Source organism: Cryptomeria japonica, chromosome 9 (genome assembly GCF_030272615.1).
Source record: "Cryptomeria japonica chromosome 9, Sugi_1.0, whole genome shotgun sequence".
Taxonomy (NCBI): domain Eukaryota; kingdom Viridiplantae; phylum Streptophyta; class Pinopsida; order Cupressales; family Cupressaceae; genus Cryptomeria; species Cryptomeria japonica.
The window spans coordinates 503,073,829-503,218,007 of NC_081413.1; the positions used below are offsets into that span (position 1 = coordinate 503,073,829).

Consider the following 144,179-nt stretch of genomic DNA (forward strand, 5'->3'; position numbering starts at 1 on the left):
GTAGAAAATTAATCTCTTCCCCTTACTAAGATGCATTCACCCTTGAGTAAAAATATTTCACATTCATTGAAAAATCAGTTAATCTTTGAATGACCTTTCACCACACACTTCCAGGGTAAAAATTTAATGGGGAATTCATCACAACTACATTTTATGGGATGATTTTACTTTTCCCTCTCAAGTTTTACCTAGCTCCGTGGACGTGAAAACCATTGATGTGTTGCACACTCTCCAAATAATACATTTTACTCAAATGAAAATGTAATAATATTACTTCACATTCCCCTTTTTTATCACAGAAATATTTTTGGATAAAATTACACCTTTGACATAATTTTTAACACCTTCCATTCACTTTTGACTCATGCAATGGGAAAAAAAAATGCAGTAAAAATTGTGAATTCACTACCTCCTTCATTGATCTTGACTGCCTATATTCCAACTACAAATGGTCCACACTAGGCGACTATCATAGCCCCAATTACCTACACATAGCTCTCAGCAAATCCAGTTCATAATAGATCTTGGAGTCATAGTGGCGAGGCCGACCATCAAGTCTGCACATAACGCCACTTTTGGTAGCTCCCTCTACTTAATGTAATCAACTTCTCCCCTTATGTCATTCTCCTGTGCATAAGTCTCATGCGAGCTTTTGTTGTTTGCATTGCGCCTAGACTTATTCACCACAATCCTGGCACATTGTATTAGGTCCCCTTTTGTACTTGTTTTACATTTTCTTCCATATCAATACGTGCCCTATGCTCAAGCTTCATTGCAAGTCTTCACATTATTCACACCCACGCAACCATTGCTCTTCCCTCTTCTGCATTTTGTCCACAATGAGATTGCACTTTGCATCGATCTCCCTTTCTACGTCCAACCTGCAGATTCTGCCATGTTCTGGGAAATACATACATTCAGCCACATTCAAATTTCTATGCCACACTCCATGCCATGTTGCGGAATAGACCACATAGGAACCATTCGAACCAGCAACAATTAATCATTTGCAATGGCATATGATTACCACATGCTTATGTGCGTTGCAGGGACAACACGATCCATAGAATCCATTACAGATAGATTGCAATACAAAGAATCTAGGGCATCAAACAGATCATCATTAAGACATCTGAGGCAAAAGATATTAACCTCTAAAGTTGCCTACTTAGGATTTTCTGAATCTGCACTTCTTAAAACAACCTGAGTACCATTCAAAGCCTAATTGGTAAAAATATCAAATCTTCGGCTCAAGAGCCGCCACTTGGAACACTAGTAGATGTGGGTATCCTGAGTGAGTGTGAAAGAGGGTTTAACCTAATTAGGTCACATGTGCAAAATATTAACCCTCAAAGTTGACTCCTCTGAAAACCTTAAACATACTGCCTGTTAAACCTAGCAAAAGTGCATCTGGAGCGTGCTTTGAAAACTGATCAAATAAGGGACTAGGGGGCTACAAACTAGGAATGTGGTCAATAGTTTTATAGGAAATCATGGGGTACAACCACCTTTATGTGCAGGTCAACTAGGTGTGAAATAAAAATTCACAAAGGGAGCACCAAACTGCTGTTTGACACAGTCTTGTTTGCAAAACTGAACTTTTGCAACTGGAATCAACTTTGAAAACCTGTCAAACGAATTCGTTGGGGCACACCAACTAGCATGGGGCTTCAAAAAATAGTAGAGAATCATGGGAAAATCTCAATTAGGCTTGACAATCATCTGACACAAATATATAAATACTCAAAGAAGGCTACTTAGAAAAGTGAAAAAGGTGCAAAATGCAGACCTAACTTTAGGACCTCTGAGGGAGACTTCAAATACTCATCAAAACTAATCATAGGAAGCTGCAAATGGATAGACAACATCTTTGTAAGTTTCTCAACCATTTCCCAAGATGATTTTTCATGACATTTCACTAGTGTAAATATGTAGGCTCCCAAAATGTGCTACTTGAGCTAATTGTGCAGGGTGCATTCTGAGTGGAAAATTTAAAATTTCAAACCCGGGCCTTCAAAATTTGACAAATTTTTTGAAGTCCCAATAGTGGGATGCATGCCGCTTGCGGGCATGGCAAGATTCCAAATCTCTAGGGAGCAGTCCGTGTGCCTACTCCATTGGGCGCATAGTCAAAAAAGGTCCTCTCTACCCAAAATTGATGTGGTTTGGTCTTGAAATAATGTGTGGTGGCCCAAGGTCACCAAAAACACAAGGCGTTTTCTTTCCTCTATCATATATATTGGATTTTCACTTGACTTCACCAAGGCCAATCTGATGATATAGTTCGAATGCCACTGATCAATCATGTTGAAATCTCTCATCCAACTACCAAATTAAATACTATAAGTGCACTCATCGTTATTGAACTTTTGAAAATCGTGCACAAACTAAAAAATCCTGATCATCATGTGATAAGAATATATTGTGATCCTCAAATAATGCATCTTCATGTTGATCACAAAACTCATGATGACTGAAATCAATGTCACACCTCATAAAACTTTCTTCCAACTAAAAAGGAAAAACTCACATTTTTCTACACACTTGGCATCATAGGCATCATTCAGATCATTAGTTTGCATGGGAGAGATTCGGATTTGAGAAGAACCTCCTTGCGGACCACACATACCATGCAAACCAGTGATAAGAAAAGAGAAAGAATCACCCATGATCCTTTCAGATAACTGCAATCCATAAAGCTGATAAGAATCTTCAGCCTCTAATTATGAATCCCATTTGATGCTACTTGCATCAGCAACTTGTCTGCATGTTGGATCAACACTCATTTTTCCATGACCCAGCATAAGCATGCACCTTGTCTTTATTGTTGTAATCTGATTTCAGACTAATGTCTGATTTCTCTTCCACATGAAGTTCATCATCATAATGTTCATCTTCATAAAAAAGGATGCCTTCACACAAATACAAACTTAAATCCCCTTCATTGAGATCACCCTTGCTTGGAAAATCATTTTCATCATCTATGCATGTGTCATCAAAATAAAATTCTAAGTTTTTGTCAGCATGCACACACTCAGTATCAACATATAAATCATAGTCATATTAAAAAAATTCCATGCCCTCAAGCTCTTTGTCTTCTTGCATGTTAGCTGGTTTGTGCATAGGAAAAAAATTGACAATGGGTGCATTACACTTTGCATCATAAGAGACAACAGGTCACTGTCAAAAAACAAATCAGCAGGGTGCATAGATTCATTACTCTTTCCATGTGCATACCTCGGGTACTCTGCTGTTGGCAAGTCTAAGATCCCTTCACTGATGATCAAACAAGTGTCCTCTTGTTCATTCATATGTTCCATATTGTTGTCCTCTAAGTCTCTACCATGGTTATAGGCATCAACTTCACTATCATCCTTGCAACCTGAACACTCAGTTGATTCACATGAACATGTGTTTGTCTCAATATGGGAGATTGAATCTCCAACAACCTTCTCAAAATCACTGTCACCATCTAGAAGAAAGTGTTGATCCTCATGGCATTCATCTTCAACTTCATTAAGACTGTCATAACATTCATTTTCAGGTGCATTCTCTTCCTCTATTTGTTGTTCACAAACATTTTCTTCTTCATGTTGATAATGCATTTCCTCTTCAATAATGCAAGGAGTATCATCACTAACTTGTGCATCATATTTTTTCTCAAACTCCTCACTATCAGTTGTTTAATGGAAAAGTTGATTTTAGATATAATTTAAAATTTTAAAAAAGAGTGGATGAAGTTATAACATGGTCTAGATCAAAGAATAGGGGTGCATCTATGATATAGTTTTAGGTGTGAAACTGTTGTAAGGGATGATAAATTTAGACTTTTGGAAACTATTGATGGTTGGTAAATGAGTATATGACTAAGCATCACAGCAGCTGAATCAAGACTATAAATATTTATTTATGGCATGCATGCAAAGTGGTATAAAAAAAGATGTTAAATTTTAGGACATGCACTTTACCATAGACGTCTAAAATTAATTAAATTAATATTTAATTAATTTAATCTTGTCCACATAATTTAATTGTGTTGGTCCCTTTCTTCTTAAAAATTAATTAAATCAAATTTAATTAATTTTATCACTATAGCCCTTATAATTAATTAACCAAAATTAATTATTCTGCATTCTTCATAAGTCACCTTGGTCATTATTTCTTCTAAATCTCTATTATTTTATTAACTTCAATCATGTGATTCCTACAAATCACCTTCCTAATCCTATCATTTAGCCTAATTAATTCCTCTATATAATTATGCTTATCATTATTCCTCAATTTTATATTCTCCTAACTTGCCCACTTGCACTATAATCCTCCATTAAGCCACCTAATCAATCCCCTTAATCATTTTCACATCCCTAATCACCTTGATTAGGGATGAGTCAACCCTTTGCCATAAATTATGGTTTTCCCATCTCATCCTCCAATCTTGAATGCTACCCATTTTGATCCTTTCAAATTCTTTGAATCTCCCCATGCGTTCTCTTGGGGAAAGAAATTTTTAATTCCTTTTTTCTCATTTAGTCTTCCCACACATACTCTATTTTGGAATTTTTAATTCCTCCTCCCTTCCCCCAGAGAATTTTATATTCCTTTTCTCTTCCAAGTGTACTTGGAAAACTCTTCCCAATGTACTTAAGAGGTGTGGAGACAAGAAATGCCTTTATGGCACATCTCTTGGATCCCACTCCTTGTCCTCTCAATCCTCTCCCACTCTTTCCTTCAATCCTTTCCCTTCATTTTAGAATCAATCTTGGCCCTTCATTTTGGCCTCCTCCAAACTATAAATCGGAATCTCCTCTTCTCACAAATAATACACTTCCATCATATTCTTATGATGTCTATTTGAGGATGAAAATCCTCCATCATACCCACATAATGCCAAATTCATATCCCATCTGAGACATATCCATCTCATCCACACATATCTTTTAATCCAATCCAATCTTGTTCTGTAGCGAAGAGAAATCTACAATCAATATTCCAAGTTGAAAATCAAGTGGAGCAACAAGGGCGCCTCTACTTCATCAAGCTCAATTGGAGGAAGAAGTGAAGAACTAAGGTATAATGGTTATTTTGTGTATTTGAATACATTTTATTGTGTTTTATTTGGTTTATATACTAACCATTAGGCCTTTCTATTTTCCCCTCTTCATTCTGGCACACCCAGTGGGACCCACGTCTCTTTATTCTAATATTTTTTTGTGTTTTTGTGAAGTTTTAGTTGCAAGTTCCGGTTCGGCGTCTGGGACTGCACATTGACATCTTTGTGTCATTGTTTCGGCATCTCAGCCTAGCTATATCAGTGTCTGCATTTAAGTTTGAATTCTCTTGCTCTCTTTTCGTTATATTTCTTGAATCGACGTCTATGTTTATAAACGCATCAGCGTCTCTGCCCTGAGTTGAGAGCTAATCAACCTTTAATTTTCTGTTATTTTCATTTGCTCAAACAATCTAAAAGGTACAAAAACATTTAAAAATTTGAATTAAAAAGAACAAAAACAAGTAGATAAGCGAATTTCACTTCTTTAACAACAAAAAATTAATCAGCAAATTAGTTTTTTTAGTAGGTTAGACAAAAAATTTAGGCATCTATGCTTCAACATCTGCATTGACGATTAGCGTCTGCGCTTGGTTTGGCATCTCTGTTGGGCCCATTTTCCCACTTAGATTCAAATTTCAAATTTTCAATTTTATGTTAGTTAATGTTTTTTTGCAGCTTCCTATTTCGACATTTGTGCAGATGATTAATCTATTCAGAGTCCCCGCAAGTGAATTTTCCTACCCAAAATTCAAATTTAAAAATTTAAAAATTATTTCCCACTTTTTGTTTTTTTTTGTTTAGAGTCAAGCCCTACTATAGCGGCTACACTGACGTTCAACGTCTACGTAGACATTCGACATTTGTGCCGAGGCAGTTAGGGTTTTGTTTTACTAATCATAATATGAGTTTTTGTAGGTTTTATTCACAAGTCCAAGACAATTTTTAGACTACTAACTTGTTTTTGCAGGACGTTAGTTGAAGACCATATTTTTCCCACTAATTTAGTTTGCTTTCATTGTACCTAGCTTAGAAAGCATCTTTCATGTGGGACTAAAAAGTACTTGTGTCTTCCATGTTTGGTGTGCTTGCACATGTGTAGGGTGGACCCACCATCACATCTATTTTCCTCTCCCCTCACCTTTGCAGACCTTGGGTGATGACAAAGGTGATTGACAACACTTGATTTTTCTTTTTGTAGTTGAGGGCTATTCTTGATTGGGGATTTCATCACCTCACAAGGGTATCCCAAATTGGGACATGTCGGGGATATCGACTCTCCCAGCATGATCTCGAGTGGTGTCTTTCGAGCCGCTATATGAAAACCTGGTCAAACGACAAGAGTGCCAACTCGATGATTAAGAATTTTTAGGTTTTATTTTTGTTCTTTTAGTTTAACGTCTCCTACATAGATATTTCCACAAACCATCTAAATTATTAAGCATTTTAGGTTCAACTTTTGTTCTCTTAGTTTAACGTCTCCTTAAGAGTGCGTTGTTATTTTTGCAAGGTAGATATTGAGCGATGGAAAAACAAGAGCATTCAGCATAGGAGTTGTGTTCATAAAAATTGTGTGAGGATGTCATGGCCCATGTTTTGTACTCTGTCTCAAAATATAATCATCTCACCTCTCAAAGAATTGATAAGTGAAGAGAATCCTCCGTTGTATGTAGCATTGTCTTACCAAGAGTACTTGGAGTAGTTTTTCACCAAAGGATTGATTGGCAAGGATTGTATCAATGAACTCAAATATTCATCTGCATAGGAATCGATTTAAGATATTTTATTGTATCCAAGCGGCGTGGGTTTTCTCTTTCCTTATTTCTCTTGCTTAAGTAAATAAGGAGATTCAATAAATTATTTCTTAGAAGTTGTAGCATGGTCTAGATCAAAGAATACAGGTGCATCTAATATAATATAGTTTTAGATGTGAGAATGTTGTTAGGGATGAGCAATTTAAACTATTGGGAAATAGATCGATGGTAGGTAAATGAGTCTATGATTAAGTATTAGAGTGACAATGAATAGAGACTATGAATATCTCTTTATGGTATACATGCAAATGACATAAAATAAAGATGTAAAAGTGTAGTACGTTCACTTTATCACGTGCATTGGTGTGAACATTAAAATGCATTAATAATGAATTATTATGTATTTTATGATAATTTATAACTAAAAAAAAAGTAAATATCTTCATATACATATAGTTAGAACCTTTATTTTTTTCTTTCTTTCCAATATTATAATGTTGTCAAAATAATATTAAGAAAATGGATTATTTATGATATATAACAAGTAGTAGCTATTATTGAATAGTAATGTGTGGTTTTCGGTTAGAAATTCAAAGTAAGATGTAGAAAATAAACCAACAAATAAATCCAAGATATACTTTATGAATGATACCTCATAATTTTTTATGTACTTGAAAAACAACAGCATCATCCATACATACAAAACATAATTAATTCACATAAACTAAATTATCTTCTATATGCCATAAATGTTTAATTTTATTTATCAAGGGTGCAAAGCGTAGTGTAAATGGAATTGAAGGCGATTGGGAAAGTGTAACTAAGTTGATTCCCATGATATATTTAAGAATTAATCATGTAAAGATTAATTTTAGATTAAAACATGGGGATGTTATTAAGTATGTGATGACAGCATGAAACCATGTAAAACTTTGAATGAAATGGAGAATATTATTCACCTATGAATTATTATAGATCTAATCTAAGTAGAGGTGAAAATAGTACAAGAACATATATATCTATGTGGTATCCCTAATCTAATTTAAATTATATAATCATTAAATATTATATAATGGGAGATAAATGTATTTTCTCTTAGTTTGTTAATAATTAGTTATAGGAAATGGCATGTTTAGTGTAATCATGTAAGATCAAGGTAAATGTAGTTGTGTGTAATATGATCACATACTTATAATATTTCTAATGTCATGGAAGAGTGATAGGATATTTATATGTGACTCAATCTTTGGCTTAATTCATATTATTCCTTTATCAATAATATTTATTATAGATTAATTTAATGTTGATGTATGAATGTGTTTAATTTTTTGATGTAAACAAATGTTTATATATATATAGTTATTTCATATAATACATTAAAATATATATTGTGAATTGTAAAAGGAAATTAATTAATTGATGAACAAAAAAAATCCATATTTGATTAATTAACTTTATAAAAATGTAATTGAAAGAACAAAATCTAAAAGACAAATCCTAAAGTCGAGGAATAAAAAATAATCCAGAACACCTTAGATCATGTACATTGAAAATGACTTGAAAATAGAATATTAAAAAATTAGGGGTGTCCTACATTAGTCACATGTGAAATCTTGTGATTTCTTGCATCATGAAAGTAATTAAACACATAGGTGAGATAAAGTAGAATATAAAAACTTCACATGTAAAAATGATGAAGATTAATATTTTTGATAGGTTCATTAAGGTTGACCATCCAAAAGAGGTCGAAAATAATAAATTGAGCCATATGTTGGTTCCCAAATCAACATATCCACAAATCCTAGAGATTTATCCACTTCCCATCTACGGGCTCAAGATTGGATTCGGCCAACGAATGAGATTCAGCCACTGAGACTGAAATCTCTTGCACTTCTGGCTCTGTAAGACCAAGGTGGGTGGACCTAAGAAATGCCTAAATAATTTACAGCTTCTAACACTCAAGGCATCACTGATTTCAACATATATTCCAATGTGTTTGTGCCAAGGAAAGTGTATGAAACTGAGATTTTGGCTACCATCCTGGCTTGTCAAATATCACTCAGCACTTGGGATGAGTTTTCTACACTAACCCTACTCCTACAAATTGAAAATAAAAGAGTCTATGAAAATTGAAATGATTATGAAAATAAACATTAACCAGTGGCTTCATTGACTAGGCAACAAAGTCTACTTTTAGAATGAAGCTTTTTACCCAAATAGTTTAAACCGCAACCAAAGAGATCTATGCATTAATGCATTACACCAATACCCATCAACTTAGTTCTTCTTGCAACCATACTTATAAATGCTACATGCAAGAGATATAATTCATCATCCTACTGAAGCACTTTAATCTCTTCCTTGAAGAGAGGCAAAAATAGAATGATCACCGGATTTGTTGGGACAAAACATACAATCTTGTATAAGATGAAGATAGATGATCATGTCTAGTTTTAGGAAGGATACATCCTGTATAAGACAAAGATAGATGATCATGTCTAGTTTCAAGAAGGATACATATTGTATAAGACAAATGACAGGTCAAAAACATGACAAAATATGATGAATGTGAGGAATAATTAATCGATAGATAGAATAATTGATATGAGAAAATGATATAATTATAGATGAAATGATTGAAATTAAGTGATGAGAGAGATCATGTTGGATGAAAGAATGATTGGAAAGAATGATCAAGTAGAAAAAAGCTTGATGAGAGAATGATATGAAGAGACAATCAGCGTGATGAGATTAGAAAAATGAAACGATATGATTGATGTTGAATAGTCTTCTTGTCTTTATTCATAGTGCAATACATTTTCATCATTGAGCCTTATTATGTAACAATGAAGCGTTGTACATCAGAATATGAGGAACCAAGATGTAAATATATCTCATTGCAAAGAAACAAACACGTAATAGAAAAGGAATGAACCCTCCATTCTAGGAATTATGCTAGGGGTTGAGATATGTGTGGCATTCACAAGCTGAATGCTCCTATCATAGACAACCACTAGAGAAATTGCCCCATAACATCATTGGTTCAAACTACAAACAACAAACAAAGAAAAGGATCATGCCCATCACGGTTCCTCTAGTCACTTTTGGACATCCTTGAGTAGCTAAAAGCAATGATCTTCACCAATTTGATAAAAGATAAAACCAACTAGAACAAAATGCAACAACCATACCGATTTATGTATTCGTGTGATTGCTTGATGTGATTTTGATAATGTCTAGTTTCAGAAGTTTTGGACCCTGTATAAGATCGATCTGTCTGGTTTCGAGTGTACCGATTCTATTTAAGACAAGATGTTGATCACGTTGATAGTTTGATAGTGATTCAATAGATTAGTCTATTGATCAACTTGATTGCAAACGTTTTGATAAGATAGTTGTATCCTTTGTTTAACTTCGTGCGAAGTGTTTGCTGGATAGCTGCTAAGATATTTGATTCTTGCGAGACATGTTATTGCAAGTTTTTTATGTTTTCAATGTTTTGGTATTTCATGAATTGAAATTTGATTTTTTTTTGTGTTTATGCCCCATTTTGGCAATTGTGGTGGATTTTATCTATTGCGACGGATTTTGATATATATTGCGGTGTAATATTAGCAATTGCATGGGATTTTGACATCAATTGCGGTGTAATATTAGCAATTGTGGATTTCCATTTTCTAGGCTTGATTTTTCAATGTTTTTGTATTTGTGGTGTTTTTTTATGTTTTTAATATTTTTGATGTTTTGTTTTTTTTGGATTTTTTGATATTTTTGATGTTTATTTGGATTTTTGATGTTTTTCGATGTTTTTTGGATTTTGATGTTTTTCGATGTTTTTCTTGTGATTTTGAATTGTTCGATGTTTTTGGTATTGATGAAGCATGACTTGCCACTAATTGATAAAGATAAGACTAACTTGGACAAAATCTAGCAGTCATACTAATCTATGTCATTGTTTTGATTTGTGTGATCATTGATAGGAATGTCTGGTTTCAAAGAGTGAGTACCCCGTATAAGACCGATCTCTTTGGTTTCGAGTATACCCTTCCTTGTATAAGATATGTTGATGTTTGATAAAGGTTGATCAATCGATTGATTAATGAGACGTGATCAGTTTGATTGTAGACTTTGAGAGTTTGTTTGTTGTTGATTTGATTTGATGGATGGCCCATGCTTTCTTGCTTTGATTTTTTTTTTTTTTATAAATTTCTCATGACATTTTGTGATATTTAGGATTTCTTCAGGACTTTTTGTGAATGTTTTTGATTGATTTTTTCAGGACTTTATCTAAATGTTTTTGATCGATTTTTCCAGGACATTTTATGATTTTTAGAATTTTTCCAGTTATGCCCCCAAGTATGCAGACCTATGATGATAACATGATGATGCATAATGTAGTGGAGACAATAATTTTTTTTATGAGTTATGCTAATGCAGGATGCATGACAAAAATGCAGTTCTTATTCGAACAAGGATGAGTGTGTGTGTCTTTCATTCTGAGATGCACTAATTGGATTAAAGGTGCGAAACGTTTCAGATATAGGAATTCAATCCATTCTCAAAAGACTTAGACCATCCAACCTAACACACTATGTAACCAAGATTTATGAATGGAGGTACGAAAAAATTCTCCATCAATTCTTGAAATTCTGATCTTCTTTTTCCCATGTGTGTTTAATTGAGTTTATTCTGACTCTTATAACCATCAAAGACCCTTGGAATCCTATGTGGCTAGCTACATGAGTTATTATAACTTCAAAAGCATCTAGGATAGAGCCTCACTGCTAGCAAGCTTTTAGGGCTCCGATGAGGTTATGCACTATAATCTCTCAAACATTGCTCCATTACCAGTAGAAGTCCATAGCCCTGATGGAGTTACTTGCATGTTCCCATAGTCAAATTTTTTATTTTATTTTTGTCATACTTGTATGCATTATATTTCAATTATATATATATATATATATATATATATATAGTTTTACCTTGAGATTGACATAATCCTTTTTTCTTTTATTTTCTTGGCTTGACTTGTAAGTAATGAAACCTACTTGGGTATGACAATTACAGCAGCGCTGAAGTAGAATATTGGATTTTCACTAGCCACATGACCAACTAGGTATCTGTAATGACTTAGAGTTTTTAATTAATGTGTGGGATATAGAAATTGATATATTTTGGGTAACAAGACTTGATAGTGAAACTTCTACCCAACCAAGGATAAAGCTTAATCAAAATGTGACATTGAAGATGAATGACTAAAGGCCTCCTAAAGACTTCTTGAACAAGTATCTAGGAAATGAGACAACCTTCATTCCTTTCAGTGTAGACAGGTGAATAACTCAGACAATCATCTTAACTTATTGATGCAACTATATGACAAAGCAATAATGATATGCAACTATATGTTGTGCAATGGTGATATGCAAGCAACTATGATATACTCTGAAATGAAGATATGCAGTGCAGTAAAGAAATATGCAAATGCATTACTGAAAATTGAAATGAACCCACCCTTAGATGTAATATATTTTTAGGTGCATGCTCTTATTGAGTTGGTATGAACTTTGTGTATATAATTCATTGGTCTTTGTTTGAAGAGTTGGATGAACCTATCATTTTCAATAGGATAGACAGTCGAGAGTCTTTCATGTACAGTTTCTGCTATAGCCACCTTATTTTTAATCCAATTCGGTTGTGATAGATATTCTTGCCCCCATTATTTCAAGTGTGGGTGTATGAGACAAATAGATTTTGGTTTCAAAGTTGTGACATGAGTGGGTGCTATTCCTATTTTTATTGATGCACTTGAAGAGTATGATGAATCCAACCAAGTGTTGATCTCATTAACTGGTGTTATGCTTATTTTTATCACCATATTGGCATTTGATGATGGCGCATATACAATTATTGACAAGTTGTCCTATGTAGTATGATCTGGATTGTTGATTTTATTGATAAGGGGTTCATGAACAACTTGTGTATTGGAATCATGAGAGAGACTAGGAGAAATGATAATGTGATCTTGTTTAGGAGGTGGATGTTGGATGGTACTTGAAAGAACATCTTGCTCTTGAGAAACAAGACTGTTATTATAACTAAAATAGAAAAGAATGAGGGGATAATCATAAGATTCTTGATAGTTGGAGTCTTCATAAAATACTAGGTAGGATGAAAAGGTTTGTTCTTGATCTTGATTTATTTCATGACTGATTTCTTCTGATTTTGGATTGTCCTCCTGACATCGGGGAGTTTTCATGGGAGATTTTTGGAAGGTTTCAACCTTTTGACTTAATGCAGAAGAATTTTTAATGAGATCCTCTGAATCATGACTTGGATTAGATTAGATTAAATTTGTGCTATGGATATCCCTTGGGAGATTGTTCTATTGGATGAAGATAGCGTGTATTGGTCTTGTGTAACCTTAGGGGGTGATGAAATGGTGGGTGGATATGGTTTGATTTTGGTTGAAAGAGGTACTTTGAATGTTGGGTTGGTGTGAATTTTTATTTGGACTTTGGTTGAATGGGGTTTGATTTTGGTTGAAAGAGGTTTGATTTTGGTTGAAAGAGGCTTGATTTTGGTTGAAAGGAGTTTGATTTTGGTTGAAAGAGGTTTGTTTTTGGTTGAAAGAGGCTTGATTTTGGTTGAAAAAGGTTTGATTTTGGTTTAGAGAGGTACTTTGAATGTTGGGTTGATATGATTGGTATGATTGATATGTTGGGTTGAAAGAAGGTTGCCATGACTCTAATGTTGGTTGAATTGAGGCAGGAATGATTTTATTAAAGAATGAAGGTTGGCATGTTTGAATGGTCTCATGAGAAGAAGGTTAGCCTGATAATGATTTCCTCATGGTTAACACCTCCCTCGTCATATTTTCTAACCAACCCCTATGGTTGCTAGGACTAGTCATGTCTCTCATTTGTTGTTGCAAAGCATTTATTTGTTGAGTTAATGTTTCTATGGATGGTGATGGAATAGGAATGGAAGAGATGAATTCTTCACCTTCCCTACGAAATGCATAACAGCAATCCATGATGTTTTCTTGATTGGTTTGAACCTAAGATCACAACATGTAAGATGTTTTCTTCATTTCTAGAATGCTGCAAAAGTTTGATGTTGATGTTGATGTTGACAAGCTTGTTTGTTGCAGGGTTTTGATCTTGTTGATATTTAAACTTGACTTTGTTGAGGTATTTGATCTTGTTGATGTTTTTGACAAAACATTGGTTGAGATTCAACTTTGTTTTTTGGTATTTTCTAAAATGTTTGAACTTGGTGAAATGTAGTAAGGGACACAACAGACACATAAAAAAGAATAAAACCATGAAAACAATACTTGTTTAAGGAACTTTTTTCAAATTCCCATGAATGTTGGAGTCTTTTTCAAGACCCCATTTTATTTTTGTTGTATTTGGGAAATTCAATATCACATCAAGAAGACTCTCCTAAGGTTAAAAGGTCACAAGTATTATCACAACCCACATCTTGATACTCCGTCAGCTCAAATAGCCCTGTCACAACCTAAGGTGTGCCCATTTTTTTACCTTTTTTTGGAAATTAGACCAAAGAAGATTGCTCCTCAATTGACCCGTTATCCTGGGAGATATATGGTGAGTGTCTTGGGGGCAGAGTCTTCCCCACCCTTGCACTGTGATAAAACAAGTCTCTGGTTACTGACTCAGCTGGACTTCTACTTTCTATGGTGTTTAGATAGGGTTCCCTTTGAGTGGTCACAATCAATAGTGTTTTACACTTCATTGAGGGAGGTCTCCCAGTCTGTAGAGGTTACACTCTATAGATTTTAACATACCGTATAGGAACTAAGGCAGACATAACATCGTTGTGATAGCATGTAACACTTGTCACATATGATTTTCATTACATACGCATTTATTTATAGTAGCTTGGATTACTTGGCTTTAGTCATTGCCACTTAGGTCTTTCCCCTCTCATCAGACTTAATGGCACCCTAAGGGCAACTCGGGAGGGCAGGCCTTCTAAAGGCTGTAAGTACAAAAAATTACTAAAAGCATAAAAGAAGAGAGTCTAGTTTTTTGATCACCCATTGAAGGGGAGAGCATAATACCTATCCCTTCGAAGATACAAAAAACAAAGTTCTTTTTATCCTTCCATTGCAATGATTTTCTATTCTAATTGGAGATGTTGCTCCACATAGACATTGTGTTCATTTTAACCATCATAGCAATGATGAAAGTTGTATTGTTCTTTATTAAAAACACCAAAAAGAAAGATTTTTACTCCAACCCCGCAGAGAAAATAATGTTAGTCAACAGATGGTGGGCTATCCAGCCTAATTCTTCAATTACACGGTTCTGTCTTTTTATAGACAGAAAGATATTCTGGTAAAAACTAGAATTGCAATAGAACAGAAAATGAAAAACTGAATCTATCAAATATGACTTACCTACAAAGCAAATGTGAACTGATATTAGATCAATTGCGAAATGATGTATCATCAATTATGAATTACTGTGTAATAAATTGTGATATGATGACTGCTCAATTGCGAATTGATATAAGATCAATTACTCACTTTTTTTTTTTTAAATTTTTGGTTTTTTAAAAAATAGAGGAAAATGACAGAAGACAAAAGGTTTATTCTGTAATGACATTGTCCCACACCACACGAGCCATCACATCAATTTCGTCAAATAATTTGTACTTCATTAAGAAATGGTGGATGGTCCTGTGATATTGAAAAATCTCCTCTTTTTCTTTGATCACATGAAGCTCCCTTTCTGCCTTTAAGAGCCTTTGATAAGTCTTTTGTTGTTTCCTATGTTGTTTTGCCTTCCTTGCACCTAAAATTCTGAAAGTCACCTTTCCTGTCATTGGATTAAATAAATCTTATATGCAGAAATTAATTTTTCTAGAATTTAATGAAATTTCAAGGTTAGATGTGCAAGATGAAATTATGCAAAAATGACACAACTTTTTAAATTTGCAATCCTTTAAAGCAATTGTGATCTATTTAAGCAATTATGATATGTTGTCTGAGCAATTGTGATATGATATGACAGAAATTGCGACATGTTATAAGCAATTACGAATTTGCATGTATGCAATTGCGAGATCAAGTTTACTATGCACGTACAGATCTGCAAAATCTGTCAAAACAAAAAATGAAGGTTAGAATGTTTTTAATGTTGGGTTCACCAAATGTACTCAGGCAGTAAACAAGCGTAATTTGCATAATCAAATATCAAAGAGCATATCACAACTCTAATCTAATCAATATTACTCCTAAAATACAATGAAATAAAACTAACATCAATTGAATTATGAAATGAAACTATTTAAGACTCCCTCAATTGAAATAGCAAGGCTTCCATTGCTCTTCTCCATTGTTGTTGATGTAGGTGGCTCTCAGGTATTGCACTTGATTTCTTGCATAAAATAGACAACAATATTGAAGACTGATTCTAGATTGAATTGAGAAAAGAGGTTGAATTTATAGATTTTCAACACAAAGGGCTGAGAAGTAGAACTCAAGTGTTGATTGGGAGACAACTGGAATTGATTGATCAGTTAATAGAGTTGATTGATTTGTTAACTCATTTGATTGAGTAGTCAAATAGATTGATTGGAGAGTGAACTGAATAGATGGATTAGTAAACTCACTTGATTGATTAGTGAACTGAATAGACTAGGGAGATTACTGAATTGATGGATTAGAAGACTGAATTGACGGATTAGTCATAAAAAGCTGATTTTGAGTTAAAAAAGATGATTGAAGAGTTAACTGAGCTAACTGATTAGACAATTGTTTTATGAATCAATTCTGATTTTAGCATGTGTTGTAGGAATTTGAAATGGAATTCGATTTTTATTTTCAATTTGGATTTGAATTTGGTCATTCAAATGTTGAAATGCACATGAAATTAACCGAAATTCAGATTTGGGGAAATATGAATTTGGAAATATGAAATTAATTGATATTCGAACTTGGGGAAATATGAATTTGAGAGAAATGAAATTAATTGGAGTTATAATTTGGGGAATTGGAAGGATAATTAAATTAAAATATATATATTTTAAATGAAATTATTTAAACTTAGGAAATAGAATTAATTAAATAAGAAAGATTATTTAAGGAAAAGTTTGTAATTAATTAAATAATTGATATTTAATTAATATTTGAGAAATGGTTAGTTGATTAAAATGATAAGAGATTAGAAATAGAATAATTAGAAGTGTTGAAGGGCGATGCTTAGAAGAAATAGTTAGTGTAATCAAATAATTAAAGAATTAATTAATTAAATAAATGAATAATTAGTGTAGAATTAATGAGACATTTTTAGGTGTCTACAATATATATATATACATATATATATATATGTATACATATATATATATGTATATATATATATATATGTATATATATATATATGTATATATATATGTATGTATATATATATATATGTATATATATATATGTATATATATATGTATATATATATATATATATATATATATATATATATATGTATTGTGAATAGTAAAAGGAAGTTAATTAGTTGATGAACAAAAAAAATCATATTTGATTAATTAACTTTATAAAAATATAATTGAAAGAACAAAATTTAAAAGATAAATCCTAAAGTCGAGGAATAAAAAATAATCTAGAACACCTTAGATCATGTACATTGAAAATGACTTGAAAATAGGCTATTAAAAAATTGGGGGTGTCCTACATTAGTCACATGTGAAATCCTTCAATGTCTTGTATCATGAAAGTAATTAAACACAAAGGTGAGAGAAAGTATAATATAATAACTTCATATGTAAAAATGATGAAGATTGATATTGTTGATAGGTTCATAAGGTTGACCATCCAACAGAGATAGAAAAAAATAAATTAAGCCATTTGTTGGTTCCCAAATCAACATATCCCTAAACCCTAGAGATTTATCCACTTCTCATCTACAGGCTCGAGGTTGGATTTGGCCAAGGAACGAGACTCAGCCACCGAGACTGAAATCTCTTGCACTTCTGGCTCTGTAAGACCAAGGTGGGTAGACCTAAGCAATGCCTAAATAATTTACAACTTCTAACATTCAAGGTATCACTGATTTCAATAGATATCCCAATGTGTTTGTGCCAAGGAAAGTGTATGAAATTGATATTTTGGCTATTATCCTAGATTGTCAACTATCATTCAACACTTGGGATGATTTTTCTACACTAACCTACTCCTAAAAATTAAAAAATAAAAGAGTCTTCGAAAATTGAAATGATTATGAAAATAAACATTAACCCGTGCCTTCATTTATTGGGCAACAGAGTCTACTTTCAGAATGAAGCTTTTCACCCAAATAGTTTAAACTGCAACCAAAGAGATCTATGCATTAATGTATTACACCAATACCCATCAACTTAGTTCATCCTACAACCATACTTATAAATTCTACATGCAAGAGATATCATTCGTCATCCTAATGAAGCACTTTAATCTCTTCCTTAAAGAGAGGCAGAAATAGAATGATCACCAGACTTGCTGGGACAAAACATACAATCCTTGATTGTCTATTTCATAAATAACACTATTACATGTTGGAGACAATAGCAAGAAAAACTTGTATTTTTTACTTGCACTGTTGATTACAACTATTTGAAGCATGAAACATTTACAATCTAAATTTTTTTTTAACTGACATTAACCCTGAATTGTACATAGCTCACTCATGGAGCAAAAATTCTGAAGAAAAACTTCTAAGACCTACTTCTAAAAAACTAACTAACTACTCACTACTCCCTCTTGAGAATGAGAGAAGAATACAACAAAAAAGATGCAAGGAAAAAACCTAAAGAAACCCTAAGACGCATCTCATTGGTCCACATATTTTTAAGAATTTTTAATTCCATCCTTGAAATCTGCACCTTATCACCTTGGACTTCGCAAGATTAAAAAATATGTATATTTTCAATTTTTTTCCTTAGTCTGCCATGATCCTGCTGAAGATCTTTCAAAATCTAGAAAATCTCCTACAAACAACTTGTCAAAACCAAAAATTTGTACCATTTGCTAGAATTTTCTATTTTTAACAAGTTGTCTTTTATGACTCAATCCACTTTTCCTCTCAATCCCCAAAACTGAAAAATACGTCCTTTTGGATTGCAAAAATATGACTCTCCCTGCATTTTTCCTTTTGAGTTAGAAAATAGAAAATCTTCCCCCTGCTAGAGATGACACATCATTTTCATCTCTGGACATTTACCTCTTAGAAAAAAATACACTTCCTCCTGTGTAAGTATGCTTTTACTGAGAATATTCCCTTTGATCAAAGCCTATGTAGAAAATTAATCTCTTCCCCTTACCAGATATATTCACCCTTGAGTAAAAAATATTTAACATTCACTGAAAATTACTTAATCTTTTAATAGCCTTTCACTGCACACTTCCAGGGTAAAAATTCAATGGGGAATTCATCACAACTACATTTTATGGGATGATTTTACTTTTCCCTCTCAATTTTTACCTAGCTTCGTGGACATGAAAACCACTCATATGTTGCACACTCTCCAAATAATACATTTTACTCAAATGAAAATGTAATATTAGTACGTCACTTTCCCATTTTTTATCACAGAATCATTTTTTGATAAAATTGCACCTTTGACATATTTTTTAACACCTTCCATTCACTTTTGACTCATGCAGTTCAATGGGAAAAAAATGCAGTCAAAATTGCAAATTCACTACCTCCTTCATCGATCTTGACCACTTGCATTCCAACTGTGAATGGTCCAAACTAGGCGAATATCATAGCCCCAATTACATGCGCACATATCTCTCAGCAAATCTAGTTCATAATAGATCTTGGAGTCATGGTGGCAAGGCTGACCATCAAGTCTAAATATAACACCAATTTTGGCAGCTCCCTTTACTCAGAGTAATCGACTTCTCCCCTTATGTCGTTCTCCTATGCATAAATCTCATGGGAGATTCTGCTATTTGCATTGTGCCTAGACTCATTCACCACAATCCTGGCACATTGTATTAGGTCCCCTTTTGCACTTGTTTTACATTTTCTTCCATATCAATATGTGCCCTATGCTCATGCTTCACTGCAAGTCTTCACATCATTCTCACCCACACAGTCATTTATCTTTCCTTTTCCGCATTCTATCCACAATGAGACTGCAATTTGCATTAATCTCCCTTTCTACATCCAATCTTTACATTCTTCCATGTTCTTGGAAATACATACATTCAAATTTCTATGCCACTACACACCATGTTGTGGAACAGACCACATAGGAATCATTCGAACCAGAAACAATTGATTATTTGCAATGGCATATGATTACCACATGCTTATGTACGGTGCAGGGATAACACGATTCATAGAATCCATTACACTTAGGGCAAACATGCTCGTGCTAATTGTGCGACCTGTGAAATACCACCCCTGATACAAGGAAACCCTAAATCACAATCAATCTTTACTTCGGCGTCCACTGGTTCTTTTCCTTTTCGTGGCCTAATATCTTCCTTTCACATGGGCATCTCTCCTTTTACCTTTTGCTCAACTCTTACTCTGCATGCTTCCCTTTTGGTTATGACTTGTTGTGCGGGATAACAAAACCAGTCTCCTTTTCTTGCTTGCACTATCCTGCATAGTGTATGTTCGCATCTTGGGCCCCTCGCGGGGTAGCCAGGAAAGATATCCCCCTACATTTCTTCTTACCCCATGTGCTCCTCAAACAATCTGCACCGCGGGGTAGTAGGAAGATTAGGCTCAACCCCTTTCCCACCGGCCCGCATGCTGTTTTACTAGCTGGAGAATAGGTGCAGGGAAAATTAATGTAGTCTCCTCTTTTGCAAATTTTATTAATGATGTAAGTCATTTCCTTGCGCGGGCCCCATTATTCTCTTTGAATGAGCATAATCAACGATTCATAAAAAATTAAATCACCATCAAAGTGATTAAAATAGACTTTACTTCATGTTTTCACAAGCTCGCCAGAATTTACTAATGGACAACATTAAAGATTTAAATCATTATTGAAATGATTTAAAATTAATCTATTTCAATTGTCCTCGTCCTTTATATCAAATCTTTTTAAATGATTTAATTAATCCTTCCACATAGCATTGTTAGATATCTTGATCACTCAGGGGTTTTTTGATATTTTATTTTATCCCAAATCATGAATATGATATTATTCAAATCAAAAAATTATGAATAACACATATTCAATTGAATGGGCTATAATTGGTCTGGTCAGTGTCCCAGACGTGGAAAATTGATCGAGAAATTGTTAAATTTGACAATTTACAAGTTTGAAACTTGGTCTAAAACACTTGAATAAGCTCTGGAACTGATTAAAAACCTGACCCAAACATCTGATTATGGCCTGAACCATGGCATACTGATAGACTGCAATACAAAGAATCTAGGGCATCAGACAAATCATCATTATGACATCCGAGGCAAAAGATATTAACTTCCAAAGCTTCCTACTCGAGCTTTTCTGAATCTGCACTTGTTAAAACAACATGAGTACCATTCAAAGCTTGATTGGTAAAAATATCAAATCTTCATCTCAAGAGTCATCACTTGGCACACTGGTAGATGTGGATACCCTGAGTGAGTGTGCAACAGGGTTTGACCTGATTAGGTCACATGTGTAAAATATTAACACTCAAAGTTGTCTCGTCTGAAATCCTTAAACATGTTGCATGTTAAACCTAGCAAAAGTGCATCTAGGACGTGCTTTAAAAATTTATCAAATTAGGGGTTGGGGGATAGAAACTAGGAATGTGTTAAATACTTTTATAGGAAATCATGGGGTACAACCATCTTTATGTGCAGGTCAACTGGTTGTGAAATAAAAATTCACAAAGGGAGCACCAAACTATTGTTTGACACAGTCCAGTTTGCAAAACTGAACTTTTGCAAATGGAATCAACTTTGAAAACCTATCAAAAAGATTTGTGGGGGCACACCAACTGTCATGGGGCTTCAAAAAATAGCAAAGAATCATGGGAAAATACTCAATTAGGCTTGACAATCATCCGACACAAAGATATAAATGCTCAAAGAGGGCTTCTTAGAAAAGTGAAAAAGGTGCAAAATGCAGACCTAACTTTAGGACCTCCGAGGGATTCTTCAAATACTCATCAAAACTGATCATGGGAAGCTGCAAATGGACACATGACATATTTGTAAGGTTCTTAACCATTTCCCAAGATGATTTTTATGACATTTCAGAGGTGCAAAAATGTAGGCTCCCAAAATGTGCTACTTGAGCTGATTGTACAGGGTGCATTCTGAGTGGAAAATTCAAAATTTCAAACACGGGCCTTCAAAATTTGACATAATTTTTTAATTCCCAATAGTGGCTCTTGCTGGGGGATGCATGCCCCTTGCAGGCATGGCAAGATTCCAGATCTTTGGGGAGAAGACCGGGTGCCTACTCCATTGGGCGCATAGTAAAAAAAGTTCCTCTCTACCCCAAACCGATGTGGTTTGGTCCTCAAATCACATGTGGTGGTCCAAGGCCACCAAAAACACAAGGCCTTTTCTTTCGTCTATCATATATCAGATTTTCACTTGACTTCACTAAGGCCAATCTAATGATATAGTTGGAATGTCACTGATCAATCATGTTGACATCTCTCATCTAGCTACCAAATTGAATACTATAAGTGCACTCATCATTATTGAACTTCTGAAACTTGTGCACAAACTGAAAAATCATGATCATCGTTTGACAAGAATATATTGTGATCCTCAAACAATGCATCTTCATCATGTTGATCACAAAACTCATGATGATTGAAATCAATGTCACACCTCATAAAACTTTCCTCTAGTTGAAAAGGAAAAAACTCACATTCTGCTACATGACTGGCATCACAGGCATCATTCAAATCATTAGTTTGCATGGGAGAGATTTGTCTTTGAAAAGAACCTCCTTGCGGACCACACATACCATGCAAACCATTGTCAAGAAAAAAGAAAGAATCACTCATGATCCTTTCAAATAACTACAATCTATAAAGTTGATAAGAATCTTCAACCTCTAACTTTGAATCCCATTTGATGCTACTTTCATCAGCAACTTGTCTACATGCTGGATCAACACTTTCATTTTTCCATGACCCAACATAAGTATGCACCTTGTCTTCATTGTTGTAATCTTATTTCAGACTAATGTTTGATTTCTGTTCCACATGAAGGTCCTCATCATAATGTTCATCTTCATAAAAAAGGATGCCTTCACACAAATCCACACTTAAATCCCCTTCATTGAGATTACCCTTGATTGACAAATCATTGTCATCAGCTATGCATGTGTCATGAAAATAAAATTCTAAGTTTTTGCTAGCATTTACACACTCAATACCAGCATATAAATCTTAGTCATATTAAAAAAATCCCATGCCCTCAAGCTCTTTGTTTTCTTGCATGTTAGTTGGTTTGTGCATAGGAAGAAAATTGACAATGGGTGCATTACACTTTGCATAATAAGAGAAAACCTCACCGTCAAAAACCAAATCAATAGGGTGAATAGGTTCATTACTCTTTCCATGTGCATACCTCATGCAATCTACTTCTAGAAAGTCTGAGATCCCTTCACTGCTGATCAAACAAGTGTCCTCTTTCTCATCCCTATGTTCCATACTATTGTCCTCTAATTCTTTATCATGGTTATGGGCATCAGCTTCACTGTCATCCTTGCAACCTGAACACTCAATTGATTCACATGAACATGTTTGTCTCGATATGGGAGATTGAATCTCCAACAACCTTCTCAAAATAAATATCACCATCTAGAAGAAAGTGTTGATCCTCATGGCATTCATCTTCAACTTCATTCAGACTGTCATAACATTCATTTTTAGGTGCATGGTCTTCATCCATTTGTTGTTCACAAACATTTTCTTCTTCATGTTGACAATGCATTTCCTTTTCAATAATGCAAGGAGTATCATCACTAACCTGTACATCACATTTTTGCTCAAACTCCTCATTATCAGCATGTGGGTTTTCACGATTAAGCTACATCTTAGACTTGAAACCTTCAATCATGTCTATCCATCCAATAATCAGAGCTAAGACTATTGGTTTCAATTCTTTTGACCAATGAACAACAGTAGGCTCATAAATTTGCAAGAATGAGTACCCATGTAGAATATTGAAGCATGAAACTCATGGGAATAGCTTGCAATGCTTTCAAGAATCTTGACAATAATTCATATGGTTGTTCATTTTCCAATCTTTTCATGTTTAGTTGTGCACTTACAAATGTTATTAGATCTAGAAGACTTGGACTGCATTCATATGTGGCTTGAGCCTGATAAAACTGATCATAAGGCTGAAGAGCATGGACTAGGACAATAGGGACATTCACACTCTTATAAGCACTTTCATTACTTGACACATGCTTCTCTTGTGCATACACCATATCCCCATATGCTGCTAAACTCTGAGAGTTAAAGGGATGTCCATAGCCTTCAACATTATCACTAAATCTATTCAAGAACAAGCTCTTCAAGAACTCCCAAGATGGTATGCTTTGTGTGGGAAAAATTTCATACCAATCCCTTGCATCACCCTTTAGTAATCTCACTAAAAACTTCATAACATTGTCTTCCTTGCAAAACTGAAAGTCTTCAATAAAACCATAGAATGTCTGGACATGGTGTAATGTTGATTTGGATTCTTTTGCATGGAACAAGGGAACTTGGTCCTTAAACTCAATAAGAAAGGGTTGTGGGTATCCCTCAATGTTGCTAAAACTCAAAGGTCTATATCTCTCAGGGATAAAGACTTCTCTTGTTGGGCTTTGAATAAGTTGTTGATTATTCATTATGCTTGGGACAACATATTGAAAATACATCTTGACTTGTCTTTACAAGCTTGTCATATAAACATTGCAGTTACATTCTTCATCACTTTCTCTTACAATAAGGTCTTAAGTAAAAATAATACAAAATGACTGAAAATCAGACTTAAAAGTTTTTGAGTGTGCCTAGTGACAACATAACACATTTTCAACATAACATGTTGTTTCATAACACACTTCTTTGACACAAAGCAATGACTGAAAATTATAACAAAGAAGTATGCAAGCTGAAAATAACTACTTTTTCCCTTCTTACTAGTGTTGCTACACTTGATAGGGAACTCATTTCAAAGCTACATACATTATGGTTTTCACAAAAAATTCTCAAAAAAAGAATACCTAGAAAATACAGCAACAACTATTCACTTGTTCTTTTGACTAACAACTCCTCACAACTGAAGTCTTCTTTTCTCTTTATCAAGTTCTTTTAGGATAGAGTCACCACCTCCTTGCAGAGGAACACATTTTGAATAGTAGAGAGCTATTCAAAGCATTTTTCTAGTCTGGGTCTCTTCCAACAACATGGTCACTTAACTTTTCTTCACATAAGTTGCTACAAAGCTTCTTTTCCAGGATGAAAACCATTCAACCAAAAACTCTAGGGTAGCACTTGACAAATTTATCTCTTAAGTTTATTCCCCAACAAAGTCGCCAATATGTTGGTTCCCAAATCAACAGATCCCTAAACCCTAGAGATTTAGCCACTTCTCATCTATAGGCTCAAGGTTGGATTTGGCCAACGAACGAGATTCGGCCACCAAGACTGAATCTCTTGCACTTCTGGCTTTGCAAGACCAAGGCAAGTAGACCTAAGCAATGCCTAAATAATTTACGGCTTCCATCACTCAAGGAATCATTGATTTCAGCAGATATCCCAATGTGTTTGTGCTAAGGAAAGTGCATGAAACTGGGATTTTGGCTACTATCTTGGCTTGTCAACTATCACTCAACACTTAGGATTAGTTTTCTACACTAACCTACTACTCCTACAAACTGAAAATAAAAGAGTCTTTGAAAATTGAAATGATTTTGAAAATCTGAAAATACAAATTAACCAGTACCTTCATTTACCAAGCAACAGAGTCTACTTTCATAATGAAGATTTTCATCCAAATAGTTTAAACTGCAACCAAAGAGATCTATGCATTAATGCATTACACCAATACCCATCAGCTTAGTTGAAGCACTTTAATCTCTTCCTTGAAGTGAAGAAAAAATAGAACAATCTTTGATTGTCTATTTCATAGATAACACTATTACATATTGGAGACAATAGCAAGAAAAAATAGTATTCTTTACTCGCACTTTTGATTACAACTATTTGAAACATAAAACATTTACAATCTAAAAATATTTCTAACTGGCATCAACCTTGCATTATACGTAGCTCAGTCATGGAGAAGAAATCCTGATGAAAAACTTCTAAGACCTTCCTGATGAAAAACTTCTAAGACCTACTTCGAAAAACTAACTAACTACTCACTACTCCCTGTTGAGAATGAGAGAAGAACACAACAAAAAGTTCTCCCTCTTGAGAATGAGAGAAGAGTACAACAAAAAAGATGCAAGGTAAAACCCTAAAGAAACCCTAAGATGCATCTCATTGGTCCACATATTTTCTAGAATTTTCAATTCCCTCCTCAAGATTTGCACCTTATCGCCCTGGACTTTGCAAGATTATAAAATCTATATATTTTCCATTTGTTGTCCTTAGTCTTCCATGAGCCTGCTAAAGATCTTTCAAAATCTGGAAAATCTCCTTCAAGCAACTTGTCAAAATAAAAAATCTACACCATTTTCCAGAATCTACTATTTTTAGCAAGTTGTCTTTTTTGACTCAGTCCACTTTTCCTCTCGATCCCTAAATCTGAAAAATACCCCTTTTGGATAGCAAAAAATATGACTCTCCCTGCATTTTTTCATTTGGGTTAGAAAATAGAAAATCTCCCCCTGCACATTTACCTCTTAGAGAAAAATACACTTCCCCTTGTGTAAGTATGTTTTTACTAAGAATATTCCCTTTGATCAAAGCCTATGTAGAAAAGTGATCTCTTCACCTTACTGAGATACATTCACCCTTGAGTAAAAATATTTAACCTTCAGTGAAAAATAACTTAATCTTATAACTTAATCTTTTAATACCCTTTCACTGCACACTTCAAGGTAAAAATTTAATGGGGAATTCATCATAGCTACATTTTATGGGATGATTTTACTTTTCCCTCTCAACTTTTACCTAGCTCACTAGATGTGAAAATCGATGATGTGTTGCACACTCTCCAAATAATATATTTTACTCAAATGAAAATGTAATAATATTACTTCATATTCCCCTTTTTTATCACAGAAATAGTTTTTGATAAAAATGCAGCTTTGACATCATTTTTAACACCTTCCATTCACTTTTGACTCATGCAATGGGAAACAAAAATGCAGTGAAAATTGTGAATTCATTACCTCCTTCATTGATATTGACTGCCTACATTCCAACCGTGAGTGGTCCATACTAGGCGAATATCATAGCCCCAATTACATGCACGTAGCTCTCAACAAATCCACTTCATAATAGATCTTGGAGTCATGGTGGTAAGGTCGACCATCAAGTCTGTGCATAACGCTACTTTTGGCAACTCCCTCTACTAAGAGTAATCAACTTCTCCCCTTATGTCATTCTCCTGTGCATAAGTCTCATGCGATCTTTTGTTGTTTGCATTGAGCCTGGACTTATTCACAATAATCCTAACACATTGTATTAGATCCCCAACTGCACTTGTTTTACATTTTCTTCCATATCAATACATGCCCTATGCTCATGCTTCACTGCAAATCTACATATCATTCACACCCACGCAACCATTTCTCTTCCCTCTTCTACATTTTGTCCACGATGTGACTACACTTTGCATCGATCTCCCTTTCTACATCTAGTCTGTAGATTCTGCCATGTTTTGGGAAATAGATACATTCAACTACATTTGAATTTCTATGCCACACTCCACGCCATGTTGTGGAACAGACCACATAGGAACCATTAGAACCAACAACAATTAATCATTTGCAATGGCATATGATTGCCACATGCTTATGTGCAGTGCAGGGACAACACGATCCATAGAATCCATTACACTTAGGGAAAACATGCTCGTGCTAATTGTGTGACCTATGAAATACCACCCGTGATACAAGGAAAACCTAAATCACAATCAATCTTTACTTCAGCGTCTATTGGTTCTTTTCCTTTTCATGCCATAATATCTTCCTTTCACACAGGCATCTCTCCTTTTACCTTTCGCTCAACACTTACCCTGCATGCTTCCCCTTTGGTTATTACTTGTTGTGTGGGATACCAATACTGGAAAACATGAAAAGGCCAACACAAATACCTCTAGTACAAGATCAAACCCAGAAAAGTATAATACAAATGACCAAACTTGACAAACATGAAAAAAGTACAGATTGGCGCATATACCCAATCTTGTGGCACATATGTCCAATCCTATAGTGCATACACATAAATCTGTGGTACATATGTCACATTTTGTGGTGCATATGTTCGCTAAAGTGGTGCATATGTCCAATCTTGTAGTGCATACACATAATTCTGTGGCACATATGTTCCCTAAAGTGGTGCATATGTCACATTCGGTGGCGCATTTTTCACAAAGACATAAATTATAGAAAAGAGTCTAAGTTATGAATCCAAGTTAAAATTTGCATAAGTATAGATAAATCATGAAACCAAATACACTGAAGATGCCCAAAAAATAGCTTTAAAAAGGTATAAACGAATTGAAATAACATAAGACAAGGCAAAAGATCTTTCCAAAAACATTACTCAACCAAAGGACCGAAATTTCATTGGGAACACACAAAAACAACCAATACAACTCATATAGCTTACACATACAATCCTAGAAGATAATAAACTCAAAATCAAGGATAAAAAATACCATGCAATAGGCAATACACAAAAGAAAAGGTGCAAACTGTGCATTCACGACAATAGCCATCCACAGATGCAAATTTCAAAACCCAAACTATATAGAATGTTGAATAATACAAGTATTTCCCGATATATCCATTGAATAAACTATATCAAACTATGTAATAGTAAATACATTTCAATCCCAAGCTCCCAAAATAATATGCAGACATGGAGCATACAAATATTAAACTAAAAATTAAATGCAAAGAAAAAGGGAGCTCCAACCTGCATCCTGTGTGATGGAAGCAAGTTGGACGAGAGCCCACACACACTCCAACAAACTCTAGAAGCCAAAATCCAAAAATCCAAAAGCCAAGAATGAAAATTGTAGAGGAAGCCAAGAGAAAGTAACTCGACAACACTCACAGGCTCGAAAATAAAAAGCCATAAAACTCAAAACCCTAGCCAAAATTCCAGCCAATCACAATATTCCATTTTGGAATATATTTTAGTTACTCGTCTTAGGTTATAATTTTATTTCCCATTTAAAATCCAACCAATGGAAATACGTGGTAGGTGAGATTAATATAAAACATATTGACAATATACAAGTAGGAAATAATAATATTATTATAAGCTAAGGTATTTATACACCCAATGCAAATTAATAATCAACTTTATCAAATGAATATACCATAAGCTAGAAATATTTAATTAAATAATACAAAGGGGAATTTAATAAATAAATATGTCAAAGCTCCATAAACAATTAAATGACGAAATAAAATATCAAAAACTTGGATAAATAAATTAAGCTATCAACAATAAATAAACATAAATAAATAAACCACAAATATAAATTAAACAATAAATATTAAATAAATCACAAATCAACATTAAATAAAAAAATATTAAATATCAAATAATTAAATACTCAAAAGGCCAATAATCCAATAAATTAAATTAAACATTAAATAATTAGATAATCAAATCGCTATTAATCAAATTATTAAAATAAGCATTATTAACTATTTAATCTCGCATCAATAATCAAATAATCAGTCTCAACATTAATAATCACATCATCTCACACAAATAAATAAATCAATAAACATACTCACATCACCAAGAAGACCAAGCTTACTAACTGACATGGTGAATTACGCCAAGATGCTGACGAATCACAGTGAACAACTTAGACCTAGAGTATGTGAGGGGAACATGTGCCAACTCCAAACCACATGCCATTGAGATTTAAAGATAGGCTCAAACCTGTGGAGCTAGGTGGAGTCAATGTCTGGTACCTGCAAATTCTGATAAACTTATAAGGCACTGAGAGGGGGGGTGAATCAGTGCAACCAAAAACAATACGAATCTGATCACCAACTTAAACAACTTAAAACTTAACAAGAATAAGAGAAATGTCACCACATAAGATAATGCCCAATAAAAGAAATTCCACATAACACAAGAGATTTATACATGGGGACCCAAAAGGGAAAAACCACAATGGGAGTTAATACTAACAAGATTCACTATCTGCAGAATAGAAATCTTGACTGGTTAAGGTCTTACAAATATGCCCTATTAGGAGTAAACCCGGTTAGGAGTCACTCGATTAAGGAATTTAAATGATGAGCCCTATTAGGAGCTTTGACCTATTAAGATCAACCTCGCAAGAGGATTTAAGACTCTGATATAGAGCTACCCTATTAGGAGATTTACAAGTTAAGGCTTGTTAGGACCTACCCGGTTAAGGGATTTTGCTACTGTAACTGTTAAGATAACAATAGTTTAAATTATCTTCATATAACACCTATGTGTCTGATAAGAGCCACTTCAGATCCTCAAAACTTCAACAACACATCAATACAGAGCTTCACTAATCACCACACAATCAGAATCTCAATATTCGCCTTCGATCTCATCAACATACACATGTCTATCTCATAACTCATCAGATTATTTATAGACATCAACTTAGTCGACTACAACCTTGGAACAATTTTGTAGGTTCAATGAATCTAGACAAACTAACATTGCATTTTGAGCTTATGTTGGCCACTGACATCACAAACCAAAAATAAAACAAAACTTGTGTCATTTTACCGATTTAAGTGACTTTATCACTACGGGTTAAGTGTTCATCAAAATGCTTGCTCTGTACATCAAATCTCGCTTGTCCAGTTGAACCTGCCAATGCAGTCATGAACATAGCTCTAAATACCTATCTCCATCATTTCTTTAAAACAGCATCATTCAACTCTTCATGAATCGCCTATACCAGTTGCATGAATGCAACTCTGATCCAGTTTACTGGTTAAGAACCTATTTGCCAATTCACTGGTAAACTGTCTTCAGTAATGGTTATACATTACCGGTTAGCTTCCAAGACTTAGATGACTACGAAAACATCATTTCCATCAATCACAACACAATACTTAGTCATCAAACACGAATCTCAATCTCTTCATCACATTAACCAATCAATCATTTACCAGTTGCATATCACCAATAGTGTTTACTGGTTCAGTCAAATGCCAACACTCTCCCCCTTTGGCATTGATGGCAATACTTAGGAAAAAAATTTTGTCAGCTAAGTGTGCAATACAAGAATTGACTTCATGACATATACCCCCCCTTAGCAATTGCATGCTAATACAAAAATTTGACTCTCTACTAATTCTCCCTTTACTTTTACATACAAAATTTGGATTGACTCTTCAACTATTACTCCCCCTTTGACAACAATGCCAAACAAAGAAGTAAAAACATGAAAGATAAATACATGTTACATCGAAATTGCATCAAAATTGCATAGCATATATAGATATAGGAGTTCAAAATGTTTTTACAATGCAATTTTAGAAAAAAGTATCACTAAAATGAGATTTCAACTGTTTCAGATCATTATGCCAGGTCTCCAAAATAGTGTCGGTTATCTCCAAATGTGTCTTTATCTATCCAAAAAACTCCTCAATGGCATCTATGGTACTCATCTCTAGTGTTACAAGGATAGCTTTAGATTCTTTTTAAGCTCACTGCAAGATTTCCACCTTTGGTATCAATTTTGTATGTAATTCCTACAGTGATCTGATCCTCTTAACCTGTTCATTTTCATTAGCTTTTAGCTTATGCTAAAGATCTACAATCGATTTTCCAAATTTGGTAGCAGAGTCATTAAGGGGCTTGAATGACTCACTAAGAAATTTAAGTTCTTTCTCAACGTCCTCCTTCAAATTAGCACAAAACAATGAAAATTTAGAAACAGTTGAGAGTATTTTACCTCTAGTCTCAAGTCCTCCTTTCAAATAGTCCTTATTGATAGTAAGAGAAACTTTCCCTTTATCAATTTCAGTCATTAAGTGCTTTGTTTTATTCTTCTTGTAATCTTTCTCAACACTGATATAAGTTGCATCTTCAAATGATTTCATTTTCTCTCCGACATCAGAAACAAGTTGTCCAAGCTTATCAATAGGAGTAACAAAATTATCCGTATCAGTCTTTGATAGTAGATGACAAAATCTCAACAACATTTCTTATTGTTTCTGCCTCCTTCTGCTGATCTTTCATCCTCTTCTTCTTGGTCCGAGAATGCATGGCAGTTGCAATCTCCATCAGCTCAGTTGATCTCAAATTGTCCATGTCTAGTGGTCCTTTGATGATTATAACATCATCATCTACAATTTTCCTTTTATTTTTCTTCTGTCTTTTTATCTGCATCTCTAGACTTATCTTATGTCACTTCCTCTTTCTTTTCACTCTCCTTATCCTTTTCAGTGTCCTGTACCGATGGGGGTTGTGTATCAACAGTTTGAGTTACTACTGGTGGCTCCTCATCCTTCTTTTCTTCTTCATATTTCTTTTTTTCCTATCCCTGTTCCTGTTCATGTTGCTTAGAAATTTGAACATCAACATCCTGTACATCTACATTGTCAGTAGCATTAGCATCATCATGATTACTAGTATCATCATCATCAGGGATAATCACAGATTCAATTTGTGTGTTCACCGGTTGATCTCCCGTCACTATTTCATCAAGATCAAAATCGATTATCTTGATTCCTTCAAGAAGATCTTTAGCCTCAAACCTTTTAAGTTCATCTTCCTTAACTTCTTTCTCTTCATTCGGAATCAGACCCAATACCTTCTTCAAAATTTGTTCAGTCTCCTCATGGATTGATTGAGTCTCATCAATTAACATTCTTGTCAACCTTTTCTTTGACCTAAAAGATGACTTTTCCTTAGAAAGAATTTCATCTATCTCCTCCTTAGTAGCTTCAGGTTGCAAGTTTTTCAAAATAAATTCAATGTATTCTCTATCTTGCTTCATGGTTGCCTACCATCTTGCATCAATCTTATTATATAAAGAATTGGGAATCTGCCCTTGCAATTCAATTAGGGCTTTTATGTATTTATTCATCATTTAATAACTGCATCCTTAATCTGCCTTTGTTCATCTTCACTAAACTTATTATAGATTTTCTTCACACCAGTCAATAAACCATACTCTTTAATGTTTATTATTAAATTTTTAAGTGGTGTGAGCTTGGTTAGCGGTTTCTTTGAAGATTTCACAGTTGAAGTACCAACACCCTTAGACCTTTTTTTGCTAGCCCTTAGGGCTTTCTTTTCTCCTTCAGACTCAGTCTCTTCTTCATTAGCATCTACCAATTTTTGTGCTTGTTGCTTTTTTCCTTTTACCAGTCTTAACCAGTGTACTAGGTGGTTCAACAATCTTACCTTTTCTTTTGAACTGAATCTTCGATGGTTTCTCCTTCTTAACAGCTGCTGGTTTTTATTTCTTTGTAGCTTTCTCCTTTCCATCTCTTGTCTTTACATCAGTGGGGGTATCGGTTGGTGCACTTGAAGGGATTCCTCCTTGTAAGTGCCAAAACGTTCTGCTATTGTATCTACCAGTTGGGAAAGAAAATGATCAACATATGCAGTTAGAAGATCCTTGTCCACTTCATATCCCATGGGCATAACCCATGTAATTTGGGGCACAACTGACTCCATCATGCAAGTATTTGTATCAACCATAAAGCAAATTGTGTTTTAATACCAGTTGACAACCTCTGCCGTTATGCTTTCCCTTGCATGCATTTTCTTTTGAAAATATTTAAAATATCCCCATGCAATCTTGTCAAAACCATTACCAAGAATTCTTATGCTATTATTCATTTGTATCAATGTTGGAGTGCCATCTATCCATTGGATATCACCAATACCAGGGAAACATTTTTTAAAATAAAAAATTAGACCAAGAATTAGTTGTCCAAACTAAAACCTTAACCTCTTATCCTTCTTGATGTATTCTAGGTTCAGCATCCGTTGAATTCTTAACACCTCCGACAAGTCATAATCAACATCCTCTTTTATCATCCAATGGGTAGTGTGGATAGCAGCAATAGGGATGTTGTTCATCCCGCTAGAGTAATAGATTCGGTAACCAATAACCATTGAGGCATATTTCACTGTCAGATCATTGATATTATTCACCGTCATTGCTCTTCAATCCCATTTAGATCTTGTTAAATTTTCTACATCATTCTTAGGAATCAATCTGATTACATGAACCTCACCGGTGGCACAAAATCCGGTAACTATGTGAATAGCTTCCTTAAAAAATTTATGAGGTCGATCGAGCCACATAAATTGGTCATGAATTCTGCTAAGCACATATCTCACAAGTTCATCATCAAAATCATTAATGAAATTCAGGGCATGGTGAAACCCTTTCTCAGTAACCCTTTTGAATTGTTCCTTTATATCTCCATTCTTATCACACAATGTTTTATACTGATAAAAAATAACAACAATATGAAGATCCTCTAGTTTGTAATGATAAAACAATCTAACATATTCAACACATAAGACACCATAAGGAACTCTAGATAGGGCTTCGGTGGGATCAATTGCCTCAGACTTAAACGAGTGCCTCTTAAATTCATGATGGGGTCTATCAGTAACATCAACTAGATGTGGGGTATCCATATTCAATGATTCAGAAAGATAAGCAGATAATAAGATTTCTAGATAAATACCTTTTACCACTTCTACATTGGGGTTCCAAACACCAACAAAGCTTTCTCACTAATTGTCGATCACAAATCACACTAGATCACTTCAAATCTCTGTCAAACAGGTTAGATGCTACAAACACAAGTTCTGCTATTCTCTATTCTCTCTTCGAGTGCCCACAAGAATGCAATGTGACAAATAACATTTAAAAAGTTCCTTTTATTTGCCTATTATCTACCGCATTAAATGCCATTACCGATAAAACCCTAAAATATCTTCCAACATACTACTGGTTCTCAGAACACATCAAACCTACCGGTTTGATCATAAAACCACTTCACAATATCATAATACAACAAAGTATGCAGATTTAAAATACCTTATGGTCCTTCAAGGGGTTTTGAAATAGATCTAACATTAAGCTCCTCCTAAGCTTTTTAACAACTTAGTTTGCCTTTAGATTGTTTGTCTTCGATTTTCTCATCATCCTTCTTTTTCCAGATTTTGTTCATTTCAGCTCTGGTCTCCTCCAAATCAACTTTCATCTTCCCTTTTTGATCAACAAATTGATTTACCAATTTGTTCACCTTTTCACTGCAAAACTTTGTAATATGTCTCGGTTTATGACAATGATAACAAGCCATACCAGATGCTCTCCAAGGTCCAGCATTGCCTCTACCAGTCCTTCTTCTGCAGTTCATAGCTACATAGCTGTAGTTATGACAGATTGTGCAAACCACATTCATCCTCTTTTCCATCTCATAGGGACTAGACCAATTAGCATAGGGTCTCTACCAGTTATAACTTCTTCGGTCATTAAGGGTTCTTTTCCAACCACCACTAGACCTCTAACTCATGTGAGGTTTCAGAATATTTTCTCCATACTTGCACTCGACAACTCTATGTCCATGCATGTTGCAAGTGTAACAATAACCATTAAGGGTTCTAGGCTTATACCCTTGATATGCATTAGGTCTATAACCATTGGTAACACTAGATCTACTTCTACAAACATTAGTAGTATGTCCTAGTTTATGACAGTTGAAACAAATAGGCTTATAAGATTTCTTACCAATGGATTTCTAAATCTTAGGTGTAGATTTACCTTTATGCATGTTGTCCTTAGTATCGGAAGGCTCACCTTTCTCAAATGTATTGTAACCCAATCTAGTTGTATCACCGTTCATCCTTTGAGATTGGATCTATTCATCAAGCATGGTAGAACTTTTGTTAAACTTTGCAAGCTTCTCATTAACATCAACAAGTTCTTGTGTAAGGTCTTCATTCCTTTTCATAAGAGTCACTTTTAGAGACGTTGTCATATCCAGTTCTACCTTTATTTCTTCTTTTTCTTATTTTTCCTCATGCCAGTGTGCATATAGAGTGCCATTTTCCTAATTTATCTTAAAGATCTAATGTTCTTTCTCTTTGATCTTGTCTTCTGTTTCCCTCCTTGCTTCAAGTTCCTGACTCATTCGGATGATTATGGTTTCTATCTCTCTCCTCAAGTTAGCCTTCTCATCATTCAACTTCTCCACCTCATCAACCAATGCACTTATGTTTGCTTTACCGGAAGAACTGCTCGAAGAAACCTCCAACAATTGTTTGGTTAGCTCTCTTCTCTTAGCAAGTGAAACTTTATAGTTGCCTCTCAATGTTTCTAGGGCGGCAAGTTTATTAGACATCTCTCTATAACTCATATCCCCCATGTTTGCCTTAGAAATCCTTCTCAAGTGGTTAAGCCTCAAAGAAGTTTGGCTTTGATACCAATTGATAAAATTATAAGGCACTGAGAGGGGGGCGTGAATCAGTACAAGCAAAAATAATATGAATCAGATCACCAACTTAAACAACTTAAAAATTAACAAGCATAAGAGGAATATCACCATATAATTTAATGTCCAATAAAACAAATTCCACATAACATGAGAGATTTATACGTGGAAACCCAAAAGGGAAAAACCATGGTGGGAGTTAATACCCACAAGATTCACTATCTGCAGAATAGAAATCTTGATCGGTTAAGGTCTTACAAAAATGCCCTATTAGGAGTAGACCCCGTTAGGAGTCACTCGGTTCATGGATTTAAATGATGAGCCCTGTTAGGAGCTTTGACCTATTAGGATCAACCTCGCAAGAGGATTTGAGACTCTAACATAGAGCTACCCTATTAGGGGATTTACAAGTTAAGGCTTGTTAGGACCTACCTAGTTAAGGGATTTTGCTATTGTAACTGTTAGGATAACAACAATCCAAATGATCTTCATATAACACCTCTGTGTCTGATAAGATCCACTTCAGACCCTCAAAACTTCAACAACACATTAATATAGAGCTTCACTAATCCCCGCACAATCAAAATCTCAATATTCGCCTTCGATCTCGTCAACATACGCATGTCTATCTCATAACTCATCACATTTTTTATAGATATCAACATAGTTGGCTACAACCTTGGAACAAATTCCCAGGTTCAATTAATCTAGACAAACTAACATTGCACGCCGAACTTATGTCGACCACCGACATAACAAACCAAAAATAAAATAAAACCTGTGTCGTTTTACCAATTTAAGTGACTTTATCAGTATCATTTAAGTGATCATCATAATTCATTCTTTGTACATCAAATCTCGCTTGTCCAATTGAATCTACCAATGCGGTCATGAATGTAGCTCCAAATACTTGTCTCCATCATTTCCTTATAACAACATCATTCAACTCTTCATCAATCTCCCGTACCGGTTGCATGAATGCAACTCTGATCATGTTTACCAGTTAAGAACCTATTTGTCAATTCACTGGTAAACTATCTTCTATACCGGTTGGCTTCCAAGACTTAGATGACTACAAAAATATTATTGCCATCAATGACAAAACAAGACTTAGTCATCAAACATGAATCTCAATCTCTTCATCACATTCACCAATCACTCATTTTACCTGTTGCATATCACCAACAGTCTGTTAGAAAACTCAGATAACCAGTGGACCATTGAAATGGGGGGGGGGGGGTGAATTAGTTGTCGACGGAATATAAAACTTTAAGCTTTAAAACCTTATTACCGGAATACATAAACCAAATGTCAGAATATCAGATATAACAATTAAGCACAAATATAAGCCACATAACATTTACCAACCATCTACAAAAGATATAACACCAAGCTTTAAATGTAGAAAACTAGGTAAAGGGATAAACCACGGTGGGAAGCCTACCCATATTCAGATAATACTTATGTAGTAAGTATGTGATTACAAACGAGGAGCTTGCACATGCATGAAGGCCAACAACCTAGAGCGTACTGATCATAAAAGGAGCCTCACTAACTACAAAATAAATCTAGACTACAATCCAGAAAGAAGAGTGAACTGCAAGAATATCATCTCCTATGCCTGAGTACAGTTCTGATTAAGCTCAGTACTGGAGGTCTTAAACCTCTTTCACCAACCCAATTCGATCACCTATGATCGACCAAAATCTCTGCATATTATTACAATCTTATTCACAAACAAATAATTGCATAACCCCTAAAACCATAGACCCATGATCTACAAAGAGATCTTACATCATATTTATACCAACCCAGGACCTAAACAATTAGGTCGACCTCCTAAAAGATAATAAAAATCCAATGATCAACCAAGTTAGTCTAAGACCGAAATAACATAATCCAATCAATAAATCCAACCGGTAACGCATCAGGATCATACACCAACACGTTACATAAACAGTTCCATAACCTAGCATAATAAGATAGCATTAGGTCCGGTCCTAAATGCAAATTCATCTATCAACAGAACATGAACAAGATAGCCAACAACATCTTGAAAGCCATCTAGAAGTTGCACCAACACCACTTATTATGTGCATCAAAAGATCTTCAATAAAGCTCGATCGGTAAAACCCTTATCGATGACCAAATGGCTTACAAAAACAAATGACAGCTCCCAAGTCATCAAATCCTGAACTAACTAATTATGATACGAATCTGAATAGCATAAATGAAAGATCCAAACCAATTCGACAAACTAAAGCATACCGGATCAATATCATAATCCAAACACTCTACCGAAACCTATCGAAAACAAGTAAACAACCAAAACAGGTGGTGTTGTCATCAATGACAAAACATCAACGCAACACATAATCAATTCCTCCAATTTGCCAACAATCTCCACCTTTGGCATTGATGGCAACAATAGATGTGAAAAACATCCAAGTGCCAAGAAATCCCAAATAAGTCTCCCCCAAAGGAAGACAACAAACAATATCATATAAAGTGATATTACAATGAAGTTAACAAACTCCCCCTATGAATGATATCCCTATTAAGATTTGATCTCTCCCCTTTGACTGATATTTTGTTAAGCTCTGTTTTTCACATATATCTCTCCCCCTTTGACATCAATGCCAAAAATATGACATAAACATCAAAGCAAAATCATAAATCCACTGAACCACACAACTAACTACTTCCCCTGAGTGGTAGCACCAACACATCAATCCAGAATGAATAGTAGCTCCGTAAATGCATATCGGACTGATGCCAATCAACACCACTCAGGTCTCTACCGGAGGGGCAGAAACCCCAAATCTATCTTTGAAGTACTCAAATGATTCCTTAGGCAAGGGTTTAGTGAAGATATCTGCAATCTGCTCTTTAGTGTTCACATAAACCATTTTGACTTTATTTTCTTCCACCTTCTTCTTCAAAAAGTTATACTTGATATATATGTGCTTTGCCTTAGAATGAAATACCGAATTCTTTGATATGTCAATAACAATAGAGTTATCATAGTGAATAACTACCGGTTCATTACAATCCACCCTTATATCCTTCACCATTTTCTTTATCCATAGAACTTGTGCATAGTTAGTAGCAACAACAACATACTCAGCTTCACCAGTAGATAGAGAGGTACATGACTACTTCTTGCTGATCCATGAAACAAGTTTCTTTCTAAGAAAGAAAGCTCCACCAGATGTGCTCTTCTGGTCATCAACATCTCTAGCCCAATCTACATCTGTGTATGCACATAGTGTAAAATCATCATCTTTAGGATACCACAAACCATATTTAGTTGTTCCTTGCAAATACCTAAAAAATCCTTTTCACCGCACTCTTGTGATTCTCTCTACGATCACTTTGATATCTTGATACAATACAAACTACATTCATTATATCTGGTCTATTCTGAGTTAGATATAACAAGCCTCCAATCATAGACTTGTACCTTGTAGGATTTACTAGTGCTGATGCATCTTTCTTTGTCAATTTCTCACTTGTAACCATAGGAGTACCAACCGGTTTAGAATTTTTCATACCAAATTTCTTCAACAACTCCCTAGAACACATAGTTTGACAAATGAAAATACCTTTACCAGTCTGAGTAATCTGCAAACCTAAGAAAGATTTCATTTCCCCAATCATAGACATTTCAAATTCATTCTTCATATTATCAAAGAATTCCATACATAACTTATCCTCACCTCCAAAAATGATATCATCAACAAAGAATTCAACAATCAATATGTTATCATTAGTGATCTTATAATATAAATTATTTTCAGCATTGCCTTTAGTGAAACCAAGCTTCAAAAGATATTTATCCAATCTTGCATGCCAAGCTTTAGGGTCTTGTTTCAATCCATATAAAGCTTTCCTTAACCTGCAAACCATGTTTTGGTCATCTTGAAGTGAAAATCCATCAATATGCTCAATGTAAACTTCCTCTTCAAGATCTCAATTCAGAAATGAACACTTAACATCCATCTGATAAACCTTGTAGTTCTTATGGGCAGCATAAGCAAGAAATAATCTCACAGCTTCAATCCTAGCTACCAGAGAAAATGTCTCATCATAATCAATTACTTCATTTTGAGAATATCCTTCGCAAACCAATCTAGCCTTTTTCCTCACAATTTGACTATCTTCATTCAATTTGTTCCTAAAAACCCATTTAGTTCCAATAACATTCTTATTTTTAGGTCGGGGAACTAAAGTCCATGTATTATTCTTTTCTATCTGAACTAATTCCTCTTCCATATCTTTCATCCAACATTCATCTTTACATGCTTCAATTACTGATGTCGATTCAATTTTAGAAATTAAACATACCCCATCAGCTTCCAACCTTATTCTTGTCATCTGTCCTTTATTCTTGTCTCCAATGATTTGATCTTCTGAATTATTTAACCTAACATACTTAGGAGTCTTCTATTTTTTGTTCCTCTGCTCTGATACCAATTGTTAGATAGCTGCAGATGAACTTGATGAACTTGAACTATTAGATGCCATAGGATCTTCCTCAAGTGGTTAAGATTTTGCAGAGAGGACCAGGCTCTGATACCAATTGTTAAACAACTCAGATAACTGGTGGACAACTGAGGTGGGGGGTGAATCAGTGGTCACCAAATTATAGAAATTTAAGCATTAAAACCTTATTACCATAATACATAAACCAAATACCAGAATAGAAAATATAATAGTTAAGCACAAATATAAGCCACAAAATATTTACTAACCATCCACAAAATATAACACCAAGATTTGTACATGGAAAACCCAGTAAAGAGAAAAACCATGGTGGGAAGCCTACCCACAGTCATATAATACTTCTACAATAAGTATGTGATTACAAAAGAGGGTCTTGCACATGTAGGAAGACCAACAGCCTAGAGCGTATTGCTCATCACAAAAGGAGCCTCACTAACTACAAAATAAATCCAGACTACAATCTGGAAAGAAGAGTGAGCTGCAAGAATAAAGGAGCCTATGCCTGAGTACAATTATGGTTAAGCTCAGTACCAGAGGTCTTAAACCTCTTTCACCAACCCAATTCGATCACCTATGATTGAACAAAACCTTTGCATATTCATTACAACCTTATTTGCACACAAATAATTGCATAACCCCTAAAATCATAGACCCATGATCTACAAAGAGATCTTACATCATATTTATACCAACCCGGGACCTAAACAATTAGGTCAACCTCCTAAAAGATAATACAATAAATTTAGAACATAAACGCGCAATCCAATGATCAACCAAGTCGGCCTAAGACTGAAACAACATAATCCAATCAATAAATCCAACCGGTAATGAATCGGGATCATCCACCAACACGTTACATAAACCGGTCCATGACCTAGCAGAATAAGATAGAATTAGGTCCGGTCCTAAATGCACCACCATCGATCAATAGGAACATGAAAAAGATAACCAACAACATCTCGAAATCCATCTAGAATCTGCAACACCACTTATCACGTGCATTAAAAGATCTTCAACAAAGCTCTGTCAGTAAAACCCTTACCGATGAGCAAAAGGCTTACAAGAACAAATGATAGCTCTCGAGTCATCAAATCCTAAACCAACTGATCATGATACACATCTGAATAGCATGAATGATAAATCCAACCACTCTATCGAAACCTACCAGAAATCGATAAACAACCAAAGCAGTCGGTGTTTCCATCAATGACAAAACATCAACACATCACATAGTCAATTCCTTCAATTTTCCAACACATTCTTTACCAGTTTAGTCAAATACCAACAAATTCCTACATCTACAAAGCAATGATATGACATATACATATATATAATAACATGCAAGTGATAAAAAATTGCAACAACACATCCCGCTCGCAATGAGTGATGTGATATTGTCCCTATCACAGAGATAGTCATACACAAATCAAACACACCATAAGATCAACTCATCATAGGTAACCATGAAATAGGGTCAGTACATCTAAAACGTCATCAAGTGCATGATCAGTATAATCCATCAATATAGTAAGGCATGTAAAATCCACCAAGCATATGAATACATATAAGATCCATCAACACCTATACTCATCAAATCGCATGATCAAGAATGATAGTACCATCATCCACATAAACCATCAAAATAGCATATATCCACATAAGTCATCAGATTATCATATGTCCAAATAATGTCTAGCATCATAATGAGTATCTGAAATATAAATAGAGTCACGATCGCAATCTAAAACATCATAAAATAGTATCTACGATATGAATAGAGTCATAAGAAATCATCAAAGTATCATTAATGTCTAAATAATTCTAATTGACGTATAGGTCAAAAGGTAAACTAAGGAGGGACACTACAATTTGTCTACTTGAGAGACAAGTTAGGGGTATCCACCCCTCCGGTTGAGAACTAGATGCATTAAGTTGCATCGATCTAGTGGATTTCAGAGCCTTATCCTTTTATCCAGATTGGTGTGCTGGTGCTGCTACTCTACTTGAGTAGTCTGTGTTTTGGAGAGAGTTTGTTTTTTTTATTTTGAGATCTTTGGCATTGTTATCAAAGGGGGAGAGATATCACATGAAAAACTGCTTTATATGTCTTGATCTTAGGGGGAGTTTGCTAGTGATATCTTCTTTCTTTGCATTGATTGTTTTCGCATTCATATGTTGTCATCAATGCCAAAGGGGGAGATTGTTGGATATTGTTGGTCATTGTTGTTTCTAGGATATGTTGTTGTCATTTATGTCAACATATTCCTATGATTTTCTTAGGTGATTGCATTTTGGGAAGATCTTATGATCTGGTTTATAGTGTTGTTTTGTTGATCACTGTTTTGCAGAGTTTGGTATTTCCTCTGGTATGTTCCGGTGTGATCAGATCTTGTCCTAAGACTCTGGGATATTTCTTGGGATGATCTTGTGTATCTTCATTTCAGTTGGATCATAATTTGGTGCTCTACAAGTTATCTTTCTTCATGACAGTTGTTGATTGGTTGTGTTCTTGAGCTTTCAGATGTTGACTTGTGAAGATTTGATAAGTGGTGTTAGTGCAACTGTTCCTGATGATTCTAACATGCTTGCTAGTGTTTCCTAGTTGCGTCCTATTTGTTTTGGTGATCTGCATTGATCGTTGTGCAATTTTTTGGTGGTTTCTATCAACCGGTGATGATTTTCATGTAATGCAGTTTTTCTAGTGGTCTGGCGTGTTGCGGTTGATCTTGGCATGATTTTCGGTGGAGTTGAGCATTTGGGAATTTGATTTAGGTCCATGTTATGCTATGTAAATCATTATATTGGTCCGGCGGTCGATCTTTGTATCCTGTGTTGTAATTTTGTAAATGAGGGTTGAGGGTTTAGCCGACCTTGTTGTCAAGGTTGACGACTTGTATATATCTAGGAGATATATTCATGTAATTTAGGTGTCGATGTTATGTTTGCATTATCAGAGAGAGGATTATGTGTGAACAAGTAATTTATCCTTCGGTGTTGAGTTTGAGGTCAGATTGGTGTCGCAGGGTAGACATTTGTGCTTAACTGGAACTGTGATTAGGCATTTGGAGATGCTATTCTTTCAGTTCATTTCTTTCGGGTTATAGTTTGAATCTTATTGTAAGTTAGTGAGACTTCCCTGAGGGTTGTAGCCTTCTGGGCCATTATATTTGAGCAATGAGCTCTAGGCAGTGTGCATGAATGCATGTACATTCCCCATTTTAATATTTACACATACTACTACAAACTATCATCTTACTGTGGGTAGGATCCTACCGTGGTTTTTTCCTTAACCGGGTTTTCCACGTCAAAAATCTTGGTGTTGTGTGTTGTGTTGTTAATTTGCTTATCTATTTTATCACTACAGTTTATCAGATCTGTGTTTTGTGATTAAGTTTGGTATTCCAGTGAAGACTGATTCACCCCCCCCCCCCCCCCCCGCACCACCACCCTCCCTCCCCTCTCAGTCTTCCTTCTTGATTGTTGACAACAATAACTTTAGTAAACAAGTTAATATAATGATACAATTTTTTAAATTTTTTTTTACTATTTATGTAAACATACTAAAACTAGCACTTACACCAAAAGGAGGTGCAATGGTTTTTCTTTTTATCTCTGACTTGGTATGCTCTAATTTAGCTATATTTATTTATTCTTTTGATCCACATGCTCCCTTTCTCTCACTCCTCCCATCTCTTTTTATTTACACTATGTCTGCAACTTTTCATTATTTATTATTCCTTTGGCTCTCTTCACGGAACATAAAGTGTGATCCAAAATGTTGATGCAAAAATAATGTACACAATTGAATCTAGGAACAACTATATCTTATAGACAAATAAAGTGATAGAGAGAAGTATTGGAAAGAGGTATAAAGAGATGGAGGGGGAAAATAGAGATAGAGACAAAGGGGGAAAGAGTGAGAGAGATAGGTGGTAGAAACAAATAATAGAGAGAAGTATAGAAAGATGAAGATAGATAGAGAGGGAAAAATATGGAGAGAGATGCATAGAGATAGATATAGGGAGGGACATATAGGAAATGTATGTGTAAAAGAGAGAGAGGGAGAGAGACTGAGAAAATTAATAAATTAATTCTTAAGAAAATAATTGCATAAAAAAATAAACAATCAAAATAAATTTCAAACATAAATATAAATTTAAAAATAAAATATAATAAAATAAATACAAAAACTCTAAATATATCAAAATCCAATTTAATTTACCGAGCAAAAAAATAAATCCAAATTAATTTAATCTAGTTAATAAATAAATAATTCAAATTAAATCTAAATCAACAATTAAAATAAAATAAACTAAATACAAATAAAAATATATCTAAATATTTATATTAATAAAAATAACTAAAAATATCAATAAATAATAAACTTATTAAATTTAAATAAAATAAATAATTTTCAAAAATCAATAATAGGATAAATTAAATTAATATTAAAACAAAGAAAAATAAGACTCCAGCATCAATAAGACTCAAAACAGAGTATGCATTAATTATTCAAACCTGCTAGTGATGTTAATCAATAAGACTCAAAACTTACTAGTCCAAGCTCCAAAATAATATTTTATTGAACCAGTTTAAGCTAGTATGCATTAATTATTCAAACCTGCTAGTGATGTTAATCAATAAGACTCAAAAATTAGTAGTCCAAGCTCCAAAATAATATTTTATTGAACCAGTTTAATTTTAAATAGATATTTCATTATTTCTAGGCTATTTTTTTATTTTCTTAATATAGAACTATACTAGAAATTGCACTCAGGTGTGCAATGGGTGCGCCAAATAGAAGAATAGTGGGAAAAACAATTTATTTAGAGAAAATAGGAGAAGAGAGACATAATCTAAATGCTAAATGTAAAGAAAATGTACATTCAAGCAAGTCCTTAGTGAGAGTAGTTGATTTCAAACTTTAAAGAACAATGGGAAATATAACAATTGACAAAGTGGCATAGTGTAACATAAATTTGTCGTATATTTTGAACAAGTTTAATAATTTAGCATATAGAGATCATTCATTGACCACCAACATCAATTATTTGGAGTGAAATATAGGAATACAATGAACTTTTCTAATGTTTGATAATACATGCTTGGTAAGATATTTATAAGATTGAATACAATGGGTCTTTGGAGCTACTTGATGGAAGGTAGGGCAAAACTTGGAGGAAAGGAGTTGGAGTTCCAATGATTGTTGCTTTGTTAAAGAGTATATCCAAGCTATCTAATAGGATAGTCCTACAATAAAATGAATTGTATAACTCAATAAGGAGATGTGCTAAATGAAAACTAATTCTCAAATACACCAATATGAAATTATACATCAAGTAATTTTTATAAAAATGACATTTAGAAATATATATTTTGTGAGATTTTAGAGTACTTTGGAAAAACAAGTTCTAAAATACAACAATTTGAATCACTAAATGGTTCGAAAAGTATGAAAACAACATTTGCAAAATATCTATTTTATAAAATTTGAGAGTGGTTAAAGGTCAAATAATCACATTATATCTATTTTGTCTAAAAGAATTAATAACCTAGAAGATTAGAATACATAATACTCAAATGAAATGTAGTCAACTCAAAATTTATAAATTTACATCACTGTGTTACTTTCGTAGGAGCTAGTGTCTGACATCTAGTGGAATTAGATGCTAATGCAATTCAAACTTTATTGAAGTATGGAAATCTTGTGTAAAAAAATCTTCCACCTCATCCTACATATCTAGTGCTTGTGAATGAATTTCTAGGGAAGGACTAAAGAAAGAAATGTGTGTGGAGTGGATGTGAGTGATAAAAATGATTCTTGGTATTGTGTTGTGTTAGCGGCTTAAGAGTTTAGCCAGTGGTGACATAGCTCTCAAAGCATGTAGCTCTTTTACACACCACTATATTATATACGTTTTTGAATACCATGTGCAACACCGCTTTAGACTCGTACAACTATAGTGGATGGAATGATATTTTGTTGGTTTTTTTTAATTGTACCAAGTCTTAGAATGTTTACCAATAAACCATGAAACGAGAAATATCAAACATGATATGTCAAAGCAGACATTAGCATGGTATAACAACCATACAAAAGTTAAGTATCACAGATAGAGAGAACTGTTTCCTATGGTTATCTAGTGGAAATGTCAATCACTAATCCCAAGTTTAAAATGAGGGTTTTATGCACATCTTTGTGTTATGTCCTTTATAGCCATGCTTTAGTTTGTACATCTATGGCAGAGGAACACAAGTTTTTTGGTTTTCTATATTCTCTCAAGTTGCAATAGGTTTACCTGACTATCTATAATGAAAGCTAAGCCTCTGTATTAGGCTTGAATTTTAATAATTCAGATGGGATTAGAAAAGCTAGAGCCAAGAGGAAAAGGACTAAGGGTTTAGATTTAAATACAGGCAATTATGAAACATCAAGCATAGCCTCTTTTACACATGTAATCTAAAAACACATTCAACAATGAAACTGCTTGCTCAGTCAGAAGTACTAAAGAAAGAAAGAAAAGGTTAAGCTCTAGTTTGAGAATTGCTTCTACTTGATTTTATTGTAAAAGAAAACAACAAAACAACCTCTTCTGATTTCATTGTAAAACAAAACAACAAAAATCCATTACATAACTAATTGCTTACCTATTATGAGAAGATAGTGCACAATTGTTAAAGCTTTCAACCGATGCAAATATCTTTCTCCAATCTACTTTGTAAAAGATGTATTTATACTAGCAATTGCACCTTGGTGTGCAATGGGTACGCCGAGGAGGTGTGGAAAGTAAAATAGAAGAATATGGTATATTTTTGTATGCATTTGTGTTGTACATGAGGTCAATAGGTAAGCCATTTAGTAAATGATGTTGTTTGTGCAACAAAAGTCTCAATGGAGAATTCATATCTTCAAATCAACTATGCATCCACTTACATGGATCCAAACATGATTGAAACAAAACCTTTGAATCGGGGAGATAATTAGGCTCCATTACCAATATGGTCCTATTATATTTGTAATGGGGAGAGAGGGAGAGGAGGAAAGAGAGGGATAAATAGAGGGGGTAAGAGTGAGAGAGTTAGAGAAGGGAGAGCTAGGGGATAGAGATAGAAAGGAAGATAGAGGTGGATGTAGAGAAGGAGAGGGAGGGATAAAGAGAAAGAGAGAATGAAAGAGGGATGGATAGAGTTGGAAGAGATAAATATGTAGAGAGAGAGAGAGAGAGAGAGAGAGAGAGAGAGAGAGAGAGAGAGAGAGAGAGAGAGAGAGAGAGAGAGATAAGTAGAGAGGAAGAGAGAGAAGAAGAGGGGAAGAGAGGGAGAGATAGCTCAATATAAAAAGAAAGAGAGGGAGATAATTAAGCAACATAGAGAGAGAGAGAGAGAATCATACCAGGTAAAGAGATTCTACGCAATGATCAGTCATCAAAGATTCAATTGAGATTTTTGTGTGTATTATGGCCAACGATATAATATTGGTCAAAAGATAACCATAAAAAAAAGTTTGGAGATATTGAGACCGTTGGATCAACTGTCCAACTATCATATCAGTCGTACATAGGAAGGTGTACTAGTTCTATGGTTTTTTCTTTGTTTTTAAAAGTGGAAAAGTTATGAACCAAAGTGTTGAAGGGGAGGAAACAGTGCAACACAATTGATGGGAGGGCAATTAAATTTTACGGTTGAAAAATGGTTATATGGTTAGGAGAAAAGATTTAATAATTTTTTTATATTGGAGGATTTTATATCATTTCAAATATGAGAGCATGAGTCTATGTTGATATCTCTTTGATTTCGAGTAAAAAATTGAGGGGTCTCCATTTTGTCAAAGTTACAAGCAGTGGCAGACCTACTCTCCAACATCGGATGTGACATGACAAGCCAAATGGCCAAGTGGTGGAAGGGAGATGGCAGAGTGTGGAAATGGATTTAATGCAGTCCTAGAAGCATGAAACAACCAACATGCATGCAAAGGAATCTTGAAATGACAAGTACATCCTTTTAAAGACACTGTAATTAATGAGGCAGTTGCCGAGTGCAGAGTATGTGTTAGAGATGATGGTGGAGTGCAGCAAATCTACTGCGAAATCTCATTCCTTTAATATCTTTGATTCTGCTTTTATGACCCGTCGCAAACGACGATGAAGGAATTAACTACTTTGGTTTGTAAGCAGAGTTTTGAGTCTGCAATAATTTGATTGATAAATGTGTTTATGTCATTAGCATTGTAGAGTTTGGAGTTAATAGCTTGTGCAGGTCCAATGGAGGCAAATTTCACTCTAAGAACCGAGAAGAAATTGGTTCCATTTCTGGGGATAGCATCGGATAAAAGAATGCAGGGACTCTTCAAGTACAAAGAGGAGAAATTGTGGAGTGTGGCATGCCTAATGCTAGGAGAGGAGGTGTCGCACATCCATTTTCGATACTGGATGAATATGGAGGTGTACTCCCTAATTATGGCCTGGGCATGCGAATTCGAACCAGAGGTAGAGGAAATAAAGCTCACACTGATAAAGTTGATAGACGGGGAATATCTGATCAACCTTGACTCCATTTTGGAGTGGGTTGTACCTTAGACAGGAATCCGCATTTAGGAGGGAGATGTTGAGGAGGAGATATTGCCTTTTGTCCGAGGGCCGGAAAACTGCATTAAGGAGCAATGCCATGAGCGAACTCGCATTGGCTGGGAAACCATGAAGCTTTGTGTCAAGCTAATCAGAACAGATGAAGTATTGAAGGCCCTCAAGGTGGTGGCGCATATGGAGGTTGGGAGAGAGTTGCGAGACTGATTTGAGGAAGGGCGGGCAGTCCAATTGCTTGCAAGTCTAGAAGGTGACCCTGATTTTGGAAGTTTGGATTACATCCCGAAAATGAAGAGGGAAGCAGCCAAAGGAAAAGCACTGGTAGATATCGCGGATGAGGAGCAGGCGAACCAGAGCGATAGCGACTGAGTGGCTATGGGACTATGGTGTTTGGTTTTTTTTTATTTCCACTGCTGGTTTTAAAAAAATACTTTTTAAGGATGACTGTAATATTTTAGCGTAGAGATCCACAAAACTGGTTTTTTATTTCCTTATTTTTAGCTTTGAAGGTTCTCCTTAGTAGGTCTGGATTGTTAAATTTGGGCCGATGTTTACATCTTGTATGGCCTTGGATGAATATATATCTTTTTCTGAATCAATATACTACTACAAAATTACTAATCAAAAAAAATATATATTAAAAATCAAAACAAATTTTGTTACAATAGAGTTACAACTATTATTAGTATGTAAATTTCACCTTTAAAATATCATACTTGTAAGTTTCAATCATTTCAAAATAATGTTCATAAATAATTATAATAACAATTTTTTAAATTTATATTACTAAAAAATAAGACAAAAAGACCTACATATCACAAATTGTTAAAAATAAAAAACATTCACAACTTTAAATTTATCACTTCTTACCTCTTTTTATTACTTACATGTTTAAAGCTACAAAACATAATTTATTTTCATATTTAAAAATTCTTCTTCAAATGGACTTTTTATGAATGATTTTATAATATATATCATAAAAGAATGTAAACAAATTAAACAATGACCCTAACAATAATCTTCCCCAATGAAAAAAAAAAGGAAGAAAAATCTCCCTTTCTCGTGGGATTGTTTTTTGTTTACTGAAAATTTTAAAATTTTAATGTGGGCGTGCAGTGTAAGACCATGGAGGGAGGCGCGGGGTAAAACTGCCAGCTCCTTACCATGACTGGCGCGCAGTAGAACTGCCACCTTACGGTGTGTGTCCTTGTGAATCATAAAATGATTGAACAGCTGTAAAGATAGCTGAATAAAGCCTCTGAACGGATTTCACGTCATAACTTGTCATAACTTGAAAAAACCTACGAGAAGTATGGAGAAAAATCCAGCAGAATCGACGGTCGTTAGTCCTTCAATCGTCTTGCATTGTTTTAGGATGTTGCTAACCATCGATTATCAAAGCTAGCCCGTCCATTCCATATAGGGATACGCCTTCGGCGTAAATAATTCCCACCTTCTGGGCGCTGCAAGCAATGACAAGGCAGAAAGGATTGAATGCAAACACCTCGAACGTATGAATGTAGTTGAGAACTTTAAATGAGGATAAGAATTGAATGTTGTACGCTCCGTGTAAAGATTTCCAGATACTTTAGATTTTAAACCTATCAATATCTTATTCATTCATCCTCCAAACTGTCTACCTACAGAGAAAACACACTGAGAACTGAAGCGGAACGTACAGGTTATATTTCAAATGTGACGTATAGGTTCCAAAAAAATCTTCCCCTGACATGACAAACGAATACCATTATCTCTACTTCTACGCACAATTCCACATGCTAAGTTGTCAATTCACAGAAGTCAGACTGATCAAATTGGAGTGACCCAAAACAAACCCACATTGAACGCTGGAATGAGACGTGCTAATTGAAGATGTCCATTTCAAATAAGAGACGCCTTCGGCTTGATTAATTGGACTGTTTACACAGTTTCATTGTAAGACCATGGATTGGGAAGTGGGTGCACTTGACCTTTCATTTAAAATTTTCTTGAGTGTGTTTATTGCCTTGACCCTAAAATGCTTAAAAAATTGCAGGAAATCGATTTCCATCACTGTTTTAGAAAATAAGTGTGAAGTTTCAATGCATGTGATCTGACCCAAAAATATAGATATTTTAATAACAGTTGTCTGACGTGCAACTTGAGAGGTATTATATAATGTGAATGATGATCTTGTTTAAGATACTGTTGTGCAAACATTAAAAACCTCTGAAAATCGAAGCTCAATTTGTTGTAGCAATGTCTGGCATAACAAGTGTCAAGAGCTTAGCAGAGAGGGGAATCCAAAGAGTTCCAGTACAATATGTTAGGAATCCAGGAGAGGATATTTTCAATAATATTAATTCTTCTCATGCACAGGACGTCCACATTCCAATCATTGATTTGTATTTCCATGGCTTAAATGTGCAGCCTCTGAGCAAAAGTATTGTAGATGAAATTTCAAGCGCTGCAGAAAAGTGAGGTTTTTTTCAGATTGTTAATCATGGAATTTCTGAGTCTCTTATTGCTCGAGTACAAGCTGTGGGGAAGGCCTTCTTTGAGCTTCCTATTGAAGAAAAGGAATTGTATAAAAGGGAAGGAGGAGGGAACAATGCTGGGTATGGCAGCAAAGTAGGAATTTCAGCTGATGCGAAATTAGACTGGAGGGATTCCTATTATAATATTGTGTGGCCTGTTTCGCAGAGAGTCATGAGCAAGTGGCCCAAACAACCTTCTGATTTCACGTTGAGTACTACTCTCTTCTTCATATGCATATCTACGTACAGGATTAATGATATCCAGTTTTTCTATTCCTTAATATAGTTTGTTTGTTGTTTTTCGGTTGTGTTGAAGTTTTTCATCAACGTTTCGGATCACGCTCTATGATCTATCGTTACAATAATAGAGAGTTAAGAGTATTTGATTCTGTTGAAGTTTTTGCATCAATATTTCGGATCACATTCCATGATCCATCGTGAGGATAAATAATAATAGAGAGTTAAAGGAGAAGTACTGATAATAGAGAACTAGAAGATTTGATTGTGTTAGAATTTTTGTACTAATGTTTGTATCACACTCTATGATCTGATAAACTAGAGAAGTTAGATGAGAAGTAACGATGAATCAAAAAGTGTGATCTAAAATATTGAGGTAAAAACTTCAACACAATCGAAATCAGAAATAACAACAAACTACAAGATTATTCTGACTCGCCTTGGGTTGTTTTGCAGGGAAGTGATGGATGAATACAGCAAAAAGATTTGCAAATTGTGGAAGTTCTGATGCAGGCACTATGTGACGGCCTTGGATTGGCTAATGAAAATGCTCTTGATGAGGCCTTGGGTGGAGAGAGGAAGGAGATTCATTTTACCATAAACTACTACGCGCCCTGCCCTCAGCCAGAACAAGTGGTTGGCTTCTCATCTCACTCTGATGCGGATGCCCTCACAATTCTCCTTCAGGACCAAACCCCAGGCCTACAAGTTCTCAAAGGTGATGAATGGATTAATGTTCCCTGCATCCCAGGTGCTCTCGTGGTCAATATTGGTGATCAAATTGAGGTCAACGTTCTCATCTTATCTCTAGACATAGATATTTCCACACACCATCTTAACGATTAAGAATTTTAGGTTTAGTTTAATGTCTCCTACATAGATATTTCCATATACCATCTTAATGATTAAGAATTTTGCATTTAACTTTTGTTCTCTTAGTTTAACGTCTCCTTAACAGTGTGCTGTTATTTTTGCAAAGCAGATATTTAGCAATGGAAAATACAAAAGCATTGAACATAGGAGTTTTGTTCAGAAAAACCATGTGAGGATGTCATGGCCCATGTTTTGTACTCCATCTCAAAATGTAATCATCTCACCTCTCAAAGAATTGATAAATGAAGAGAATCCTTCATTGTATGCAGCATCATCCTTCCAAGAGTATCTGGAGCTGTTTTTCACCAAAGGATTATGTGTATCTTTCATGTCTTGGGAATTCTTTTCATCCTGATGATGAATCACGGAGTGTGATTCGAAACGTTGATGGGAAAAATATACACACAATCGAATCCAGAAAAAATACACTAGAAAGGATCATCTCACCGATTTCAAAAATTCATCTGCATAGGAATTGATTTAAGATCTTTTCTTGTATCCAAGGGACGAGTGTTATCTCTTTCCTTCTTTCTCTAGCTCTTAAATAAGGAGATTCAAGAAAATTATTTCTTAGAAGTTGTAGGATGGCATAGACCAAAGAATAGGGGTGCATCTATGATATAGTTTTAGGTGTGATAATGTTGTAAGGGATGATTAGTTTAGACTATTGGAAAATAGATTGGTGCTAGGTAAATCAATCTATGACTAAGTATTAGAGTGGAAATGAATCAAGACTATGAATATGTATTTATTGCATACATGCAAATGGCATAAAATAAAGATGTAAAAGTGTATGACATGCACTTTATCATGTACACTCAATCTTCATCTTGGTGTGAACATTAAAATGTGTTTAATAATGAATTATTGTGTATTTTATGATAACTTATAACTAAAAAAATAAGTAAATTTCTTGATATACATATAGTTACAACCTTTTGCTTTTTCTTTCTTTCCAATATTATAATGTTGTCAAAATAATATTAATAAAATGAATTATTTATGATATAACAAGTAATGGATATTATTGAGTAGTTTTCTAAAGTTAGCTGTCACTACTCATTATTGAGTGGTTTTCTTGTTAGCAATTCAAACTAGGATATGTAGAAAATAAACCAACAAATATATCCAAGATATACTTTATGAATTATACCTTACAATTATTTATGTACTTGAGAAGCAACGTTATCCATACCTATATACATAAGGCCATTATTTGTACCTACAAAACATAATTAGTTCAAATAAACTAAATTATCTTCAATATGCCATAAATGTTTAAAAAATTTTTTAGCAAGGGTGCAAAGGGTAGCGTAAATGGAACTGAAGGTGATTGATAAAGGTGTAACTAAGTTGGTGCTTATGATAGATGCAAGAATTATGTCGTGAAAAGATTAATTTTGAAAGGAATCATGGAACTGTGATTGGTTTAGCCTCTATGTTGCATAAAAGTGTAAAACTATCTTCATCACACCTCCCTATTTCTTTCTATCTATATCTTTCTCTACCTATATCTCCCTATCCATCTCTCTTTTCCTAACCCTCTATCTCTCTATCTCTCCCTTTGTTTATATCTCTTCCCCCTCTCTCTCCCTTTCCCTCTCCCTCTACATATTGAGCTATCTCCCTCCCTCTTTCTCTCCTCATATATCTCTATCTCTCCATCTTTCTCTCTCCTCTTCTTATCTCTATTTTTCTATATCCACTTTGTGTTTGTATGTCTAATTATCTCCCTCTCTCTATATATCTCATATCTTGATCTCTTCATCACTCTATTTGACTATCTAAATATCTCTATCTCTCCTTCTCCCCCTTCCTCTATGTACCTCCATCTCTCCAACTCTATTACCCTACATCTCTCTATCTTTACCTCTCTTAACCTCTCTTTATACTTCTATCTATATCTCTCCCTCTTCCTCTCTTCCTATCTTCATTAAACCTATATATCTATATCTCTTTTTTTCTCTAGCTCTATCTCTCCATATATCTTCTTCCATCTCTCCCTCTATCTTCATCTCTCTCTACCAACACATCTCTCCCTCTCTCTACTTCTCTACATATATCACCTCCTATCTCTCCTTCTCTCATTCTCTCCCACTCTCTTCCTCTATATATTTATCTCTTCCATCTCTACTTATCTCTCCTTACTCTTTATCTCTCCCTCTCTTTCTCTCCACATTCCTCTTCTTCTCCATCTTTATCTTCATCTCAATCTCTATCCCCTAGCTCTATCTCCTTACCCCTCTCTGTATATCTCTCTTGCTCTTCCCCCTCTATCTCTCCCTCTTTCTATCCCTATCTTAACATCTCTCCCTCTCTCCCTATTGCAATCATAACATAATCCTATTGGTAATGGAGCTTGATTATCTTCCTACCTCTCTACATAATCATAACATGAGCCTTGAAGAAGTGGAGACATTCCTTGTTGCCTAAGGAGTTTGTGTTGTATACTGATCATCAAGCCTTGCAGTATTTGAGCAGTCGGAGTGAGTTGAATCAGAGACATATGAGATGGGTGAAATTTTTGCAGAATTATAGCTTTGTGTTGAAGCATAGAAGTGGGAAATCTAACAAAGTTGCTGATGCATTGAGTAGAAGAAGGAATTTGCTGACAAAGATGAGAGTGATAGTATTAGGATTTGAGGAGTTGAAGACCTTGTATGATGATGACCCAGATTTTGCAGAACCTTGGAGAGCATGTAGAGAACTGGTTATAGTAGATAGAAGCAAGTGGTTGGATTAATTCGTTCATGATGGGATGTTATTCAAACGAGTTCAGTTGTGCATACCTAAGAGTTCTATGAGGGAGAATCTGATAAAGGAGAAGCATAGTGGAGGATTAGCCAAACACTTTGGTGTTGATAAAATAGTAGCATTAGAGAGTGAGCATTACTTTTGGCCCCAGATTCATAAGGATGTTAGGAAATATGTGCAAAGTTGCAGAGTTTGTCAAGTTGCAAAGGGTAGTAGTCAAAATGTGGGATTGTATAAACCTTTGATAGTACCAAAGAGACCTTGGGAAGATATCAACATGGATTTCATACTAGGACTGCCTAAAACACAAAGAGGGAATGATTCTATATTTGTGTTAGTGGATATATTATCGAAGATGGCTCATTTCATACCTTGTAAGAAAACATTAGATGCAATGCATATAGCTAGCCTATTTTTCAAGGAAGTTGTGAGATTGCATGGATTACCTAAGAGCATAGTTTCAAACAGAGATACTAAGTTTGTTGGTTATTTTTGGAGAACACTTTGGAAGAAGATGACGACAAATTTGAAGTTAAGTTCTACTTTTCACCCACAAGTTGATGGATAGACATAAATAGTTAACTAGAGGTTGGGAAATTTGTTAAGATTCTCATTTGGAGACAAAACTGAAAGTTGGGATTTGATTCTTGCACAAGAAAAATTTTCCTACAATAATTTAGTAAACAGGAGAACCAGAAGGACACCTTTTGAGATTATTACTTAGCGCACCCTAGAGGTATATCAGAATTAAAAGAAATCAGCAGTTCAGACCAAAGAAGTTTAGAAGCAGAAGAATTTGCAGATCACATAAAGGACTTACATATTCAGGTTAAGCAACATTTGGTGGACATGAACAACAAGTATAAGGAGAAAGAAGATGAGAAGAGGAGACATAAGGAATTTGAAGTTGGCGATGAAGTGATGGTGTATTTGAGAAAAGAAAGATTCCCAATTGGAACTTATAACAAGATGCAGATGAGAAAGTTTGGACCTTGCAAGATTTTGAGAAAGTTCAATTTCGGAAATGCATATGAAGTGGAGTTACTGGATAGTCTAAGTATTTCACCTATATTCAACAATGTAGATCTACATTAGTATCATAAACCAAAATTCAGTGAGGATAGTATTGTAGACTTGGAGAAACAGTTGCCCTGGAAGGAACCGGATCAGATTGAAGACATTTTGGATAGTAGGATTGGGCGTAGTACCCCAAGTAGTCAGTTGTGCATTGGTTTTCCTCTGACCCCAGCAAAGTGAGAAACTCACTTTTTCAACAACCCCGGATCTTTGATGCAAGAGCATCCCCAGTTCTTGGCAATCTTCCATCAACCAAAAATATTTCTTTTTTGTTGTTCTTTCTGTTTTGCAGTTTCAACATTTAATTATGCATTTTCTGGAATTGGTTCACCGAATCTTGAGGAGTTGTATTTTTCTTGAGGACTTGATCATCTACCTTATTCCCAAACCATGGAGCATTTGGATCATTTCCTATCAATTTATCGCTACTAGTTTCCGAGATAACTTTCTGGTACCGGTTGCCTAGAGCTATTTGCATTAGTAATCTACTAGATCCCTTTCGTAGCTTGTGAAGCCCTGAGCCTTGATTCTGATGTTCCTTGGCATGTTGACAACCTTCCCTTTGATCTGCACTTCATCCTTTGGATTTTCTAGAGGAATTTCTTTGGTGGAGGCCGACCTTGTTGGTTTTACACGTTAGGTCTTGTTCTTCGGTATTCGATCCCGTTTTGGGCCGATCAGATCCCTTGGATCATATAAATTATTATAATTAAGCATTAGAATGTGATAGAAGGTGGTAGACCGGACATAGAAGCTAGATCTTAAGATTTGAGGTCTCGGTTGTGACATGTTCTATAATTGAGCATGTCATAGTAGGCTAGTGAGCCAGTTTTTATAACCCGGTTGTTACCGATTGATTGTAATCAGATTTCATGATATAATTCATTCTATTTTGCATTACCTCCATCATATCCTTGTGTTTCTATTGTGTTTACTCTTGCTGACCAGTCTAGATTGATCTCTTTGAGGTCCCTCCTAACCGGTGAGTGCACCAAAACTTGTTGATAAGTCCTTTGAGAGCCATATCCATATCCATTACTCTCTGAAAAGTTCCTCCTACATTAGACAATCCAAATGACATTTTTCTGTACACCATCGTACCTCACTTAGTAGTAAATACAGTTTTGTGTTGATCATCATCTTTTACTAGAATTTGATTGTAACCTGAATATCCATCTAGCAAAGAAAACCTTTTAGAACTAGAAACCACTTGCAAAATCTACTCCATTAAGGGCAGTGGATAATGTTCCTTAAGTGAAGCATGGTTTAAATCATGGAAATCAACACACAATAGTATTTCACCATTTTTCTTTCTAACTGGTACTAGATTGGAAACCCATGAAGTATTCTTAATATGATAAATAATATTACCTTTAATGATCTTATTCAATTCGACCTTCATCAAATGTTCCAACTTGGGATTCAGGGATCTTTGCTTCTGTCGAATTGGTTTTGTATTTGGTTCTAACTCAATAGTATTTTGAGCTAGTTCAGGGTTAAAACCCTTCAAGTCTCCATATTCCCAAGCAAAAATGTCATTAAATTCTTGACAAGGTGAAATAAAAGCTTGTTGTTCTGAACTGTTACATACCCGTACAAACTTGAGCAGTTTGTTGTCATAGATCTGAATCTATTCAAAATGATCTTGTTTGATTATCATGTTGTTTTTATCTCTTCTTGCATGATCATCAGAATTGAAAATTGATTCTAGGGTAACTAAACCCTTTGGCACTCCGTTTGCCTTCAGTTGCCATATCTGATTATCATACTATTTCTGCCATTTTTATTGATTACCAGCACCAAATTCTGCCTCTTGCATTAAAAAACTGATGATTTGTTCATCGTTGTCAAATACTTGCCAATTTGTTACATTATCTAGTACAAATGGTCTTACTACCACTTTGACATATTGTTGTACCTGTACATTTTCTAAATTAGCAAGAACATCATATTGAGCTCCTAAAGAGGCTAACATATCAACATGTTTGTTCTGGTTCCTTGGAATTGATAGTAAATTAAAAGAATAAAAAATCTTCAATTAGATCCCAAGCTCCATGCTTATGCAATTTTAACAAATCATTCTTTGTGATATGCAAATTTTTTATTTGGTTTGTTACTAGTTCAGAATCACCAAAAGCTTATAAGCATTTAATACCTTTCTTCCTGGCCCATTCTAAGCCATGAATTAGAGCCTCATATTCTGCAGTATTATTTGTTGAACTGAAAGTGAATCTAAAAGTTGAATAATACCTTTCTCCTTCTAGTGTTATTAGCATAGCTCCTCTACCTACTACTGTCTTACTCCTTGAACCATCAAAGTACAATTTCCAAAGCCGATTACTATGTTGTTCTAAAACATTTTCCTTCTTAATCAGATTTGGTATCACTACATCATGTTCATGAACCATATAAACTTCTAGCTCATCTTGTTCTATGTGACTAAGAGGATCAATCTTATGATTTTCAATTGCCCATTTGTCTAAATTGATATCTGATATGTCATCAATGGGTGTATTGGTCTCTTGAACTATAATTTTATCTTCTTCTTCTTCTTGGACAATGAAATTTGCATTTATGGGACTTGGCACATATGGCTCTAAATGATCTTTTGCTAATGGTTCTGATTTAATGGTTACCTTGGTACCACATCTAGTTCTGAAAAACATATGAGATCAATCTAATGATAAATAACCACCTAACTTTGTTGTAAAATCTCTGGATAGGCATATGCCAAAGTAAGGTGGTAAATCTATCACATAAATGTCTTATGGAACTAAAAAGTTTGGACAAGCATGCAATGTGAGTGGGAGATATTTGATTACACCACTTGACTTGATAGATAACCCATCTAACTAAATAACACTTGTTGACAAAGGTTTAATTGTTAACCCTAATTGATCAGCTAATTGCTTAGGCATAATCGAGATACTAGCTCCTAAATCTATCATGAAGTTATGCAATAAATGATTTCCAATGACTAGGGTAACATAAAAGGGTGGTGGCTTAATTTCTTTGGCTACTTGAACCTTTTTATCATCTTGACTATCAGTAAGGGATACTTTAGGTTGATCTGTATCAGTATCTAATATTGTAATTTTAGCTGCAGCCTCTTGTAATAAGTTTGTTTGACTAGGAATCTTTAATGCATCAAACATAGAAAGATTGACATTTGACTTTTTCATCTGATCAACAATGTTAAATGCATTTGTACTAACCTTTTGTTGTGCTCTTGGAATGTCCTGAACCTTTGAAACTTGTGTCTGATATAAGTGATTATGTCCTCTAGGCAAAATCCAAACATTTGGGACCACTGGAACCACTGAACCAACTTGTTGTCCTGTAGCAACACGTTATTTTCCTTTATCTGTTCATTGTCTATTCTTATCAACTTGCTATCCAAAAGGAGTAGCTTGCTGTCCAGAAGGACTAGCTTACTATCTAGAAGGACTAGCTTATTGTCCTGCATCTAGAGCTCTCTTTTTTGATCTGACATTTGCTGTAATTACTGTAGAAGACTCATTTTGACCTTGAGTGCCATTTATACCACATAAATCATTAGTTTTCCAATTTACTATTGCAACATCAGGCTCACCTTGTTGATTATCATGATTTATTTCATCTTGAGGTTGATTCCCATAACTATTTTGAAGCGTTAAAGCCTTACACTGAGATGCCCGATGGCATGTTAACTGACTATGCAATTGATGATGTGGAAAACACCAATCAACATCCTAAACCATATTGTTTTGGACTAGAACAATCTCTCTAGAATTTGAGGCAATATTGGGATTATAGGGATGATTAGTCCTATAATTATTATAATTTTTTTCTGATAAGGCTGCCTATTCTGTTGATTCTCTTGATTTTGATGATAAGGAAGTTGATAGGGTTTAGAATTCTGCCCTACTTTATTCTCAATGTTGACCAATTTGTTACCAAATCCTTGCAGTGTTTTTTGTATCTTCTCATTATTCTCATGGAAATTATTTAGCATTCCTTTTAACTCCTAAAAATCATTATTTGGGGCTTGGGGAGGAATAAATGCTGGTATCTGTTGATTATCATGTTTTGGGAAATACAAAACAACAACTATGGTAGGAGGTACAACGGGAACATAAGGTTGAATCTCTGGAAAAAAGGGCATTAAGGGCCTTGGGGCTATTTTCCCCACTTGAATCAAACTATTTTCAGCTCTAACAACTATATCATATGCATTTGGAAAAGAATATCCTCCAATTGATTGAATCATAACTTATATATCATTATTTAAGGCCTTTAGATAATAAATGAAAACATGGTTGTTTGTAGGCATTACCGCTTGTGGAATGTGATTTACTGTCTCTGGAAGTGATTGTTGAAATTAGTGATGTGCTCATAAGGTACTCTTTTGATAGTAGTAAGCTTCTTAATAAGAGAAAAATTATCCGATTTATCTTCAAAGTGCTGGTTTAGAGAAGCTCCCAACTGATCCCATGAATTGATTGATGCCACTGGCAATGATCTAAACCATTGTAATGCCTTGCCTCTAAAACTTGTTGCCAATAGTCTAATTTCTATATCCTCATGCGTGATTTGATGAAACCCACACATGGTAACGGTTGTACTGGTGGTGTTGGTTGCACTACTAGAACTTGCAGGTTGATAACTTGTAGGTATTGATCCTTTTGATTGTTCTCCAAAAAGTGGGTTTGCAAAAGTTGTAACTTCCTTTGAAGTCCTTTAATTTTTTAGAATTTAGTTGATTTGTAGAACTTGTTGCAGATTGTGGTGCTTTAACCCTCTTGTTCATAGTTGGCAGTTGAACATGCTTCACAAGATCAGATTTTGATCTTGTTTGTCTCATAAGCCGTTAAAAAGAGAACTGATCTAATTTCCCAGATCTTCAGAGTCGCTAGGTACTTAGTGATTAACCTCAAAAGTCTAAATGATTTTGTTCAATACCTCAAACAACAATAGAATAAGCTCCTATTTCAGATTGGAAACCAATACAAAATTTGTGTCCCACCGGGCGTGCCAAAAACTATTATCATGAAGGATGCACCCACTTCTGTCAACTAAATCAATACGAGTACTTAAGCAATACCGTAAAACATAGAAACGAATCTCGAGCTGTGGGTGAACTCAAAATGAGAAACAAATCTCTAGGTTATGGGCAGGCTCCCTTTGAATACCTCCTAAAACTAATGATAGCTAGGAAAAGAATGAGAAATGATTTGAAATTCTGAAACTGAAACTATTCTAGGAGGTGATGCACGAAAACCATGATGATAAAAATTACTAACAACTCACAAAACTATATCAAAATTATGTTCACGCAAAGCAATTATCTTTTCAATCACAAAAATTATTCCTAGAAAGTGTTAAGGAGTTAGTAAATTTGAAAGGAAAAATTGGTTTCACAACATAAATTGATTGAAAACCTACAACACAAACTAAGACCTGTGATTTAGTGAAAAGTAATGATGCATACACACTAAAGGGATGAAAGCTTCAAGGTTTCAAAATGAAACAAAAAATTACTTCTATCAAATATGTTATGAACATACACAACTACCAGGACAAATTCATGAATTTCTGCAAATAAAAGGAGTCCTTGCAAAACAATATAGAACTGAAAAATGTTGTAAATTTCTCTATATTAATGAATGAGCTACAAATCTCTGAAAAATTCTCTCAAGGCAAGAGAATCTTCAAAGGCAAGAATTGAGGAGAAAATGAATTTTTTTTCCTCTAAATACAATAATAGGGCATGCAAACCCTAAAAGAAAGAACTCCACTATCCAAGAATGAACTCAAGTCTCAAATCCGAGCTCCATAGAAAACCTCCAAAATAGATGCCAAAACTGCATGAAAAGATGCCAAAATACTGCCAATATCTCCTAATGTGAATGCACAACCCAAAAGATCCCCAAAATAGGACCCAAACTACTGGGCCTGATATCCACTAAAACTGCTCCTGAATGATCACCTTCTACCATATGCATGTGTATGTAATAAGGGGAATTTTATAATAAATATTAAAGCTTAGCCAGAAAAGACTTCACTTTTAATATTTATTATGTATGTATGACTTCATCCCTTATTATATCTATATAATAAATATTAATAGTGATTTATAACAATATCACTTTAATATTTATTTTACAATTTCTCAATTATGCTTTTATGCATATGATAGAAATAAAAGTTCCTAACTGTAAAAACATATTAAGTATTTTATTTAAATAAATTGAAGTATAAAGATTTAAAAGTCTTTATACTAATTTTTATTACGTCTATTTATATAAATAAATAATTAATAATTTACTATTATATTTACTATATTAATAATGGTATATTCAATTTTTTACTATTATTAATATATTAAATATAATAATATGAAATAATATTAATACAAGCATGGTTTGTATTCGTTACATTTGAAAGCACTTAATTTATAATTAAGTGGAAGCCCTAGGCTTGACCACATGATACAATAGTTAACATTTTAAGAGAAAATAAACCCATCAAAATCCCGAGGGATTAGGGCATGGTAATGTGAAAGGTAAAATATAGGAAAAGATATGAATGCATTCACATGCTCTTGCATCTCTCTTGGTCGTCATTGTAGGGTTTACTGGGACATGTTTGCTGGGAGGTGGTCTTTCGTGGCTCGAACTGGGCTTCTCATGCACAACTCAACTTAAATTGGCAATCACTTGGACCTTTCTTCGACTGAGACTCCGTAAAGTTGATACTTCTTTGTGTCTTTTATGTTTTTTTCATTGCATAAATAGAATGAAGATGCTTTGTGAAAATAGGGTTTTGGCTTTTCAAATACTAGCTTTCCTTGAATACTTTATGAGAGATATATGTTGGCCGAATATCATGATTATTTTTTCACTTCATTTTCTGTGTGTTAACCCTACAAGGGTTTTGACTTCTTTCATTATTGACTTTTGGTGTAATCATTTCCCACTCGAACTAGGACTTACCCAATCAGTTGAAAATAAAGAAATTTTTTTGTTTTATTCAAACCCTAACCAGGGTTTCAGCTTCTTTCATTATTGATTTTTGTTGCTCTGCTCTAAAACATATTTTGAGGCTGATAATATTGATTTTTCTTGTTTTTATTTGAAACCCTGAGATGGGTTTCGATCTCTCCATTTGTATCTCTCTAATATAACACTGAGTTTCGATTAGAAACCCTTCATTCTTGAGGCTGAAACTAGAACAAAATATTGCTTTGGCTTTAAAACCCTAAATGGGTCACAATTGCAAAACACAACTAGGATTTAAAAAATTATTTAATGAAACCCTAATCAGCTAAATGAAAACCGAACTAAAAAGCATCATTCATTGAAAAAAATTGCTCACTGTCAATGAACAATTTAATTTATATCATTAAAAAGATGAATAAATATGGCACTTCGAATTACTGGCAATATGAAAGTTGAAAACCTTAGCACCTTTGATGCACTGGCATTATGAAACCCCAAGAAACATACTGCAAACTGGAAATTGGTCCATAAGGACTCAAAACATGTTTGACACAGGCAGTTAGGGTTCAAATAATTGCTTTGAAAACAACCCTAAACTAGTTTTAAAAAATGGCACTGGAAATGAATATTGGAAGCACCTTGCCCAAAAGACATCTTTCATACATTATTGGCATTATTGCCTTCTCTAATAACAATATATAAGTGTTACTTTATCAGAATACATATAATGTATCAAATGTTTCAATGTTAATCACTATTTGAAATTTGTTCTACAATGAAATGCATGTTATTAGTGCCATGATATCCACCTTTACCAATGTTCCATTGCAGTCTGGGAACATTTTTTCTTCCTCGATTTGGCTGTAGTAAATTATTTTTTCTATTATATGTATAAATGTGGAGTATTGCAGCTATAACCACATCCTTTTGATATATTCTTTTCACTAGTTGATCACATTCAACAGTGTATGTACTTGATGACCTTCCTTTCAATATTCTTGTAGGTACTATCTGTTCTTGATGAATGAAATTTGAAAATACAAAATAGTGATTGTAAACACACACACATATATGAACTGTTATTATCATCATAATGTTGTCCTTGATCATCTATCAGGCTTCTCACCATGTATTGATGTATATATTCTGACTCAATGCTTCTTAGTCATATTGCTATTCTGCAAACCTCTTACTTGTTGTGTTACTTTAGTCACTTGTTGACTATTGAGTGCAGTTTATTCATTATTGTATATATTGCCATTGGATGGTAGTTTATACTATCATGGAATGACAGTATATGGGACCATGGATATAGTTGTATTCTATGGTTAACAGCTAATTAGTGTCACTCTCTGAGTGATGACTGGTATGATGATCTGAACCCTTGTGGCAACCCATTTTTTCCCACATGCTTGATATTCACAAAATAGAAACTTGTCCTATACCTCCACAATGAACAAACAAGGTAGAAAAAATAAGAAGCTGATGAAGCTTCTAATGATTTTTTATTCTGATCTCTTTGATTCTCTTGCTTGATCTGATATGATCTTCTCCATTTGTTGTTAGGGTTCCCAAAGATATTGAGAGGGGGGGTCAATTAGTATCTAACCGGTTGACAGATTTTCTAACCTTATTAAATATTTTGCATTCCAAAATAATGTACCGGTAGACAAGAATTAATGCAGTAAATATGAACAATAAACATAACATAGAAAGCACACCATAAAACAATATTTTTGGTGAGGAAACCCGGTGTGGGAAAAACCTGGGTGGGATTTGTGACCCACAATATTCACTCACTAGGCAATGAATGGATATTACTTACAATAGTGTGCCTGCACATGCAGGAAGGCCAACTGCCTAGAGCTCACTACTCAAATACAAAAGGAAGTCTCACTGACTTATAAAATGGATTATGAGAATCCAATATGATGTACAGCTACAAAAAGCATCTGCTATGCCAGGTTCAATACCGGTTGAAGCTCATATAATAACCATAAACCCTTCTACAAGATCTACCTTAGTATTTGCTCTACATATCCATCCTATCATAACTCTCCAAAATGATCTACAAGATCTCATACTTATATATGAATCTTATTACAATATTCCATGTTGTCTTACAAAAGGATATTACAATCAAATACAATATACAGTAATCAAAATCCTATCGGCTAGGGTGTCGGTAAACATTCTTGTCACTGTTGGTGAACTATCTATCGGTGTAGAGTCTGCCGGTGTTGGTGCCATAAGATTGCAAGGTTGCCATCAATGACAATACCTTCAATCACCTACAATTCTCATTGGAGTGTGTAATGCCAACATTTGTAGTCTGATGTATATGTGTATTAGTAGATTTATAGAGGAATAAAGATCCCGAGCTCTAACACATTTGTCCTCACCCCCTGCAGGTACTTTAGGAGCATGAAGATATGACGATGAAACTTCAACAAACCAACAGTTCGACATTCAAAGGCAATGACAGATCTTTCTTTCTCTCTCTTTCTATTTATACATTTGCATATCATTCTACTTATTACACTTTTTTAGTCATACCATGGCTTGTGTGGTTCCTTACACATTTATGTAAATAAAAGGGCTTCTCTCATATGCAATTTTAAGGTGTACACTATTGAAATGCATTGCATTTGAAAAGAATTCTTCATATGTATACTCAAATCTATTAAATGAAATATGATAAAAAAAAATTGTGTACCTTTCTTTTGTTTGATGTGCAAGGCCGATCATAGGCCTATTAAATTTTGCTGGTTCAAAATTTAGATAACACTTCCATTTCCATAAACAAATTCTCTCCAACAATACTCCAAAAGTGCTGGAAAAATCTGGTCATGAAACCATCCTACATAGGGTCTTTTCTAGATTTAGTTGAAAGGAGGCTTTTTTAACCTCCTCCATTCTGGTCTCCTTGTAAACTATAGCATTTTCCTCATCATTTATAAGAGTTAGTATCCTATCTTGTATGTTGTCTCTTTCTATTCTATAATCTTGAGTTTCTCAATTCAAAATTTTACTGAAGAATCTAACAGTATCTTGGTTGACTTCCTCCACTGATTGGGTCATGCATCCATGTCCTCTTTCTTAATCTCCACTATCCTTTTTTCTGCTTCTATTAGCAATCGATGTCCTATGGAATAACTTGGTGTTCTTGTCGCCCTCCTTAAGCCATACTTCCCTCAACTTTTGGTGCAAGTAGCTTTCCTCTCTCGCCATGATAATTTCTCTTTGATGCATTTCTCCATTTTGAAGTCATCTACGTTCATGCCTCTCTCAATCACTACTTCATTCAGAGCTTCCAAATCTCTCTCCAGCTTTGCTTTCTCTTCAAGTATGTTTTTGAAATGTTCCTTATTTCATGTTTTAACTCTATTATTGATGTGATTTATCTTGTTATGGAGTTGGAAAAGTTTAGAGTTGTTTCACATTCTGATTTAATTCCACCATTGGCTAATCAGGTCAAATAGTTTTGTATCTTGAGCCACATATATTCAAACTTGAATGAACTTCCACCAGGAGGATCCTCTGGGCTGATAGTGAGTTGTACTAGAAAGTGATTTGATCTAGTGTAGGAAAAATCACAACTTCATATTAATTTAACATTATTCTCTCACTCCTCAAACAAAAAGATGTGATCACTTGCTTTTAAGCAATACAAGTGAGCCTTTCCTCTGATTCATCTATGATATAAATTTTTTTGTTCCTTATGGGTATTTCTCTCAATCTTTAATAATATACAAACACTTGGAAGTCATTTTGCACTTGAGATCTATTGAGAAGTCCCCTTGTTTCTCTAAGTTATTTAAAGTTTCATTGAAAACCTCTCCTATGATTCCTTTATCACTTACATATTGTTTCAACCTTTCTGTGATGATGCCCCATAGTTCCCTTTTGGCAATGGTAGATACCATCCCATAGATATTTATGATTGTAAATTCTTCACTTTTAGACAATACTTTACACCTCATGGCCATCCAATTTTGATTCTCTTCCAAAAAGGTGAAGGTTGTAGCTAAGGGTTTCCACACTATACCCAATCCCCCTAAGGCTCCATTAGATTCCACAAGCTATATGTTTCATTGTCTCCAAGCACTCATTCTCTTCTCACTTTCACTTTTTTTTCATTCCGTTTCTTGTATAAAAACTACATCATCCTTGCTATGATCTATTTGATGCTTGAACAAGCACCATTTTCTAGGGGAATTGACACTCCTTAGCATTATAGCTTAAGAGCCTCATTTCTCCTCTAGAAGGATAAACTCCTTCCTGTTTCTCAATTTCCTATGTCCTTTAGCGTTAGCAGCTGTTTCCAAATCACTTTCTAGTACAACTCACTAAGATACCACTTTTTTTTTCTAAAATCAACAAAGTCTGAACTTGAATGAGAAATTGAAGAAAGGTACACTCAAAAATTTGAAGATGCAACAACAAGAGTTCAAGTGCTTTAAATCTACTTTCTAAACTATTAATTTGTTTTGAAAATGGTGGAGATTAAGGGTTTCAAAAAAGGGCACCACATTTATTGGTCTTGTTTTTATCAGAAAAATATACCATAGCACCAAATGTGGTGCCCCTACAATGTTAACTTTTTTCTAGAATTTTGAAAATCACTTGAAAAACTAGCTAACACCATGTAGTTTATGCTGAATTTTTTGGCTAATTTTTTTATCAATATATGATTTTTTACAAATTTCCAAAGTAGACACGTCCTGAAAAATAGAAATTTGAGTATTCTCTCCCCTAAAATTTATGAAAACTAATCAAAAATCAGTTTCTAAAAATGTGATTTGTTTCAAAATTCGATGAACAAGTAAAATTCTATGCCCAAAATACGACATGTTGGTTTTTGACAAAAAATGGACACACTAGAAAAAGAAATTAGAGATGAGGACCATAACATAATAAAAGCATGAAAATAATTATATGGCTAGATAGATAAGAGAGAGCTTAACACTGTCATGGTGTTTTTTAATTGAAATACGTGCAAACCTGATGGAGAGCACAATACAAAAATGAGAGAAAATTTGGCATGCTTTTAGAAAAACACGTCTCAGGCCTAAGAAAGACGTCCAAGCCTTTGGGTTGGATGCCCAAGGCAAATCCAAGCCTAAGGTTTGGTGTTTCACAAGGAAGTTAATTTGGTAAGCACCAAATATGGTGTATGCCAAATGTATTGCATCAACAATCTCACTCTCTCTCTCTCTCTCTCTCTCTCTCTCTCTCTCTCTCTCTCTCTCTCTCTCTCTCTCTCTCTCTCTCTCTCTCACTCTCTCTCTCTCTCTCTCTATATATATATATATATATTAAATACTTTTAAAAAAAAACTTATAAATGAATTCACTTGACCCCCCTAAAAGCTAATGTAAAAGTGATTTTTTATCAGCATTTTGATATACTGGGTGGCTGCAAGAAGTCGAGTCCCACTTTTGGGCAAAAAGTGGAAGTGTTTTCTCTGTTTTTCAAATTTTTTGTCGATTGATGTCAAAATTTGATGCACTTAGAGATTGAATCTCAAAAAACTTCAGTAATAGAAAATGTAGTGCTCGAAGTCTAATTTTCAAATATGTAATTTATTTTAATACCCACATGGCAGAAATCATTTTTTAGTAGGCATGTTTAAAAAATGGTTTTTCAAAATGTCTGTTTTAGAACCATACCACACGTGTACGACCACCCTTTTTTTATGCAAATAAATGAATTTTTGGAAATCCTTCTGGGAAAAAATACCTAAGACACCAAAGATTGATGAGAATGTTTTTGCTTATTTTTTTATTGAGTATTTTTTTTTTTATTAATTTTTAACTAACAATAAAGTATGTTTTCAAAATATCGGGTGTACGACCACCATAATTTGATGAAAATTTCATATTTTTCAATTTTTTTTTAATATTCTAAAATCCTAAAAATAAAAAAGTTATTAAAGTTTTACTGAACCTCGGTATTTTAGGTTTAGGTACCACTTTTGATTAATAAATAATACAAAAATAGTAAAAATAATCTTATCACTATGAAATTTACATTTCTAAAATTAGGACGTTGAAAAATCTAATGGGTTTTCGTTTCATCAAAAAATCCAATCAGGAAGGCCTTCAAAAAATTAGGCCAAGGTAGAAATATGATGTCGTTTTACCTTAGCCATTTTTTTGGAGGTCCAAACATAGGCTTGGTGGGACCAAGCCTATCCTAAAGAAAAAAACAATGCTAAGGGTTGTTTCCCGCCCCTAATTTTAACAAACAAGCACCCATTTTTTAAATTCGAAAAACGGGCACCTGTTTCGCTTTGTACTGTTGAAAGTGAAATGGGCACCCATTTTTCAAAATAGGCACCCAATTCCAAAACAGACACTTGTTTCATTAAATAACAGGCGCTCGGTTCTGAAAAGATCCGTTGGGCCAAAATCTAGCCCACAAGCACAAATCCCAATTATTGAATGATTTTTTAATCATTTCCTGATAGGTACGATCTGAAAAGAGAATTTTTCATTAATCATTCTCTTTTTTTGTCTTATTGTTGATTTGGTAAGGAGATTGATTCGAATTCAAAATTTGGTGCAGCCATGGGATCAAATCAATGCAGGAAGAAGCAAAGGAATGTTCTAAAGGCTGAGGAGATTGCAGCAAATAGGGAGAAGGAGGCAATATGTCAACGAGAGAGAAGAGCACAAATGAGACAAGGAGCTTCATGTTCCACAATCGTTTCAGAAGAGGAGAACATCAATGAGACCATAAATGCTGACAAAGGAAACACAATAGAACCATTTAGTTTAGGTGCATCTTCTAATCCATTATTGGATATGGGTATATGCACGAAGTTGTGGTACCAAAAAGGTGCCACACTTCAAAAAAAATTAAAAAGCGCATAAGGCGCACACACTATAGGGTGCACGCCCTATAGGCTTGGTGTGCCAAGCCTTAGTGCACATGCCTTATAAGGCATGTGCATTATAAATAGCAAAAAAAAGCTTGCTCTGCATTTCTGCTTTCCAAACCTACGTTTTGGCATTTTTTGGTGCTATTTTCTTGCGCTCACCCTTTGGAAAAGCTTGAAATTGGGCACTAAGTTGTCCATCTCTCATCAAAATGCCGCCACACCATCGAAGAGCTCGAAGAGGTATGTATTTTTATTTTCTTATTATCATTTATTTTTAATTAATTTGAAAATTAAACTAGGTTTATTGATTTAAATTTATTTTCATTATCAAAAAATGAGATTAGACAAGAAAATATTGAAAAACCTCAATCACCTCCTCATGAAGACCATATTGAAGAAGAAGCATATCAATCAACTTCTCATGAAGACCATATTGAAGAAGAAGCACATCAATAACCTCCTAAAATCCCTAGACACCCCATAGGTACACAAGAAAACCTATTAGGTCAAATAGAAAATAGCCAAAAAGAGCTTGAAGGTTTAATCACAAGGCTAAAAGATCCCACTGGAACAAACTCTCATAGGACAAACCTTGCCAGTTCTTTGCAATCTATTGTATCTCACATACAATCTGTGAGTGGGCAAATAAATTTTTGGTCCCGTAAGAAGGAAGAACAAAAGCAATTTTATGCTGACAAATTATCATATGCGGTAGTGAAGAAAAAGAAAATTAACAAATTTGACTTGTGTGCTCTTTTTACGGACCCCCGAATGAATCAACCTTTACACCCTGGATGTAGGAGATTCCCTATTCATTGGTGTCATCATGAAGGGATTAAGAACAATTTTTGGGATAGGTGGTGGATGGTATTTGATTAGCCCCCACGCAATAATCATGAGGTACCCCAATACTTTTTGAGAAAATTGTACTGTGAGTTTGTCCTTAATGAGATCCCAAACTATTTTGATTTTCTAGATTTCTAAGGTAGAGGTTGTGGTTCCTCACATGATAGAGAGGGTGCACAGCATGATCCAAATCTCCCACCAAGACCCTTGGCCAAACCTATGGTGGAGCATGTTATTGTTCCTTCCATTGTGAAGGAGAGTATTGAGGTCGAAACTCTAGACTCGATTAGCTCACTCACTCAAACCCTTATACAGTATGCTAGTCCTCTAGTAGAGGGTGATGCAAGTGATGATGTTGATTCTTCTAGGCATCGAATTCTAGCTCATTTTTGTCGATCTTGTGGTTCTCCTTGCACTTATGATCCTAATAGTTCTGAGAATGCACGTGCACGAGCAGAGTTTGCTATAGAGAACATTGTCATGACAGAATCCTTGCTGAATGAAACATTTGGCATTGAATACCTAGGTGAATTTCATTACAAGTTCATTTCATTCTTTTTATTAAATCTTATATGTAAATTTGAGAATATATCTAAATTAGTAAATTATTATGATAAAAAATCAGGGTCAAAGTGTTCACAATACTAGCAACATTCCTGCAACACCCTTTTTCACTACTTCATCGACTCCACAAGTATACAACGAGTCAAAAAATATAATTATTATATGTAGATAGTTGAACCTTATGTGAATGATTTTCTAATTACTCATTTTGGATGTCAAATAGTTTGATGCTAGAGCTTCAACATCAACACCTCATAGTGTATTTAATCGACAATCTTTCACCCAGGTAAACAATTTATCTTTAATGTTGTTATTAAATAATATAGATAGTTTTGGCGATTAATCAATATACTTTGTTTAATTTTCAGATGTTGAATTCAGTGACTCCTCCTTCTATCTACACGTCAATGGAGCGTGGTGTTGCTGCAGCAGTAGCAAGTTCAACTGCTTTAACAGAAGTATGAGACATATTTGTAAATTTAGTAAATTTAGCATTACATTTGTTATCTTAATAATATGTTATTGAAAATTTTAACGACACTTGTATTTAGTTTAATTTATATTGTGATGCTTACAGGAGGGGCTTGTCACTCCAGATCATGAACGTGCACCTATTGTAGATGAACATCATGATTATTTGAATGCGGTAAGTGACTATTCTATTATATGTCATTCTAAAATTCAATTTTTGTATATGCTAACATCATTCTTTTCATTGTATCAGGTGGAGTTACAAAAAAGTCTGGAGAGGAGGTCGAGTGGACATACTTGAAAGACACCTGCATCATATACATCTCCATCCCCTCGACAAGCAAAGATATCTCATGATTTGTTTGCTTCCCCTCAAGGGAAATGAATAGAATAGGGTCCTATGTTGTATGCCTATATGGAAATTTTGAACATATGTTTTGTATTACGAATATGTGACATTCTATCGCCATATGGCTTTTGGCAAGCTCCTATTTGACTTTATTGGATACCATGTTGTATGCCTATATGGAAAATTCGAACATATGTTTTTTATTACGAATATGTGACATTCTATGTCCATATGGCTTTTGGCAAGCCCCTATTTGACTTTATTGGATATCATGTTGTATGCCTTTATAGCAATTTTGAACATATGTTTTGTTTTATGAATATTTGAAATTCTAAGTCCATGTGGCTTTCAGCAAGCCTATTTTTTTGTATTGGATATATTTGATAGTTTTAATGATATACAATGTTGCATGGATTTGTAGCTTTTTGGTTAATGCAAATCATTTATCATGGTTATCCATAATTGCAGTACAAATGATTAGATGAATAATTGCACAAAGTTTATTATTACTTAATCTTTGAACCTAAATATGTGTTTGTAATCCAAGACACAAGCCACCCCGATGTGTATGAGTTGACGGTTCGGTGCCACAACATGACCTCGCAGGATCAGACAGATCATTCTTATGACTAATGGGCATGGAGAAATGCGATGCCGAATATTGACAACTTTGAGCAATTTGAGCACTTGGGCGATTTGGCTGCTAGGGTGTGGCCCGCAACGATCGGGCGAGTTGGAGAGAAAAAAGATGGAATTCCTAGCGTAAACTTGACCACCCCGATGCGTACGAGCTGATGGTTCGGTGCCGCGATGAGTGGATTGAAAGATGGGGCGTTGTGCAACTTTTCATTGAACTCATCTGACGCTTTTTGTCGCAACCGAGAAAGAGTCACCACGAGCAATTGGATCTGAGTCTACCCAAACCAAGAGAGGATTTTTTAGAGTGCCATAACATGACCCTGTAGGATCAGATGGACCGTTCTTATGATTAACGGGCAGGGAAAAACGTGATGCCGAATATTGACAACTTTGAGCATTTTGAGCACTTGGGCGATTTGGCAGCTAGGGTGTGGCCCGCAACGATCGGGTGAGTTGGAGAGAAAAAAGAAGGCATTCCTAGCGTAAACATGGCCACCCCAATGTGTACAAGCTGACAGTTCAGTGCCGCGACAAGCGGATTGAAAGATGGGGCATTGTGCAACTTTTCATTGAACTCATCTGTCGCTTTTTGTCGCGACCGAGAAAGAGTCGCCACGAGCAACTAGATCCGAGTCTACCCAAACAAAGAGAGGCTTTTTTAGAGTGCCATAACATGACCCCATAGGATCAGACAGATCATTCTCATGATTAACGAGCATGGAGAAACGCGATGCCGAATATTGACAACTTTGAGTAATTTGAGCACTTGGGCGATTTGGCTGCTAGGGTGTGGCCCGCAACGATCGGGTGAGTTGGAGAGAAAAAAGAAGGCATTCCTAGCGTAAACATGGCCACCCCGACGTGTATGAGCTGACGGTTTGGTGCCGCGACGAGCGGATTGAAAGATGGGGCATTGTGCAACTTTTCATTGAACTCATCTATCGCTTTTTGTCGCGACTGAGAAAGAGTCGCCACGAGAAAGAGTCGCCATGAGCAACTGGATCTGAGTCTACCCAAACCAAGAGAGGCTTTTTTAGAGTGCCATAACACGAACCCATAGGATTAGATGGATCATTCTTATGATTAACAGGCACGGAGAAACACGATGCCGAATATTGACAACTTTGAGCAATTTGAGCACTTGGGCAATTTGGTTGCTAGGGTGTGGCCCACAACGATCGGGCGAGTTGGAGAGAAAAAAGAAGGCATTCCTAGCGTAAACCCAGCCACCCAAAAATGTATGAGTTGATGGTTTAGTGCCGCGATGAGCGGATTGAAAGCTGGGGCATTGTGCAACTTTTCATTGAACTCATCTGTCGCTTTTTGTCGCGACCGAGAAAGAGTCACACCCGAACGCATTGTTAAATCTAATATAAATCTAATAGGATTATAATCAATTTTGACTCACACTTTTATTGTAACATTTAAACAAAATAACACTTAATAAGTATTTGAATTCTAAAAACAAGAAAATATTACCTCAATTATTCAAATTTGATAAAAAAACTATGTTCTTCCTCTTTGACATTGCCAAATGAAAAAAAAGGTGGTGGAGAGCTAATGGAATGTATAAAATAACCTTGCATAAAATGTCAACACCATGCAAAAAGCATTTTTTTGTCTGATCATGCGTAGAAAGAAGACAAAATGAGAGAATGTGAGCTTGGATCACAAGTCAAGGGTCCCATATAACCGTTTTTTAGTGCAGCTCATTTGGTGCTACCCAAATGACTTCCATTGAATTTTTTTGCCTTAAACTAAACACTAACTATATACCCTATAACCATTTTTTTGTGCAGCTCATTTGGCTAGCGCCAAATATGGTGCTAGCCAAATGACTTCCATTGAAATTTTTTACCTTTGATAAATTTCTACTCTATACCCTATAACCTTTTTTTTGTGCAGCTCATTTGGCTAGCATCAAATATGGCACTAGCCATATTTAACACTAGCCAAATGACTTCGATTGAAATTTTTTAGCCTTTGATAAATTTCTACTCTATACTCTATAGTTTGATAGCCACAACCATAAAAATTTCTACTCCTCCCTAGTTTGATAGTCGTATAGTGTCCTAAGGGGTCATATGGTGTCCTATAACCCCTTAGGACACCATATGACCCATTAGGACACAATATGATGTCGTTATAGGTCGTATGGAAACCTAAGGGGTCATATGGTGTCCTATGGGACCATAGGACACCATATGACCCCTTAGGTGTCGTTACAGATCGTATGGACACCTAAGGGGTCATATGATGTCCTATGGGGCCATAGGACACCATATGACCCATTAGGTGTGGTTATGGGTCATATGGTGTCGTAAAGGGTCATATGGTGTCTTATGACCCCTTAGGACACCATATGACCCTGTAGGACATAATAAGGTGTCGTTATGGGTCGTATGGTGTCCTAAGGGGTCATATGGTGTCTTATGACCCCTTAGGACACCATATGACCCCGTAGGACATAATAGGGTGTCGTTATGGGTCGTATGGTATCCTAAGGGGTCATATGGTGTCTTATGACCCCTTAGGACACCATATGGCTTCTTAGGACATAATATGGTGTCGTTATGGGTCGTATGGTGTCCTAAGGGGTCATATAGTGTCTTATGACCCCTTAGGAAACCATATGACCCCTTAGGACACAATACGATGTTGTTATGGAGCATATGGTGTCCTAAGGGGTCATATGGTGTCCTATGACCCCTTAGGACACCATATGACCCGTTACAACACAATATGGTGTCGTTATGGGTCATATGGACACCTAAGGGGTCATATGGTGTCTTATGGGGCCGTAGGACACCATATGACCCCTTAGGTGTCGTTATGGGTCATATGGTGTCGTAAGGGGTCATATGGTGTCCTAGGACCCCTTAGGACACCATATGAGCCCCTAGGACATAATAGGGTGTCGTTACGGGTCGTATGGTGTCTAAGGGGTCATACGGTGTCTTATGACCCCTTAGGACACCATATGGCCCCTTAGGACACAATATGGTTTCGTTATGGGTTGTATGGTGTCCTAAGGGGTCATATGGTGTCTTATGACCCCTTAGGACATAGTATGGTGTTGTTATGGGTTGTATGGTGTCCTAAGGGGTCATATGGTGTCCTATGACCCCTTAGGACACCATATGACCCATTAGGATACAATATGGTGTCGTTATGGGTCGTATGGACACCTAACGGGTCATATGGTGTCCTATGGGGCCATAGGACACCATATGACCCCTTAGGTGTCGTTATGGGTCGTATGGTGTCGTACGGGGTCACATGGTGTCCTATGACCCCTTAGGACACCATATGACCCCCTACGACATAATAGGGTGCCGTTATGGGTCGTATGGTGTCCTAAGGGGTCATATGGTGTCTTATGACCCCTTAAAACACCATATGACCCCCTAGGACATAATAGGGTGTCGTTATGGGTCATATGGTGTCCTAAGGGGTCATATGGTGTCTTATGACCCCTTAGGACACCATATAACCCCTTAGGACATAATATGGTGTCGTTATGGGTCGTATGGTGTCCTAAGGCATCATATGGTTTCTTATGACCCCCTAAGACACCATATGACCCCTTACGACGCAATACAGTGTTGTTATGGGTCGTATGGTGTCCTAAGGGGTCATATGGTGTCTTATGACCCCTTAGGACACCATATGACCCATTAGGACACAATATGCTGTCTTTATGGGTCGTATGGACTCCTAAGGGGTCATATGGTGTGTTATGGGGCCATAAGACACCATATGACCCCTTAGGTGTTGTTATGGGTCGTATGGTATCGTAAGGGGTCATATGGTGTCCTATAACCCCTTAGGACACCATATGACTCCCTAGGACATAATAGGGTGTCATTATGGCTTGTATGGTGTCCTAAGGGGTCATATGGTGTCTTATGACCCCTTAGGACACCATATGGCCCCTTAGGATAGAATATGGTTTCGTTATGGGTTGTATGGTGTCCTAAGGTGTCATCTGGTGTCTTATGACCCCTTAGGACACCATATGACCCCTTACGACATAATACGGTTTCATTATGAGTCATATGGTGTCCTAAGGGGTCATATGGTGTCTTATAACCCCTTAGGACACTATATGACCCATTAGGACACAATATGGTGTCGTTATGGGTCATATGGACAGCTAAGGGGTCATATGGTGTCCTATGGGGCCATAGGACACCATATGACACCTTAAGTGTCGGTATGGGTCGTATGGTGTCGTAAGGGGTCATATGGTGTCCTATGACCCCTTAGGACACCATATGACCCCCTAGGACACAATAGGGTATCGTTATGGGTCGTATGGTGTCCTAAGGGGTTATATGGTGTCTTATGACCCCTTAGGACACCATATGACCCCTTAGGACATAATATGGTGTCGTTATGGGTTGTATGGACACCTTAGGGGTCATATGATGTCCTATGGGGCCATAGGACACCATATGACCCCTTAGGTTTTGTTATAGTTCGTATACTGTCGTAAGGTGTCATATGGTGTCCTATGACCCTTTAGGATACCATATGACCCCCTACGACATAATAGGGTGTTGTTATGGGTTGTATGGTGTCCTAAGGGGTCATATGGTGTCATATGACCCCTTAGGACACCATATGACCCCTTAGGACACAATACGGTGTCGTTATGGGTCCTATGGTGTCCTATGACCCCTTAGGACACCATATGACCCCCTAGGACATAATATGGTGTCGTTATGGGTCATATGGTGTCCTAAGGGGTCATATGGTTACTTAGGATCCCTTAGGACACCATATGACCCCTTAGGACACAATACGGTGTCGTTATGGGTCGTATGGTGTCCTAAGGGGTCATATGGTGTCCTATGACCCCTTAGGACACCATATGACCTGTTAGGACACAATATGGTGTCGTTTTGGGTCGTATGACACCTAAGGGGTCATATGGTGTCTTATGGGGCCATAGGACACCATATGACCCCTTAGGTGTCGTTATGGGTTGTATGGTGTCGTAAGGGATCATATGGTGTCATATGACCCCTTAGGACACTATATGACCCCTAGGACATAATAGGGTGTCGTTATGGGTTGTATGGTGTCCTAAGGGGTCATATGGTGTCTTATGACCCCTTAGGACACCATATAACCCCTTAGGACACAAGATGGTGTCGTTATGGGCCGTATGGTGTCCTAAGGGGTCATATGGTTTCTTATGACCCCCTAAGAGACCATATGACCCCTTAGGACACAATACGGTGTTGTTGTGGGTCATATGGTGTCCTAAGGGGTCATATGGTGTCCTATGACCCCTTAGGACACCATATGACCCATTAGGACACAATATGGTGTCTTTATGGGTCATATGGACACCTAAGGGGTCATATGGTGTGTTATGGGGCCATAAGACACCATATGACCCCTTAGGTATCGTTATGGCTCGTATATGGTGTCGTAAGGGGTCATATGGTGTCCTATAACCCCTTAGGATACCATATGACCCCCTAGCACATAATAGGGTGTCATTATGGCTTGTATGGTGTCCTTAGGGGTCATATGGTGTGTTATGACCCCTTAGGACACCATATGGCGCCTTAGGACAGAATATGGTTTCGTTATGGGTTGTATGGTGTCCTAAGGTGTCATATGGTGTCTTATGACCCCTTAGGACACCATATGACCCCTTACGACACAATACGGTGTCGTTATGAGTCATATGGTGTCGTACGGGGTCATATGGTGTCTTAGGACCCCTTAGGACACCATATGATCCATTAGGACACAATATGCTGTCGTTATGGGTCGTATGGACACCTAAGAGGTCATATGGTGTCCTATGGGGCCATAGGACACCATATGACCCCTTAGGTGTCGGTATGGGTCATATGGTGTCCTATGACCCTTAGGACACCATATGATCCTCTAGGACACAATAGGGTATCGTTATGGGTCGTATGGTGTCCTAAGGGGTTATATGGTGTCGTATGACCCCTTAGGACACCATATGACCCCTGAGGACATAATATGGTGTCGTTATGGGTCGTATGGACACCTAAGGGGTCATATGATGTCCTATGGGGCCATAGGACACCATATGACCCCTTAGGTGTCGTTATGGTTCGTATACTGTCGTAAGGTGTCATATGGTGTCCTACGACCCCTTAGGACCCCATATGACCCCCTACAACATAATAGGGTGTCGTTATGGTTTGTATGGTGTCCTAAGGGGTCATATGGTGTCTTATGACCCCTTAGGACATACACCATATGACCTGTTAGGACACAATACGGTGTTGTTATGGGTCGTATGGTGTCTTATGGGGTCATATGGTGTCCTATGACCCCTTAGGACACCATATGACCCCCTAGGACATAACAGGGTGTCGTTATGGGTCATATGGTGGCCTAAGGGGTCATATGGTGTCTTAGGACCCCTTAGGACACAATACGGTGTCGTTATGGGTCGTATGGTGTCCTAAGGGGTCATATGGTGTCCTATGACCCCTTAGGACACCATATGACCCGTTAGGACAAAATGAGGTGTCGTTTTGGGTCGTATGGACACCTAAGGGGTCATATGGTGTCATATGGGGCCATACGACACCATATGACCCCTTAGGTGTCGTCATGGGTCATATGGTGTCGTAAGGGGTCATATGGTGTCATATGACCCCTTAGGACATCATATGACCCCTAGGACATAATAGGGTGTTGTTATGGGTCGTATGGTGTCCTAAGGGGTCATATGGTGTCTTATGACGCCTTAGGACACCATATGACCCCTGAGGACACAATATGGTGTTGTTATGGGTTGTATGGTGTCCTAAGGGGTCATATGGTGTCCTATGACCCCTTAGGACACCATATGACCCGTTAGGACACAATATGGTGTCGTTATGGGTTGTATGGACACCTAAGGGGTCATATGGTGTGTTATGGGGCCATAGGACACCATATGACCCCTTAGGTGTCATTATGGGTCATATGGTGTCGTAAGGGGTCATATGGTGTCCTGTGACCCCTTAGTACACCATATGACCCCCTAGGACATAATAGTGTGTCGTTGTGGGTCGTATGGTGTCCTAAGGGGTCATATGGTGTCTTATGATCCCTTAGGACACCATATGGCCCCTTAGGACACAATATGGTGTTGTTATGGGTCGTATGGTGTCCTAAGCAGTCATATGGTGTCTTATGACCCCTTAGGACACCATATGACCCATTAGGACACAATATGGTGTCGTTATGGGTCGTATGGACACCTAAGTGGTCATATGGTGTCTTATGGGGCCATAGGACACCATATGACCCCTTAGTTGTTGTTATGGGTCGTATGGTGTCGTAAGGGGTCATATGGTGTCCTATGACCCCTTAGGACATCATATGACCCCGTAGGATGTAATAGGGTGTTGTTAGGGATCGTATGGTGTCCTAAGGGGTCATATGGTGTCTTATGACCCCTTAGGACACAATACGGTGTTGTTATGGGTTATATGGTCTCCTAAGGGGTCATATGGTGTCCTATGACCCCTTAGGACACCATACGACCCGTTAGGACACAATATGGTGTCGATATGGGTCGTATGGATACCTAAGGGGTCATATCATGTCTTATGGGGCCATAGGACACCATATGACCCCTTAGGTGTCATTATGGGTCGTATGGTGTCGTAAGGGGTCATATGGTGTCTTATGACCCCTTAGGACACCATTTGACCCCCTAGGACACAATAGGGTGTCGTTATGGGTTGTATGGTGTCCTAAGGGTTCATATGGTGTCTTATGATCCCTTAGGACACCATATGACCTCTTAAGACATGATAGGGTGTCGTTATGGGTCGTATGGTGTCCTAAGGGTTCATATGGTGTCCTATGACCCCTTAGGACACCATATGACCCATTAGGACATAATATGATGTCATTATGGGTCGTATGGTGTCCTAAGGGGTCATAGGACACCATATAACCCCTTTGGACACAATATGACCCCTAACAACACCTAAGAGGTTGTATAGTGTCCTATGATCCATTAAGACTCCATATGGTGCCGTTATGTGTCCTATGGTGTCCTAAGGGGTCATATGGTGTCCTATGACAACTTAGGATAAAATATGGTGTTTTTATGGGTCCTATGGTAACCTAAGAGGTCATATGGTGTCCTATGTCTCCTTAGGACACCATATGACCCCTTAGGTGTTGTTAGGGGTCATTTTGTGTCCTAACAGGTCATATAGTGTCCTATGACCCCTTAGGACCTAGAGAGAGGAGGGAGTGAGGAAAAAATTGAGGGAAAGAGGTGAGAGAGGGAATTAGATGGGTGTAAGGATGAAGAGCGAGATAGCTCGAGGGATAGGAGAATAAGGGAATTGTGAGAGCTAGAGAGGGGAGGGACAAAGAAGAGTTTGTATCTATTCCATATTTGCCACGTGCCAAATAGGGAGAGTGCCAAATGTGTACATAGAAACCCCCATCTCACCTCTCCCTTCTTTATCTCCCTTCCATTGTAGTTCCATCTCTCTCTATGAGTTCTAGGTCTCATATTATCTCTCTCCCCTTACCTCTTCTCGGGCTCTTCATTCTTATAGGTACATACTCTTCTTTGTCCCTCCCCTTTCTAGCTCTCACAATTCCCTTATTCTGCTATCCCTCGAGCTATCTCCCTCTTCATCCACATTTGGCGTGTGCCAAATGTGGAATATGGACCACATTTGGCGCACGCCAAATGGAATATCCATTCATCACATTTGGCGCACACCAAATAGGGCGCTCACCATATTTGGCGAGTGCCAAATGTCCCGCTTTGGGAAACACCAAAACTATGGTTTGGATTTGCCTTGGGCATCCAACCCAAAGGTTTGGACGACCATTTCAAGCTAGAGACGTGTTTTTGTGAGAACATTGAAAATTTTGACATATTTTTGGTCATGCTCTCCGTTAGGTTTGCATTTGTTTCAATGAAGTTAACAAAAAATATTGTGGTAAACTTGAGCTCCCTCTTAGCTATCCAAAAATGTAATTTATTTCAAATTTTGATTTCATTAAGTCTTTCATCTATAATTTCTTTTGTTAGTGTGTCCGTTTTTTGTCAAAAACCAACATGCACTATTTTGGGTCTAGATTTTTACACGTTCATCAGATTTTGAAAAAAATTACATTTTTAGAAACTAGACTCCATTCTATACAATTTAAAAAAAAAAGTTTTGATTTTTGATTTGTTTTCAATGATTTTAGGGGGGAGCATGCTCAAATTTCTCTTTTTCAGGATGTGCCCACTTCAAAAATTAGTAAAAACTCATACACTCATAAAAAAATTAGCTGAAAATTCTGGCATAAACTTCAAGGTGTTAGCTACTTTCTCACTGAAGCGATTTTAAAAATTCAAAAAAAAAGTTAACATTTTAGGGGGGCCACAACAGACACTATGGTATGTTTTTTGCATAAAAACAGGACCGCTTTTTGTGGCCCCCCTTTTTGAATCCCTTAATCTCCACCATTTTCAAAAAAAAATAGTAGTTTAGAAAGTAGACTCGAAGCACTCCGACTCTTGTTCTTGTTGCATCTTCAAATTTGGAGTGTAACTATCTTCAATTTGTCGTTGAAGTTCAGACTTTGCTGATTTTAGAAAAAAAGTGGCATCTTAAGACCCCATTTTGGTACCACAACTTGGTGCACATAACCATACATGTATGTCTTTACAGCCCTATGTTTTTTCTCATGAAGAAATTGGTGATTTAGTAGAAGAAGATTACTTATTAAATCAAACACCAATTGAAAATCAAACCCCAAATGAAATTAGAACTCAAGTTGAAACTGAAATTGAAATCCAAATTGAAACCCCAAATGAAACTAGATCTCAAATTGAAACTGAAATTGAAATTGAATTTGAAACTCCAAATGAAACCGAAAATCCTCCTACAATTGAAACCAATAATGTGGATGTAGACATGGAAACACCAATTGAAAATGAAATTATTTTGAATGATAATCAAACGAATGAAAATTTTGAAATTAAAAGTGATGTACTAGACAACCTTCTTGGCTTGGTTTCATGTAGACATTTTAGGACACATGCAAATAGATTGTTTAGATATATATTCTTATAATAAGAAATCTGGGTTTCAATGTCAATTAATGGTACAACTAATTAAAATGACTAAAATGCAAAAAGTGATGAAGAAGTTAGGCTTTTATGTCAAACCCAAGAAGAAGGACGAGTCTTTAAAACAAGTTTTATCAACTGTTGCTAGCGCCTTTGATACAATCAGAAAGAAAAGTTGTTCTAAAGATAAAAATGTGGCATGACAGGCAATAACAATAGCTTTAGTAAGCCAAACAACTTCTGATAAAAGAATGATGAGTAACATAAGTGAATATCTTAATATTCATCGTAAAACTTTGTCAAGAGCTGTAAAAAGAAAAGTTAACTTTGAAAGTGATCCGGAAAACAATTTGAGGACTTTTAGTGGTAGACTACCAAGGTCTAATATGAAACTTACTGGTGAAGTCAAAACTTTGATCGAAAAATTGTGGCACAATAATATGAGAGTATCACCTAATGTTAGAGATGTTCTTAAATTAAGAGTTGGGTCAAAAATTGGTGATCCACATCCAAAACACCTATTGGACATGACTCAAACTGAATTGTACAAAGGTCTTTTGAAAAGTGTAAACCTTGGTATGTTCGAATTAATAAAGAAAGAGTCACATATTGGTGCAAAACTCATGTTCAATTTCACTACCATTATGATGTATTTCGATATATACGTGTTACCATGCATAGTAATGGAATGTTCCAAGAACGTGGTATAAATATACCACTTGAAACTATAAAGGAGTTTATATCAAGTTTGTTTTGCAACCCACCAAATGAGCAAAATCTTCTTTTGAATGCATGTGTTTCCGATGTATATGATATATGTGGCAATCTTGCATTTTTGGATGAATGTTTGCATGAAAATATTTCAAATGATTTTGGAAAACTATTAGTTGATGTTAAAAGATTTAAAACTGTTGAGTATCCACTGAAGGATGGAAACGTTGGAAGATGGTGAGATCTAATCACTGAAAAAGTTAGTGTTCATGCATTTATGAATGAATTTAAGAGTAAGATCGTACCTAAATATGTTAAACACTCTTGAAAGGCTAGATGGCTCGATGGTCAGTTTTGAATATGTAAGGATACATTTCCTATTGGTAGTATACTTTCGATCGTTGACTTTGTAGAGAACTACACACTTGGACATGATCAGTTTCGAATTTGAGGGAGAGAGAAATTCAAATGACACAACATCTAATATGGTCAAATAATTGCACATGGCAATTCAAGAATGCTAGAATGTTTTATTGGTTGAGTAGGATTCATAAGAAAACTAATGTCGAACACATGTGGAGTTTTTTTTAGGCTAGACATGGGAAAGGAGAACATGATGGTGCCGGTGCATTTGTTAAGAGATCCCTTTGCAGAGAGCAACTCAAATTCAAGAAAAAGGCTACATTTAAAAATGCAAGTGCAATTGTGGATTGGTGTAGTGCAACTTTATCCACAAGATCAAGTCAGAACTCTATAATTAGATGTTTCTTCTGGCTAGTTAAAGAGGATAATATCCTTCCAAGATATGATTGTGATAAAATCAATGGGTCAGCTAGATGGCATTCATTTAAGAGTTCTAATTCTAACACTTGGACTATATGGACTAGAGAGCTTGCATGTTTTTGTCAATTTTGTGTTGCAGGTGAATGGGAAGAATGCAAGAATATGGAATGGGTCGAAGAATGGCAACACAAATCCTTAACACCTAGTGAGACACAATATCAAGATGTTAGAAGAAATGAAGACGACGTGGTCCAGATCATGCATTTGCATCAGAAGATTATGATTGTGTTTCAGACCTCATACAACCTGGCAAATTTAATTCAATTTCTTGTTTATAACTTTAAATTATATATTTTTTATGTATTGTCATATAATATATGATTGTATTTGAATTATAAATTCTAACAAGTTTTATTTATACATGCACTTCAATTTGTTTTCTAGGATATGTGTATGTTGTTGTTGCACCCGAGGATAATGATGAGCAGGTTGAGTATTGGCTAGCTATATGTGTAGAACCTAAGAAAAAGTTGATATGTGATCAAGTAGATGATGATGGTTTTCAGTATCCAGTTGGGTCTGTTGTGGTAGTTGGCACATGGCTACACAAATACTTAACAAGAAGGAATGGCTTACCAACTTATGAAGACTACCAATCAGAAAAGAAGATTATACACTATTCTCATTTGGTGGTGGCAACAAACATAAAATTAGAAAGATACAAAGGTAGACCTGCTAATAAGGTATTGTGGACACTTTCAGTAGAAGAGAATGAGGAAATCATAGACGCATTGCAGAAGAGAGAGGATGCAGATGGTACATTAGGTTGAATCAAATTTAGATGCATGTAAGTTTGTGTTAATTGTGTGAACTCTTTTATATTTAATTATGATAATTGTTTTTCTTTGTCCCTTTAACATTGTATTTGTCTACATTTGATACAATTTTGGTTTCATAAACAACATTGTATTAATTATCTTCTTCTTAATGCTATTTTGTGCACATTGTAATTGTGTTACAATCATTCTATTTTTTATGATATATTTATTTTATCGTAATTTCTTCATAGATTAATCATAAGTTCTTGATTTTATTATTATTTTAAGAATAGGATGTTATTGTACATTGGGATAATTATTTTATTGAATTGTAAACCGTTGCACTATAAGATGATCAATCACAATGTTAAAATATAAAGTCATAAATAGATCATATATAATCACTAGAGGGCACCAAATCATATAACAACATCACATATATAGTCACTAGAGGGCGCCAAATCACATAACAAGACTCGATATCATAATAGCAAGGAAATGACATAATAAAAAGTCCTATATATAATCACATAACAATTCTTGATGACATAATAACAAGTCCTGAAAAAATAATAACAAGTAAATGACATTAAAACAAGTCCAAATAGCATAATAACAAGTCCTAGGATAACATAACACGTGTCATCATAAAAATTCCATAATACAATAACATGACATGATCTAAAATATATAATCTAAGAACTCTTATGCATCTCATTTGCAGTCCTCTTCACTCCACGTGAAGGTGGTTGAGATGAATCATCCTCTTGCATGTGGTCCTGAGATGCACCATCCTCTGTGTGTGCAGTATCAGTGTCTCCACCCTCCTGTATATTATTAAAAGATTTTACATGAGAATAAGATTTAACATGAGAAGAAGTTACTTGCATAATTCACTTATAAAGTAATTAAATACTGAAAATTTAAAATAAATTACCATACAACCGTGCTCTACAATGCCCTCACTGGTATGTGGAGGTCCACTAACATGAACAAGAAAAGTGGTTGTAGTCAAGTCATGTAAAAAAACCATTGTACATCAATTTTGATAATCCCTATAAAAGTCGAGTACACTATACAAACAAATTTAAAATTATTTTTCTAATCATCAGTGCAAATGACAATGTCGACGGTTGCATCTAGCTCAATACCATAGCCATACCAATACTGGTAGTGGTATCCACCAAAACAACCTATATAAAGCATGAATTAAACTTGTATATATACATAAATTATAAAGTATATATCTAGACTACAAGTTTATTGCAGAAAAGCATACATACAATGTGTCATGTGTAGGTAAAGTAACTGATGGGTGAAGGCGTACATGTGATGCATAATCAAACAATCTAGAAGCCTACAATTGTAAAAAATAACGAACATGAATCAGAGTTGTACATAAATTAGTAAGCATATAAACACTTCAAATTAATGGATGAAAAACATACTAGTGGTATACATATGAGCCTCAGCAGTTGACGGGTCACGTGTAGAACTACCCACCTCAGTGCTACACGAAGCACCCTACAAAATTGAAAAAACATATCATACACATCATTACATTAAAATTTTTATTGTTTATTTTAAATGTACATATCAATACAATATATCTAGATGAAAGTGCATACCGTAAATGGGGCACCGACATCTCTAGGTATCGAGGTAACATGATGTCAATTCCTCAATGATGTAATATGATCCATCCTCTGTTCAGAAAAATTGACTCACATTATGGTTCGTATGTGTATATATAAGGTGTAATCACATAAATCTGTCCACTTAATTAAATGAATATTTAATATTTATTTGATTATTTAACCATCAATTAATAATTAATTAAATTAATATTTAATCAATTCATCTTAACCCTCTTCTCCTATTAATTAAATAAATTATTCAATTTATTTGATTTAATTCACTTAACCAAATTCAGACCATTAATTAAATAAATAAATCATATTTATTTAATTAAATCTTCTATCACATTTAAATAAATTAATATTTATTTAAATTCCCCCAAAATCTCATCTCTCACATTTAAATAAATAAATAATTTATTTAAATCACCTTTATCCTCCACCCACTTGTATTTTCTTACAAATGCAAGTTGCACAACTATTTTAAATAAATCATTTATTTAAATCACCTTTATCCTCCACCCACTTGTATTTTCTTACAAATGCAAGTTGCACAACTATTTTAAATAAATCATTTATTTAAATCACCTTTATCTTCCACCCACTTGCATTTTCCTACAAATGCAAGTTGCACAACTATTTTAAATAAATTATTTATTTAAAATCCTATTTATCCTCACCCACTTGAAACCTTTAATGGTTTCCCTTAAAGTCTTCAAACTTAATGGTTTCCTTCTAGAGTCTTCTCAAACCTTTAATGGTTTCCCTTAAAGTCTTCAAAACTTAATGGCTTTAAAGTCTTCAAACTTGATGGCTTCCTTCTATAGTCTTCTTAAGCCTTTAATGGTTTCCCTTAAAGTCTTCAAACTTAATGGCTTCCCTTAAAGTCTTCTTAAGACTTTAATTGCTTCTCTCAAAGTCTTCAAGCATTTTAATGCTTTATCTTCCTTTTTCTCATTTAAATAAATTAATATTTATTTAAATATTTATCCAAATGCAAATTACACCATTTAATTGAAATAAATGATTTTATTTTAATTGAAAATACCAAAATTCCTCCCACTTGCATTTTCCTACAAAATCCACTTGCATGCCTAAACCCCTTCTAGATTCTTTTAAACCTTTCCTAATTAACCTAATCCATCCCCTAAATATTGTCACATTCCTAAGCAAATTGGAGTCACTTCTCAAAGACTCCAAAGTCTTTAGAAAACAATTAATGATTTGTGTGTTCAACAAAGTAACCTCTAAAGTCTTCCAAACCACTTATGGCTCTTACATGACCATTAATGGTTAATTCCACTTGTACCCATGGTTAAGGACTTTGACCCCTAACTTAACCCTCATGTAACCCATGTGTCTCTTCAAAGCATTTATTTCTTTGACTAGGGTAGCCATCATGTCCCTTCAAGCATTTAATGCTCCTTATCTCTCCTCTCAAGCCTCCTCATGGTGACACTTGTCAACATGAGATTGGGTTGAAAGTCTCACATGGATTGAATATCTTTCAATCCTAACCCTTGTTAAGATTGCTTAATCTTAACCCTTCATTTCCCCATTTCTTCTATAAATAGAACCCTTCTCCTCAAGCAAAGGAGGAAGCATTAGAGTATTGTTGTTATACTGGTATTAGCATAGAGTTTTTTCATAGCATCACTATCTACACTTGCATAGCATTTGCTTATCATATTCAACCATCTTGAATCTCCATATGGCATCCATGGCTAGTGCTAAAAGCTGAGAGCTACACTCATTTGGGACTTGGAGAGGGGAGAAACAAGGGAAAAGCATCAAAAGGCATCATGGAAGCATCTTAGGGAGGCTCTTCTCCTTTCTTTTATTTTGTTAAACTTCTTTCATGCTTTTTGAAATCTCTTTTGATATGTTTGGAATGGTTTTTAGTTCTTTATTTTGTTTTTATGGTTGAAATTAACTTATTAACATTGAACTTTGTTGTTGCCTTGTCCCCATTTCCATGACATCATAAGGAATTTAATATTGCACTGTAAATTATATAAATAAATTTGTACCTCTATAGGTTGATCATCGTCTGCCCACAAGAGATCAACATATGAAGAGACGACATCAGCATGTGCAACATCCTTGATATCATCATAACCACCATGGGAAACATCAACATCATCAAAATCACCATCTCCTCTAGGGGAAAACTCACTCATCGGACCCATACATACATTCCCACAGCTCGTGCAAACATGTGCTAAGCTGGGGGCAACCCTCACCTCGCGCAATTGTTGTACCAAATTGCCCGACAAGGCACTCAATGAACCAAGAGAAGAATCCACTTCTCGATGATGGACAGGTATTGGAACAACCAGTGTAGGAAGAGGAACCGAGGGATCATCACGCACATGGTTTCTAACTTTGTCGCTCAATTTTTCCCCCGACCTATCCTGGGGCATACCTCTCCCGACCCCCTGAAATGATCTAATATCAAAGTAATTGGGTTTTTTACCCAATTCAAATTCGACCCATAATTTTTTCAAAAAATACATGGGAACCTCATGATTGGAGTGTGGCAGATAGTCAAAGACCATCCACCACCGCTCCAAAAAGTGTCTAGCTATGCCTAGATGCCTACACCATCGAATTGAGATTCGTAGCTTCATCAGATCTATCTATTCACCCGTCTTAGGGTTCACAAAATATTGTTTCAAATTAATTTTGGTTATTTTTAATTCATTGACTTGTTTGTATGATAGGCCATCAGCATAAAAAGAACGCAATCCCTCAGGGTCTAAGTACGATAGTTATCCAACTCCCTATCTAAATCTTGTACAGACTGTACAATCCCTTGCATACTATCTGCAAGGCATAATAGCTGTGGAGGTGGATGGGGCTCACGTCTAATGGTGTGGATATCTCTAATCAAAGAATCAATATTCCTCCTAATGGTTTGCCTCAACTGATTGGGTGGAAGTGAAGGTGGAGGCAGAGGTGGAGGTGGAGGTGGAGGGGGTGGAGGTGGAGGTGGCGCTAGACCTAATAGCTCATCTATCTCAAAATCATCCATTATGTGAAAATAATCTGCATATATATACAAACATGAAAATTTACAATTACTATTTAATTTATATTTCACCTTCCAAAAAAACTTATAATTAAATATAATTTACCAACTTAAATATAAAAAAAGGAAACTCACATAGATCTATATTATTAATAGGTGGGTCTATTTTAATAATAAGAATCATTTAAGAAATATAATCCACTTAAATCAAAGTATAAGAAACATTCTACAAAATAAAACATCATAATGCCCATGCAACTCAAACAATACTTATTTAACATCTAAAGATGCATTAGTATAAGTTCCATCAAAATCATAAAAATAATCATGAGAGAGAGAGAATAGATAATGAATAAAATGACTCCACTGATTTAGATAATGAATAATCATCTCCTCTAGACTCCACTGAGGGCTCATTCTCAATTAAGATTTTTTTTTAGTTGGCGTTTCAGGCCATCATGGTGCGTTTGTATGTTTGTTATAGAGAGATGGATGATTACAATACCTATGATAGTTGTACTTTGGGACCCATAATATCTGACCATCTTGTCATGAGAGGCTTTTAATCATAGTTTAATGGTACCATTGTGTAGTTCATCTTTTCAAAAAAGGTAACATCCACGGAATTACAATTTAGTACCCTTGCAATATTTAACCATTATCTTCAATTAGGCTACCACTTTATATTTTTAAATTGATAGGAATTGATTCAACTACTCTCTTTTGGTTTTTACTAAATCCATTGAAGTCATAAGTTATATCTATGAACTTGTAAATACATGTACTGCTTTGTTGTGTTCTTTGATAGAATCATGGGATGATTTAGTGATCGCAACTAGTAGTACTACACTAAGTTGAAGCTTGAATAAATAGTAGGTTCTCTACTCTTGGAGGAGTTAAAACAAAAAAAAACTCTAATTTTTTTAAAGCATGCATTGATTATTAGAGAAAGATAAAAGGATAAAGCAAAGAGAAAAAATAAGAAAAAGGACAAAGTTCCAAATCTAAAGTAAGATCTAATTCTCTCAATAAATCCTATGTTAAGCTTTATAATTATGTCAAGAAAAATATTACAAGAATGAATTAAATGATGGTTTAGATTCAATGAATTATTAGGATGACAATAGTGATATAATTGTTATATATTTGGAATGCATATATGTGAGGATACATGGATGATTAAATATAGAGATTGTTTCCACGTGACATTCTATTTCTCATTGAGGCATAATTTCACATTTAGTGTAATATTTTTTTAGTTCAAAAACATCTTTAGATGCACATTGTGACATTGGTAGAAGGTGGACTTTAGGAGTAGTTGAAATTTAGTATAATAATGTCATTTTAGAAACAATTGGGATACTTCACCAATAATGTCACTTTGATGACAAGTTGAAACTTTGACAACTTTTTATGACACTTTAACAACACTTAATGTTACTTCAATAAGAGCTAACATTTAGTGGATATCTATCACTTTGGTAACCATTGGACTTTATGGACATACTACCTCTAGGTTGGAATTTAATATCTACCATCTCAATGACTCACCCTTACATCTAAGAGTTCCATAAGGTTTTAAATAAATATACTATGGTGTAGCATGAACACATGGGCCACATTAGTGAAAAAGAACTTAGATATTTGAAAAATAAAAATCTTGTTGAGGGACCAACTAATTATTTTTTATTTTCACTTTTGTGATAATTGTATATATGACAAAAATTGTTTCTAGTTTTATTTGAGATATACTTAGAGATATGTCTACGCCTATAAATATGGAAAAAATATAAACTAACTAGAAACAACATTTTTCTACACCTAGAATTATGAAAAAACATGAATTATTTGAGCAATATTTATCTGCACTTAAAGATTTGGAGGAAATGAGTCATGTGCTTTGTGATAGTGTGATTGGGAGCCTCATGTATGCTATGGCCTACACTAGACAATAAATTACCTAACAATGGGGGTTTTGAGTTGGTTTATGGCTAATATTAAAAATAATCGCAACGTTGCATTCAAGAGATTTTTTAGATATCTTTATGGTACTTTGGATTTCTCTATTTATTATCAAGGATCTTTAGAAAAAATGCTTTCAACAACCATGTTTTCAAAGCACAAAGTTTGGAAAGAAGAAATTTTAGTAGTAGGATTGTTCCACATGTTATTAAAAATATAGGGACTTGTAAACTCAAATTGGATATGGGATGTTGACATTAGGAAGTCTAACATTGACTATGAATTTAGTCTATGTGGTGGTGAAATTAGTTGGATGAGTAGGTGACAGGTTGTGGTTTCTCTTTCCACTATTAAGTCAAAGCATATGACATGTTATCATGTTTGTAAATATATAGTATATCTTTAGAGATTGGGCTAAGTTAGGAAGTAGTGAGGATTAATAGTGATAGTTAGAGTATTATCAAATTTAAGAACCCTATTTTTCACACACACAAAAAAACACATTCATAGTCATTATCATTTTAAAGTTCAATTTAAACATAAAGCATATGTATATATTTTTGTTGGGAGAGAGAGAGTGAAACTTTAGTGAAAATTTTCCAATGTTAGACATTTGGCTAATGCCAAATTTGGCCCTAGCCAAATGGAAATGCTCTTTTCAAAATGCATTCCCATTTTGCTAGCACCAAATTTGGTCCTAGCCAAATGAAAATGTACTTTTCAAAATTCATTTCCATTTTGCTAGTGCCAAATTTGGTGCTAGCCAAATGGAAATGCACTTTTCAAAATTCATTCCATTTATTTGGTATGCTAATTGATGGATATATATGATTAAGACATCATATTTAATAGTTAGAAATTCAACATTCAAGGATACAATTATTTCATACTAGAAGTATTGGGAGTGGAAGAAGCTCCTTATGCTATTCATGTGAAAAATATATATATTGTATAGATGTTCTCGATTGTATCTTATGATGGAATGATGGACTACACAATTTGTGTTGTACAAGAGTAGTAAACAATATATATTTTGTAAGGTATCATCTAGTTAATCATGTAGAGTGGTATGAAACTATCCACAAAGATGATTTGTAGGGTCTTCAGCTAAATCAAAACAATATTTTCATAACAACAAATGAATACATAAATTATCTCATGGATCTAGATTATTATGATTGCCAAGGGTTCAAGTGATTGACAATATATTGCATTAATTTTTTTCTTGGATCTTATGCAAACAACCTTGAGGAAGACTATTAGCATGTGTTATGAGTGTTGTATTAAAGAAAGAAAAAGGATGACCATAAGAAATCTTGGTAAATTCCTATATTTGTCCATTTCATAATATTATTGTAAATATTACACAAATTTATCTATTTACAAGTTCATTTTAGCAGCCTTGTAATCTTCATATGCTCCACATTTTTTACAAGATCATTTCCATAGAGTTTATATAATCATACAAAAGAACACTGACTTGTAAATAAACATTCTATAATTATACCTTGATTTAATTATAAAACATTAAATAAAATAAAAATTTCACTTTCACACTATTTCATATAGCAGCTTTTTCCTTCATAATATTAACACATTTCACACTACACCTGATCATGATACAACTGCAAATTTAATTTAATATTATATAAAATAAAAAGCTCTATTATTTTGACTGTATTTAAACAAATAAATCAATCTTATGATAAAAATTTCCCTTTCACAGAGTTTCATACTATTAAGCAATAGTTTTTCTAATGATAATATTAATACATTTGATGTTACACCCCACATGATACAACTACTATATGATAATATACAAATGAATTGTTTTGAGTATGCTTAAAATAGGAGCTTTCTGCCTTGACCCCATAATGTTTAAAGAATTGCAGGAAAGAGATTGCCATCACTCTCTTATAAACCTTCTAAAATGCAGATTTCTTTTAATAACAGTTGTCTGCCGTCCACCTTGATAGATTCCAACCAAGAGGGGTATTATTTAATGTGAATGAGAATCCTGTTTAAGCAGGGACTAAGTTGTGTTGTGCAAACATTAAAAACCTCTGAAAATCCATGGAGCAGCAGTCTGCCATAACCAGAGTGCAGAGCTTAGCAGAGAGAGGAATCCAAACAGTTCCACTACAATATGTTAGGAATTCAGGAGAGGAGATCTTCAATAATATTAATTCTTCTCATGCACAGGACGTCCAGATTCCAATCATTGACTTGCATGGCTTAAATGTGCAGCCACGGAGCAAAAATACTGTAGATGAAATTTCAAGCGCTGCAGAGAAGTGGGGTTTTTTTCAGATTGTTAATCATGGAATTCCTGAGTCTCTTATTGCTCGAGTACAAGCTGTGGGGAAGGTCTTCTTTGAGCTTCCTATGGAAGAAAAGGAAGTGTATAAAAGTGAAGGAGGGAACAATATTGGCTATGGCACCAAAGTAGGAACTTCGGCTGATGCTAAATTAGACTGGAGGGATTCCTATTATAATATTGTGTGGCCTGTTTCGAAGAAAGTCATGAGCAAGCGGCCCAAACAGCCTTCCGATTTCACGTTGAGTAGTACTCTGTTGTTCATATGCATGTCTATGTACAGGATTAAGGATTAATGATACATGCATGTATATAATCAATCTTTTGTTGTTAGTATTAAATTCGATTGTGTTGAAGTTTTTACATCAATGTTTCAAATTATCAGGAGGATAAAGAGTTAGAGGATTCGATTGTGTTGGACTTTTTGCATCAACATTTTGGATCACAAGTTCCATGATCTGTCATTATGATAATAGAGAGTTAGAGGATTTGATTGTATTGGAGGTTTTTGCATCAATATTTCAGATCATACTCCACGATCTATCATCAGGATAATAGAAAGATTCAGAATTTGGTTGTGTTGGAGTTTTGAAATTAATGGTTTGGATCATACTCCATGATTTATCACCATAATAATAGAGAGTTAGAGGAGAAGTAATGATGAATCAAAAAGTGTGATCTGAAACATTGATGCAAAATCTCTAATAAAATTCATTTGAATAACAGAAAGCTAGAGGGTTTGATTGTGTTGAAGTTTTTGCATCAACAGTTCAGATCACACTCCATGATCTATTGTTAGGATAATAGAAAGCTAGAGGATTTGATTGTTTTGGAGTTTTTTGCATCATGATTTTGGATCACACTCTATGATCTATTGTTAAGATAATTAGGAGAGTAATGATGAATCAAAGAGTGATCTAAAATATTGATGTAGAAACTCCAACACAATCGAATCTAGAAATTACAACAAACTACAAGATTATTCTGATCTTTTGATCCGCTTGTGGATTGTTTTTGCAGGGAAGTGATGGATGAATACAGCAAAAAGATTTGCAAATTGTGGGAAGTTCTGATGCAGGCACTATGTGACGGCCTTGGATTGGCTAATGAAAATGCTCTTGATGAGGCATTGGGTGGAGAGAGGAAGGAGATTCACTTCACCATAAACTACTACCCTCCCTGCCCTCAGCCAGAACAGGTGTTGGGCATCTCAGCTCACTCTGATGTGGATGCACTCACAATTCTCCTTCAGGACCAAACCCCAGGCCTGCAAATTCTCAAGGGCGATGTATGGCTTGAAGTTCCCTGCATCCCAGGTGCTCTTGTTGTCAATATTGGTGATCAAATTGAGGTCAACACTCTCATATTATCTCTAGACATAGATATTTGCAAATACAAATTCTTAATTTAGTGTATAATTGAGATAATAGTTGTTTAATGGAAAAGTTGATCTTGAAGATGTTTGCAAATACAATTCTTAATTTAGTGTATGATTGAGATAATAGTTGTTTAATGGAAAAGTTGATTTCAGATATAATTTAAAATTTTAAAAAAGAGTGGATAAGTTATAACATGGTCTAGATTAAAGAATAGGGGTGCATCTATGATATAGTTTTAGGTGTGAAGCTGTTGTAAGTGATGATAAATTTAGACTTTTGGAAACTATTGATGGTTGGTAAGGGGATCATTTTATAAGAAGATTTACTTTAAATATAGTTAATAGGTCCTAGTATACATTAAAACAGGTATGATTGTAATAGTATATTTTAAGAGGGGTATAGTCGTAATTAGTTAATTAGTTAATTTCATGTACTTAAGACACCTGACTTAAGGGGATGGACGTATGTACACAATATAGGAGATCTTATGTGGTCAAACCGGGTCGTAAGGGGTACATGTTGTGTACATAAATGTTAAAAAAGTGGCATGTGTGTGACGGGCCTTTAGGACCACATTGTGTTGTAAGGGTCACGCATGTGTTCTAACACATGCATGACCCCTTAGGACCACATATGAGCCCTTTTATCATCCTATACTTAGTGTATATTATAGGATGATAAAAGGGCTCATATGTGGTCCTAAGGGGTCACGCATGTGTTCTAACACATGCATGACCCCTTAGGACCACATATGAGCCCTTTTATCATCCTATACTTAGTGTATATTATAGGATGATAAAAGGGCTCATATGTGGTCCTAAGGGGTCACGCATGTGTTAGAACACATGCGTGACCCCTTAGGACCAGATTATGACCCATTAGAACAGAATGTGGTCCTAGTAAAGGCTCGTCACACACATGTATGCATTCTAACTCAAGGTATAATATAGACATGGCTCAAACTAAATTATAGGACAAGTGTGGCTTAAAAGGGGAATGCATTTGAAAATAGGAGATGGCTTAAGGGGATACACACATGTGTTCTAAAATGTACACGTGCGACCCCATGGGATCGTGCATAGTGTCCGGAGGGGTCATCTATGTGGTCCTATGGGGTCACACATGTACATTAGAATGTGCATGCATGACCCCTTAAGACCACACACATAACCCCTTTGGACACTATAGTTGATCCTATGGGGTCATATGTGGTCATAAGGGGTTGGACGTGATGTGATCCTATGTGGTCATAAGGGGTATGTTGTATACAATTTAAAGATGTTTTAAATAGTTTCATTTTTGTTGTAATTTTTTGGTTTTGGTTTTCATTTTCATTTTTGTTTTGATGTTGTAAATTAAATGTTTTGGTTTTGATTTTTTTTTTGGTTTTTCGTTTCATTTAAAAAAAATCCAAATCTAATCAATTCATAAAAAAAATTCAAACTAAATTTAACTAATTTTTAAAATAAAAACATACTTTTCTAATTAAAAAAAATTTATTGAGCTAAAAAACATTTTTTTCTAACAATAAAAATAAATTTAAAACTAAAAATTATTAACAAAAAAAATAATTTTAAACTAAAAATCTAATTTTTTAACTAAAAAATTAATCTAAACATGAATTATTGAATAAAAATGGGTGTTGGGAATACCTGGAAGACTAGAAGGCGGGTTGTTGGCAATTCATGTGAGGGCTCCACTCCTTGAATTGGGATCCCGTATGCCAAAAATGAACCGCATTTCGTTAAAAAAAAAATATTCGAAATGGGATCCCGTGTTGAAAATGAAACGGGATCTCATTTCGAATATTTTTCAATACGGGATCCCATTTGGAGCTCTAGTCTCGGGATCCGGGGGCCTAGGGGATCCTATTTGATTTTAGGCTCGGGATGCTGAGAGCCAACAGGATCCCGATTCATCTCCTATTCTTTCCGCCCCGATTTTGACTTTTTAACTAAGTCCAAAGCTTCCACATTAAGTGGACACAACTTCTTGCACTTAACCATATCCTTCCTGAAACCAGACATGATCATCTATCTTCATCTTATACAAGATTGTATGTTTTGTCCCAGCAAGTTTGGTGATCATTCTATTTTTGCCTCTCTTCAAGGAAGAGATTAAAGTGCTTCAGTAGGATGATGAATGATATCTCTTGCATGTAGGATTTATAAGTATGGTTGCAGGAAGAACTAAGTTGATGGGTATTGGTGTAATGCATTAATGTATAGATCTCTTTGGTTGCGGTTTAAACTATTTGGGTGAAAAGCTTCATTCTGAAAGTAGACTCTGTTGCCCAGTAAATGAAGCCACCGGTTAATGTTTATTTTCATAATCATTTCAATTTTCGAAGACTCTTTTATTTTCAGTTTGTAGGAGTAGGGTTAGTGTAGAAAACTCATCCCAAGTGCCGAGTGATATTTGACAACTCAGGATAGTAGCCAAAATCTCAGTTTCAGAGTGATATTTGACAACCTAGGATAGTAGCCAAAATCTCAGTTTCATACACTTTCCTTGGCATAAACACATTGGAATATATGTTGAAATCAGTGATGCCTTGAGTCTTAGAAGTTGTAAATTATTTAGGCATTTCTTAGGTCCACCCACCTTGGTCTTACAGAGCCAAAAGTGCAAGAGATTTCAGTCTCAGTGGCTGAATCTCGTTCATTGGCCAAATCCAATCTTGAGCCTGTAGATGGGAAGTGGATAAATCTCTAGGGTTTGTGGATCTATTGATTTGGGAACCAACATATGGCTCAATTTATTATTTTCTAACTCTGTTGGATGGTCAACCTTAATGAACCTATCAACAATATTAATCTTCATCATTTTTACACGTGAAGTTATTATATTCTACTTTCTCTCACCTATGTGTTTAATTACTTTCATGATGCAAGAAATCACAAGATTTCACATGTGACTAATGTAGGACACCCCTAATTTTTTAATGTTCTAATAAAATATTCTATTTTCAAGTCATTTTCAATGTACATGATCTAAGGTGTTTTGGATTATTTTTTATTCCTCAACTTTAGGATTTGTCTTTTAGATTTTGTTCTTTCAATTAGATTTTTATAAAGTTAATTAATCAAATATGGATTTTTTTTGTTCATCAATTAATTAATTTCCTTTTACAATTCACAATATATATTTTCATGTATGATATGAAATAACTATGTATATATATATAAACATTCGTATACATCAAAAAATTAAACACATTCATACTTCAACATTAAATTAATCTATAATAAAGATTATTGATAAAGGAATAATATGAATTAAGCCAAAGATTGAGTCACATATAAATATCCTATCACTCTTCCATGACATTAGAAATATTATATCTATGTGATCATATTACACACAACTACATTTACCTTGATCTTACATGATTACACTAAACATGCCATTTCCTATAACTAATTATCAACAAACTAAGAGAAAATACATTTATCTCCCATTATATAATATTTAATGATTATATCATTTAAATTAGATTAGGGATACCACATAGATATATGTGTTCTTGTACTATTTTCACCTCTACTTAGATTAGATCTATAATAATTCATAGGTGAATAATATTCTCCATTTCATTCAAAGTTTTACATGGTTTCATGCCTTCATCACATACTTAATAACATCCCCGTGTTTTAATCTAAAATTAATCTTTACATGGCTTAATTCTTAAATATATCATGGGAATCAACTTAGTTACACTTTCCCAATTGCCTTCAATTCCATTTACACTACCCTTTGCACCCTTGCTAAAAAAAATTAAACATTTATGGCATATAGAAGATAATTTAGTTTATGTGAAATAATTATGTTTTGTATGTATGGATGATGTTGTTGTTTTTCAAGTACATAAAAAATTATGAGGTATCATTCATAAAGTATATCCTGGATTTATTTATTGGTTTATTTTCTACATCTTACTTTGAATTGCTAACCGAAAACCACACATTACTATTCAATAATATCTATTACTTGTTATATATCATAAATAATCCATTTTCTTAATATTATTTTGAAAACATTATAATATTGGAAAGAAAGAAAAAAATAAAGGTTCTAACTATATGTATATGAAGATATTTACTTTTTCTTTAGTTATAAATTATCATAAAATACATAATAATTCATTATTAATGCATTTTAATGTTCACACCAATGCACGTGATAAAGTGAACGTACTACACTTTTACATCTTTATTTTATGTCATTTGCATGTATACCATAAAGAGATATTCATAGTCTCTATTCATTGTCACTCTAATACTTAATCATAGACTTATTTACATACCACCAATCTATTTCCCAATAGTTTAAATTGATCATCCCTTACAACATTCTCATTACTAAAACTATATTATATTAGATGCACTCATATTCTTTGATCTAGACCATGCTACAACTTCTAAGAAATAATTTATTGAATCTCCTTATTTACTTAAGCAAGAGAAATAAGGAAAGAGAAAACCCACGCACCTTGGATACAAGAAAATATCTTAAATCGATTCCTATGCAGATGAATATTTGAGTTCATTGATATGATCCTTGCCAATCAATCCTTTGGTGAAAAACTGCTCCAAGTACTCTTGGTAAGACAATGCTACATACAACGGAGGATTCTCTTCACTTATCAATTCTTTGAGAGGTGAGATGATTACATTTTGAGACGGAGTACAAAACATGGGCCATGACATCCTCACACAATTTTTATGAACAAAACTCCTATGCTGAATGCTCTTGTATTTTCCATCGCTCAATATCTACCTTGGAAAAATAACAATGCACTCTTAAGGAGACATTAAACTAAGAGAACAAAATTTGAACCTAAAATGCTTAATAATTTAGATGGTCTATGGAAATATCTATGTAGGAGATGTTAAACTAAAAGAACAAAAATAAAACCTAAAATTATTAATCATAGAGTTGGCACTCTTGTTGTTTGACCGGGTTTTCATATAGCAGCTCGAAAGACACCACTCAAGATCATGTTGGGAGAGTCGATATCCCCGACGTGTCCCAATTCTAGATACCCTTGTGAGGTGATGAAATCCCCAATCAAAAATAGCCCTCAACTACAAAAAGAAAAATCAAGTGTTGTCAAGCACCTTTGTCATCACCCAAGGTCTGCAAAGGTGAGGGGAGAGGAAAATAGATGTGATGGTGGGTCCACCCTACACATGTGCAAGCACACCAAACATGGAAGACACAAGTTCTTTTTAGTCCCACATGAAAGCTGCTTTCTAAGATAGGTATAATGAAAGTAAACTAAATTAGTGGGAAAAAGATGGTCTTCAACTAACGTGTTGCAAAAACAAGTTAGTAGTCTAAAAATTGCCTTGGACTTATGAATAAAACCTACAAAAATTCATATTATGATCAGTAACACAAAACCCTAACTGCCTCGGCACAAATGTCGAATGTCTATGCAAACGTTAAACGTCTGTGTAGGCACTGTAGTAGGGCTTGACTCTAAACAAGAAAAACAAAAAGTGGGAAATAATTTTTAAATTTTTAAATTTGAATTCTGGGTAGGAAAATTCACTTGCGGGGACTCTGAATAGATTAATCGTCTGCGCAAATGTCGAAATAGGAAGCTACAGAAAAACATTAACTAGCATAAAATTCAAAATTCAAAATTTGAATCTAAGAAGGAAAATGGGCCCAACAGAGATGCCAAACCAAGTGTAGATGCTAATTTTATGTGCAGATGTTGAAGCATAGATGCCTAAATTTTTTGTCTAACCTACTAAAAAACTAATTTGGTGATTAATTTTTTATTGTTAAAGAAGTGAAATTCGTTTATCTACTTGTTTTTGTTCTTTTTAATTCAAATTTTTAAATGTTTTTGTACCTTTTAGATTGTTTGAGCAGATGAAAATAACAGAAAATTAAAGGTTGATTAGCTCTCAACTCAAGGCAAAGACGTTGATGCGTTTAAAAAGGTAGACGTTGATTCAAGAAATATAAAGAAAAGAGAGCGGGAGAATTCAAATTTAAATGCAGACACCGATGTAGCTAGGCGGAGATGTCGAAACAATGATGCAAAGATGTCGATGTGCAGTCCCAGACACCGAACTAGAACCTGCAACTAAAACTTCACAAAAACACAAAAAAATATTAGAATTAAGGGACGTGGGTCCCATTGGGCGTGCCAGAATGAAGATGGGAAAATATAAAGGCCTAATGGTCAGTATATAAACCAAATAAAACACAAAAAAATGTATTCAAATACACAAAACAACCATTATACCTTAGTTCTTCACTTCTTCCTCCTATTGAGCTTGATGAAGTAGAGGTGCCCTTGTTGCTCCACTTGATTTTCAACTTGGATTATTGATTGTGGATTTCTCTTCACTACACAACAAGATTGGATTGGATTAAAAGATAAGTGTGGATGAGATGGATATGTCTTAGATGGGATATGAATTTGGCATTATGAGGGTATGATGGAGGATTTTCATCCTCAAATAGACATCATAAGAATATGATGGAAGTGTATTATTTGTGAGAAGAGGATACTCTGATTTATAGTTTGGAGGAGGCCAAAATGAACGGCCAAGATTGATTCTAAAATGAAGGGAAAGGATTGAAGGAAAGAGTGGGAAAGGATTGAGACGACAAGGAGTGGGATCCAAGAGATGTGCCATAAAGGCATTTCTTGTCTCCACACCTCTTAAGTACATGTGGAAGAGTTTCCCAAGTACACTTGGAAGAGAAAAGGAATATAGAATTCCTTGGGGGAAGGGAGGAGGAATTAAAAATTCCAAAATAGAGGATGTGTAGGAAGACTAAATGAGAAAAACGAAATTAAAAATTCCTTGCCCGAAGAGAATGCATGGGGAGATTCAAAGAATTTGAAAGGATCAAAACGGGTAGCATTCAAGATTGGAGGATGAGATGGGAAAACCATAATTTATGGCAAAGGGTTGACTCATCCCTAATCAAGGGATTTGCAAATGATTAAGGGGATTGATTAGGTGGCTTAATGGAGGATTATAGTGCAAGTGGGCAAGTTAGGAGGATGTGACGTGAGGAGAGATAATGAGTGGAGGAATATAAAATTAAGGAATAATGATAAGCATAATTATATAAAGGAATTAATTAGGCTAAATGATAGGATTAGGAAGGTGATTTGTAGGAATCACATGATTGAAGTTAATAAACTAATAGAGATTTAGAAGAAATAATGACTGAGGTGACTTATGAAGAATGCAAAATAATTAATTTTGGTTAATTAATTATAAGGGCTATAGTGATAAAATTAATTAAATTTGATTTAATTAATTTTTAAGAAGAAAGGGACCAACACAATTAAATTATGTGGACAAGCTTAAATTAATTAAATATTAATTTAATTAATTTTAGACATCTACGGTAAAGTGCATGTCCTACAATTTAACATCTTTTTTAATACCACTTTGCATGTATGCCATAAATAAATATTTATAGTCTTGATTCATCTGCTGTGATGCTTAGTCATATACTCATTTATGGGTGAATTCACAATAATGGTTCCCACTTTTTTGCCACTTTTGACACTGAGATGTACTTTTTAAAAATAATCTTCAACTTCCGAGAACTATAACTTTTAAACTATTAAAAATTTAAAGATGATGTAAATTAGTGATTTCTAGCATTTTGTTTGTAGATTCTATATACGTTTGTTTCAAATTTTTTTGAAGGATTTTTTTAAAAAATTTCCATCTCCCTCGAAAATTAGGTTTTTACAACAAACTACATTTTTTAAGAGTGATGTGCCTCCCGAAATGCATAACTTTTTTTCTATAAATGATAAAAACTAAATTATTTCAAATTTTGGTTTGTAACATCAATATCTAGGGCTTGCATTTGGTTTTATAGTGATATGTTCAATATTTTTCATTTTATAAAGTTTTGAAGTCCGACTAGTCATAATTCAGACATAGGTTTACGTTTGAACACATAACTTGTTCTATATAAATCAAAATTCAATTTTATTTTTTTTGTTAGAAAGAAGACATCAATACCAAGGGCATAGATATTTTTTAGAATTTTTTTGAATTAGTTTCTTATTTTTCCCAATGCGTTGAACAGAGAAGTAAATGTTCGGTGAAAAACCAATTTTCCATAAAATTAAAAAAACAAGAACATAATAAATTCAAAATATAACAAAATTATACTTGTTGGAAAGATTGCTTCAAATAATACCATCTAATATTTTTGGGTTATCATGATTATTTCATTCGTTCTTTGAACCAGAGCTTTCGTTCTTTGAACCAGAGCTCCGAAGTCATTAATTCTTCAGAACTCTGAAATTTTTTGGGAAAAACTTCTAATTGGAGGGTTCGAATGAACAGTATTTCGAGCGAATGGGGTTCGCTCGAACCCTAACCCCCATTCACTCGAACCTTTGGGCTTGATTTTGGCCTATACTTTTTTGTAATGGTCATGTTTGAATGAACCCAACCATTTTTAACTGTCGGGTTTCGTTCGAACTCTGGCCGACACATTTTTTGTTTTTTTTCATTTGTGGAGTCGTATAAATGTCCATAATTTTTTTCATTTTTTATCACACAAATGATTAAAATAATTCGCATTTTTGGATGAGAGAAGACATTTGAAAATTATTTTGAGGGCAATAATTTGAAGATTTTTTGTAAAAGCATGGGGAACAAGAAAAGGCAAAATAAGACTTCAAGGAATTATTCTCCCGAAATGGAAGAAAGATATCAAGAACAAAGAAGACAAAGATATCTTGAAGCAAGTATGTATTTTTAATTTTATTTCTATTTAATTTAATATGTATTACATAACAATTAATTAGTTCAATATTTTTAATCTAATATTTTAATGAAAATTAATTTAAAAAATCTTAATTAAATTAGTTGGAAATAATAGGATTAAAAATAATCTTGTTTTAATTGGAAAGCATAATTAATTTGAGATAATACATGTGTATTTGCAAATTTCAAATTCCATCAACTTGCTTGTTGTGTAATTGCATTTTTCTCCTATATAATTAAGTCCATTTATAATAGATAAGACCTATTAAGTCATAAAATTAATAAGACCTATTATGTCATAATTTCTAGGTTCTAAATTATATATATATTGATTATTTAATCTACATGTACATTTAATTTCATGTGATAGGTCCTTTAATATCACATAATATATCTATCTTAAGGGGAGTTAAGTATATTAATTGTGAAATGTTTTTTCATATGTGGTCATATTGATTTTAATAATAAGGCCTATTAGGACTATTACATTGATTATAGATCTTAAATGTGACATAAATTTATAAGGTCTATTAAACATGTTGAATAATTTAGGTGAACTATTTATATGACTTCACGTACATGCAAAAACATTTCAAATTAGGAGGTCTATTATGCAATAATAGGTCTTAAATATACATAGATGTGACAAATTATAGTCCACCTACATTATGGTCCATAACAAATTAATATGAGGTCACCTTTATCGTATGCATGCATCAAAATATTTGTACTTTTAATTTTCAAGATTGGAATTTCTAATTTATCAAAATTTTATTTTATGTGTTAAATTATTGCTCAAAATTAAAGATTGAACTTTATTCCTAACCTGAGAACAAATTGAACTTTAAACCTAAACAGGTAATTTATTTAGACTTATAACAATAAGGTCCTGAAAGTAAGTAAATTTAATAAACCAAATTGAATGGGCTAATTTTAACATGTTACAAAGCTTTAAGCCAAATTCACCCCTATTCTTAAACCTAATTGAATAATCTTTGATTAATTCAAGAACCTTACACAAACTCTTAAATTATGTTCAGAACGGGCTTGAGAAGAAGGGAGTTCTGAAGCAAGAATCGAGGTAAACGAACCTATTGAAGAACACAATATAATTGATGAACATAGGGAGGAGATTGTCCAAGTTGAACCAATGGAGACCTTTGAAGGAGAGGCATCAGGATACTTACCTCCTACCACTGATATGGATGAGCATATTGTGGATCTAGCTAAACAGGTGAAGAGAAATATTTCTTATAAAAATTTAGATCATTTACTTGAAATGGATGTGGATGAGTTGAAACGTCTCAGTGAAGAACCTAGACATACTAAAAGGAGGTCAATGAATAAAAGTGGAAAAGAAATAATGTCTCATTTCAACAATCTTGATACTACACTAGAAAAAGCTCAATTGTTATCAATTGTACTTACTCATAAAGACTTAATAGATCCAATGAAATTGTTGGGTATAGATACAACAAGTCAAAAGAGGAAAACTTCTCAGCTACAAAAATTTATTGTTGATAACGTTAAGAAAGGTTTGGTGAACATTGGCAAAAAATCTCGAAAACTAGATAAGACCATTTCAAGAAGAGTGATGTTGACATCTTTAGTAAATGAAAGATTGTCTCAAAAAAGACAAATCTCTTCACTGTCATCTGAGTTTGGTTTTAGTAGAAGGACAATATCTAAATATGTTAAAAGGAGAAAGATTTTGGATGATACTACCTCAGAAGGGAACTGGGCAATTATGTGTAGAGCTTCTCATTCTGATAGAATTGAAGATGTTGTTAGGAACTTTGTGACAAGTTTTTGGAATGATAATACTCGTCCTTCATCAAATAGTAGAGATGTTATCAAGCAAAGGATTGGTCCTGATCATTATGATCTCCATGTAAAACATTGGATAATCACAACAAAACATGAATTGTATGTATTGTTTACTAAAACAAACCCTCATATAAAGATTGGACAAACCATGTTTGAATAGTTAAGGCCATATTATGTGAAGTTAAACAAACTTTTCAAAACTTGTTGTTGTCGTTATCACATTGAATTTGACTTGTACTATCAGGTGTTTCGAAAGATTAGAGAAGATAGTGATGGTTTTGAAAATGCTCCTCCTAAACAAACAAGTCAACTCATAGCATCCATCTTATGTGATAAATCAGATGATAATGCAACCAGTCAAATAAATTGCATAAGAGGAATTTGTGGAACATGCAGGGACTTGGCTAAATTGCCTTTGAGAGATGAAGATATTGACACGAGGAAGATGGTAAATTGCAAGAGTTACAAGTACAAAAAAAATGAAACAAAATTTGGAAAGGAATCTACAAGGCTAGATTATGTAGAAGAGGAAATACCTATTGGAACGTTTATGGAAAATTTTCGTAAGTTGATAAAACCATACATATGCCATGATTTTTTTGCCAAGTGGCAAGAAGAACAATTTAAAAGATTAAGAGAGACTTTCCCACTTGGAACTATTCTATCTGTAATTGACTTTGCAGAGAATTACTCTTTTGCACATCAAAAAGAGATTCAATCAGAGTATTACTTTTCAAAGCAAATCACTATTTTGGTGCATGTGTGTTATCGACATGCATAGATGAATTTGGATGGTGTTTATAGTACATTTGAAAATTGTGTCATTAAGAAAGAGTACCACTTCTATACCAGTGATGATAAGGAGCATGACACTCTTTTTGTACAACATTGCTTTAAGAAGTTTTTTGAATATTTGAAAGATAGAGGCATAACAATAGTTAAACATTTTGTTTGGTCTGATGGATGTGCGGCACAATTCAAATCTTCGAGGACATTTTATGCACTATGTAGATATCATCGAAATGACAAAATACCATATGTTTGGAGTTTTTTTGAGAGTGGTCATGGAAAGGGTGAACATGATGGTGCATGAGCTTGTATCAAACGTACTCTAAGAAAGCATCAAATAAAGTACACAGGAGAACATATAGAAGTTGCACATGATGTTGTTGAATGGTGTAAGAAATACTTTGAGCAACCTAATTATCCTGGGGAATCATCATCGAGAACATACAAACCCATTCCATATAGAGTGTTTTGGGAGATAACCGGTACGTGTTCTCTTTCAGTATTTTATTTAATTTTTAAAAAAATGTTCCTAGTTCAAATGTTTCAATTTAACAACTTGATCTACATGTACATTCTTGTACACATGTACATTTTGTAGATGTGGATAGAAAATCAATGCATGGATGCAAGAGCGTGGAGAGGACAAGATCTTTGCATTGTGTCATGAGTACAGATAATTGCCCATGAACATTATACACTAGGGATTATTCATGTTTTTGTTCTGAATACATTTTCGAAAACAATGTTGATTGCAAGAACCAAGAGCTTGGATATGTTAGTGAATGGAAAATGGTGCCACTAGATGTTTCTGACACATACAAGGATTCAAATGAGGATGAAAACTTTGAAGACGTTCCTTTGATTTCTGGTGATTACGATCATATTTCAGGATTGATTAAAAAAGGTACATACATGACGTACACATGTAAATATTTCCTTAAAAATGACATATACCTTAGAATTTATTTAACTTGTGTCAAATTGTAGGAGATATTTTTACAGTCATAGCAGAAGATGGAAATATAGAAGGTGTTAGTTATTATTTATTGCGTTGCACAGAAGAGAGAAAGAAGTTATTGAAATCTGAGATGAGTGATGGAATGTCATTTCCCACAGGTTTGAGTTCTGATTTGAATATATACATGTACAAATCGCTTACGTGGAAATTTTTAATTTCTCAAATTTCTTATATACATGTACATGCAGGATCAGTTGTATTGCAAGGGACATATTTCAAACAAGTTAAAATTGTTCAACATGGGATTCATTTCACTGAATACCAAATTGACAACAAGGTATATCAGTATAGTCACTTGGTCATTGTTGTTGGCCTAATTCTTCAAACAGTTCCATGTCGAGGGTGGTCTCAAAAGTGGAGACTAGATAGTGAAGATCATGACAAAATATTAAGTGTTATTGAAGAGCATTCTGAACCACTTGATGTGGTATGAACTATATATATATTTAGTAATCCAAAGTACACATGTGGTTCAGCCCACATGAATTGAATTAATACTCAAGATAAATTCTAGATCTCTTAACTTGTTTTGAAACTAAAGGATAAATATTTTTTAAGTTTAAATACATTATGTCAAATTAGGATGTATTCAAAGTTAATTCAAGTACATGTACATGTTTAAATGCATGTTTAATTTGTATGTATAAGGCACTGTATCTAATTCTAAATGCATCTAATTTGTAAGGACCATTAGTTAAAATAATTTAATTAAAAAATGCATATTTAAATTAGAATGTAATATGTACATTTATAAAATTGATATAATAATATGGAATTAGGACATGTACATGTTGTCAACTATTTAACTACAGTATACATACCTAGAAGCTCACATACCACATGTGAACTATTCAATACATGACCTATTAAGTTTAGTTTGTTCATTTCATACATACTCTTTTGTTTGAACATGTTCTTTTAAATTTTAATGCATATCTACTTGTATTTCTAACATGTGTGCATGATATATATATAATCCAGTCCAGTCCATCGAACATAAAGTACATATATAATCTAACATGTATGTACATGTGCACATGGAATATATAATCTAACACATGTACATGTGCATGAAATATATATAATCTCTAGTCTAAACTTCATGTCACATGATGCAGTGGAAATATATATAATCCTAGTATCAAACACAATGGAGATATAAAGTATAATCTAGTCTAAACTTCATTGTACATGCATGTGAAATATACAATCTAATCAAACATGTATTTAAATCTAATCTAATCAAACATGTATAAATCTAATATAATCAAACATGTATAAATCTATATAATCCAATCAAACACAACGGAGATATAAAGTATAATCTAGTCTAAACTTCATTACATACATGCATGTGAAATATACAATCTAATCAAACATGTATTTAAATCTAATCTAATCAAACACAGTATAAATCTAATATAATCAAACATGTATAAATCTAATTTAATCAAATGTATGTATAAATCTAATATAATCAAATGTATGTATAATCTGATCAAACACAAACCAAGTATAAAGTATAATCTAGTCTAAACTCCATGTATGTGCATGAATATATATAATATGAAAGTCTATAAAAAGATAAATGTAAATGAGCTATAAAGTCTGGAGCAAATCAATAGGGATCATGTCGGCTACGAACTGAGCGACCATCTGAGGGGGAGTCCTGCAAAAGTAGAATTTATTTAAATATTAAATATAATATATCTATCTCTCTAGATGTGCATGTACATCAAATCCAAGTAGAGTTAAATAAAAATTTAAATAAAAATTGTAATGTGCATGTATACATGTACATGTACATATATGTAACAAAAACCATAACTAACCTGTACACTAACATCATCTAAAGAATCTCTCCTATGCACACGCTCAGAGCTCAAGGAAGGAGTGACATGAGCTAACTGTCAATTTAAGGATTAGTCCACGATCAATTTAAATGATCTACAAATTAAAAATTAGAACTCTAGATTATTTATTAAACATGATCTATATATATATATCTAGATTTATCCTATAAATTTTTAACATGTATACATATCTTCTAAAAATTTAAACGCACATGTACATGTACATGCCTGTGTATCACCTGGAGTAGGCTATATAGTCTGATCCTGTCTCATGATCATATCAACAACATCACTCGTGCCTGCATATCTTTCTCTAGCTGTACGTATCACTAAGGAGTGCAAGGGGCTAACTAGATGAGTGGGCATTGTGGATGAAGTGTTTGACTGTAGTAGCATGTCCATAAATCCAGTATGGCTCAAATCTCTCAACTGATCCTCAAATGAGTCCAAACCCTCATCTATGATATGGACCTGATCAGCTCGTATCTCCTCCTCAAATGAATCCAAGTGGCCCTCATCTGTGATATGGACCTGATTAGCTCGTAGCTCCTCCTTTGCAGTAACAAAGTGATTTGTAGGTGGGTCAGTTCCTGGAGCATGCGTAGAGTGATGAGAATGATGTTACTGCCTCGAGGTATGCATTGATGCCATTGTAGCTAGACCATCTCTGCATGTAGTAGGTCCTCAGCTAAATACTGTGACATCTGTACATGTCTACTACCTCCGACTATAGCTGCTACCTCATCTGAGGAGGGGATGCTAGTAGAAATATACCGATCATCTGAATCTGAAGCCCCCCCATGACTAGAAGATGCATGATCTATGGATAATCGTGAACGTGGTTGAGTCATCATATATCTGCCCACCCTGTCAGAAGATATGGTGGCTGTTGTTGATGCATTCTGTCCAATCCTATCAATTGCTTCTCTTTGAGAAGCAATCACAACGCGATCCACTATGGGTGCCATGGCTGGGACTACTGCAGGAAATCTCTGGCCAACAAGGTCCCTATGTCTAGGCAGAGCTCTATCACACCTACGATATGCATCTCTATCAGCAATCCCGCCCCTCCCCTGTCCATAATATCCTAGAATATCAAGGTAGTTTGGTTTCATCTGACAATGAACCTCAAAAAATACCTTCTTTTCAAAGTATAATGGTATCTGGTCGTTATTAAGATAACAACCATGGGCAGCTAAGAAGCGTGGGTAAATCAATGATGCAACCTGTGGGTCGATACATATGGTAACCTGATATCCCCTCACCTTACTCTTCTCCTGATATTGTGGAAAGCATCTCTCCTTGATGGTCTCCTTCGAGACCACCCCCACCACATCAGCAAAAGAATGAGGACCCCCCACCTCACTCCTCAACTGTCTATATATATCCTCTATAACCTCAAGTGAGAATGAGGTATGAGAAACTAAGCGGTCCCTCAATGTCCGCAAACTATCAAAAATGTACGTGCATGTACTCTTGTACATGCCATCAGCATGAGGGTCATCTAATATGGCCCTCAACCTATGCAACTCCTGATCACTGTACTAAAAAATAGTAGCAATGTTAGGCAAGGGGGGATCTTGCTGTGGAGGATCAACATCATCAATGTGTGGCTCCTGATGTGGAGCCTGCGTAGGTGGATCCTGATCAGGAGCCTGCGAAGGTATATCTTGGGATGCCATCTATCTAGGTACATGTCATAAAGTTAAAATAAATACGTAAGTAGAGAGAGAGACAGATTATACATATAAATCTTCATGAGAGAGAGAGAGATATCATTTTCATTTTCAAAAAATACAAGTAAAAATTTCAAATATTTTAGTGAGAGAGAGAGATAACATATATTTCAGATCTAGAGATAACTTATATTTCAGAGAGATAGAGAGATCTAACACGTGTATATTTAAATCGTTGACATAAATAAAAAATTCAAGAACATGATATATAACATTTGGGCCTGGATATGATTATATTTGGGCCCATATGATTATAAAAGTATTAAATCTGCAATATGTGATCTTAATGGGAATGTAATATGACCCCTTAAGACACTATGTGATGGACTAAGGGGTATGTCGTTCACACTAGGATTTTATAAGGGGTCATATGCAGTTCTAAGGGGTCATGCATATGTTAGGACACTATATGATCCTAAGGGGAATGCCATATGTATAGTAGGATGTTATAAGGGGTCATATGACCCCTTAGGACACATAGGAAATGTCATATGTACAATAGGATGTTATAAGGGGTCATATGTGACATACTAAGGGGTCACACATGTGTCAATGCATGCATGACCCCTTAGGACCACATACGACCCCTTAAGACACTATCTGATGGACTAAGGGGTATGACGTTCTCACTAGGATTTAATAAGGGGTCATGCATATGTTAGGACACTATATTATCCTAAGGGGAATGTCATATGTACAATAGGATGTTATAAGGGGTCATATGACCCCTTAGGACACATAGGAAATGTCATATGTATAGTAGGATGTTATAAGGGGTCATATGTGACCTACTAAGGGGTCACGCATGCATTGTAGGGGTCACGCATGTGTCAATGCACGCGTGACCCCTTAGGACCACATACGACCCCTTAAGACACTATGTGATGGACTAAGGGGTATGACGTTCACACTAGGATTTTATAAGGGGGCATATGCAGTTCTAAGGGGTCATGCATATGTTAGGACACTATATGATCCTAAGGGGAATGTCATATGTATAGTAGGATGTTATAAGGGGTCATATGACCCCTTAGGACACATAGGAAATGTCATATGTACAGTAGGATGTTATAAGGGGTCATATGTGACCTACTAAGGTGTCACAAATGTGTCAATGCATGCGTGACCCCTTAGGACCACATACGACCCCTTAAGACACTATGTGATGGACTAAGGGCTATGACGTTCACACTAGGATTTTATAAGGGGTCATATGCGGTTCTAAGGGGTCATGCATATGTTAGGACACTATATGATCCTAAGGGGAATGGCATATGTATAGTAGGATGTTATAAGGGGTCATATGTGACCTACTAAGGGGTCATGCATGTGTGAATGCATGCATGACCCCTTAGGATCACATACGACCCCTTAAGACACTATGTGATGAACTAAGGGGTATGTCGCTCACACATGGATTTTATAAGGGGTCATATGCGGTTCTAATGGGTCAGGACCACATATGACCCCTTAGGACACTATATGATCCTAAGGGGAATGTCATATGTATAGTAGGATGTTATAAGGGGTCATATGTGACCTAATAAGGGGTCACGCATGTGTCAATGCATGCGTGACCCCTTAGGACCACATACGACCCCTTAAGACACTATGTGATGAACTAAGGGGTATGTCATTCACACTAGGATTTTATAAGGGGTCATATGTGGTTCTAATGGGTCACACATGTGTTATAACACATGCGTCACCCCTTAGGACCACATATGACCCCTTAGGACACTATATGATCCTAAGGGGAATGTCATATGTATAGTAGTATGTTATAAGGGGTCATATGTGACCTACTAAGGGGTCACGCATGTGTTAATGCATGCGTGACCCCTTAGGACAACATACGAGCCCTTAAGACACTATGTGATGGACTAAGGGGTATGTCATTCACACTAGGATTTTATAAGGGGTCATATGCGGTTCTAAGGGGTCATGCATATGTTATAACACATGCATGACCCCTCAGGACCACATATGACCCCTTAGGACACTATGTGATCCTAAGGGGAATGTCATATGTACAATAGGATGTTATAAGGGGTCCTATGTGACCTACTAAGGGGTCACGTATGTGTTAATGCATTTGTGACCCCTTAGGACCACATACGACCCCTTAAGACACTATGTGATGGACTAAGGGGTACGTCGTTCACACTAGGATTTTATAAAGGGTCATATGCAGTTCTAATGGGTCATGCATGTGTTAAGACACTATTTGATGGACCAAGGGGTATGTCATTCACACTACAATTTCATAAGGGGTCATTTGCGGTTCTAAGGGGTCGCGCATGTGTTATAAAACATGTGTGACCCCGTAGGACCACGTATGACCCCTTAGGACACTATGTGATCCTAAAGGGAATGCCATATGTACACTAGTATGTTATATGTGATCCTCTATTACCTCCTAAGGGAACGTATAGTGTCATCAGGGTATATGTGGTCTTAAGGGGTCATGTTGTGCGTGTAATAGGATGTGAAAATGGGTCACATTGTAGAGGATTTATTTTGTCTAATTTGTTTAAATTTGTTATCCAAATTTTCTAATGTTTATTTAAATTAAAATTTATTAATTTTTCTAAAGTTTAATTTATTATATTTACGTTTGCGACATTTTTCTAATTTTCTTTTTTTGCTAATGTTTTTCTAAGTTCTGATTTACTACCTTAGTTTTTTATGTTTTTCATAACAATTTTTTAAAATGTTGAAAAAAATATACATATATACAATTATGTAATTTTAAAAACAAATTGACACATTTCAGTCAAAACATTAAATTATCAAACATTTTTCTAAAATAATGAAAAACAATAAATTATCAAACATTTTTCTAAAATGTTGAAAAACAATAACTATATACAATTATTTAATTAAAAAAATAAATTAACAAACAAATTATTTATTAATTTAATAAAAAAAGACATTATTAAACCAAACAAAGGGTTATTTTGTGCACCTGATATAATAAAGGTCAAAAACTAAAATATGAAAGACGCTAGTTGCTATAGACAAAGCTCGGTGACGTGATGCTGACGACTGGTTCGATCCAACCCCCACCAGACAGAAAAAGACAACTTTGATAATGACCCTTTAACTGTCACTTTCACTTTTTATAAATGTTTTTAAAAACCCTAACTGAAAAAGGGTTCAAGCGAATGGGGGTTCGAGCAAACCCCCTAAAATATTAATATTTTAAGGGGTTCGCTTGAACCCAAAAGTCATCTGCAATTTGAGCGAACCCAGGTCCGCAACGTGGTTCACTCGAATTCCAAGGGGAAGTTCGAGCGAACACCCCTATTTTGCTTGAACACCTAAAAAATCGAAGTTCCCACTTTTGCCAAATTCCTTCGTTGGCAAAAGTGGGAACCAGCTTTGTGAATTCACCCATTAACTATATATATTATTAAATAGCATGAAATAGGTCCTATTAACTATATATTCAATTTATTAAACTTAATTATGATCAAATGTAATTTAATTTCGACCATGTCCCCTTAAGACACATGTAATTAGGAAATGCACGTACATCCTATAATTTAGGCTTGTCCCCTTAAGCCACATACATCCTATAATTTGTAGATGCTAAATTCAAAATTCATATTCTAAGTACATTAAATTAACTATATTTAAACCATACGGGCGTCTAAACATACTATTATGATAATTCCCCTATTAACATACATTCAATTTATCCCCTTAAGCCAATCTATTAACATACATCCTAATTAGGCCTACCCCCTTAAGCCAATTGTCCTAGTTAGGCCAATCCCTTTAAGTCGTGTGTCTTAAATGATTAATTATAAAATTTGTAGATGCTAAATTTAATTACGACCTATTTAGGCCTATCCTCTTAAGCCAAAATTATCATATTTCTAGGTTGACCCCCTTAAGCCACGTGTCCTAGCTGTAGGCCAATCCCCTTAAGTCATGTGTGTCACTCGATGATTATTTACAAACATTTTCATGTAGATGTTAAATTTTAATTTCTTATGTACATGATCATATATATTATATGTAAAATCGTGCATGTTCTTGATTTCATATGTACACATTAAATTTTTTATCATTTATCTGTTTGTAGATATTTTGTATATGTATATATATGTAGATTGTACATGTTTTAAAATTATTTGTAATTTAAATTCATGTTTTATTTTCAAAAGTTAGATTTTAATTTTTTATTTGATTTTTAATTAAATGTATCATGTGTACATGTGTATATATATATGCAGAGCTCAGATTACATACACATCATCACATGGATGTGTTTGATATAGAAGATTTTCTTAATGCAACAGGGCCCAAACAACCCCCCCTAGATGACCCTGGCCATGGTGCACCACCTCCTAATTTTGTTGAGGGTTGATTTCGAGCCATTATTGATGAGAATGTTATTTTCATATAGGGGAAAGTTAATGAGACCCTTAGAGCACCACATATATCCCCACACATGCACCGTTTTGCATCGAAGATGCAAAACGTTATTAATGCAGTTAGGTCTATAGATGTAGAGCTCAATTCACATCAAGCATGGAGAGAGGAGAGACACCAGTTTTATTCTGATGGCCTCTCCTATAAGGAAATTTTGAACCTAAGAATAGACAAATCTCACCTTGTTCCATATTTTTCAAACCCCATCACAGGTGAACCCATTCCACCAAACAAATCCTGCATATCCATGGGGTGGTGTACACATCGGGGCATGGCCGATAATTTTTGGGATCAATGGAAGATGGTATTTGATACTCCACCACATGCCAACTTAGAGTGCCCTTTATACTTCTTGGAAAATTATATGCAAAGTTTGTTTTGGGTTTAAAGCCCAATTATTTTGATATAAGAGCATTCCATGGTGTTGGTGGTGGCATGCCACAAGATAGGTTGGGGGCATGTATTGACCCCAATAGACCTTCCCATCGCTAGGCCATTGTGGCTCCTATGCCTGTTATACCTATGACTGTTCATCAGCATTCTGTTTTCTCCATATTGGACTCATTGACCACACTCACTGGTAGCCTTAGTTAGCAGACAACTGATTTGTTGGACCGTGGTGACATTGACACTGGTGAGGATGATGTTGACATGAGTACAACCATTCCATGTACATCAACACCTCATTTTTGTATGAGTTGCCATCGACTATGCTATGGGCCTTGTGATGGTCCAGACCTTGCTTCTAGTTCACATCACGGTACATCCTCTTTAGCTACACAGGGAGCATCCACTGATCATGATAATATTGGTTCATATGTCAATTTTCTTTGTGTCGATCTTCTAACATCCACTAACATCCACTAGTTGTTGTCCAAAATCAGTTTCACTACTCTCATGCATACATTCTACTAGTGATGAAAAATTGTCACAACTAGAACATTGTCTAGAGATACATAAATGTAAATAAAATAATTGTCCATTAGTTCTTTGACAAAATAAACTTGCTACAAATTCTTTGATTGATTTAGGTGGCATATCAATACCACATTCCTGGATAAGCATGTTACTATGCAAAACACAACGTATGTATTGAAAAACATCATAATAGTAATGAAATTGCATGTGTGTTTTACAACAACAAGAGACTCTTTGCTTGTTAATTTTCACATACCAGGGCTTGCATTTTTCAAATGATCTTTGACTTATAGTGACATTTCTAGGTAACAAAACTTCATCCAAAAAATTTCTATAAAATTTAGTTTGAGTTGTGTCTAATAGGGGTTTTGGATGAGGGTCACGAATTTTACACCCCACTCTCAACTTTAGAACATCTATAGCATTAGATGATACCCTTGTATTATCATGCCAAAACTTTTCACCCAAAGATTTCACTTCAATATTCAATTTCATATCTGACCTGCAAAGTCTACCACTAAAACTCCAACTTTGGTTGATTGGATCACTTTCAATACTTTCTCTTCTTTTAGCTGCTCTAACCAATGTTTTAGGATGCATCTTTAAAATTCCACTAATGTTGCTTACCATCCTTTTATTCAAGGTTGCTTTATTCACTATGGCAGTTGTTATAGCTCGTCACGCCACATTCTTATCTTTAGATCAACTCGTTGTACCAATAGATTCAATGGCACTTGCAATAGTAGACCTAACATGCTTAACAGATTCATCTTTTTTTTATGGTTACACATAGATGCCTATTTTTTCATCATTTTATCATTTTCCACATTCTCATCAATTGCATCATAAGTTGACATTGAATTGCAATTTTTTTTCGATAAAAAATTTCTTTGTATATTCTATTGGCATATGTTCTTATTTGTCTCCAAGAAATCTTACTAGGAAGATTATCCAAAACATTTTTTTCAATTTTTATAAAAAAGTTTCCCTGATCTTCAACAATTGGAGGATTTTCATTTTCACCATGTTCAAAAGGATTTTCAGTTTCAGCATTCAAAAGAATTTCATCTTTACCAACATGAAGGTTTTCATTTTCATGGACAATTCTATCAATCTCAACATTGGTATATCCAGCTTCTACTAAATTAGCAATATGAATATCACCTATAATCACATTATCCATGTCTTGCAAAGAAGGATTTGAAGATATACCTGGATAATTTGAAGATGTACCTGGATTTGAGGATGTTGTACTTGGAATATTCTTCATAATTATTTCATTCACATCATCATCATCCATAATAGCATCATCTACGTCCATCTGATTCCCCAAGGCATCATCTTGAATGTTTGTCTCTTCCATTGTTGTGGATCTTGAAGCATCAGGATTATTCATTTGTTGAATCGTCATTCTTCTATCCCTTTGACGTTTGGCCTCCTTCTCTCATTCTTCTTGAATTTCCTCAATGGTCAATTTCCTCCTTTGTTTCTTCTTCTAACGTTGTTTAGACCCCATGACTAAAAACGTATGCAATAAATGCCACCTTCAAAAAATGGATCTAAAATTGCAACCAAAAAACATCCAAAGGACAACTAGATCATAATATATCATGTAAAAACTCGTAGATTTGAATCGACATGTTTTATTATGTTAAATGATCATATATTTATACAATTTAAAAAAAAAAATTAATGGTAAAAGCAAACGGGATCCCGTTTTCAATAGGGATCCCGTTCTCAACACGGGATCCTGTTTGTAAAAAGATTATTTTGGGGCCCGCTTGTAGGTTTGGTATTAGGCTTGGTAAATGGTTCAAAAAGCCGAACCTGAGGCTTGGAACTGGTTTTACCTTCAACTTCAAGCCTAAATCAAGCTTCATACAAAAAAATGACTTCAAAAATATATCTGAACACCTAATTTTCAGAATTTTTTTAAACAACAAAAACTCATTATAGTACACACTGTCTAGATTCCAAATATATAATTTTTTAAGAGAATGGATCAATATTTTTAATTTTAAAATAATTTCTAATCAAAGAGATCCATAAACTTGAAATAACATGGTTTTTTAAAATTTTAATAACTTTTTTGTCTTTAATTTTTTTAAAAAAAAATTTATATGGCATCAAATTACAGACAAATCTATACAGTTTAAAAAAAAATTAAAAAATGTTAAGTTTAGGTCAAATCATGCTTTCTGTACATGCGGATTTTTCAAAACAGTGATTATGCCCAATTAAAAAATTACAAAAAAAAAATATATGGAAAAAATTACAAAAAAATATCCTCATCAAAGGTGAGTGAGTTGTAGATCTTTTCCCAAAAGGATAAAGAAAAATAGTTTCATTTAGGTCAAATTATGCTTGTCGTACATGGGCATGGTATGGTCCTAAAAAGTGACTTTTAAACTATATGTTTTACTAATGCCTATTCAAACTTCCTTTTTAAGATTTGGGTATTGAAAAAAATTACATATTTGGAAAGTAGATTTTGAGTACTACATTTTCTATTACTGAATTTTTTCAAGAATCATCCTTTAAGTGCCTCAAATATTTAGGTCAAACGGGACGAAATCAAAAAAAAGGGGAAAAAACTTCCACTTTTTGGCCAAAAAGTGGACACAACTTCTTGCACTTACCTATACATCTTGTATAAGACAAAGATAGATGATCATGTCTGGTTTCAAGAAGGATACATCTTGTATAAGACAAATGATAGGTCAAAAATGTATGGTTTCCGAAAGGATACATCCTATATAAGATGAAGATAGATAAAAATTAGATGAATGATAAAATATGATGAATGTGAGGAATAACTGATCGATAGATAGAATAATTGATATGAGAAAATGATATAATTATAGATGAAAAGATTGAAATTAAGTGATGAGAGAGATCATGTTAGATGAAAGAATGATTGGAAAGAATGATCAAGTAGAAAAAAGCTTGATGATAAAATGATATGAAGAGACAATCAGCATGATGAGATTAGAAAAATGAAATGATATGATTGATGATGAATAGTTTTCTTGTCTTTATTCATAGTGAAATACATTTTCATCATTGAGCCTTATTATGTAACAATGAAGCTTTGTACATCAAAGTATGAGGAACCAAGATGTACATATATCTCATTGCAAAGAAACAAACATGCAATAGACAAGGAATGAACCCTCCATTCTAGGAATTATGCTAGGGGTCGAGGTATGTGTGGCATTCACAAGCTGAATGCTCCTATCATAGACAACCACTAGAGCAATTGCCCCATAACTTCATTGGTTCAAACTACAAACAACAAACAAAGAAAAGGATCATGCCCATCACGGCTCCTCTAGTCACTTTTGGACATCCTTGAGTAGCTAAAAGCAATGATCTTCACCAATTTGATAAAAGATAAAACCAACTAGAACAAAATGCAACAACCATTCTGATTTATGTCTTTGTGTGATTGCTTGATGTGATTTTGATAATGTCTAGTTTCAGAAATTTTGGACCTCATATAAGACCGATCTGTCTGGTTTTGAGTGTACCAATTCTATTTAAGACAAGATGTTGATCACGTTGATAGTTTGATAGTGATTCAATAGATTAGACAATTGATCAGCTTGATTGCAAACGTTTTGATAAGATAGTTGTATCCTTTATTTAACTTCATGCGAAGTGTTTGCTGGATAGCTACTAAGATATTTGATTCTTGCAAGACATGTTATTGCAAGTTTTTGATGTTTTCAATGTTTTGGTATTTCATGAATTGAAATTTGATTTTTTTTTGTGTTTATGCCCCATTTTGGCAATTGCAATGGATTTTAGCAAGTGCGATGGATTTTGATATCAATTGCGGTGTAATATTAGCAATTGCATGGGATTTTGACATCAATTGCAGTGTAATATTAGCAATTGTGGATTTCCATTTTCTAGGCTTGATTTTTCAATGTTTTTGTATTTGTGGTGTTTTTTTATGTTTTTAATATTTTTGATGTTTTTTTTTTTTGGATTTTTTTATATTTTTGATGTTTATTTGGATTTTGATGTTTTTCGATGTTTTTTCGATTTTGATGTTTTTCAATGTTTTTGTTGTGATTTTGAATTTTTTGTTGTTTTTTGGATTGATGAAGCATGACCTGCCATTAATTGATAAAGATAAGACTAACTTGGACAAAATCCAATAGTCATACTAATCTATGTCATTTTTTTAATTTGTGTGATCATTGATAGGAATGTCTGGTTTCAAAGAGTGAGTACCCCGTATAAGACCGATCTGTCTGGTTTCGAGTACACCCTTCCTTGTATAAGATATGTTGATGTTTAATAAATTTTGATCAATCGATTGATTAACGAGACATGTGATCAGTTTGATTGTAGACTTTGAGAGTTTGCGTGTTGTTGATTTGATTTGATGGATGGCCCATGCTTTCTTGCTTTGATTTTTTTATTTTTTCATGACATTTTGTGATATTTAGGATTTCTTCAGGACTTTTTGTGAATGTTTTTGATTGATTTTTTCAGGATTTTATCTAAATGTTTTTGATTAATTTTTTCAGGATTTTATCTAAATGTTTTTGATTAATTTTTTCAGGACTTTTTATGATTTTTAGAAATTTTTCAGTTATACCCCCAAGTATGCAGACCTATAATGATAACATGATGATGCATAATGCGATGGAGACAATAATATTTTTTATATGAGTTATGCTAATGTAGGATGCATGACAAAAATGCAGTTCTTATTCGAACAAGGATGAGTGTGTGTGTCTTTCATTCTGAAATGCACTAATTGGATTAAAGGTGGGAAACATTTCAGAGATAGGAATTCAATCCATTCTCAAAAGACTTAGACCATCCAACCTAACACACTATGTAACCAAGATTTATGAATGGAGGTGCGGAAAACTTCTCCATCAATTCTTGAAATTCTGATCTTCTTTTTCCCATGTGTGTGCAATTGAGTTTATTCTGACTCTTATAACCATCAAAGACCTTAGAATCCTATGTGGCTAGCTACGTGAGTTATTCTAACTTCAAAAGAATCCCAGATAGAGCCTCGCTCCTAGAAAGCTTTTAGGGCTCCGACGAGGTTATGTACTATAATCTCTCAAACATTGTTCCATTACCAGTAGGCATCCATAGCCCTGATGGAGTTACTTGCATGTTCCCATAGTCATTTTTTTTTTGTTGCACTTGTATGCATTATATTTCAATAATATATACATATATATTTTGTTTTACCTTGAGATTGACATAATACTTTTTTGTTTTATTTTCTTGGCTTGACTTGTAAGTAATTAAACCTACTTGGGTATGAAAACTACAGCGACGCTGAAGCAAAATATTGGATTTTCACCATCCACATGACCAACTAGGTATCTATAATGACTTAGAGCTTTTAATTAATGTGTGGGATATAGAAATTGATAGATTTTGGGTAACAAGACTTGATAGTGAAACTTCTACCCAACCAAAGATAAAGCTTAATCACAATGTGACATTGAAGATGAATGACTAAAGGCCTCCTAAAGACTTCATGAACAAGTATCTTGGAAATGAGACAACCTTCATTCCTTTCAGTGTAGACATGTGAATAACTCAGACAATCATCTTAACCTATTGATGCAACTATATGAAAAAGAAATAATGATATGCAACTATATGTTGTGCAATGGTGGTATGCAAGCAACTATGATATACTCTGAAATGAAGATATGCAGTGCAGTAAAGAAATATGCAAATGCAGTATTGAAAATTGAAATGAACCCACCCTTAGATGTAATATATTTTTAGGTGCATGCTCTTATTGAGTTGGTATGAACTTTGTGTATATAATTCATTGGTCTTTGTTTGAAGAGTTGGATGAACTTATCTTTTTCAATAGGATAGACAGTCGGGAGTCTTTCATGTATAGTTTCTGCTATAGCCACCTTATTTTTAATTCAATTTGGTTGTGATAGATATTATTGCCCCCATTATTTCAAGTGTGGGTGTATGAAACAAATAGATCTTGGTTTCAAAGTTGTGACATGAGTGGGTGCTATGCCTATTTTTATTGATGCACTTGAAGAGTATGATGAATGCAACCAAGTGTTGATCTCATTAGCTGGTGTTATGCTTATTTTTGTCACCACATTGGCATTTGATGATGGCGCATATACAATTATTGACAAGTTGTCCTACATAGTATGATATGGACTGTTGATTTTATTGATAAGGGGTTCATGAACAACTTGTGTATTGGAATCATGAGAGAGACTAGGAGAAATGATAATGTGATCTTGTTTAGGAGGTGGATGTTGGATGGTACTTGAAAGAACATCTTGCTCTTGAGAAAAAAGGGTGTTATTATAAGTGGAATAGAAAAGATTGAGGGGATAATCATAAGATTCTTAATTGTTGGAGTCTTCATAAAAACTGGGTAGGATGAAAAGGTTTGTTCTTGATCTTGATTTATTTCATGACTGTTTTCTTCTCATTTTGGATTGTCCTCCTGACATGGGGGAGTTTTCATGGGAGATTTTTGGAAGGTTTCAACCTTTTGATTTAATGAGGAAGGATTTTTAATGAGATCCTCTGAATCGTGACTTGGATTAGATTATATTAAATTTGTGCTATGGATAGCCCTTGGGAGATTGTTCTATTGGATGAAGATAGCGTGGATTGGTCTTGTATAACCTTAGGAGGTGATGAAATGGTCGATAGATATGGTTGATTTCAATTTTGGTTGAAAGTGATTTGATTTTCGTTAAAAGGAATATGATTTTGGGTGAAAGAGGATTGATTTTGGTTGAATGAATTTTTATTTGGACTTTGGTTGAAAGGGGTTTGATTTTGGTTAAAAGAGGTACTTTGAATGTTGGGTTGGTGTGAAATTTTATTTGGACTTTGGTTGAATGGGGTTTGATTTTGGTTGAAAGAGGTTTGATTTTGGTTGAAAGAGGCTTGATTTTGTTTGAAAGGAGTTTGATTTTGTTTGAAAGAGGTTTGATTTTGGTTGAAAGAGGCTTGATTTTGGTTGAAAAAGGTTTGATTTTGGTTGAGAGAGGTACTTTGAATGTTGGGTTGATATGATTGGTATGATTGATATGTTGGGTTGAAAGAAGGTTGACATGACTCTAATGTTGGTTGATTTGAGGTAGGAATGATTTTGTTAAAGAATGAAGGTTGGCATGTTTGAATGGTCTCACGAGAAGAAGGTTGGCCTGATAATGATTTCCTCATGGTTATCACCTCCCTCATCATATTTTCTAACTAGCCCTTATGGTTGCTAGGACTAGTCATGTCTCTCATTTGTTGTTGCAAAGTATTGATTTGTTGAGCTAATGTTTCTATGGATGGTGATGGAATAGGAATGGAAGAGATGAATTCTTCACCTTCCCTACGAAATGCATAACGCCAATCCATGATGTTTGCTTGATTGGTTTGAACCTAAGATCACAACATGTAAGATGTTTTCTTCATTTCTAGAATGTTGTAAAAGTTTGATTTGATGTTGATGTTGATGAGCTTGTTTGTTGCAGGGTTTTGGTCTTGTAGATATTTAAACTTGACTTTGTTGAGGGATTTGATCTTGTTGATGTTTTGACAAAACTTTGGTTGAGATTCAACTTTGTTTTTTGGTATTTTCTAAAATGTTTGAACTTGGTGAAATGTAGTAAAGGACACAACAAACACATTAAAAAGAATGAAACCATGAAAACAATACTTGTTTAAGAAACTTTTTTCAAATTCCCATGAATGTTGGAGTCTTTTTGAAGACCCCATTTTGTTTTTGGTGTATTTGGGCAATTCAATATCACATCAAGAAGAATCTCCTAATGTTAAGAGGTCACAAGTAATATCATAGCCCACATCTTGATACTCCATCAGCTCAAACAGCCCTGTCACAATGTAAGGTGTGCTTATTTTTTTGCCTTTTTTTGGAAATTAGACCAAAGAAGATTGCTCCTCAATTAGCCTGTTATCTTGGGAGATATATGGTGAGTGTCTTGGGGGCAGATTCTTCCCCACCCTTGCACTGTGATAAAACAAGTGTCTGGTTACTGACTCAGCTGGACTTCTACTTTCTATGGTGTTTAGATAGGGTTTCGTTCGAGTGGTCACAATCAACTGTGTTTTACACTTCATTGAGGGAGGTCTCCTAGTCTTTAGAGGTTACGCTCTATAGATTTTAATATATCATATAGGAACTGATGGAGGCATAACATTATTGTGATAGCGTGTAACACTCGTCGCATATAATTTTCATTACATACGCATTTATTTATAGTGGCTAGGATTACTTGGCTTTAGTCATTTCCATTTAGGTCGTTCCCCTCTCATCAGACTTCATGGCGCCCTAAGGGCAACTCGGGAGGGTAGGCCTTCTAAAGCATGTAAGTGCAAAAAAATACTGAAAGCATAAAAGAAGAGAGTCTGGTTTTCTGATCACCCATTGAAGGGGAGAGCATAATACCTATCCCTTCGAAGATACAAAAAACAAAGTTCTTTTTATCCTTCCTTTGCAATGATTTTCTATTCTAATTGGAGATGTTACTCCACACAGACATTGTGTTCATTTTAACCATCATAGCAATGATGAAAGTGTATTGTTCTTTATTAAAAACACCAAAAAGAAAGATTTCTACTCTAACCCTGCAGAGAAAATAATGTTTGTCAACACATGGTGGGCTATCCAACCTAATTCTCCAATTACACAGTTTTGTTTTTTTATAGATAGAAAGATATTCTGGTGAAAACTAGAACTGCAATAGAACAAAAAATGAAAAACTGAATCTATCAAATGCGACTTACCTACAAAGCAAATGTGAACAGATATTAGATCAATTGCGAAATGATGTATCAACTATTGCGAATTACTATGTAATAAATTGTGATATGATGACTACTCAATTGTGAATTGATATAAGATCAATTGCTCAATTTTATTTTTTAAAATTTTTTTTTTTGAAACAGAAGAAAAAGACAGAAGATAAAAGGGTTATTCTGCAATGACATTGTCCCACACCACGCGAGCAATCAAATCAATTTCGTCAAAGAATTTGTACTTGGTTAAGAAATGGTGGATGGTCCTGTGATATTGAGAAATCTCCTCTTTTTCTTTGATCTCACGAAGCTCCCTTTCTGCCTTTGATAAGTCTTTTGTTGTTTCCTATGTTGTTTTGCCTTCCTTGCACTTGAAATTCTGAAAGTCACCTTTCCTGCCATTGGATTAAATACATCTTATATGCAGAAATTAATTTTTTTAGAATTTAATGAAATTTCAAGGTTAGATGCACAAGATGAAAAAATGCAGAAATGACACAACTTTTTAAATTTGCAATCCTTTAAAGCAATTACGATCTATTTAAGCAATTGTGATATGTTGTCTGAGCAATTGCAATATGATATGATAGAAATTGTGACATCTTATAAGAAATTGTGAATTTATGTGTATGCAATTGCGAGATCAAGTTTACTATGCATGTATAGATCTACAAAATCTATCAAACAAAAAATAAAGGTTAGAATGTTTCATGTTGGGTTCACCAAATGTAAATTGCATAATCAGATATCAAAGAGTGGATTACAACTCTAATCTAATCAATATTACTCCTAAATTACAATGAAATAAAACTAACATCAATTGAATTATGAAATGAAACTATTTAAGACTCCCTCAATTAAAATAGCAAGGCTTCCATTGCTCTTCTCCATTGTTGTTGATGTAGGTGGCTCTTAGGTATTGCACTTGATTTCTTGCATAAAATAGACAACAATATTGAAGACTGATTCTAGATTGAATTGAGAAAAGAGGTTGAATTTATAGATTTTCAACACAAAGGAAGTGAGAAATAGAACTCAAGTGTTGATTGGGAGACAACTAAAATTGATTGATCAGTTAATAGAGTTGATTGATTTGTTAACTTATTTGATTGATTAGTCACATAGATTGATTGGAGAGTGAATTGAATAGATGGATTAGTAAACTCACTTGATTGATTAGTGAACTGAATAGACTAGGGAGATTACTGAATTGATGGATTAGTCATAAAAAGATGATTTTGAGTTAAAAAAGATGATTGAAGAGATAACTGAGTTAACTGATTAGACAATTGTTTTCTCAATCAGTTTTGATTTTAGCATGTGTTGTAGGAATTTGAAATTGAATTCAATTTTTATTTTCAATTTGGATTTGAATTTGGTCATTCGAATGCTGAAATGCACATGAAATTAACCGAAATTCAGATTTGGGAAAATATGAATTTGGAAATATGAAATTAATTGAAATTTGAATTTGGGGAAATATGAATTTGAGAGAAATGAAATTAATTGAAGTTATAATTTTGGGAATTGGAAGGATAATTAAATTAAAATATATATATTTTAAATGAAATTATTTAAACTTAGGAAATAGAATTAATTAAATAATAAAGATTACTTAAGGAAAAAGTTGTAATTAATTAAATAATTGATATTTAATTAATATTTGAGAAATGGTTAGTTGATTAAAATGATAAGAGATTAGAAATAGAATAATTAGAAGTGTTGAAGAGCGATGCTTAGAAGAAATAGTTAGTTTAATCAAATAATTAAAGAATTAATTAATTAAATAAATGAATAATTAGTGCAGAATTAATGAGACATTTTTAGGTGCCTACTATATATATATATATATATATATATATATATATATATATATATATATATATATATATATATATTAAAATATAAATTGTGAATAGTAAAAGGAAGTTAATTAATTGATGAACAAAAAAAATCATATTTGATTAATTAAGTTTATAAAAATATAATTGATAGAGAAAAATTTAAAAGATAAATCCTAAAGTCGAGGAATAAAAAATAATCCAGAACACCTTAGATCATGTACATTGAAAATGACTTGAAAATAGGCTATTAAAAAATTGGGGGTGTCCTACATTAGTCACATGTGAAATCCTTTGATGTCTTTCATCATGAAAGTAATTAAACACATAGGTGAGAGAAAGTAGAATATAATAACTTCACATGTAAAAATGATGAAGATTGATATTGTTGATAGCTTCATTAAGGTTGACCATCCAATAGAGATAGAAAAAAATTAATTGAGCCATATGTTGGTTCCCAAATCAACATATCCCTAAACCCTAGAGATTTATCCACTTCCCATCTACATGCTTAAGGTTGGATTTGGCCAAGGAATGAGATTCAGCCACCGAGACTGAAATCTCTTGCACTTCTAGCTCTGTAAGACAAAGGTGGGTAGACCTAAGCAATGCCTAAATAATTTACAACTTCTAACATTCAAGGCATCACTGATTTCAACAGATATCCCAATGTGTTTGTGCCAAGGAAACTATATGAAACTGATATTTTGGCTACTATCTTGGATTGTCAACTATCATTCAACACTTGGGATGATTTTTCTACACTAACCTACTCCTAAAAATTGAAAATAAAAGAGCCTTCAAAAATTGAAATGATTATGAAAATAAACATTAACCTGTGCCTTCATTTACTAGGCAACAAAGTCTACTTTCAGAATGAAGCTTTTCACCCAAATAGTTTAAACTACAACCAAAGAGATCTATGCATTAATGTATTACACCAATACCCATCAACTTTGTTCTTCCTACAACCATACTTATAAATTCTACATGCAAGAGATATCATTCATCATCCTACTGAAGCACTTTAATCTCTTCCTTAAAGAGAGGCAAAAATAGAATTATCACCAAACTTGCTGGGACAAAACATACAATCCTTGATTATCAATTTCATAAATAACACTATTACATGTTGGAGACAGTAGCAAGAAATTCTAACTGGCATTAACCCTGAACTGTACATAGCTCATTAATGGAGCAAAAATTCTAAAGAAAAACTTCTAAGTCCTACTTCTAAATAACTAACTAACTACTCACTACTCCCTCTTGAGAATGAGAGAAGAATACAACAAAAAAGATGCAAGGAAAAACCCTAAAGAAACCCTAAGATGCATCTCATTGGTCCACATATTTTTAGGAATTTTTAATTCCATCCTTGAGATCTGCACCTTATCACCTTGGACTTTACAAGATTAAAAAATATGTATATTTACCATTTGTTTTCCTTAGTCTGCCATGATCTTGTTAAAGATCTTTCAAAATCTAGAAAATCTCCTACAAGCAACTTGTCAAAATAAAAAAATTGTACCATTTGCTAGAATTTTCTATTTTTAACAAGTTGTCTTTTATGACTCAGTCCACTTTTCCTCTCAATCCCCAAAACTTAAAAATATGCCCTTTTGGATTGCAAAAATATGACTCTCCCTGCATTTTTCCTTTTGAGTTAGAAAATAGAAAATCTTCCCCCTGCTAGAGATGACACATCATTTTCATCTCTGCAAATTTACCTCTTAGAGAAAACTACACTTCCTCCTGTGTAAGTATGCTTTTACTAAGAATATTCTCTTTGATCAAAGCCTATGTAGAAAATTAATCTCTTCCCCTTACCAGATATATTCACCCTTGAGTAAAAAATATTTAACCTTCACTAAAAATTACTTAATCTTTTAATACCCTTTCACTGCACACTTCCAAGGTAAAAATTCAATGGGGAATTCATCACAACTACATTTTATGGGATGATTTTACTTTCCCTCTCAATTTTTACCTAGCTCCCTGGACGTGAAAACCGCTCATGTGTTGCACACTCTCCAAATAATACATTTTACTCAAATGAAAATGTAATATTAGTACTTCACTTTCCCATTTTTTATCACAAAAACATTTTTTGATAAAATGGTACCTTTGACATATTTTTTAACACCTTCCATTCACTTTTGACTCATGCAGCTCAATGGGAAAAAAAATGCAGTCAAAATTGAAAATTCACTACCTCCTTCATCGATCTTGATCGCCTGCATTCCAATTGTGAATGGTCCAAACTAGGCAAATATCATAGCCCCAATTACAAGCGTGCATAGCTCTCAACAAATCTAGTTCATAATAGATCTTGGAGTCACGGTGGCAAGGCCGACCAATTTTGGGGCAGGTCAACTGGGTGTGAAATAAAAATTCACAAAGGGAGCACCAAACTATTGTTTGACACAGTCCAGTTTGCAAAACTGAACTTTTGCAAATGGAATCAACTTTAAAAACCTATCAAAAATATTTGTGGGGGCACACCAGCTATCATGGGGCTTCAAGAAATAGCAGACAATCATGGGAAAATACTCAATTAGGCTTGACAATCATCTGACACAAAGATATAAATGCTCAAAGAGGGCTACTGAGAAAAGTGAAAAAGGTGCAAAATGCAAACCTAACTTTAGGACCTCCGAGGGAGACTTCAAATACTCATCAAAACTGATCATGGGAAGCTAAAAATGGACACATGACATATTTGTAAGGTTCTCAACCATTTCCCAAGATGATTTTTCATGAGATTTCATAGGTGCAAAAATGTAGGCTCCCAAAATGTGCTACTTGAGTTGATTGTACAGGGTGCATTCTGAGTGGAAAATTCAAAATTTCAAACCTGGGCCTTCAAAATTTGACAAAATTTTTGAATTCCCAATAGTGGCTCTTGATGGGGGATGCATGCCCCTTGCGGGCATGGAAAGATTCCAGATCTCTAGGGAGAAGATCGGGTGCCTACTCCATTGGGCACATAGTCAAAAAAGGTCCTCTCTACCCCAAACTGATGTGGTTTGGTCCTCAAATCACGTGTAGTGGTCCAAGGCCACCAAAAACACAAGGCCTTTTCTTTCCTCTATCATATATCGGATTTTCACTTGACTTCACCGAGGCCAATCTGATGATATAGTTGGAATGTCACTGATCAATCATGTTGACATCTCTCATCTAGCTACCAAATTAAATACTATAAGTGCACTCATCATTATTGAACTTTTGAAACTTGTGCACAAACTAAAAAATCATGATCATCATGTGACAAGAATATATTGTGATCCTCAAACAATGCATCTTCATCATGCTGATCACAAAACTCATGATTAAAGAAATCAATGTCACACCTCATAAAACATTCCTCCAGCTGAAAAGGAAAAAACTCACATTCTGCTATACGGTTGGCATCATAGGCATCATTCAAATCATTAGTTTGCATGGGATAGATTTGGCTTTGAAAATAACCTCCTTGCGGACCACACATACCATGCAAACCATTGTCAAGAAAAAAGGAAGAATCACTCATGATCCTTTCAAATAACTACAATCTATAAAGTTGATAAGAATCTTCAGCCTCTAACTTTGAATCCCATTTGTTGCTACTTGCATCAACAACTTGTCTGCATGTTGGATCAACACTTTCATTTTTCCATGACCCAACATAAGCATACACGTTATCTTCATTGTTGTAATCTTATTTCAGACTAATGTTTGATTTCTCTTCCACATGAAGGTCCTCATCATAATGTTCATCTTCATAAAAAAGGATGCCTTCACACAAATCCACACTTAAATCCCCTTCATTGAGATCACCCTTGATTGGCAAATCATTTTCATCAGCTATGCATGTGTCATGAAAATAAAATTCTAAGTTTTTGTTAGCATGCACACACTCAATATCAGCATATAAATCATAGTCATATTCAAAAAATCCCATGCCCTCAAGCTCTTTGTCTTCTTGCATGTCAGTTGGTTTGTGCATAGGAAGAAAATTGACAACGAGTGTATCACACTTTGCATCATAAGAGACAACCTCACCTTCAAAAACCAAATCAGCAGGGTGAATAGGTTCATTACTCTTTCCATGTGCATACCTCAGGTACTCTACTTCTAGAAAGTTTGAGATCCCTTCACTGCTAATCAAACAAGTGTCCTCTTGCTCATCCAAATGTTCCATACTATTGTCCTCTAATTCTTTATCATGGTTGTGGGAATCGGCTTCACTGTCATCCTTGCAACCTGAACACTCAATTGATTCACATGAACAAGTGTTTGTCTCGATATGGGAGATTGAATCTCCAAGAACCTTCTCAAAATCACTATCACCATCTAGAAGAAAGTGTTGATCCTCATGGCATTCATCTTCAACTTCATTCAGACTATCATAACATTCATTTTCAGGTGCATGCTCTTCATCCATTTGTTGTTCATAAATATTTTCTTCTTCATGTTGACAATACATTTCCTCTTCAATAATGCAAGGAGTATCATCACTAACTTGTGTATCACATTTTTGCTCAAACTCCTCATTATCAGCATGTAGGTTTTCACGATTAAGCTACATCTTAGACTTGAAACCTTCAATCATGTCTATCCATCAAATAATCAGAGCTAAGACTATTGGTTTCAATCCTTTTGACCAATGAACAATAGTAGGCTCATAAATTTGCAAGAATGAGTATCCATGTAGAATATTGAAGCATGAAACTCATGGGAATAGCTTGCAATGCTTTCAAGAATCTTGACAATAATGCATATGGTTTTTCATTTTCCAATCTTTTCATGTTTAGTTGTGCACTTACAAATGTCATTAGATCTACAAGACTTGGACTGCATTCATATGTGGCTTCAGGCTGATAAAACTGATGATAAGGCTGAAGAGCATGGACTAGGACAATAGGGACATTCACACTCTTATAAGCACTTTCATTACTTGACACATGTTGATCTTGTGCATACACCATATCCCCATATGCTAGTAAACTCTGAGAGTTAAAGGGATGTCCATAACCTTCAAAATTACCACTAAATCTATTCAAGAACAAGCTCTTAAATAACTCCCAAGATGGTATTCTTTGTTTGGGAAAAATTTCATACCAATCCCTTGCATCACCCTTTAGTGATCTCACTACAAACTTCATAACAATGTCTTCCTTACAAAACTGAAAGTCTTCAATAAAACCATAGAATAAATGGACATGGTGTAATGCTGATTCGGATTCTTTTGCATGGAACAAGGGAACTTGATCCTTAAACTCAATAAGAAAGGGATGTGGGTATCCCTCAATGTTGCTAAAACTCAAAGGTCTATATCTCTCAAGGATAAAGACTTCTCTTGTTGGGCTTTGAATAAGTTGTTGATTATTCATTATGCCTGGGACAACATATTGAAAATACATCTTCACTTGTCTTTACAAGCTTGTCATATAAACATTTAAGTTACATTATTCATGACTTTCTCTTACAATAAGGTCTTAAGTAAAAATAATACAAAATGACTGAAAATCAGACTTAAAACTTTTTAAGTGTGCCTAGTGACAACATAACTAATTTTCAGCATAACACATTGTTTCACAACACACTTCTTTGACACAAAGCAATGACTGAAAATTATAACAAAGAAGTATGCAAGCTGAAAATAACTACTTTTTCCCTTCTTACTAGTGTTGCTACACTTGATAGGGAACTCATTTCAAAGCTATATACATTATGGTTTTCACAAAAAATTCTCAAAAGAAGAATACCTGGAAAATATAGCAACAACTGTTCACTTGTTCTTTTGACTGAGAACTCCTCACAACTGAAGTCTTCTTTTCTCTTTATCGGGTTCTTTTAGGACAGAGTCACCACCTCCTTGAAGAGGAACAAATTTTGAATAGTAGAGAGCTATTCAAAGCATTTTTCTAGTCTGGGTCTCTTCCAACAACATGGTCACTTAACTTTTCTTCACATAAGTTGCTACAAAGCTTCTTTTCCAAGATGAAAACCATTCAACCAAAGACTCTAGGGTAGCACTTGACAAATTTATCTCTTAAGTTTATTCCCCAATAGAGTCACCAATATGTTGGTTCCCAAATCAATAGATCCCTAAACCCTAGAGATTTAGCCACTTCTCATCTACAGGCTCAAGGTTGGATTTGGCCAATGAACGAGATTTGGCCACCAAGACTGAATCTCCTGCACTTCTGACTTTGCAAGACCAAGGCGAGTAGACCTAAGCAATGCCTAAATAATTTACGGCTTGCATCACTCAAGGCATCATTGATTTCAACAGATATCCCAATGTGTTTGTGCCAAGGAAAGTGCATGAAACTGAGATTTTGGCTACTATCTTGGCTTGTCAACTATCACTCAGAACTTGGGATTAGTTCTCTACACTAACCCTACTCCTACAAACTGAAAATAAAAGAGTCTTTAAAAATTGAAATGATTCTGAAAATCTGAAAATAAAAATTAACCGGTGCCTTCATTTACTAAGCAATAGAGTCTACTTTCATAATGAAGATTTTCATCCAACTAGTTTAAATTGCAACCAAAGAGATCTATGCATTAATGCAGTACACCAATACCCATCAGCTTAGTTGAAGCACTTTAATCTCTTCCTTGAAGAGAAGAAAAAATAGAACAATCCTTGATTGTCTATTTCATATATAACACTATTACATATTGGAGACAATAGCAAGAAAAAACAGTATTCTTTACTTACACTTTTGATTACAACTATTTGAAACATAAAACATTTACAATTTGAAAATATTTCTAGCTGGCATCAACCCTGCATTATACGTAGCTCAGTCATGGAGAAGAAATTCTGATGAAAAACTTCTAAGACCTACTTCTAAAAACTAACTAACTACTCACTACTCCCTCTTGAGAATGATAGAAGAATACAACAAAAAGTACTCCCTCTTGAGAATGAGAGAAGAATACAACAAAAAAGATGCAAGGTAAAACCCTAAAGAAACCCTAAGATGCATCTCATTGGTCCACATATTTTCTAGAATTTTTAATTCCCTCCTCAAGATTTGCACCTTATCACCTTGGACTTTGCAAGATTAAAAAATCTGTATATTTTCCATTTGTTGCCTTTTGTCTGCCATGAGCCTACTGAAGATCTTTCAAAATCTAGAAAATCTCCTCCTTTCAAAATCTGGAAAATCTCCTTCAAGCAACTTGTCAAAATAAAAATTCTACACCATTTGCCAGAATCTGCTATTTTTAGCAAGATGTCTTTTCTGACTCGGTCCACTTTTCCTCTCAATCCCTAAAACTGAAAAATACCCCTTTTGGATAGCAAAAAATATGACTCTCCCTACATTTTTCCCTTTGGGTTAGAAAATAGAAATTCCCCCCTGCACATTTACCTCTTAGAGAAAAATACAATTCCCCTTGTGTAAGTATGCTTTTACTAAGAATATTCCCTTTGATCAAAGCCTATGTAGAAAATTAATCTCTTCCCCTTACTGAGATACATTCACCCTTGAGTAAAAATATTTCACCTTCAGTGAAATATAACTTAATCTTATAACTTAATCTTTTAATACCCTTTCACTGCACACTTCAGGGTAAAAATTTAATGGGGAATTCATCACAGCTACATTTTATGGGATGATTTTACTTTTCCCTCTCAAGTTTTACCTAGCTCCCTGGACGTGAAAATTGATGATGTGTTGCACACTCTCCAAATAATATATTTTACTCAAATGAAAATGTAATAATATTACTTCACATTCCCCTTTTTTATCACAAAAATTGTTTTTGATAAAAATGCATCTTTGACATAATTTTTAACACCTTCCATTCACTTTTGACTCATGCAATGGGAAATAAAAATGCAGTGAAAATTGTGAATTCACTACCTCCTTCATTGATCTTGACTGCCTACATTCCAACCGTGAGTGGTCCACACTAGGCGAATATCATAGCCCCAATTACCTGCATGTAGCTCTCAGCAAATCTAGTTCATAATAGATCTTGGAGTCATGGTGGCAAGGTCGACCATTGAGTCTTTACATAACGCCACTTTTGGCAGCTCCCTCTACTCAGAGTAATCAACTTCTCCCCTTATGTCATTCTCATGTGCATAAGTCTCATGCGATCTTTTGTTGTTTGCATTGAGCCTAGACTTATTCACCATAATCCTAACACATTGTATTAGATCCCCTTCTACACTTGTTTTATATTTTCTTCCATATCAATACGTGCCCTATGCTCATGCTTCACTGCAAGTCTACATATCATTCACACCCAAACAACCATTTCTCTTCCCTCTTCTACATTTTGTCCATGATGTGACTACACTTTGCATCGATCTCCCTTTCTACATCCAATCTGTAGATTCTACTATGTTTTGGGAAATATATACATTCAACCACATTTGAATTTCTATGCCACACTCCATGCCATGTTGCGGAACAGGCCACATAGGAATCATTAGAACCAGCAAGAATTAATTATTTACAATGCCATATGATTACCACATGCTTACGTACGGTGCAGGGACAACACGATCCATAGAATCCATTACACTTAGGGCAAACAAACTCATGCTAATTGTGCAACCTATGAAATACCACCCTTGATACAAGGAAACCCTAAATCACAATCAATCTTTACTTCGGCGTCCACTGGTTCTTTTCCTTTTTGTGCCCTAATATCTTCCTTTCACATAGGCGTCTCTCCTTTTACCTTTCGCTCAACACTTACCTTGCATGCTTCCCCTTTGGTTATGACTTGTTGTGTAGGATACCAATACTGGAAAACATGAAAACACCAAAACAAATGCCTCTAGTACAAGGTCAAACCTAGAAAAGTACAATACAAATGACCAAACTTGACAAACATGAAAAAAGTACAGATTGGTGCATATACCCAATCTTGTGGCACATATGTCCAATCCTGTAGCGCATACACGTAGTTTTGTGGCACATATGTCACATTTTGTGGTGCATATGTTCCCTAAAGTGGCGCATATGTCCAATCCTATAGTGCATACATGCAATTTTGTGTCGCATATGTTCCCTAAAGTGGCGCATGTGTCACATTCGGTGGCACATTTTTCACAAAGACATAAAGTGTAGAAAAGAGTCTAAGTTACGAATCCAAGTTAAAATTTGCATGTATAGATAAATCATGAAACCAAATACACTGAAGACGCCCAAAAAATACCTTTAAAAGGGCATAAACGAATCGAAATAACATAAGACAAGGCAAGAGATCTTTCCAAAAACATTACTCAGCCAAAGGATCGAAATTTCACCGAGAACACACAAAAACAACCAATACAACTCATATAGCATACACATACAATCCTAGTAGATAATAAACTCAAAATCAAGGATAATAAATACCATGCAATAGGCAATACATAGAAGAAAAGGTGCAAACCGTGCATTCGCGACAATAGCCATCCACATATGCAAATTTCAAAACCCAAACTATACAGAATGTTGAATAATACAAGTCTTTCCCCAGATATTCATTGAATAAACTATATCAAACTATGTAATAGGAAATACATTTCAATCCCAAGCTCCCAAAATAATATGCAGACATGGAGCATACAAATATTAAACCAAAAATTAAATGCAGAGAAAAAGGGAGCTCCAACCTACACCCTGTGTGATGGAAGCAAGTTGGAGGAGAACCCACACACACTCCAACAAACTCCAGAAGCCAAAATCCAAAATTCCAAAAGCCAAGAATGAAAATTGTAGAGGAAGCCAAGAGAAAGTAACCTGACAACACTCATAGGCTCGAAAATAAAAAGCCATAAAACTCAAAACCCTAGCCAAAATTCCAGCCAATCACAATATTCCATTTTGGAATATATTTTAGTTACCCATCTTAGGTTATAATTTTATTTCCCATTTCAAATCCAACCAATGGGAATAAGTGGTAGGTGAGATTAATATAAAACATATTGACAATATACAAGTAGGACATAATAATATTATTATAAGCTAAGGTATTTATAAACCCAATGCAAATTAATAATCAACTTTATCAAATAAATATACCATAGGCTAGAAATATTTAATTAAATAATACAAAGGGGAATTTAATAAATAAATATGTCAAAGCTCCATAAACAATTAAATGACAAAATAAAATATCAAAAACTTGGATAAATAAATTAAGCTATCAACAATAAATAAACATAAATAAATAAACCACAAATATAAATTAAACAATAAATATTAAATAAATCACAAATCAACATTAAATAAATAAATATTAAATATCAAATAATTAAATACTCAAAAGGCCAATAATCCAATAAATTAAATTAAACATTAAATAATTAAATAATCAAATCACTATTAATCAAATAATTAAAATAAGCATTATTAACTATTTAATCTCGCATCGATAAACAAATAATCAGTCTCAACATTAATAATAACATCATCTCACACAAATAAATAAATCAATAAACATACTCACATCACCAAGAAGACCAAGCTTACTAAATGACATGGCAAATTACGCCAAGATGTTGATGAATCATAGTGAACAACTTAGACCTAGAGTATGTGAGGGGATCTTGTGCCAAATCCAAACCACATGCCATTGAGATTTAAAGACACGCTCAAATTTGTGGAGCTAGGTGGAGTTGATGTCTAGTACCTGCAAATTCTGATAAACTTATAAGGCACTAAGAGGGGGGGGCGGGGGGGGGGGGTGAATCAGTGCAAGCAAAAACAATACGAATCTGATCACCAACTTAAACAACTTAAAACTTAACAAGAATAAGAGAAATATCACCACATAAGCTAATGCCCAATAAAAAAAATTCCACATAACACAAGAGATTTATACGTGGGAACCCAAAAGGGAAAAACCACAGTGGGATTTAATACTCACAAGATTCACTGTCTGCAGAATAGAAATCTTGATCGGTTAATGTCTTACAAATATGCTTTGTTAGGAGTAAACTCGGTTAGGAGTCACCCGATTAAGGAATTTAAATGATGAGCCCTGTTAGGAGCTTTGACCTATTAGGATCAACCTCACAAGAGGATTTAAGACTCTGATATAGAGCTACCCTGTTAGGGGATTTAGAAGTTAAGGCTTGTTAGGACCTACCCGGTTAAGGGATTTTGCTACTATAACTGTTAGGATAACAACAATTCAAATGATCTTCATATAACACTTATGTGTCGTATAAGATCTGCTTCAGATCCTCAAAACTTCAACAACACATCAATACAGAGCTTCACTAATCACCACACAATAAGAATCTCAATATTCGCCTTCGATCTCATCAACATACGCATTTCTATCTATAACTCATCACATTTTTTATAGACATCAACTTAGTCGACTACAACCTTGGAACAATTTCCTAGGTTCAATGAATCTAGACAAACTAACATTGCACGCCAAACTTATGTCGGCCACTAACATCACAAACCAAAAATAAAATAAAACTTGTGTCATTTTACAGATTTAAGTGACTTTATCACTATCGGTTAAGTGTTCATTAGAATGCTTTCTCTGTACATCAAATCTCGCTTGTCCAGTTGAACCTGCCAATGCGGTCATGAACATAGCTCCAAATACCTATCTCCATCATTGCTTTAAAACCGAATCATTCAACTCTTCATGAATCGGCTATACCGGTTGCATGAATGCAACTCTGATCTTGTTTACTGGTTAAGAACCTATTTGCCAATTCATTGGTAAACTATCTTCAGTACCGGTTATACACTAACGGTTGGCTTCCAAGACCTAGATGACTACAAAAACATTGTTGCCATCAATAACAACACAAGACTTATTCATCAAACATGAGTCTCAATCTCTTCATCACATTCACCAATCAATCATTTACAGGTTGCATATCACCAACAGTGTTTACTGGTTCAGTGAAATGCCAACATTCTCCCCCTTTGGCATTGATGGCAATACTTAAGAAAAAAAAATTGTCAGCTAAGTGTGCAATACAAGAATTTACTTCATGACATATGTATACCCCCCCCTTAGAAATTGTGTGCTAATAAAAAAATTTGATTCTCTACTAATTCTCCCTTTACTTTTACATACAAAATTTGGATTGACTCTTCAACTATTACTCCTCCTTTGACAATAATGCCAAACAAAGAAGTAAAAACATGAAAGATAAATACATGTTACATCGAAATTGCATCAAACTTTCATAGCATATATAGATATAGGAGTTCAAAATGTTTTTACAATGCAATTTTAGAAAAAAGCATCACTAAAATGAGATTTCAACTATTTCAAATCATTATGCCAGGTCTCCAAAATAGTGTCGGTTATCTCCAGATGTGTCTTTATCTGTCCAACAAACTCCTCCATGGCATCTATGGTACTCATCGCTGGTGTTGCAAGGATAGCTTCAGATTCTTTTTAAGCTCTCTGCAAGATTTCCACCTTTGGTATCAGTTGTGTATATAATTCTTGAAGTGATCTAATCCTCTTAATGTGTTCATATTCATAAGCTTTTACCTTATTCTAAAGATCTACAATCGATTTTCCAAATTTGATAGCAGAGTCATTAAGGGGCTTGAATGACTCACTAAGAAATTTAAGTTCTTTCTCAACTTCCTCCTTCTTCAAATTAGCACAAAACAATGAAAATTTAGAAACAGTTGAGAGTATTTTACCTCTGGTCTCAAGCCCTACTTTCAAATAGTCCTTATTGATAGTAAGAGAAACTTTCCCTTTATCAATTTCAGTCATTAAGTGCTCTATTTTATTCTTCTTGTAATATTTCTCAACACTGATATAAGTTGTATCTTCAAATGATTTCATTTGCTCTCCAACATCAGAAACAAGTTGTCCAAGCTTATCAATAGGAGTAACAAAATTATCTATATCAGTCTCTGGTAGGAGACAACAAAATCTCAACAACATTTCTTATTGTTTCTGCCTCCTTCTGTTGATCTTTCATCCTCTTCTTCTTGGCCCAAGAATGCATGACAGTTGCAATCTCCATCAACTCAATTGATCTCAAATTGTCCATGTCTAGTGGTCCTTTGATGATTATAGCATCATCATCATCATCATCATCATCATCTACAATTTTCCTTTTATTTTTCTTCTGTCTTTTTCTCTGCATCTTTAAGCTTATCTTATGTCACTTCCTCTTTCTTTTCACTCTCCTTATCCTTTTCAGTGACATGTATTGGTGGGGGTTGTGTATCAATAGTTTGAGTTACTACCGGTGGCACCTCATCCTTCTTTTCTTCTTCATAGTTCTTTTTTTCCTATCCTTGTTCTTGTTCATGTTGCTCATAAATTTGAACATCAACATCCTGTACATCTACATTGTTAGTAGCATTAGTATCATCACGATTACCGGTATCATCATCAGGAATAATCACAGATTCAGTTTGTGTGCTCACTGGTTGATCTCCCATCACTATTTCATCAGGATCAAAATCAGTTATCTTGATTCATTCAAGAAGATCTTCAGCCTCAAACCTTTCAGGTTCATCTTCCCTAACTTCTTCCTCTTCATCCAGAATCAGACCCAGTACCTTCTTCAAAATTTGTTTAGTCTCCTCATGGATTGATTGGGTCTCACCAATTAACATTCTTGTCAACCTTTTCTTTGATCTAAAAGATGACTTTTTCTTAGAAATAATTTCATCTATCTCCTCCTTACTAGCTTCAGGTTGCAAGTTTTTCAGAATAAATTCAATGTATTCTCTATCTTGCTTCATGGCCGCCTGCCATCTTGCATCAATCTTATTATATAAAGAATTGGGAATCTGCCCTTGCAATTCAATCAAGTATTTTATGTATTTATTCATCATGTAATAACTACATCCTCAATCTACCTTTGTTCATCTTCACTAAACTTATCATAGAGTTTCTTCACACCAGTCAATAAACCATACTCTTTAATGTTTATTATTAAATTTTTAAGAGGTGTGAGCTTGGTTATCGGTTTCTTTGAGATTTCATAGTTGAAGTACCAACACCCTTAGACCTTTTTTCCCTAGCCCTTAGGAATTTCTTTTCTCCTTCAAACTCAGTCTCTTCTTCATCAGCATCTACCGATTTCTGTGCTTGTTGATTTTTCCCTTTTACCAGTCTTAACCGGTGCAGTAGGTGGTTCAACAATCTTACCTTTTCTCCGGAAGTGAATCTTTTATGGTTTCTCCTTCTTTGTTGCTACTAGTTTCTCCTTCTTTGTTGCTACTGGTTTTTATTTCTTTGTAGCTTTCTCCTTTCCATCTCTTGTCTTTACATCGGTGGGGGTACCGGTTGGTTCACTTGAATGGATTCCTCCTTGTAAGTGCCGAAACATTCTGCCATTGTATTTACCAGTTGGGAAAGCAAATGATCAACATATATGGTCAGAAGATCCTTGTTCACTCCATCATGCAAGTATTTGTATCAACCATAAAGCAAATTGTGTTTTCATACCAGTTGACAACCTTTGTCGGTATGCTTTCCCTTGCATGAATTTTCTTTTGAAAATATTTAAAATATCCCCATGCCTTCTTTTGAAAACCATTACCAAGCATTCTTATGCTATTATTCATTTGTATCAATGCTCGAGTGCCATCTATCCATTGGATATCACCAATACTAAGGAAACATTTTTGAAAATAAAAAAATAGACCAAGAATTAGTTGTCCAAACTTAAACCTTAACCTCTTATCCTTCTTGTTGGATTCTAGGTTCAGCATCAGTTGACTTCTCAACACCTCCGACAAGTCATAATCAACATCCTCTTTTATCCTCTGGTGGGCAATGTGGATAGCAGAAATAGGGATGTTGTTCATCCTACTAGAGTAATAGATCCGGTAACCAATAACCATTGAGGCATATTTCATTGTCGGATCATTGATATTATTCACCATGATTGCTCTTCTATCCCATTTAGATCTTGTTAAATTTTCTACATCATTCTTAGGAATCGATCTAATTACATGAACCTCACCGATGGCACAAAATCTAGTGACTGTGTGAATAGTTTCCTTAAAAATTTTATGTGGCCGGTCGAGCCACATAAACTGGTCATGAATTCTGCTAAGCACATATCTCACAAGTTCATCATCAAAATCATTAATAAAATTCAGGGCATGGTGAAACCCTTTTGAATTGTTCCTTTATATCTCCATTCTTATCACACAATGCTTTATATTGATAAAAAATAACAGCAATACCAAGATCCTCTAGTTTGTAATGATAAAATAATCTAACATATCCAACATGTAAGACACCATAAGGAATTCTAGATACGGCTCCGACGGGATCAATTGCCTCAGACTTAAATGAGTGCCTCTTAAATTCAAGAGAGGGTCTATCGGTAACATCAACTAGATGTGGGGTATCCATATTCAATGATTCAGAAAGATAAGCAGATAACAAGATTTCTGGATAAATACCTTTTACCGAGCCTGCACTGGGGTTCCAAACACCAACAAAGCTTTCTCACTAATTGTTGATTGCAAATCACACTAGATCACTTCAAATCTCTGTCAAACAGTTTAGATGTTGCAAACACAAGTTCTGCTCTTCTCTATTCTCTCTTCGAGTGCCCAGAAGAATGCAATGTGACAAATAACATTTAAAAAGTTCCTTTTATTTGCCTATTATCTACCGCATTAAATTCCATTACCGATAAAACCCTAAAATATCTTCCAACATACTACCAGTTCTTAGAGCACATCAAACCTACCGGTTTGATCATAAAACCACTTCACAATATCATAATACAATAAAGTATACAGATTTAACATACCTTATGGTCCTTCAAGGGGTTCTGAAATAGATCTAACATTA

General features: G+C 34.7%; 1 protein-coding gene across 1 annotated transcript; it reads left to right on the forward strand.

Annotated features, from left to right (window-relative positions):
* Positions 1 to 49,172: 49,172 nt before the first annotated feature.
* On the forward strand, positions 49,173 to 96,442 carry LOC131055118 (flavonol synthase/flavanone 3-hydroxylase-like). The gene is made up of 4 exons (XM_059211711.1): positions 49,173 to 49,397; positions 49,506 to 49,676; positions 51,966 to 52,216; positions 96,052 to 96,442. The coding sequence occupies exons 1-4, from the start codon at positions 49,173 to 49,175 to the stop codon at positions 96,440 to 96,442; spliced, it is 1,038 nt and encodes a 345-aa protein (XP_059067694.1).
* The last annotated feature ends 47,737 nt before the right edge of the window (positions 96,443 to 144,179 follow it).

What these genes read in the sequence shown, in the direction of transcription:
- LOC131055118 (XM_059211711.1), top strand. Translation starts at nt 49,173, where the DNA reads ATGGAGGCAAATTTCACTCTAAGAACCGAGAAGAAATTGGTTCCATTT. An exon ending in CATGCGAATTCGAACCAGAG is followed by an intron (nt 49,398 to 49,505) that starts GTAGAGGAAATA and finishes ATCCGCATTTAG; the next exon opens with GAGGGAGATGTTGAGGAGGA. An exon ending in AGGTGGTGGCGCATATGGAG is followed by an intron (nt 49,677 to 51,965) that starts GTTGGGAGAGAG and finishes GGTTTTTTTCAG; the next exon opens with ATTGTTAATCATGGAATTTC.